The 144179-nt window shown below is 40.7% G+C and overlaps 7 protein-coding genes across 7 annotated transcripts in view; 5 read left to right on the top strand and 2 right to left on the bottom strand.

Annotated features, from left to right (window-relative positions):
• Window positions 1-4285, top strand: part of EEF2K (eukaryotic elongation factor 2 kinase) — a gene marked incomplete at its 5' end in the record, with an annotated part of 23209 nt that extends 18924 nt beyond the window's left edge. Inside the window, 4 exons of the mRNA XM_082006555.1 lie at window positions 510-698; window positions 1100-1224; window positions 2737-2915; window positions 3563-4285. Of these exons, the coding sequence (XP_081862681.1) occupies window positions 510-698; window positions 1100-1224; window positions 2737-2915; window positions 3563-3672 (603 nt within the window). The 3' untranslated portion in view covers window positions 3673-4285. The remainder of the gene's footprint in view (window positions 1-509; window positions 699-1099; window positions 1225-2736; window positions 2916-3562) is intronic.
• A 10126-nt stretch (window positions 4286-14411) lies between these two features.
• POLR3E (RNA polymerase III subunit E) lies at window positions 14412-39542 on the top strand (the record flags this gene model as incomplete). Its single annotated transcript, XM_082006978.1, has 20 exons — window positions 14412-14447; window positions 15553-15603; window positions 16930-17007; window positions 18519-18634; window positions 18947-19029; window positions 19747-19854; window positions 20339-20388; window positions 20687-20806; window positions 21368-21453; window positions 22486-22530; window positions 22615-22706; window positions 23480-23600; window positions 25157-25238; window positions 27726-27785; window positions 28775-28932; window positions 29270-29334; window positions 30909-31405; window positions 36209-36286; window positions 37198-37323; window positions 39486-39542. 20 exons carry the CDS (start codon window positions 14412-14414, stop codon window positions 39540-39542), a joined length of 2109 nt encoding a protein of 702 aa, XP_081863104.1.
• Window positions 39543-43358: 3816 nt separating this feature from the next.
• Window positions 43359-56291, bottom strand: CDR2 (cerebellar degeneration related protein 2; the record flags this gene model as incomplete). Its single annotated transcript, XM_082006477.1, has 5 exons — window positions 43359-44226; window positions 45460-45624; window positions 45891-46039; window positions 50617-50729; window positions 56213-56291. The coding sequence occupies 5 exons, from the start codon at window positions 56289-56291 to the stop codon at window positions 43359-43361; spliced, it is 1374 nt and encodes a 457-aa protein (XP_081862603.1).
• Window positions 56292-60361: 4070 nt separating this feature from the next.
• LOC309410323 (transmembrane protein 180-like) lies at window positions 60362-75700 on the top strand (the record flags this gene model as incomplete). Its single annotated transcript, XM_082006703.1, has 6 exons — window positions 60362-60514; window positions 61273-62007; window positions 64930-65084; window positions 66580-66663; window positions 67764-67907; window positions 75571-75700. 6 exons carry the CDS (start codon window positions 60362-60364, stop codon window positions 75698-75700), a joined length of 1401 nt encoding a protein of 466 aa, XP_081862829.1.
• Window positions 75701-82249: 6549 nt separating this feature from the next.
• METTL9 (methyltransferase 9, His-X-His N1(pi)-histidine) lies at window positions 82250-101903 on the top strand (the record flags this gene model as incomplete). Its single annotated transcript, XM_082006554.1, has 5 exons — window positions 82250-82423; window positions 87004-87194; window positions 89473-89682; window positions 90730-90914; window positions 101698-101903. 5 exons carry the CDS (start codon window positions 82250-82252, stop codon window positions 101901-101903), a joined length of 966 nt encoding a protein of 321 aa, XP_081862680.1.
• On the bottom strand, window positions 94728-100866 carry IGSF6 (immunoglobulin superfamily member 6; the record flags this gene model as incomplete). Its single annotated transcript, XM_082006823.1, has 6 exons — window positions 94728-94766; window positions 95816-95899; window positions 96551-96607; window positions 97770-97876; window positions 98813-99166; window positions 100800-100866. 6 exons carry the CDS (start codon window positions 100864-100866, stop codon window positions 94728-94730), a joined length of 708 nt encoding a protein of 235 aa, XP_081862949.1.
• Window positions 101904-107439: 5536 nt separating the features above from the next.
• Window positions 107440-143562, top strand: OTOA (otoancorin; the record flags this gene model as incomplete). The annotated part of the gene is made up of 27 exons (XM_082006651.1): window positions 107440-107518; window positions 107871-107899; window positions 107991-108021; window positions 108114-108141; window positions 109069-109156; window positions 110652-110783; window positions 111886-112121; window positions 112324-112427; window positions 115243-115349; window positions 115792-115931; window positions 118430-118553; window positions 118901-119116; window positions 119670-119837; window positions 120152-120292; window positions 120892-120947; window positions 121332-121449; window positions 121958-122031; window positions 125170-125305; window positions 126626-126816; window positions 128917-129010; window positions 130143-130272; window positions 133824-134011; window positions 138113-138268; window positions 139686-139828; window positions 140237-140373; window positions 141324-141421; window positions 143233-143562. The coding sequence occupies 27 exons, from the start codon at window positions 107440-107442 to the stop codon at window positions 143431-143433; spliced, it is 3345 nt and encodes a 1114-aa protein (XP_081862777.1). The 3' UTR covers window positions 143434-143562.
• Between the last annotated feature and the right edge of the window lie 617 nt (window positions 143563-144179).

Raw genomic sequence — 144179 nt, 5'->3', positions numbered from 1 at the left:
CATGGTCACTGCTGTTTGCCTTGCTGGCTGGCGTGTTAGGCAGTTGCAGGCTGGGTGCTTTTAGCTACAACTCCCTCGTAAAGGTCTCCAATGCCCCAGCAGATATGCTGAGGGATGCCCCTAAGACCTGGTGCTCTGGTGTGGCAACCTGCTGGGATACTGCTTAGGGCACACTAATGTGGGAAGATGTTGTGGCAGCTACTGTCTTGCTGAATTAGGTCTTTTATCTCTAGTAGTCAAGTTTATAAAGCTATATGTGTCTAAGCTGACAGAACTGGAGAGGCAGCTGCACTGTGTATAATCATCGTTTTTTGCCTGTTTAATCTGTTAAGCCACAAGTCAGGCTCCAAGTCTGTGTGTTATCAAATTAGTCCTTTGCTCAGTCACAGAGGTACACGATTAGCTCAGGGAGGTATTTTTGTGCCTAAGTGAAGTATGGGCATAGGGTTTTTGAAGAAGTAGATCTATACTTAATCCTTGTGTCTCTTTCCTGTACAATTGTGTTCTAGGTTCATTTGGCCATGGTTCGCTATCACGAAGCTGGACGTTTCTGTGAGAAAGACAAGGAATGGGATCAGGAGTCAGCCCTGTTTCACCTGGAGCATGCTGCAGACTGTGGGGAGCTGGAAGCCATTGTTGGGTTAGGACTCATGTGCTCTCAGCTGCCACATCACATTCTTTCTGAGGTCACTCTGGAGGTAAACAGAAAGATGAAAGAAAATGCCAAAATGCAGAGTTGTGGTCCATTGTAAAAATAACATAGGAATAGCAGGAAATGGAGACAAAACAGTAACCATAGTTAGGTGTTCCGTAGCCTCTTCAGAGAAAATATATTACTTTGTAATCAAGGACTTGGACAAAGCAGCAAAAGGTGCTGCCTGTTCCTGGTTTTGCCAGAAAATTACTGCATACCTTCATGAAGTTTTTGAAGTGATCTTTACTATTCAGTTTCTTAGTTTCTTGTGGCTGGACTTGTTTCTCAGACATACTAAACACTTGCAGCCATTACTGACTTGGAGAAACTGCATTTAGTGTTAGAGGAAGGAAAGAATGGTTTTACTTAGAAATACACTTTTAAAGGTTTTGTTTGTTTTACTAGGACACAAAGGAGAACAGAAATAAAGGATTTGATTACTTGCTGAGAGCTGCAGAAGCTGGAGACCGGCCTTCCATGATTCTGGTAGCAAGAGCATATGATACAGGTGTAAATCTTAGTTCAGACAGGTACTGTGCTTGACTGAGAAACTTAACTTGGTGGTACTCCATGGTGGGGTGGAGAAGCACTTGCTGCATGTCTTTCATTCACATAAAGAGCTGCTTTTCGAGTTACTTCAAACTTAACCAGGTGTGAATAAAAGCAGGGTTTAGGCCATGGTGTATCAACACAGAAAGAAAACTGGAGTTAATTTCTGTGGTTGGACACCTGCATGTTTTGAGTTTCTCCCTCATACCAAGGTTGCACTATGATAGCCAAGCTTTTTTGCTCTGAAGTTGGTGATAAAACTCCCCTTGAGTTCAGTGGGAATTGCATGGTTGAAAATTGTGGGATCAGTGGGAACAAATTAACACAAGAGTTGTTTTGGAGGTGCAGTACCCTAAAAATACACTAAAAGTATTTACAACTGCTGTGTCTCCTCCTTAGTGATGTTTTTAAAAGCAAAGGTGGTTTTTTTTTTTTAAAGTGTTTTGGTTTTTTTTCTAATTAAGCTGTAAAAGAAGCTGTGAACACGATAAATAGGTGAAGTCGTAAAGTGACTAGAGATGAGACGGAGTCAGATGAACAAAGTATTAGTCACAGTTGTAGTCTTTCACTGCTTCCCATAATAAAAGTAGGAATATAAATTTCACAGGAACATAGTCTGAATGCTGATGATGTTACTTTTAATTAAGGATAATTTTAAGTTTTAAGGAGCTTAAAAACACTTTAACATCAGTAAGTCTCTCGTAATTTGGCCAGCACTCCTGTCTTGATAGGAGAGAGAGAGATAGGATTAGCATTGTGACTAAGAAATAGATTGTGATTTGCCAAAAGGCTACACAGTATATTGGTTTGATTTTTTTTTTTTTAGCATTTTAGATTAGTTTTTAAAAGTGGACAAATATCATTGGGTTGATGGTTGGACTTGATGATCTTAAAGGTCTTTTCCAACCTTAATGATTCTGTGATTAATTTCCCTAAGTACCAAATAAAACAGGTGATGATAGTGATTTTTCTGCTTTTGTATTGTAGCATGTCTTTGTTATTTACATGAGTTTTCTGTTTTGCACAACAGTGAAACACTTGGCAATGGTGAAATTTAAAATAGCATTAAACTTCTCATTGAAGCGTGCTGAGCATTCTCAATATGAAAATCACTGGTTTTAAAGTATTTATGAAACAAGACTTTCTGCAACTTCTGATTGTTTCTAAATCGGTTATCTTCAGAAATACAAATGCCAGACCAAAACCATACAACTAGTAGTGAAAGCTCAGACTCTGGAGTTCAGCAACACACTTCAGTCTGATACTTTCTCCTCTGATACTTTCTCCTCTAATTACTGCATAAAGTGATCGCAGCCTCATTTGATATAGTCACCTGATGCAGTGCAGAGTTAGTGAGCCTCCATGAGAACATTTGTTTTCTTGGAGAGCATCAAGGCTCTGAGAAGCCAGTGCAAAACTGAATTCTGAATCTCCAATGCAAAGTACACTTGTTTCTTAAGATAACCATCCTCAAAAATTATTTTTAACTTCAGAGCACAGGATTGGAAGGAAGCGCTGTACTGGTACAATGCTGCGCTGAACATGACCGACTATGATGAGGGAGGTGAATATGATGGCACTCAGGATGAGCCCCGGTATCTGCTCCTGGCCAGGGAAGCGGAGATGTTGATGATGGGAGGGTTCCACCTGAATAAGGATCCACAGAGATCAGGTGAGTCCTTATTTTGTTTCTGTAATTGGTAATCCTGCTTTTCCTTCGCTTTTCCCCCAATGTGTACCCAAAAAATACATTTCCTGCTTAAACTGGTATACAGAGGGTCAGTACTCTCAGATTTGTGGATGAAGCTGTAATGATGCTGGGTGATATAAGGCTGAAAAGAGTGAAATAAGAGATCGTGCTGGTGACGGGGGTAGTGGGTGGTGCTAGGTCCAATCCTGTGACACACTGAGTCACTAGCAAGCAACCTTCACTCCCTGTGAGGCCTCTGAACTGCAGGTTGCTGCTTGTATTTTGAGTTACACCCACGATTCCCAGGCCCTACACAACATTGTCTTAGTTATTGTGTAAACCACATGGCAGGTGTCTAAGTCTTACAGTCATCGTGGGGGCTCCTACAGGCCAGTCATATTTTGAGTCCTTGCAAATACATTGAAAACCCATCAGCAGCCAGTCATAGAACTTTTTCAACTTGAAGAGCAAAAGCCAGATTCCCAGCTGATGTAACTGCTGACACTATTAAAATGCACCCATGCATCAGCCCTGTATGTTTGACCTCAATTTCTCTTTAATTGCTTTAGGATAAAGAGATGTTTTTTTCTTTACCCTGTCGACATAACTGATACTATTTCCTCCTGTAGGTGAGCTGTACACAGAAGCAGCAGAAGCAGCAATGGAAGCCATGAAAGGCAGACTGGCAAATCAGTACTACCAAAAAGCAGAAGAAGCTTGGGCAATGATGGAAGGATGACACCACAATTAAGCAGTTCTTGTATATAAATTTTTTTATAGACTTTCTGCCTTTGCAGCTAAAAATACGTATTTTTATGTGGCAGTGCCAGTTTCTTTTTTGTATTTTAGTTTTCTAATTTTTTTTGAGGGGAGAAATCCAAATATAAGTGGTACATAGGGTGCCATAGCGTACTTCTGCTAGTGTTTCAAAGCTGTAATACAGGCACACTTGACTTTTTGTATTTTTTTTAACTTTTAGAACTGAGGAGCCTAGTTTTTCTTGACGAAAAATGAAGCTGATGTTTGTTTAGGTTTCACATGTCCTGTTTTTTACACAGCAAACAATCAGTGTGTTTAGATTTTTCTTCTCCTCCCCACATACAGAAAAACGTTTTCCTAAATTCTCAGCATTTCTTCATCATTTTTGGTGTATCTCACCAAATTTGCATGTGAATGTAAATTTTCAATTTAAGCATGCAGCTACTCATTTTAATAAGTAGTCCCATTCTGTTACACTGGTGTCATTGGGCACTTCTGTTATTCTTCTCAAATTAATTCCAGGTAGAATCCTTACAGTTTAGGGAGGGGCAGGGAAGATGCCTTCAGATTGGTGGTGAGGATATTCAAGGAGAAATATGTTTTATTCATTATTGATACTGCATATTTTACAATCAGAAAATCACTGATGTTCCTCATGAGGTGAGGCATCCAGCTACCTCTCTCATTTTCACGTTTTGCACTGTATAATAACCTAGTTGTATAAAATTCTACTGATTTTATATGATATTTGTCCAATGATGTGCAGTAGCAAAAGCTGTAATATATAAGTAATCTGAAGTTATTTTTACAGCGACATCTCAATTTTCAGTGAAGAGAGATCACCTCACTTAAAATGAGAATACACTTTCCACCATTTCCAGAGGGATGTTTGAAAAGGTTAGAGGATGTTGATTCACCTATTTCTATGTATAGAAAATAATTTGTCTGGTTTAAATAGCTTTTAAAATAGCATTTGATCTGTGAATGGTTTCAAACGCCACTTAGAGAAAATTCATGGTTAAAGAGAGAAAATAATATTATCCCCAAATACTTGAATTTCTGTGTCCTGTTTACATAATCCTGACCAGTAATGAGAAAAGAAATACATGGTGGTGGTTGGATTATTGTTGCATGGAGATTGAAGTTTCTTCCAAATCCAGTATTTTATTCCAAAACTGCTGTGCCATCTAAACAGTACAGAAGCTGCTCCTGTTTCTTGGGCGTGGTTAACAGTCATTTTGCAGGAGATTAAGATGGAAGCTTTTGCCTTCTTGGCCTTACAGTCTCCCAAGGTATCAATTGACAGGAGTAAGGGGCAGCCTCTGTGAAGTGCTGAATGACCTATAATGCTCACCAGCCTCACTTTAGCCAAGCTTTTAAAAGCATCCTTAAAACTAAGCGAGCTGTTAGATGATGCAGTTGATTTCATTGGGACTTCTTGCGTGCATAGCCAAGTAATATGAATTTCTTGTAAAATAGAGAAACCGCTCAAGGAACAGAAATCGGTTCTTTCTTTCCTGTGTGTGCCCATTACTGGGCTCCAAAGTTGTGCTCCCCATTTACTCTCTTTCTGGCAAGTTGAGTTATTGTTTAAACGGTATCCAAGTATGATATTAGTAACAACTGCCACTGTGTGAAAAGAGGTGATATCCTGGTGGTTAAGGAAGTCATATGGGAAGATGTGAATCCTTTCTAGGAGGGAAGGAAAAGTTATCCTTTGGCGTCGTACTTCAGAGTGGGTGCTGTAACTACCAGGCAGTTGTGGCCGTGAGTAGCCTTGCAATGCATGGCCACATCTTGCTGTATAATGCAGGAGGTGTGGGAAAGTAGTGCTTATGGCCTTTTTATTTTGTTTTGAGAGTGAAGGTGAAGCTTTTCACCCATTAATGGAGGAATGTCTAATTTCTAGATCTCAGCTGGACTTAAATAGATACTAAGCTAGATACTAAAATAACCAAATTTTTTGACCTAGTATTTTTTGGATCTAATATGCTGAAATAGAACCAGAGTTTGTAGGATTGCAAGTCAGATATTTTAAGTGCCTATCCAAAGTTCTGCTTTAGGTGCCTAAAGCCTCTTTTGAATATGTCCTTTTTGCTCTTTCAGTTCATAGCATTAAAATACCAGCTTTCAATGAAAGGTGAATGCACCATTCACCTCTGAAGACAGCTGAATAGTCAGTGTTCTGTGCAGAACTGCTACAGTGTAGGTGGTAAAACAAATTCAGACAAAAGGATTTGTTTTCCTCATAAAGTGTTGATGCCAAGTCTTTGAGATTTTCCTTGAGAAGGAAGCATGTGTAAAACCACCACCAAGCACGCAGGGAGGAAAGGAGATTGAATGTGCCCATCCAAAATGTGTACGTAAAGGACATAGTGTAATTATTGACAGTTTTTCGTGTAGTTTAATTTGCTAAATTCAGTAGTTGCTAAAGTTGCTGACAGTTCTCTGTAGGTCTGGTATGTAAATGTGCACACAGCTCAGTGGAAAAATTACGATGATTAATTCTTTGTTTGCAAATACTACTTTTTTAGTGATGTAGACTACCTTCTGTCCTAAAGTGGTATCATATTATTTAGCTATACAATAAATAGGACTGACAATAATTTGAAAATGGAAATTGTTTACAAAAATATGCACAACTTATACTCTGACATTCTTTTGAAGAGAAAAACTATATATTTGACAGACTTTTGGAATGATATTGCTGTATGCTGTATTTTTAATCTATTCACAATGAATAAATAAAAATCTGTATTTTTAAAAAATGTGAAAATAAATCTGAGGCTCAGCCTGCCAGAACTTACCTGGGTTCAGTGTTTCTGGATGTCAGTGGGAATATTGCTTGGGTAAGGACCGCGAGATGGAAGCCTTTGTTTGTATGTCAGACATGCAAATACTGATTGTCTGCATCTCTCATTCACTTTGTCCGGTTTCATTCTGGCTGGTCAATAAAGTTGTTCTTTTTGTCACATTTCTTAGTAGAGTTTTAGTCATCGCATGTCGGGGGTTTGTTTTTGTGTTTTTCTTTACAATTTGACAAAGTTCAGTCCTACTATTGCAAGCTTCCGGAAATCCTCTGTGGTGGTGTTTATTATTCCATCCCTGATTTCATTCACTTTCAACAGTCAGAAGTAACTTACTGGGAGGAAGTAACTAGATGTGGACCAACAAAGTCTGTTTTCCTCAAGAAAACTAAATGGTTGATGTGCTGTTTTATTTGCATTCAATTACACATGCAAGACGTAAGGACTGAAGTGCTCATTTGCAGGGCTGCCACAGAGGCATCCTTATGGCTTGAGTCTTTGCTTAGTCCTGAGGAAAGAATGGAAATACTTGGCCTCTATGATTTGAGGTGGAGGAGTTTTGTAACGGCTACCATATCTAATGATACACTGTCATCTTCAGTATGATTTATTCCCTTTTCTGTTCAAGAATAAACTGTATGATATGCCCTTTTAAACTGTTAAAAATGGAGTTCTTATTGCTTTTTTATTGCTTTATTTAGACAGGTATAATTTATTATACGTGTATAGTTTAAATGGTGTGAAATTGTTCTCTAGCAAAGGCTCTTTGAAATAGCAGAATCTCATAACAAAAAAGCCCCAGCAGGGCCTCTTCACTGTAGTGGCATTAAGATGAAAAATGGTGAACTTTGGCACTGCAAGTCTTGAGTTTAGCTGCTGCTGCTGAGAGCTGGAGTGTTTGACAAGTGTAACAAAGGAAGTGGGGATAGCATCCATCAGAAAGCACAGAGACAGCCAACGCTTACAGCTTATAAAGTGTAAATAAGAATATTGCCTGTTTCGTAATTACTGGTCTGTGGGATTGATTTGAATCTCACTCTCTTCCCCACAGGTAGAATTTAACTTCTGAGAGTAGAATGACTGTTGACAGACGCAGGTGTAGTTTAGATCAGGGCCAAATCAGGACTTCTTGTCTGAATTTTAAAAGGGAGGATTTTGCTTGAACCTCAGGTTGGATTCGGGGCCAGTGCTTCTGGTGGTGAGTCAGTCTGTTTTCAGGTTTAAGCTCAGGGACATCTTTCACGTGCCGCTCACTGCTAGGGACCTGAATGCTTTATGGGGACAGCTCATGGGTTTGTAACCATCAGACCTGGTCCTTCATCTGGACATAATTGATACAAGTACTGGGTCCTTGCTCTTCTCTGGCTAACTCCTGTGCCAGGAAAGCAATATAATGAGGCTGGTAGCTTGGTTATATTTTGAGTTCTCCTGTAAGTTTATTCTTTTAATTTGGTAAAAGTCCTGTAATCATTGTCTTGCCTCATGCTGATAAAATGAGAAATCTGGTGACCTGTGCTCTTACCCTTGTAAGTGTCACACATGGCTGATGTGAATAATCTTGGGTACGCAGGCTTCCTTCAGTGTTCCGAAGAAGTGTCCCTGTGGCCAGGCACACAAATATTGCAGGGACAGAGGCTGAGCCTCACCCACAGCAGGGCAGAAAAGCACTTCGGTGGGAGCATGTTGGTACCCCTCGCTGCCTGGGCCAAAGGACCTGTGGCACCAAGAGCGCTTGCAGTGAGAATACCACCGGTAAGATGTGCTCCTTGCAGCCTCTCGCACTCCACGTCTCACAGACACCACACCCCACCCCCCTAAATGTGCGGTGCTGTGGATGGTACCCTGTGTCCACTGCTGCACGGGCAAGTGCTTGGAGACTGCTCAATCAGGCTCTTTCCTTAAACTTTCCTGCCTGAACGTATTACAGGTGATGTGCTGTGTGAAGCCAATTCAGGTCTGCCTACCTGCCCTCCTCCCTGAACCTCTCCTGATTTTCTGCAAAGCCAGGATTGTGGGAGGAGGGTCAGCTCCCTCTGTTCGCAAAACCTGCCCGCAGCCTGCTTGCGAAGGCACTGAACTCGGGGTGTGAAACTGCAGCAGGGATGAGGAAGGATCCCATTCACGCTTACATGTGTGTGCTGTTATTCCTCACTACTTGTAGGCAGGGAATAAAAATTTTAGTAAGAGTGCAAAGCTGCAGCCCCTTGGCAGATCACTGCAGGGTGCTGCAGGGACAGGCAGGCTGTGGGAGGTGCCAGGGGACGTGGGTGAGCTGGGGCTGTTAAGAGTTGTTCCACCAGGTTTATTTTCTTTGTCCTGTTTAAATGGACTGCCAAACTACAGAATTGAATTCAGCTGCATTAGGACTTTGTGGCCTTATGCTAGAGAAGTGCGAATTTTTCTCTAAACAAAACCCTTCAGCTCTAAAGAGTGAGAATAACACTAAGTCCCCAAGAAAACTTACCAAACTTTCAGGCAAAATGTGGACAGAGACTCCCCAGGGCACCTTCATGGGGCAACCAGGCAGCTAAGTTGTGCTACTACTCCTCTTCGCAAGAGTTATGTGGACTACTCTTCTTCCCTGTGCTGCAAGCAAAAAGACAACCCCCCAACCATAAAGTCTGCTGGTTTTTCACTTCGCAAATTCTGTGAGTTGTGGCTTTGCAGCAGAAAATTCAAATGCAGAGTTTCCACTTTTCTTTTCTTAGACTTGGCCGGGCGGAGGGGGCGGCGCAGAAGCCGTGCCCCCACGTACCGCGAAGGCGAGGGGGCTGCGCCGCGGCATCCACGTGGCAGCGGGGCGGTGCGGAGGGCTCGGCCCCCGCCCAGCCCTGCTCTCTGCCGCGCTGTCCCCCGCGGCGTGGGGGCGCGCAGGGCGCTGCTGCCTGCCTGTGCGTCCCTGGTCGCACTGCGCCGCTGCACTTGCACCTGCTTGGAGGCAGGGATTTAAAAACAAAAGGCACAGTATTTTATTTTTAAGGTGGAAAGGGTGCGCAGTGCCCCCGCGGTTGCAGGGACCGGGCTTTGGAGATGGGGTGGGGCTGCTGGAGGAAAAGAGGTGAAAAAAAGGCTGGTGTAGAGCAAAACTGGCGGCGAAGAGATTTGCGGCGGTGTGGTAGCGTGGCCGAGCGGTCTAAGGCGCTGGATTAAGGCTCCAGTCTCTTCGGGGGCGTGGGTTCGAATCCCACCGCTGCCAGTTAGCTTTTTTTCCCCTCCTGTGGGCAGCCGTCGCCGCAGCGCCCCCAGGCGTCCGCGCCGCACGCAGCCCTGGAGAGCATTGTGGGTAGGAGGAGGGCCGCGTCCCCACGTGCCGGCGGGAGTGACACCAACATGGCCGCTGCCTGAGCGCCGCCCGCCGTGCCGCGCACCGCCACCGGGGAGCCGGCGGCCCCGCTGCCCGCGCCGGCCCTCCGCCAGGTAGGCGGTTGTGGTGAGGCTTTTACTCCTCCCGGGGGAGGGGAGAGCGGCCTGGGCTGAGGTGGGCTTTGCGTCTCCGGGGAGGGCTGCGAGACGAGGCTCTCTGAGGGCTTGACACCGCGGCGAGTACCGAGGGCGCGGGGCCGCCGCGGTCCGTGCGAGGCCCTGACGGGAACCGGCGCGGGTCGGGGCTGCCGTGGCAGGGCCCTCGAAGGGAGCGAGTGGGTCCGGTCACAGGCCGCGGCCGCTCGGCTTCCCTCATCGGCGGGCCGAGGTGTGCCAGCCGGTCCTCCCGGGGCTGTAAAGCGGCGGCACCGGCCGGCCCGGGGCCCTTCTCCCCAGGGCTGGCAGCTCTGCGCCTCCCGCCCTGGAAAGGCGCAGCTCACACGCCGAAAAATGCAACCGGCTGCTTCTGCCGAAGCATCGGCTCTGCGTGGACTGTAGCACAGCCCTGTCCCGCCGGGGGACGAGGCTCCCGGTCCCGCCTGCTCCGGGGTGGATTTGCTCCATCCCCGCGTTACGTGGGGGCTCGGGTGGTTGGCCGTGGCCTCCCTCCTCGGGTCCCCCTTCCCTGCGCTGCCCCGCAGCTGCCAGGCTGCAGTGTCAGGAGCAAGCAGGCTCGGGAGTTGCTAGAAATGATGAAGCCGTTGTCGGCGGGGAGCGTTGGGGTGCGCAGGGCCGGCGGCTCAGCCTCCGCGAGGTGAAGCGCTGCCTGCGTGGAAGATGGGGCTTGGCACCGCGACCTGCCACCCTCCGGGGCTGCCAGTGTGAGAGTTATCACACAGCAGCGAGTAGCTTAATTCCTGTATCTGGCAGAACAGGCCTAGCACTTCGCTACATCAGTGTTGAGGTATTAGAGAAAGATTCATGATTAATGCATAATCTCTTAAATCCTGAATATGTGCTTCAGTGACATCACCTCCAAAGAGAGGTCCTGGCGCAGATGAGCCCTCTTTGGGTTCTCTACCAGAAGATGACTGTGCAAAACTGCTTTCAGATGAACAAAGCAAGGAGAAAATTAAGCCAATAATTGGGTCAAAATTGTAATTACCATAAATGCTTGGACAGTGCTTCAGCTTTTTTTGCAGCTCCATTTTACTGTATGCCGTGCGCCACCCTGAGCTAGAGGATCACTGCTTGGGCTGGAGTGAGAGGCCCCCTACAGAAAAAAGTCCAGGTGCCAAAGGAAATTAGAGTAGCAATACAGGAGATGGCACTTTTCCCACTTCGCTGGTTCATTATCTATACTTTAAGGCACTGATGTGGCAGGAGTTCCTGGCCTTTCCTGCACTGCATAATTATATATGAAGAATATTTCAAGTTTCAGTGTTGGCACTTTGGGGGTCCATTCTTACTGGCAAGTTTAGGTATCAGTGAAATGCTGGAGGCTTTCTTGCAGGCCTGGTTAAAAGTCTGTGTGTCAGATGACAGGCAGATTTGGAATTTTCCTTCTTACGGTTACATTAAAGTCTTTGGTAATAAAAAAAGATAGGTCTAGTACCCAAATGCCATTCTAAGCTCAAACTTAGAGGCAGGATTTAGTTGCTTCATCGCTGATTTTACAGTTCTTTAAGCACAATATTTTTCTTTGTTGGTCCTAAATTGGGGATGTTATGGGCAGCTAATGAGCAGTTTCATTGGTGGACCTAGCATTGGTCACGTTGCAGCAGAAATGAGAAGATTTGCATCTCTTGCCCTCCTGCAAGCTGTTCTGAAGTTTAATGATTCATACTAATATCTTGCATTAATATTGATTTGCACCTTAAGGAAAGGTCCTTTTAAAAGAAAACAGTTCTGCCGAAAGGAAATTTGAAATTGCTGACTGTGTTTGCTATCTCCTGGTGTTTAATTCCATTCTGTAACTCTTGTGGTGTCATATATATATAAACTATATGACAAATGTAGAAATTAGCCGGACCATATATATAAAAAAAATATATATACTGTAGATGTAGAATTGCATCTGCATGCCTTAAATAACAGCTTAGTTCTATTCAGAAGATTCCTTCAAGTTGCATGAATATTATAAACTGTGCTGGGACACACTGCTTCCTATTTATAGACTTGTCATGCTGATACTCTAATAAAAGGAACTGCAGTCATTCTTTATCCTCAAATCAATAAGAAAAAATGTAATTTCTGTAACATGACATTCTTCTTGAGTACTGACAGCTGGATTCACAAAGAGATTCCGTGTGTAATTTCGTAAGCAGTGTTAGATGAGGGATCAGAGACCAGGTCCTTCAGGGTAAGTTTCTCAGCCCAGGGTATCTTAATTTCTCTTCTGGAAAGTGGAATAACTTTCACAGGAGAGAAAGAACAAGTTAGCACATACTTGGCACTCAGACTAAGCAGGGTGGTTCCCAGTCCTCTCAGAGGGGTGAGGTAGGAGGGTTTGGACCAAAGTCTCCCACCTTCTGGTTACCACATGTTCTTGCACATCTTGGGCGTCCTCCCATCATCATCTCTGTTCTGAATGAAAACTGCGGTTGTTCCATTTTGTGCAGTGCTGTCAGGCTGGCTTTACATGAGCTTGCTGTATCATGCCACCCAGGGAACAAGAGCAGGGAAAGTAAAATTTGAACTGACAAACCTAATTTCTTTAAAACAATGTATTCGTGCATGTGTTTTTGGGAAGAAGTGAGTGCCTGATATCAGATTGGTATCAGAGTGTTTTCTGCTATCACATGCTCATGGTTGTGCAGCAACAGCCCCAGCCTGTAGTTAGCTGAAGGTGCTGGCTTTTTGCTGTGGAGGTTTTGCATTTCTACAAATTTGTTTCAAATACTAAACCGAAATATTATGAAGTGGTAAATTTTCAACCACAGATATATGGTGGGAAGAGCCAGGGATATGCTGGTGCATAAAGAAATGGAAAATTCCAGTTCAGTGCTGGGAGGGGCACTTTTTTGGTAGTGGAGAACCTGCAAATGAATAATATAGAATCATATTTCTAGGTGGAATGGCAGAAACAGTGTAAATAAACCACAAGTGTTGCGTGAATGGGAATTTGCCCACGTAGCAATATTAATAACATTCACATCCAGACTCTCTGAAAGGTTGCTTAGATAACTTCATGTATATTAACATGATGTTTTGAGAAGCCTATATATCTGTTGAAATATACTGAGCTGCTGAAGTTGTGTGGTGGCTTGTGTATTTGGGGAAAAAAAAACCCACCACCATCTTGGATGTAACATGGATGCTGGCTTCCTTCTCTTGCAACCTCTCTATTGCCAGCTGATCTTGCATGCTGCCTCTTTCTTTTTCTCTTCCTTTGTAGGAGGTCCAGCAAAGAAGGCAGCTGACATCAGTGAGTAGAAGACAGTGAGGGAGAGTTCCTGAACATAGATCTTATTTCTTTGTCTGATCATGTTTGGTGTTAAAACTTTCCTTGGACAGTTTGTGAGAGGTCTTTTTTTTTTTTTTCTTTATGCCTATCTTGACCAGTACTGGCTGATTAATAGTGTCTTAAATGATCTGGACTAATTGAGGTTGTTGCAATGGCATCCCAAAAAATTTGTAAATCCTTTTGTTTGATTTCAGCAGGGAAAAACTGTTGTTGCTTTAGCTGAGGGATCATTTTTTATTCAAAGGTCTGAACCAGGCATGACACTGGCTCCAGCACTGGAGCATGATGACTCTCTGTTCTAGAACACCCAGTCCCCAGTTAATATCAGAGTCTTATTTTCTTTGGAGTTGGTATAGTTATGATGTAAAATCTTTTGTTCTGATGATTTCAAAGGACTCCAAGAGAGGCTGAGGAGTGTATTTTGGAGCTCTCATTTAGCAATACAGTGGTAGGTTGGGAGACGAGGCTGCAACATGTCAGGTAGCTGAAATCAAGGTCAGCACATTCACAGGTGGGAGTGTTGTCTGGTCCCAAGCACAGGGTTTATGCAGACTTTTTTCTTCTCCCAGCTCTTTAGCTGGCAGCTTTCTCCATTATCTGCTTTCAAGGAATTTTTCTGAGAAGGGAAGCTAGTGAACCGTATGGCACTGTCCTTAGTGACAGTGACGACTGCCGTGGCAGTTTCAGAGCTCACACATTCTGACTGACCAGCCAGTGCACTGTAGATGTGCTGACTGGAGAACCAGCTTCTACCTGTGTGTTATATGCAGTATATAAAATACATTATGCAGCTACAAAAGTCGTTCCTTACGTAGAGCACTGATTTAGTGCTCTCATTCTTAAATAACTGCTGGGTTTCAGAAAAGTTACAAGAACTTACCTATTTTTGATACATTTGCTTGTCTTCTAAATTTGGTGGCAGGCAGTCAAGACTGTGGAGTATTAGGGACCTGACCATGCAAAAACATACATTCCTTCGAAAAACAGACTAAACAGATTACCACTGAAAGGAAGCAAGTTAATTTGATCAAATACTGTAGGCTACATGTGGTACATGGCACAGATGTAATGACTCAAGTCATTTCTGTTTTCTTTCAGGTTGTGCAAAGGAATAAGCCAAGAAAAAGCTTTTAGTATCCTAGCATGGCAAATGAAGAAGATGATCCAATTATACAAGAGGTAAAAGTGCTTGGTGGCAGCAGTGGTTGTACATGAGGGTTTTTTTTATTATTATTCTAGTTACCACTGTTCTTACATTGCTGAAACAATGTGTCATCAACATCAGTGGTTGTCGTACAACCAATGGCTTGCTCTGTGCAAGGAAATATGTTATGTGGGCCAAGTGTGTGGCTCATGGTATCTATTTTGCCATAATAGTGGTGTCCGTGTTGGCAGATTCAGCTCAGGTTTTTCACCCTTTGTGACTTTTCAATGTCAGAAGAGGAACACAGGTGGGGAACTTGCTTCTCCAAGAGCTGTAAAAAATGGGAATGACTTTAATGAGTTAATATCTGTTAAGTATGAAACTAAAGTGTTTCATACCTTCTGCTAAAACAAGCAGTTGTGCTCTGATTCTGGACTTCCATAAAGGACTGCTATGTCCCAAAGAGTAGCCACAGTGTGCCGTTCATTCCAGAAACACAAGGAAGGGCAAGCTCATAAGAAGGAGAAAAGCCATGAGAAGAGGAGTGGGAATTGTCAGGAGTATATCTGAAGTTATTTAAAATGGCAGCTTCCGTATGTGATACTCATGAAACATCTGTGGATTTTCAGTGCTGGTGGCAAAATGCTGATTTTGAATCAGATTTGGGATGTGGGTCTCTTTTTTGTATAATTTAGAAAATTCTTATGACAAAATACTAGTTATGCTGTTACCTTTCAGTCATACTGCCAAGGAGAGAACTTCCTTATCTTTCTATGATGGTGATACAGATTCACGTCATCCTCTGAAGAGGAAATTTACCTCTTTCATTTCAGATTTGTTTGCCAAGTTTCCTCAGAGAGAAAACATAAAACTGGAGCCACTGTCTGCTGCCTCATCATAGTGAGGGGTTTTTTTTGTTTGTTTTCTAAAAAGGCCAACTGCCGAATTTCATGTCAAAATCAGCGAAGAGGAGACCTTGGCAGGAGAGTCATGAACTTTCCTGTTTCCTGTGTTTTATGTTAGAGTTTGTAATGAAAAGATAAAATTGTCCAGTATTTGAGCTCTAGGGATTGTACTTTCATCTGAGGCTCCATCAGTTACCGGTGGCATCTGATGAAAACTGTTTGTTTTGCTTATTAGATTGACGTGTTCCTGGCCAGAAGTTTACTGGAGAAGCTGTATCTATTTCAGGTATTTCAGTTAACTTTTATGCAGTGATAGTTTGTTTAAAATAAATTCAAAGAGCAGTAACTTTCCTTACTTATTTAGCTTGCCAAGACCTTGGACATAGGCAAGCCTGTTTGGGTCTCAGTCAGTTGAAACATTTAATACTAAATCATTGCCAAGAGAGGAGTGGTCATTTATGGCACAGACTTTTCATTAAATCACTCCCTTTAACCACCCTAAGGGAGTGCTTTTAGTAGATGTTGTCTTTTTATTATGGTTTGAATAAATCTGCAGTCTCTTAGCCATCTCTGTCATCACTGATTTCTGCCATCTTTACTGAACAAACATTTCTTTAGGACTGGCCCTGTGTAAGACAACATCATCATTATTCATGGGTTAGTGCGAGTCATCAGAAGAGCCCCCTTATGTGTGGCGATTAACTAGTGATTGAAGGTAGAAGTATGTTAGGAAGGTAGTGGTCTATTTTCCATTATGCCACTGAATTTGTCTAATCATTTTATTCTTGTGATTCACTTCTCCCATGTGCAAAATGGGAAGTCTTTTGAAGCTGTAGGATGAAACGTTCATTATAAACCAGTGATGCTCACTGGCAAGGCCACTGCCTCCTGTGCAGATCCGCTGCACAGCATGTGCCCGCAGAGCATGGCTGGAGACAGCCAGACACGCTGGACCAGCCCTTGCGGCCTTGCCTCTGAGATACCCACAGTTGCTCCATGTCCAGAGTGAGCATTGGTTAGTGATGTGGCCTGTGAGCGTCGTGGAGAAACGTCAGCTCTGAGCAGGATGCTGGTATGGCTGGAAGATTTCAGTTGGATGCCACATTGTCCTCTCAGCTTTCCCAAACAATTCAGAAGAGACCTATGCAGCTAAACCTGTGTATGGTGTCCTGACTAGCTACATGTGGCACATGTCCTGTAAGCTAACGCTACTTGTGTAAACCCACAAATATTTTACTTTTAGGTAATAACTCTCCAGAGACGTAATGCTGAGGGATGGGGTTTTAATTGCTTCTAACACTTCCTTTTTCTGCTGGACTAATGTGTGGTACCATTTTCCTTTCTTGGAGTTTATTGTGGCATGTGAGAGGCAGGAAGGGGGTTGTGTAGTGCTGAAAGCAGAGGACTTGAGGGGGAAAGCAACAGGCTTTCTAGGTCATACTCCCAAATCCCCTGTTGACTGACAAATCAGTCAAGTAATGTCTTTTCTTGTCTTGTATCCATCTGGCAAGTGGATCTACATGTGAGGGGACAGGGAAGACTGAGTTAATTTCTGTGAAGTTCTTTGATATATAAATGAAGAGGGATTTTATGAAATGGATTTGTTTTCCAGTATCCTATTCGTCCAGCTTCCATGACGTATGATGATGTTACACATTTATCAGCGAAGATAAAACCAAAGCAGCAAAAGGTTGGTTGTCATTTGAGTCCTGTCTGTAAAAGGTGTTTTATGTTGTGCAGAATGTACTTAAGAAAAGCACATTGTGCTATTAAGCAGTTGTAACTGTGCAGATACTTGCAGGACTGGATCTCTGTGCTTGGACATATGGGAGAATCTGTTTTATCTGTAGAGTTGAGTTTAGAATAAGAGTAGTTTATTAAAGAGAGAAATTAGAGTTATGATGGAAAATCTGCTCTCTTGATATAAAATAGAGTCACTTAGGGAAACTTAGGTACTAATGCTAATTCAGCCTGTAGATCCTTGTGATAATACAGCTTGATTTAAAAGGTCTTCACAATATTCAGAGAAGGGTTGAGCTTTGGAGGCATGCTCTGTGTTTCAGTGACAGTGCAGGTCTTGATTTCTCTCTTGCCTGGCTGTGAATCGGGAGCAGTCCTTTTGAAGTCAGTGGGGTTGTACAGGTAGTGAAAGTATAGCAAAAGCCAGAGTGATTGCAGTTACTTGCAAATGTATCCTAGAACGATAACTATGATTGTAAAATGCATGATTTAAAAAACACAGAAATAGATGTCTGTGATACTAGGATTTTGTTCTGGGAGAACAAAATGTTAAGGAGAGTGCTCGTGTGAACTTTGGAGTTAGGATGCATGTTGTGTTCAGGAAATTTTCTGTTAAAATTAGCAACCATTTGCATTGTAATCCCTGTGCAGACTTGTAAATCTCCTGTCTCATCCAGGGACTTGTAACTAGCGCAGTTTACGAGTAACGTAAAGGGTAAGAAAAAATGAGGCAATAGGTGTGATATACAAATTGATAAGGGCTTTGGCACACCCTGAGGAAGAATATATACTATATTGTTATAGTATATAAAGAGAAATACTATGCAGGAAAATGCTTATTTTTGAACATTTGTCTGAAGTTTAAAGTTCGGGGAGAGGAATAGTTCTCCTTGTAACTAAAAGCTTGGAGCTTGTTTCTGTACTTTGAACAGCGTAAATCAGGAATAATTATGAAGTCAGTGGTAAGTGCTACAGTTTCAAACTTACCAGAATCGCGGCCTTTGCCTCTGAAGAGGACATAATCACTTTATGCTGCTTGGTACCCAAGCTAGAAGGAAACATGCCTTAAGTTTGAGAGATTCTGAATGGATCCTCAGTGATGGGGAGGCTTGTGCAATATCTGTACTGATAAGTAAACCAGACTGATAATGTAATGAAAGGTATCCAACAAAGTGAAGGTGTTTTTCAAGGCTGCCTAAAGAACTCTCATTCTCTGCTCCCATTCATTTACATGGGAGCTTATATATCTCTACCCTATTGTTAAAATGTCCCCATCCTACAAAAGCCCATATGTATATATGCTCAACTTCATGCATGAGATTTGCTCCGTGGATTTGAATGATGCTGCTTATGTATTTAAATTTGATATAAACCTATGGACATGTTAGCAAGCGTGAGATTGAATTTTAATTGACGTTTGGAGTTCTGCCATGATAATTATCTGTCTTTCATATTATTTAGGTTGAACTGGAAATGGCCATTGATACTTTGAATCCTAACTACTGTCGCAGCAAAGGAGAGCAGATTGCTCTCAACGTAGATGGCACGTGTACAGATGAAACAAGTACCTATTCCTCGTAGGTGTCCTCTTTGCCTTCATTTCCCTTTGTGGTGAGCATAGGTGTATGTATGTCCTCCAGGGCTTCAGGTGAGAAAGGTGAGAACAAGTGGCTGTACAGTCTGGGGGTGTGCTTCAGACACTTACAAAGGAAGAATTCTTGGAAGTAACCTACATGTTTTGGCTTCATGAATTCTGAATTGCAAACAGAAAGATGAGTATACATATCTGCTGCAGTTGTATATATTGAGAATTGGTGATTTCAGACCTTTAACATCTGTATGCCATATTGCCTGTAGAATGCAATCTCACAGCATTCATCTGTCTGCAGGAAGCTGATGGACAAGCAAACTTTCTGCTCTTCGCAAGCTGCAAGTAATGTTTCCCGTTACGCAGCTGCTGTTTATAAAAAAGGTAAGCTGCTTTTGCTTACCCTTCATGTCAGTGAAACACGCTCATTTCAGGGTTAAAATAAGACCTATTTGTTCTTCTTTTTTCAACCTAGATTTTAATTGACGCGCCTTTAAAGAAAGGAAAATTTTTCCTTATCAATGTCCTCAGAGTCCTTGAGAAGGTCTAGCAAAATTGTAAATATATGAGAACACTGTGGGTTTGCAAATGCCTCCAGGACCTTAACAGTGCATGGTGGCCTAAAATAATACACATTTGTAGCATAAATTTATCATTATTATTTATATTACTATCTCCTCCTAATTCTGTCTCATTTTCCTGTTCAACATTTTTGCCCCTTTCTTGTCTCCTAATGCCATCACAGAGTTTTGATCAGAGGATCATTTGAGATGAAAATATGTAGATTGTCATCAGTGATTAGTATTTTACTAGGAGTGTCCTGAAGGATAGATCAGGTCTGAGCAAGAATGTGGCTGTCTACAAGATCTGGTTTCAACACACAAAGGAAAGTAACAGAAATAGGTCTTGGTCTTTCATACTCCATTGAAATCCTGAGCACTGGATGAATTTTTCACTTCAATCCCTTTCTACGTTTTACTGTATTAAATACTTATGTTCAATTTAAGCTGTGCCTTTACAGAGATAGTGAGATAATGAAAAGTGCTGTCCTTGTGCAGTGGAAAAAACCTAATTTTAACCAACATTAATTCTCTTTTTCAGGTGAACTTCACCTGACTCCACTACATGGAATTCTTCAGCTGAGGCCAAGCTTCACCTACCTGGACAAGGCTGATGCAAAACACCGAGAAAGAGAAGCTGCTAATGAAGGTAAGGGCTCCATGAGTTGCATTTTCTTTTGGTAGGTGAGATACAAGTTCTCTCTATAATTGTACTGATAAGAGAAGTTATATATTCTGAAGGTGTTTATTATAACAACATACCAATTATAAGGCTGTTTCTCAGATTGTTTCACTGATCTTATTTTCAGTGTAGTTGCATAAATGCTTTTGTGGGCACTGTGGGGCATTGTCAGAGGGATGGGAGGTGGTGGGTAGTGTCAAAGGGCAGCAGTAAGGAGTGTGTCACCACTGCCACTGAAAAGTTGCACTGCAAAGCTCATGGGAGCAGTATCTCTTATCACAGGAGTAGTGTGGTGCTGTCGTACATCGCATAGTTTGGCAAGCTAGGATTGAACCCATGGTGATGTAGTTCCTAGTACCGCTTTCTTCCTGCATGGGCTCCCAAACAGTTACAGATTGGCTTTGGCTTTTTTACTGCAGTGGTGTGTTTATTCTGTTGTGGTTTTTGGCAGGTGGTGATTCATCCCAGGATGAAGCTGAAGATGATGTTAAGCAGATTACTGTATGTCCAAACTACCTTTTTATGATAGTTCAGTCAACAGTTCACAAGAAAGCATGACAATTCACACCCAAATGAAAGGACAGGAAACTTCAGCTAGTCCTGGTGACCCTGGGCATGGGAGGGGGGAAGCAAGATGGACTTGCACTTGTTGCACAAGCATAAAGATGGCACTGGCAGCAAGGGGTGATTCATTTGAGCTAGGACCCCTAGCTTCTGTTACTTATGTACCAGATAAATAATGCAGGTGTTTGGTTTCAAGGATTTTGGCACTGTATTTAATGATGCCCAAATTTTCTAGGTACGATTCTCCCGCCCTGAGACCGAACAAGCTCGTCAACGGCGTGTTCAGTCCTATGAGTTCCTGCAGAAGAGACAAGCAGAAGAGCACTGGGTTCATCTACATTATTATGGCTTGAAGGTAGGTGTGTGCTGGTTGCTGAGGAGGCTGCCTGGGCCTGAAGGCTCAGCCAAGTCTAGAAATGTTTTTAAATCTGGGCCCATGAGAATCAGGGAATCATCAAAAGGTAATGAAGAAAAGTAGGTCTGTAGGCTTGAACAGACCCTGTGGTGCTCTGTACCTCGTGCACTGGATAATGCTTTGGGGTCTCCGCGCTGGAAAAGGTTTAAAACTGAGTTGGAAAATTACAAAGGGCGGTCTGAGTACAAGAATCACTCAGGTCTTGGATTATGAAATGGACTTTGTAATTGGGGAACCCAGTCAGTTGAGTGTCAGAAATCCTGTTTGTCTGGCCCACATGCATGTCTGTCAGGAGATTTTGAAGTCATAGCAACAGAAGTGTTCCCACATCATGTGAGCATCGTTCAAGAAGTGAAAACAGAGCATCAGTCAGTGATGTGGAACACTTGAATGGTGCAGTAATGACAGGGTGGTCACAGTTTGGAATGAGGAATCCAGCTCTCTGGCATTTTGTAAGTTTTCAGTATGTGGGAGTGACTCTTCTTTTTTCTGTATCTCCAGGATAGCCGTTCGGAACATGAGCGCCAGTATTTATTTAGTCAAGGTCACAGCCTTGCTGAAAACACAGAATTAATTAAATCTCCCAGGTAATGGTTTAATGGTTTCCTACAGAAATTGCAGTAATTTGTTGGGATTGTTTTCAGAGTAGTAAGCAGGTATATTCTTTAGAAGTCTGCTCTGTGGTAATTCTATCCATGATAAAAAATTGTTTAAAAAATACAGAAACAAACTAGCCTTCAACTTATTCAGGTTGCTTTCTTTGTTTCCCGGTACTCTGAGATTAAAACTAGTTTATTTCACTTTGCCACTTGTATGTTACTGCAACCCTGCATTTCTGGGATTGTGAATACTGTAAAGGAAAAGTAAAACAAAAGCTCCTGCTGGTTAAAATAAATTAAAACTCTGAAACCAATAACTTCTGTTGTTAGCAAATCTTACAAAACTTTTTCTTCTGATTCGAGAGAGACACCTGAACGTACTTGAAGCTTGTTCGGTTTTGTTTCTTGGTGACTGCAGCTATACAGGAATCTTCCCATGATGCAGTCAGTACTAAAGCTTCCCTGTAATCTGATACAGCCATGGCCCAAGTAATAGGAAAGTGGTAGAGACTCTCCCTAATTGTGTGGGTGTGTTTTTCTTAACATTTAACGTCTCAGTGGAACAGTGCTAGGTGTTCTGAGAAGTCTTTTGGATCTGATTCTTTCCTCACAGATGTTGGTAATTACATGGGTGGAAAAGACTTTTTGCTTGTTGCTGGCCTTATTCTCTCTGTCTACAGGACTTCACATGACCCCTCTTACTGCTGTGGCAGAACACCTGTTTTAATGTATTTACTCTTGCAGTTCCTCTGTTTGAACACCTCTTCCGTACAGAAGAGCTGTGATTCTGACTCCCATTTATTTCATACCTTCTCTTCAGGCAGATGAATGTCAATAGCTTTTAGTAGTACTGAATTTATGGAGGAAGATGGGAGAGGAAAGGGGAGAGCTGTCTTTTTCAGGCTAATGTTTGTTTTGTAGATTCACACAAGTAGGATTGCTCTAAGCAAGAAATAACTGTACTTAAACCTGCCAAGTCCCAAGACAAGCATTTTAAGGATGTGTTTTCTTTTCTTCTAGTGAATATTTAATGATGCTGATGCCTCCAAGTGTAGAGGAAGAGAAGTAAGTATTTGTACAGAATGTTCAAGGTCCATATTGGTCGGATGCTCTTTTTCATGGGCTGCAACTCTGCTTGTTTATCTGCAGTGACAAACCAATGGCTCCAAGCAATGTGCTTTCTATGGCCCAGCTGAGAACTTTACCCCTTGCTGATCAGATTAAGATCCTGATGAAGAATGGTTTGTAGCTTTTGCAATATGTTTACACTTTACTTTGTGACCTCTAATTGCCTCAGATAAGGTGCCTTTCCTAGTAGTATCAGTTCTGTCAGCCACCAGACGAGAGTCTGGCTGGCTCTGTGGTTCTGTGAGGAATGAAAATCCTGAGCGAAACTTTCCTTAAGAGCAGAGAAGAGTAGTAACAGCAGATCTGACTGCTGCTTTGTAGATGTGCAGTCAACCTACTCTTAGAATAATTTCTAATCTGAGGATAGCTTTCTGGATACATCTATTTCAGCAGGTATCTCCTGGAATGTGGGATCTGAGTGTGAATTGTAAGTTGAAGGTTAATGAAACAAGCTGCACTTTGGCATTTTCTGGGAAATTGTCAGTAATACACACTTCATGAGTGCCATCTGGGAATTTTATTTTGTCTCTTCAGAATTATTATCTGTTGAGAGCAAATCCTGAGGACTTTGCCTCAGGACCTTCCTGCCTTTGTCAGGTGTCTCTCTTTCCAAATATTGCCGAAGGCGTAGATATTTAATTTTATTAACGCATTTATTTGGGATCAGTTAAGCTAACCAACTTTAATGCAACACTAGCAGATATTTTTAGAACAGATGCTGACTGTAGTGTGATGAGGAACTTAGTGGAACTTAGGTTTTTGGGTTTTTTCAAAGATACAGCTTTGACCATGAACTTCAACATAAATCATAGTATCCTAGATTTATAAATTTCTGTATCATGTGCACTGAAGAAACCCTTAATCTGGTGTGTATTTTGCCTTTCAGTGAAGGTCATGCCATTTGCAAATCTGATGAGTCTGCTGGGCTCTGGGACTGACTCTACGGCAGTTCTCCGCTGCATACAGCAGGTGGCAATGCTGGTCCAGGGAAACTGGGTGGTGAAGAGGTAATGGCTCCTCTTTGTTACTGGGACATGCTTTTCTGCTTTAAGGAGAGGATCAGAACAATGGATTTTATATACTCATCTTCCTTGTGTCCAGAAGTAGCCATGTTCTTAACTCACAGTACTGTAAAATCTTAATTTAATGTTTGATGCTTTTTAGTGCAAGCAGATATTGAAAATTCAAAGTGCTGATGTTAAAAGGTAGTATCTTAGTACTTTACCCAGCTCAAATTATGGCTGAGCAGTGATGTAATCTGTATTTGCATTTAAGTTATGTCAGCTTTTTGATGTTGTCTTCACTCGTGTTCTTTTGTGAGAGAACTGTCCCAAATTCTTCCAGAGATTAGTGTCAAATATAAACATAGAAAATTAAACCAATGTCAGCTATAGTATTTCTTAGCTAAATTCAAAGAAAGATCTTTGTGCAGTCACCCTGCTGTTGATCAGTGGATGCTGCTTTTGTCAGCTGATAGCTACCCTCTAGAAGGCAATACCCACTTAATAAATCAAGCGTAGGGTACTGAGTGTACCATGTGAAATGGATTCTATATCATCCTCCTGTTTGTTAGGATAAAGTATCCCACTGGGAATTGAAGTCTAAAGTGCAGTATGATTTTTTTTTTTACCTGAGTGGAGCACTGCACACAGAGAATTACAGCTCTCTGTGTTAAGATGAGTGGCACCGGCTACCAGTCCAAGTCTGTTAGCAGGATGTGTTTCAGCTATTGTGATATAGGCCTGTATTAGCAATGTGAAAGTTTTTACATGTCCCTCCAGCCATTCCAGAAGGAAGCTGGAAACAAGTTAAAAGACAGTATATTAGCATTCAGATTGTTTTTATGTTATAGCTGCTTCTTTGCTACTAGTTCGAGGAGGATGTGTATATCTCTAGTAGATGTGACATGTTTGGGATGGTTGGGCACAGAGCAGCACATGCACACATCAGAGCTTTAAATGGAGAGGGGATCCATTTCTTCGGCCTGAGTAGGAACAAGATCATGAACCTGGGTTACTTTGAGGCTTTGGAGACCATGCTAACAAATGTCATCCAGTTGGTCTTGCAAGCAGACAAGAACACAGGATGGTGTTGGTCTCAGGGCTGTTTGGTTCAAGCATGACATTTTGTAGCAGTGTTCTCTTAAGCCTTTGATTGCTGGGAAGTAAATAAAAACCCCATATGCCCATACATCAGCATTTTGGCTAAATGCTGCCTTCAAGGCTGCCTACCAGGTTAGCCTAAGCATTTCTTAGGATCATTCTGGTCTTGTTTACACTGATCCAGGGAGGATAGGCTTTGCAAGAACAAAGCAGAGCTTGTACCTGAGTTGCACACATCTGCTAGCCACAAGGCTATGCTTGCTGGTGTAAGCCTTTTTGCACTAGTGTAATTGCAGTGGTGTAATTACACCAATATTAACTCCTTTAATGAATATCCATGCTTTGGATAAAGGTATAATTTAACTGCAGAAGAGTGAGGACATGTTTGTTATGTTAATCTTCACCAGTGCCATTTTCCTGGAATACCTAGTAACTAATCAATCTTCCTTTTTAATTAACAGTGATGTCCTCTACCCAAAAGATACTTCTAGTCCACATAGTGGAGTCCCTGCGGAAGTGCTCTGCAGAGGGAGAGATTTTGTTGTAAGTATAAAAGTGTGTGGTGTTCTTAAAGGAAAACACAGGTAAAGTTTGCCTGAGAGGCCACAGCATTGCAAAACCCTGCTGCTTTACTGCAATACGGCATTTCCTCCAAAGAAATTATTTGTACTTTAATCCTGAAGGTGTTTGTTACAAGTCTGTCATGGGAGTGTTGGTGTAGATTGGCATTGTGGCTGGCTGGCAGGTTCAGATCATCTGTCATTAACAGTATTCATCCCTTTCTAATACATGCTGTAGAGCCACTATCACACAGCCCCCATAGTGCAGGGCTTACAGAAAAGCCAGGACTGGATAATAAAGTGCTTGTTTCCTCCAGATATATTTCCGTGGGCTCAGGACCATGAGGTCTCAGGAGGGCAGTGTGGGTAAGCCTTGTGCTCCCTGAGCATACACTGTTGTTCTTTAAAAAGGACTTTATTCCCCAGAACTGCTAATCAGTGAAAGGACTTTGATCCTAGGCACCTTTTGTGAGCAGTAGCTGCACATGGAAGTTGAAATGAATACAGGTCTTGTAAACAGACGCATAACCACAGCAAAAAGGAACAACCTCTGCATTGTGTTTATTTTTGCTAACCATGGAAAGAATTAAGTTCCTAAGTGGTTCCCAAGTTCATATTCAGTTTATGGCTTCCACCCCATCAAAGAGAAGCTGACGGGTGCATTGCTCTCGTTCTTTTCAGTTAGACCTGACTGTTCCATTGTTTGCAAAGTTTGTTTATGAGCTTTAGCTCTGAACAGGAGCATGCTGTGCAAGAGACTTTAAGGATATTAACCTTAGTAATATCTGTACTAGTGGAAGATAAAACTGATGGTGATTGAAACGGACTTTTTATTGTGTCTTGATGTCTGACCGAGACACTGCCATATGGAGACCTGGGTTCAGGTGTGACACAGTGACATAAGTCTTTAGGACACAGCAGACTAGGTGACATGTCATGCATAAAGTTCTAGAGACCAGAAATTATTATGCTCAGTGAAGTAAGTGGTAGTATGTTAGCAATTAAAATATAAAGATAAATTATTTTCATTTGAATTATGTCAAAAATACCTTGCATGAGAAATGGATTTGTGTTGATCTCAAAGGCAAGTAATTGCTGATTAGCTCCACAACAGGGAAAAAGTTAAAATGTTAGACAATAGAAAGCATTGATATTTCTGGCTTTCAGACAGGGTGAAATGTCTGGTTATAAGGCTCAGAAATAGCATGTAGTGCTGTATTGCATCTGTGGCGGAAAAAAGCTTAAAAAATGAACTTTATTACCTTGTATATATTTGTGTAAGGCAATTAATAAGGTTAAAAAATATTTATGGCCAAGAGTGACTTTTAGTGTCCACCTGTTCCACGCTGTACTTTGGGGAGGGGGAGGAAAAGTAATTTGTGTCTTTTCTGAAAGCTTCTGGTTTTTTCCCAGATTCTCACATAATAAATTCAGAGGACGTGAGTACCATTGGCTCTAGTTGAGGGTAAAAGGTCTAATGAGAAATGGCTGCCTCAGAATTGTGTGCAAGGAGAGCTGATAGATCTACTTCATTTGGACAGCAGCTTCTCGTGCTTTAAAACAGAAATGCTCTGTGCCCTAAAGTGACCATGGTGGTTTTGTGTGTTTGTGGGCAGAGAGAAGCTGAATCAGAGAAAAGGGGAAAAGGGTGCATAGATGACATTGTAGGGCAGGAAGAAATTGGCAGTGAGATTTTACAATTCTTCACAACATTATTATCCACACAGACTAAAAGAGGTTGTAGTCTATTTAAATGGAGACAGGAAGAAATCAAAGGTCATATTCAGATGGCGTTCTGCCCAAGTCCTCATGTATCCTGTAAGCCTGTTCTCAGCAGCTGCCTCTCAGGATGTTAGACCTTAGGAGCTGCTCTGCAAAGCACCTGGCTTTTCCTTGGTTGGGGATGAGTATTTGAGTGGCAGGACATCTCAGCATAACTGTAAGTGATGTGATGTGCATTGAAGAAGGGAATGGGCACTTTCCAGGGCGCTGTGTGCTCCAGAAAGACAAGAGTCACCAGCCTCTACTGGCCCCTACATTAACAGAAGTGGATGAAGAGTTTCTTTAAGTTGACAATTAGGTGTGTGAGAAGCTGACCCTCAGGTGTGACTTACAGAGTTCCAGCATCTCTGCAGTGGGGTTTTTGGTTTTGGTTGTTTTTTTTTTTTTTTTGGAAGCTAACTGGAGTTTAAGTTCAAGAGATTCTTCATAGCTTGTGTAGTCATAGGTTCACCAAGGCAAACCATAGACACTCGAAGATTTTGATACTGTGTTAATGGCCATCTGAGGACACAAGAGGCCAGAGAGTGTTTTCCCACTACCTGGCTGATAATTGCCTACTTCCACATTGCTGAAAGGAATGGAGTTTCCCTTTTTCTGGTAACATCATTGAACAGGGTCATTACTACAACTTCAGTAAAGCAACTGCTAAATACAGTTACTGGGTTTTTCTCCTTTTTTCCCTTCCTAGATGTGGAAGTTTACACAGGACCGCTGGGTTGTGAGAAAGGAAGTGGCAGCAGTTACGAAAGTGAGTGTTGGTTGTTTTTTTTTCTACCTAAATCAGAAGTTGGTGGCAAGTGTTGGGCATTGTCTGTAGGGCGATAGTGGATGCTGCTGCAAGCCTTTTCTCAGGTTCACGGTGTCAGCATTACTGCTGACTTGCAGTGTTGTTCACCAGGTATGCCTTCACTTTGGAATAGGTATAGATACATACTCTTTTAAGTATGCAGCTCCTCAGTTACCACAACTCCACAGGATCTGACTGTCCTTGTAGTTGAGCCACTGGAATGCATCTTGTCATCTCATCTGTTTCAGTGGAAAGCTGGACACAGTTTGAATTAAGCAAACTGTTTGTACACCAAAGCAGCTGAGTGCTTGTGCAGTCCACACTAGCTACTCTGCTTTGGGTGTGTTACAAAAGAGCAACTCTTCTGTTGATATTTGTCAGTTGTCAATATTGAATAAAAGCTTTAAAGCAACTCAGGCACCTGAATATTCTGTTAAAACTGCCAAATGAATGAGAAGCATTAAGAGGACAAAATAATTTCCTTAAAATGCAGTAAGATGATAAAACACAAATCTGTTTATGCACAGACCATCTATTTTTGGAATGTAAGATCAGTGCTGCTTAAAAGCTGTGCATGTGTAGGGGCAGCATGTCTGACCTGCAGCTCTAAAATAAGATTAACATTGTAGAATATACTTCTCGTCACAAGAGTCTTTTCATCTCAGTTTGGAAACTCCCTTTTCTTCATAAAACATGCCATGAGCTATTTGACTCTCAGGTGATTAGTCATCACTGCTCTCTGAAGTCCTGTGCTTTTAACATTGTGTGAAAGTGTTGGTGCTGCAGAGAAGGATGAGTATCTCTGACTTAGTTGGGTGTGTATTCATGGAGGTGCCCCATGCATGCCAAATCAGCCCAGCTCTTCCTGTCTTATGGAACAATACCCATTGCTGCATGGCTGTATGTGTCCTATGTAAATTGACTTCCATATTTATGTTTTTTTCTTTTAGCTTTGCCCAGAAGATGTGAAAGATTTCTTAGAGCACATGTCTGTGGCAAGAATAAACAAAGGTTGGGAGTTCATGCTGCCTTATGATGAAGACTTTGTTAAGAAGCATCCAGATATAGTTCAGAGGCAACATATGCTGTGGATGGGCATTCAGGCCAAGTAAATGACTTGTTTTATTGTGGGGAATAAGCTAAAAACAGAGAACTATCTAGTACAAAGTTTCTGTAGACATTGATAGATAATTTGATCTGTATTGCACTGAAGGTTTCCCCCTCACAGTCACCAGGCAGTGGTGTGGTGGGGTGTGTCACTGCATCATTCAAGTCATTCCCGTTCCTTGGCTCCCTGGAGAAATTGAGTGCTCTAGAACAGTAATGAACACTTATGTGAACAGTAGAACACTAGTGAACACTTCAGCTAATGGCTAAAGTTGGCATGACTGCATGCAGGCATAACAACTGAAACTGTCCTGGTATATTTTATCTTTGTCTTTCAGATTAGAAAAGGTCTATAATCTCTTAAAGGAGCACTTGACACCAAAGAAACAAGAGGCACAATCAGGTAAATGGAATTGTGCATGGATCATCTTAAAGTACATGTATCCCTCCTTATTCTTGGGTGGTGTTTTGGAGTTCCTCTCTTGTTTTGAATGTGGTGGGGACTGGTCTTGTTTTGTTTAATATTCTTCGTTTCTTGCAATTTCCTCTGGATTATTTGAGAAAGATCTTGGTCTGTACTAACATCACTGATGTTGGGGTGACACAAGCTTACTGTAGCATCCTTGTAGTAGGCCAGAGAGGATTCCTTGGCACTGGGGAGTCACTATTTGACAGTATAAAATCCGCTGGTTCTGTTACCCACTTCTTCATTTAAGGCAGCTTGTATGGTGTAAGGGTGTAAGCAGCTCCTGAAGAGAGGACAGGGCCCATGCACAATTAATTCTCACCTCTCAGTTTGCAAGCTAATGTGCATGAGGTGATTTTTTTTATTTCCCCTGATTTGCACTGGGCGCTCTGTGGTGTGGTTGAGGGCTGAGCAATTAATGAAGAATGTGTTTGGCAGGGGGCTGTAAGGAGGTGTGAAGCCTTCTCTTTTTGACATCCTTCACCACGGATGCCAGTGAGAATATTAAAATATCTTCTCCATAATCCTAAAAGATTGTGAAAACTTGAGATTCCAGAGATTTTTAACTAGGCATTTGGCTCATTTCCAGGCACTAGAGCCAATGAAGAGTATAAGCAGAACTGACAAATGAGCATATGAATCCATTTCAATACCCTGTGTCTGATCTGCTCGGAAGGATTAGGTGTTGGGTTATTTGGAGAGGATTAGTGAGCCTAACAGCAGAGAAGATAACAGTATGTGTGCTGTGCATGCTTTTGCCTTAAACACAGCACTCCTTCCTTTGGCATTGAGACGGGAATCCTCTGCTGCCAACACGCCCCTTCCTTTCACCTTTGTATAGCTGGGTGAGGAGCGGACACAGGGGAAGAGGTGCAGGATTGCATGGGAAAGGACCTCCCTCCTGTCCCTTTCTCACCATCACTGGGTAGTACTAAGAAGCGGGTCTCAGACTTTCATACGGTGCACCTCATGCTAAAAGGGTGTTCAGGTCCACTGTTGTACCTATAGGACATCCTTGTGCTGGCTCTGTCAGTGGCTGCAGCAGGCCCCACCAGCCACTAGATACTCTAATTTAAAAAAAAAAAAAAAAAGTTGTTGGGCAAAGAAGCATTTGGGTTATGAGTAGAGATGTATAAGCAGTTTATATCCTGGTTTCCTGATTTGCAGAAAAGGCCCTAGTGATTGAACAAGTGCACTTTGTCTTTGCTTAAGGTTCTGTGACTGGAACACCCTTCCCCAAGCCTCTGGCTTACAACTGTCAACATGTTTATCTTTCAAAAAACCAAACACGACCCTCTCCTCCCCCCCAAAAAAAAGAAAAAGAAACAACAAAACCCCCACAAAAAAAACCCAAAACTAAAGTAAAGTCTAATCAACTGGGTTTATGCCTTAGATTTCACAAGCAGATGATGTTTCCTGGTTTTATTTCACTATGAGCCCTTCAAGAAACATTGTGCAAGACTGGAGCCCTGGTTATGGTGAGATTTATGGTGTCTTTTGTTTCTTACTAGCTCATCCGTTGCTGGTTTCTGGGGAGCAAAGAGTCAACAAGGCTAAAGCAAAAGTCAGGCAGAACTATGGGCAGCTGGAGAAGGAGTTCCAGAAGCAAAAGGCAGAGATGAAATCAAATGACACTTCAGCCAAGATGGATGTTTCCAATATCCGCATTAAAGAGGAGCCTGTGAGTGATGAGGAGCTGATGGATACCTCAGCTTATGAGGGCATGAACAACGGCATTGTCAATGGCCTCCATGCAGAGGAGGACTCCACGGACTCTTTAAACGGCCACTTGCGTGGAGGCTGCATTGACCGGGTAGCCCAAGAACTGAAGGCATTTGTGTCGTCAACGTTTAAGAAACAATTTGTACTCACCCTGAGTGAGCTTAAACGGTTATTTAACCTTCATTTAGCCAGTCTGCCTCCAGGACATACCTTGTTCAGTGGCATTTCAGACAAAATGTTACAGGACATGGTGTTGGACACTGGCTGCAAACAGATTTTGGTGCCTGTAAGTATGTTTTTCCCTTGGTGTGCTTTGGGGAGGAGGGATTTTGGGGACAGTTAAACTTCCGAGCTATGAAATGTTTGTGTCCTGTGCTGGTGGACCAGAAGAACAGATGTGCTCTGAGTAACTGTCCGATATTGGATATGTTGAAGCTGCTGGAGGTTTGGCTGGTGTCCTCCTTCTGGCAGGCCCTGCACTCTGCTTTCTTTGCTCTGTGGTGTGCTGCATAGCTTAGTTGTCTTTGAGGCTCTGTTTCCATGCCTAAGCTGTTGGGCTGTGGTGACTCACTGTCCCAGCTGGCTCCTGTTGACATGATCTAAGGCAGTCCCAGATTCCCATGAGCTCTCCTAGAGTTGTACAAGCTCCTTCTCTCGGGGACAGGGATGCAGTTGCAGAGGGAAAGGTGCCATTGACTGCCTTGGAGTTGCAAGGCACACCCAAGCAGAGCCCTCTGGGAAGTGACAAACCATATCTGCAGCACGTTTCTTGGGTCAGTCCTTTTCCTCCTAGACTGTGCAGGGGTATCTTTGTTTCTTTGCCTTTATGGAAATGACATGTGTGATTGGCTGAGACAGAACCAGGTTTGTGTGACAGCAGATTGCTTAGGAGAGGAAAAGGAATTTGGCATTATGGGAAAGAGCCTACAAGGAAATTAATTTTACAAGACATGTGGCAGTGCTGGTTGGGTTGCAACCAGGAAGAGCTTGGGAGTCAGCTGCCTTTGGGGAGAGAGGAAAAGAGACCTGTGAACTGCTCGAAAGAGCAGGCAAGGTGGAAGGAGGAGGAAGCAGGCAGGCTGATGAGAGAGAGCCTGGAGCATGGGACTCAAAACCCAGCTGAGGAGTAAGGGTTGCTTGCGGGGGGGGCGGGGGTGGTGGTGCAGAAATAACATTAATTTGTGTGCAAAGTACATGTTGTGGCACATGGGGATCAAGTAACAGACTTGAAATGCCACTAGGGACACCATCAGTTTTGGTACTTTCTGCTTTCTCTTGACAGCTTCCAAGTCCTGGGATGATGTTTGCCTGGAACTGCCTCTTAGTGCTGGCTAGGCTCTCCTTTGTAGGTGGTGTAATGTATGCATTTGCCATGCTGATGGTAAATAGCTGAGGTCATTGCTGCTCTATTACTTGGGACTGGGACTTGTTTGCTTTGGAAATTGGGGGATTTGGGAAATTATTTCATCCACTCTTTGCTTAAAGCCTGTGAGGAGTGAAAGTGGGGTAGTTTCTTTTTTCAAAAAACAACCAAAATAAAATCCTCCTGAAGAGAGGTGGTTGGGAACTTCCTCCTGTCTGGAAAACCCTGTCGCAGGAGACCTGCAGAGGTGTAGAAGAGGTCACTGGAATGTCTCTTGCTGGAGGTCTGGTGTTAAGTTTCAGTTCTGCTGACCCAGAATTTACCACAAAATTTGAGATCTTGTACAGGAGCCTGTATAAGCCTGTACTGTTACCAGCAACGTAAATCGTTACCCCCAAGCCTCCCCCTGATGCTCTGTGTGGATGGCAAAGGTGCCAGGGCTGGTTTTACTCCATGGGCTCATACACTTCGGTATTTCTTGATTGTTCCCCTGGACCCGATGAGGATGTCTGAGCTCAGGGAAAGCCTGGAGGGTTGTTTAGCGTGGGATTTCATAGTTGCTCATTAGCTTTCTGTAATTGAAAGTGCTTTGGTGATAAAAATCAATGATCTGAGGTAATTAAAATGATATTCTGTGGGGGGTGAAGGCACTTTTGGCTTGCATACTGCCCTATTATAGAAAACATGTTGCTGAAAATGGCAATTGAAACCTTACCAGGGGAATGCAGCCTTTTATAAAGCTGACCAACTGCACCCAGGGTATGAGATAAATAGTACTTGTGGGGAGGCAGAAGAGATGCCACTCCAGCTGCAAATGAGGCCGTGGGGAGGCCTGCAGGGTGCTGTACTCGCCTGCGCTTTGTAGCATCCTCAAGTGGGAGGGAAAAGCACACAAAGAAATAGTGAATCCTGGGCAGATGCACCCAAGCGCAGCGGGCTGCTGCTGCCGTCAGAGAGAAGGCGAGTAGAGACATCCTCACAGAGGCTGGCACTGTGCGTGTGTCCGGAGCTTGGGCAGGCCGAGCCCATGTCCAAACGGGAAATGTTTGTGCGGGAATCTCGCTCCTCAGTATCTGCACCCATTTCCTGCAGACCAGTGGGGGTGTGTGAGGGTGGCTGGCTCCTGCTGGTTCCCTTCCCGTGGTCCATGGAGTGGTAAAGTTCTGCCCAAATCTTGAGGATATTTTTGAGGCATCAGGAAATGATGTAAACATTGCTGCTGTCCTGCCTAGCGTAGCAGGAAAGGAGTGCAGCCCTGCGCTTACGGTGAGCCTTTCGGACCAGTACCGATGCCAGGCTTCTGGAGAGGTAAACTCAACAGTTTACCTCCAGGATTATTCCAGCTGATAAGGTTTTTTTTCTGGCTGTCTGAGCCCCTTTCAGTTTGGTTTAGCTATAATGCGAGACTGCCTGGCAGTGGCTATTTTTAGGGTGTGCTCAGTGCTTGAGTGAGACACATCTCAAAGCCAAGGGCTCCTCCCCAAGAGCTTCTGTTTTAACATGGCAGTCCTGTGGACTTGGGCAACAGTTCATCTCCTAAAAGCCCTGCACTAGTTCTGGGGGCTTAGAGCAGGAAGGGGCACGGGGCAAATATTTTAAAGAAGGATTTTAGGCAGGGGAGAGCTGTTTCAAGGTGAGGCTGGAGAGATTAAGATAACAAATGCAAAATGGCTAAGGAACAAGGGATAGCGAGGCAGTAAAGCTGTTTTGACAGAGCAGCATGTCTCTGAAGAGTCACTGATGGCAGTTCCTGCTCCCGTGGGCAGGCTGTATGACAGCGGCAAGCGAGCAGGGTGCTGTTGGCAGCAGTGTTTGCAACAGTTTACAGGGTAAAGCTGGACGAGAGGAGGAGATTCTGTGGGGTTTTCTTCCCAAATAAGCATTGTGTTTGGTTTAGAAGCCGTTTCCTCACAGAATGGTCAGATAAACATAGCTGCATTTCAGGCATGTGGCTGAGGCAGGAGGAGTTTGCACTCGGGGTCTGTGTTGAGTGACTTTCTTAGAGCGAGGCAGTGTGTGGCTGGGTGCTCCCGGTGCCCTGTGTTTTGCCTTTCCTGCTGCAGCTTTTTCCTGGGGGGAAGCTGAAGTATTTGATTTTACCTGTGCTTGCGTATGAAAGCACAGAAGAGAGAGTATTCCTCAAAAGCGAGTGTCCTTACAAGAAGAGAACTATGTCAGGTGTTGCGAGCCTAATAAACCTGAATCCTGGCTCTAAACCAAGTGTAAAACCTTGGGAAGAAGGAGTTCTGGAAGAAACTTGCTATGTTCCAGCCATTTGGACCAATGTGAGAACTAAAGCTGCTAATCCCACCAGGTGACTTCCACTGGACAAAACTTTTCTCCTTTGCAGTAAGATTGGAGCCAAAGCATGAAAGGAAAGGCTGATCTTTCACTCTTGATGCACAGGTCTTTTGGCATGGTGTGAGGGAGGAAGATTTAGTTTATACCAGCAGCCAGGATCGAGGGATACTGGAACAATCAGGACTGGCTTGTTAGCTTTTCATAGATGATTGATTTAGGTCATCTGGGTGGTTAGCAAGGAATAAATTGTTAGTGACAGACAGGAAGAGACATGTCAGGAGTGAAGGCATATTCCAGCACTGCTCATTAGTCCCTGCTCCAAGGGGAAATGTAAAGGCAAATGGATGGTATTTTATTTTTTTAGGAGTTTGGGGCATGGAGGGCAGGCAGTTGTGTTCCTTCCTGTGTGCAGGGATGTGAAGCCTCTGCCTCAGAAAAAACAAATGTATTTCTCTAGCTTGGCACATGGCAGCGGGTGGGGTGGAGGCAACCGAAGAAAACCACTTAATTTTTGAGCCTGAAATGAGCAAGTGTCTGGTTCATTGTCATCAGCGTTCAATCTTCTGCAGTTCTGGAGTCTGCCCCAAAACAGAGATGGCAAATACAGCAGCAGCACAGAACTTGTCAGTAACGCTGACTTGGGATTAGTGAAGCGGAAAAATACAGGATAGGGTCTGAACCTTTAAAACCTTCCACTGTAAATGTAAAAACCTCCAGAAAGATCCTGCAATGCACTTGGTGCTCTGAGTTGAATACTGCTTTGGATGGTCTGGAAGCAAACTCTGCTGACACGAAAAATCTAGATGTCTTGCCATGAGGTACCACCTAACATCCAAGCCCTGGGATTGTTCTTCTGGTATGTGGTAGCTGTCCCCTGTCCAAGGGGAAACTGTCCCCATGCAAAATTCACAGCATCCTGCCCAGCAGTTCCCTTTTAAAGCTCTGAAAGGGTCCATCGTGTGCCAGATGGGCCCATGACACTGGTGTGGGTTACCCCACCGTGACCAGAAGCATCAGGCAAACATATCTGGGGCATATCAAGGCACATATGGGTGCCATGGTGCTCCTCCCATTCCCTAAGCCATGGTTACCCCCTCATTAATTCGGGATCTCTGTGCCACAGGATCACCCAGCAGGACAGGTTTGATGCAGATGGTGTTTCTGTTGAAGCCATCAGGGCCTGCGAGAAGGTGTCAGCCCCACAGCTGCAGGACAGGCCGTGCCTGAGCAGGCACAGGGGCTACCAGAGCAAAGTTACCCCTTTGAGTGTGGAACAGGAGAGGAGCTTATGTTGTTTCAGCAGTTCTCATTACATGGCAATGACGTTTTTGATTCAGTAATAAGTGTCCAGGGATACTGTATCGTGGAATCATTAAGCAGAACTCATTAAACAGATGGTTATTTTTAACAGCCTCTTGTTCTCAGTTTCCTCCACAGACTGCTGCTTCACCAGATGAACTAAAGGTCTATGCACTTTGGGAAGCCGGTGACACTTACGATCAGGTAAAGATAAAAATAAGTGACATTCCCAAATACATGTTTATTGAGCATTTGGCATTGTTTGAATTTATGTTTCTGGAAGTGATACAGCAGGTAGTTTTCCTCTTTCCTTATTGAAGTGTCCAGTTTTCAATACCAACCTATTTCCAGCTGGGAGGAAGCTCTTAGCTCACAGGGTGATCATTGCTGTGTCAAGCCAGGGCAGTGTGGGCAGAAACAACATATTGGTAATACATGTCAGTAAGTAGCTCAGTGGAATACAAATAATTTTGAATCTGCGAGGAGAAAAGATTCTCTGTCCTCACACCAGGACCCAGTCCAATTTTTTCTTTTTTTTTCTTTTGATTGTAGTGCAACATTGGCCAGAGATGAAATTATATTGTTACCTGATGTATCTGTTTATTTTTAGAATAGGAAATTATTACAGCATATGGAAGCATCTCCTGAATTTTAATTGCTATCAGAGTAAATTAAGTGAAAGGGAAGATGCCTAACAAAATGTGGATGGACAATGTAACTCATGCGTCCATGATCTAAATACGTTTTTATAGGAAAGACGCAAGCAGTATCCACCCTCCTGGCTGGAATGGACCACGTGAACTCCCATGGAAGCATTTGAGAGGAATATGTTGCAGCCCCTTCTTCAGCATGTTCTTGTACCTTTGGAGGTCACCCAGGTCACAGAATAGGTGCAGGTCTAGCCACGGGGTATGGAGAGATGCCTTGCAGAGCCCTCGGAGGCTGCGGCACTGCTAGAGAGCAGACGTATATGGGATGGTTTCAGGATGACGAAGCAAGAATCCTCTAATGTAGTTCAGTGAATGTTTTGTACAAAGGCACATGCAGCTTTGATATAGAGAAATGTAGGAATAATTGTTCTTCTTTTCGTATTTATGATACTTTTTCTTTTAAAGCATCGCCAAGTTTTGCTTGAAATCTTTTCAAAAAATTATCGAGTGCGCAGGAATGTCATCCAGAATCAGTTGAGTCAAGAATGTGGAGAAGATCTAAACAAGCAGGAGGTGGATAGAGTGTTAAAGGTAAGTTTCTATTCAGTTATGGGTTTGATCCAATTAATACATGAATTTTTAATGCTGGCTTTGAGCAAAGGATCATGTTTTACCTTGGATTGACAAATGATAAGGATGCTAGAACAATTGTTGTTGGAATATGGACAGAGCCTGTTTTTCAGCTTTTCTTAAAAATACACTTGTCTCATTCTACTGTCTTTCCCTCGAAGGAGTAGTGATCTTGACTCATACAGTATTTTGTGTTATTGCAACAAATCTTTATTTCTCAACTTGGACCACCAGAGTGTAGTAAATGTGATACTTCAGAGTTATTTTTAAATAATGTGGAGTTAAACATGAAGGAGTTGAGGGTTCTGCACAGTGTTCTGAATATTACCATCTGACTGCTGTTGGTTAATGCTGAAGAGCACAAGTGCCACATACTCAGAAGGAAATGCATTTTATTCTGTAGTAGGACGTGCAGCAGTGTACAGAGTGAAACCCGAGCCAAAACAAGCAGGCAAAGTACTAGTTAACACATTTCATTGTGAATGTTTATTTGAATCCTTTCATCTCTGTCTTTGAAGGTGCACCATTTACTTGCTAAAGGAGTTTAAGGTATAAAGTAAGGACCACACAGGCCGTGATTGACAAGCTTTAAAAGCGATGCAGGATGGCTAAGTAGAAAGTTGCCAACTAATTTAATACTTTAATCATTGTTGCTGGCCCTTTGCTCACTGTCAACCCACTTCAGTGAGACAAGTACTTAAGTACCTTATTACATTGGGATCTGGAAATGGAATAATAGCATATATGAAAAATTACAGATCTGTTGCTGTGATAATAAGCAAACTGGTCTTGCTTGAAAGAACCTGGTTGTCTTAGTTTTAAAATAAGCTCAGATGTTTCTGCCTGCTAGACAGTATTCATGTGGCTTGCCTCTGCTGGGAGATTGTCGAGTGACTAGATAAGCTCAAATATCAGCTCTCCTGGAACATTTGGACTATGTCCTGACATTAGTTTTTCATGATGCTGTTGCTATTTAACAGATAACCTATTTCTGGAAAAAATACCTTGCCCTAAAAAAACGGGGACTCTTTTTCTGTAAGTCACTATAAGTGACTGTAAGTGTCTTCATGTGACCAGCCTTGTGTTGTGTCAGGCTTCTTTGCCTTGAATACATTTGTCACAGAAGTATGTGAAATTATCTTTGTTTCTGAAATAAAATTTAGAAGCACAATTTAATGAACTAGGAGGATTTTCTGGCTTCTTTAAACCACAAGAGATTGGATTCCTCTTTGAGTGAAATTGGATTTTTTGACTCCGATTTCCCCATCTGCGTGTGCTCTTTTTTGATACACAGAGGAACAAACTGACAGGGTTTGTATTTTTGCATCTGCAGATCAAGTCTGCAAACCCTCTTTCTAGCCTCCACATTTAATTTCTTATTTGTTTTTTGCAATGTGCAAATCCCAGTGCTTCAGAAAAAAAGTTGGGTTTTTTTTTTCCCTTTAAGCTCCACAGCATCAGTTCTGTGGTGGTACTTAAGCTTGTGTTGAATTACCTAAGTGGGAGGGTGGGAGCAAAAGAAAGAGAAGCCATTAGCTTAGAACTCAAGAGACTTGGTGCTCATCTAATAGAAATAAGAAAATGAACCACAGGAAAACCAGCTTACTGAACTCCTTTGCTGTGTGCTTACCCACTGTAAGCTTAGCAGGCGTGTGTTCAGAATACCAAAGCATGGTTATGAGGTTTGACAGTTTATTATAGAACATCGTTTCTTAAAAAGCTTCAGATCTGGAGCCTGCCTTCACACCTCACCCCGTTCCTGCTACTCCCTTCAGTCTCACCTGAGCTTCAGCCCATGTTTACCCGCGAGTTCCCCTTGTCCTCACCCCTCCCCGCAACGTCTTCTAAGCTGGCCTCTGCACAATCCCCATCTTCGCCCCCAAAAAGTGAAGTTTCTTGTTGCCATCACATTGTTTATCCTCCTTGTGGCCTCTCAACCTTCCCCCACTTGTGTTTGTATCTTCATTTAAGCTGTATGGTCTTCAGGTTGGAGATAATCTGCTGCTCTGGATTCGTGCGCTCTCTTGTGCACCGGAGAGGAGGCTTTTGTTACTGATCACATTTATTGTCCCAAAGCCAGACAGTGGTTCCCAAGACTTTACGGACTTTCCCTGTCTCCCCAGGACTGCTGCGTGAGCTATGGCGGAATGTGGTATCTTAAGGGGACTGTGCAATCGTGACAGGAGTGGTCGTGGTCACAAGTGATCTCCAGGACGAAAGAGGAATCCTGCAGCAGGCGGCACAGACAGAGTAATGCCGTGGCCTCGGGAGTGTGGGGCAGGATCTGACCCACTTTGGGGCATGTGGGCATTGCAGACAGTCACTGACATCCCACACACCCACACACGTGTTTGCATGGCCACCCAGGCACAAGAGCAACTAGGAAGACAACCCTGTCTGCAGCGTGATTAATCTGGGATTTCTGATGTATTTCAATTCTCGTTCTGTTTCGTTATCAAAAAATAAAACCATATACCGACACAGACATGATGGAACATCATGGTCTAATACTTTATTTTGTAAGTAATGCCAATAAATTAAATTTGTTTACAAACATCCCAGTTTTTGTTAAATACCTAGATGCTCATACTTTAGCCTGAGCATTGCAATAGCCCTTGCAGCCCTCTTTTTATAAAGGGAAGGTAGTCATGTTCATGGAAATGTCAGGCCTGGGAGAGGGGGAGCAAAATCAGTGTCTTTCTTTGTACTACATAGCAATTGTTCTCTCCTGTTGTCTGTGAAATGAGTTATTTGGAAAAGTACCTGCGTTTGAAACAGTTGTGGAACAACTACGGGATTTCTTTTACTGGTGTAGGTCTTGAGGGATTTTTTGCATTAGTGTATGCAAGTACAGCAAGGTAAGTAACTGAGGGCACCCTCTGGATGGTATCCAGCTGTAGTTATCACATGGCAACAATGTAAAACCTCTATTTTGTGTAACTTTTTTAAATAAAATTTTATCTTGAAGGTCAGTTCTACCCTGCCTTGTATTTGTCCAAGAAGAAATGGAAGCTGCACCTGCTCCTTTTATAGCCTGAAGGCTTAGGGAGGAAGGAGAGGTCGGGAATGTTTTAGTAGAGGTTAGAGGTAGGTAGTAAACTGCTTTACATCATCCTGCTTGCATTATGTTCTTTAGGGGGTAGCCAGAGGTAGCTGTCAAGCTAAGGGCCTGTTGCACAAGATGCAGTAACCGATCGTTTCGTTACAGGTTTATCATCGAAGCGTGACTACAGTAGGATGTTCCTTATCTTATTGCAAGCATTGTAGAACATTGTTACTTCACTGTTCGTGTTCTTTGCTATAATGTTCATCACATGAGAAGCTCAAGGAGATTCTATTAATTTCATCTGCTTATGCTCAGGAAGGCTGAGTTGTTGACTGAAATAAGAAGATTAAGGTAGTTAATCCAGATGAGATTGGCTAAGAATATTGTTACCATGCTTATGGCGTTTCACATTTCTGTGGAAAACATCTATTTTTAAACTGCTAAAACTCCACCTTAGTTAAGAGTTTAACTATGTCACTATTATTGGGAGGTGTTTTAAGTAAGTTCAGGCAGCTTTTGCAGCCTTTGCCTGGGCCTGCTGCATGCACCCATGGCTGACGCTCCCTCATACAGCCCTGCCGCCATAGCATTACCTATGGCTGCATCTGTAAAGTTTCTCTCCAGGAAAGCCAGAGTCTGAGAGAAGCTGTGAAAGAAGAACCCAGCCTTGGAGGGTTTTATTGCACAATATGTATAGTTAAGTGTTTAAGTATGATACAGCCAGAGCTTAGCCATGGCACAGGTAGCCAAGGGGCAGTTACACTACAGAAGAATCAAGTGTTGCTGTAGAAATCTGGGAACACTTTATTTATATTTTTAAAGCATAAAAATTGTATATATGAAAGTGTTCTAAATTAGCCAACAGTAATAAACCACTGAAGATCACCCATTTAACCAAAACATCTGAATTGCTTTTATATAACTTTTGGTCCGGCAGGTGTGGCTCCCCCTTCCCCTGAAGTGGTGAGGAATATTAGTAGCAAATCATTTGTGACCAACAATGTCACGTCTTTCTCATTTAAGGCTACTGCTTTCCAGTATCTGAATTGGGCCAGACCTCCAGGTGATGAGGATCCAAGCAGGAGGGAAACAGTGACCATACAGTTAACCTGATGGCAGAACAACACTTTCCTTTTTTTTTTTTCCCCTCCCTTCCCCTCCTTTTTGTACAGCATGGACAAACACAACAATGAAGAGAAACTACAACGTTCCCTCTGCATTTCTATCCCAGACAGGCCTATCCTTTTCCATTTAGTGTAACCTTTTCAAAATACAAATTTAATGGGAACTCCATTTGAGCAATGCAGGAAAGATGGCAAGACTAGATAATGCAGGTGCCATCTGCACTGAGTTTACTGTTTCCTGGTTGGCACAGATAGGCATAATTATTAGTTACACATGTAGCTCGACTGGATTATTTATTTGCTTAGAAAAATATTCACAAGATTGAGATTCACATTTTTAAATTACTTTCAGAAAGCAGTACATGTTTTAGAGAAACTCTCAAAATACGAAGTCTTAATACTGCCACTGAAGGACAGCTGTACATAAGCTGAACAGGGTACAACGTAAGGCAGACAAAACTGCAACAGCAGCAGTTGAACTAAAGCTGAGAAATTGTCAACACCCTGACAACATATTGCAGCAGCTCAGACAGGCAGTAAGTTGATTCCCAGAACTGCTGACTAAATCGAGCTATGAGGCCCTTTATAAGGAGAAGGATGTCACCTTTCATTGTGCCTTTTCCCCCAGCCCTCACAACCTTTGTTTTCTTCACACTTTGAAGCAGTTTTAAAGAACATACTTCTCTATGTCCTTTTTTTTTTTTTTTTCAGAATTTGAATACATATGAATTATGATTAGGGAGTGGAGAAAGAGGGGAAGAACAACAGCATGGTTCCCCCATTTTCAGTAGGATATGTTCTGGCAGTGTTGTGTCCATCCTCCCACCCCGCAGGCAGCATGGAATAGGTCCACAGAAACTGACACTGGAAGCAATAGACAAAACAATATGATAAGGTTTTACCTGTCCCATCTCCCTCAAACACTTGGAGTTTGTGGTATGTAAGATTAAAAGCTATTCCATTATGTCAATGCTACTACTAAATTGCAACTTCCTATCTTACCAAATAATACACATAAAAATGTACTTTGCAGACATTCCACCAAAGAACAGTAGGTCTCAAATAACATACATAATCAGTTCACAGTATCTTGCCTTAAGACAAAGTGCCCTACATAAGAAACCATACCTAAAGCACCACGGAAACTTTACATCAAATCCTTTCTTAGTAGGAAGACATTTATACTAATCTGTGGGACAGCTTAGTGCATGTGAAAACATGGTATTAGCTTAAACCAAGCACAGTGCAGGCTGCTGTGCCAGCTCTTCCTCCTTGCCAAAGCAAGCTCAGCTAGACTGCTAACTTCATTCTCAAGAATCAAGGAGAGGCTGCCCGTGACACCGGTCAGTGGCTTTGGTTTTGTTCATTTTCTACACAGATGCAGTTACAGGGCTAGATAAATCACCTGTGAACCAGAGGAAAGCTTTAGTCTGGTTCCCTATGAGAAACACAACACAGATTTCTTAGCCCTGTTATTTTTGGACTGTACTAGGGAAACTAGTGTCAGTTACTGCTCTGGCCAGAGATGAAGTGTAGTGTGAAGTAGTAGTGTAGTACTAAGCTATGATGTTTGTTTGCTTTACAACCATGAGTTTGTGTGACAGCACTAAACGATATTAAATCTATTGCTACATAGGTACAGGGAAACTAGCTGTTAACTAACTAGCTTGTTAACTACAGGCCTACAAGCCAATTCAAAACATTCATTCTGAGTGCTCAAGAAACACATCAGTATAAGGGGTCTTCTGACATTTGTATAATGTTTTTCCCCTTCTTGACTAACAGATTAGTCATCAACAGAAAACGGGTCATCAGCATGTCCAATGTTACGGCTGAGAAGAGAGGGACTTATACTTAGCTCTGTGTTCATCTATTTCTTCCTTTGTTTTTCTGATACAGCTAAAAATTTCCTTGAAGAGCGCTTTATATTCAGGAAGAGCATTTGTGGGAGAGTCACTTAGCTCCACATTTGTGAATTCTTGATTGCTAGCTGAAAGATCATACTGGGTATTCCCCACATTTAGGTCTTTGGAATACTGCTTCAGTGTTTGTACAGCCTTGTGTTTCAAAGAATCTTCATCCATTTGACACTTCTTCAAAAGTTCCTCATACTTCACTTTCAAAGCATTATACTGAGCATCAACTTCATTAAGTACAGAGATGCCTCGCTGCTTCACAGCTTCAGCTCTCCTGATACATGTTTCTTCATGGCCCCTTAGAATGTCTCCCCCTGCAGCACTGCTTAGGAAGGTTTCACTGCTGCTCCGTTTCAGTGCCTTCTTCTCAAGCTCCGATACAGTCGGAAGTCCATCATCTGCTGGGCTCTGACCAAGCTCCCTTTCTAAAGACTCCTTGAATGAAATGAAAAAGGATTCTGGCACCAATTTCTCTGCATTATGGAATGTGTTTTCAGACTGTAGTATTTGTCGCATTTCAGCTACTTCCACTTCCAACTCCTCTGCACGAGCCCGATACAAGTCTACATCAACAAGCCTCTGTTCAAGGTCACAGTTTTCTTTTACCATAAGACTGTATTCCTCTTCCATTGTTACCCTCTTCTCTTTTTCTAGGTTAAGTTGGGCTTGCAGAACTGTAACTGCCTTTTTTAAGTTCTCATTTTCTTCTTCTAGAGGACTTAGCTGACTATCCATCGAAGTAATCTTTTCTGCAAACACATGATCATAAACAAAATACCTGCAGAAACAAAAGTATTATCGAATGTCAGAAGTACAGCTGACCACACCTCCTAAAGTTTTCCTGTCCTGGGTAAAGAATGACCGATTTCAACTGTGTGCTGACACACCTCAAAGCATACATAGCGGTCACTTTACTAACCTATCAGTCCATTTAATAACCAGAAAAGAGTTCATAAATTCTTATGTGCCATTAAATGAAGCCTCCCCGCTCAAGCAGAATGGCAGCTCGTTAAGTTCCAAGTTACAGACAAGCTTATTCAATAACTAGGCCTGCAACTTAAGTTTAAACAAACATTGCCTCCATGTATCATGCAATACTTTCTGACATGGGTTTTTTCTGTAGCACTCCACTCTTGTAAGTTCTGTCACTATTGATTGTGGAAACAAGCTTCAAAATTGACAAGGCAATGCTGTAGGCTGGTATTTCCACAAGCCTTTGGCAGCTTGAAGGAATCCACCTATCTTTTGAATTGTCAAGAAATAACTTCTTTTTGGGTGTATGGATTTGTTCTACAGTCCTACCTCCATGTAGTGCTGAAGCCCAGACACAAAAGCCTGTTCTGCCTGTCTGGGGAGGTGCTTCACTTGTGAAATTACCTTCTAGGACTGAAGCTAGTTTGAGCTTTTACCCCAGGTGATTGTCCTGATAGGCATACTAATGCAGTTCAGCTGGGTAAAACTGCTCTAAATTTAAAAAGCAGCCCAGAGCTCCAGGCACTATTTTACCAGCTTAAGCATAATTTTAACCAGCTTAAGATCAGGAAAGCTTTTGCAGGAATCCTGCCTTCCTTAAAAAGAAGATACCCTTTCCTTGGATGTCTGTGGGTAAGTCACAGAAAATAGTTTGCATTTAGGATGCTTGTTTTTCAGATTATCTCTGTGTGTGTGCTTTTATCTGACTGAAAAAAGCAGGGTGCAAATCACTGCAAACTTTCTAGGCTACAATTTGATTAGGCTACAATTTGATGTGGATGGAGACTTTGGGAGAAAACCTTTCAAGGCAGAAAGTGGAACCTGCAGTTCTTCTTGCACAAAGACTAATGCAGGCTAGAAGTATGCTAGGAGCAGTGGCAACACCACACAGTGCAGGACTGTGCAGATGTTTGCTAGTTGTGAACATTAGATGTTTTTCTGTTTGCTTGTTTGACAGCTGTGCATGTGTCTTAGTTTTTAAAGCTCTGCTTAAAATAACTTCAGTATTCTCTTTGCTATACAAGGTAAAAAGTCTTACTGGCGAAGGTCATACAGCTCCTTCAAACAGGAGAAGCTATGCATTGATCTTGGCTGGTCAGATCTCTCATGGCTCATCCGGCCTCGTCCAGACTTTTTCAATTCTTCTACTTGTCGTTGCAGGTCATCTATGTGTGTTTGCAGATTTTCAATAGTGTCTGTCAAGCTAAAAAGGTGAAGGACTGCTGTTAAAACATTTGAGTGTTTAGTCAATGACATGGTAATTTCCCATCCCCTCATATTGTAGCTTCTTCTCTGAAAGCTGCTCTTTGGCCCCAGAAGACCTTTAAATAAAACTATCCTTTCAATTTAACAGTATTGTAGAACAACACTAGACAGAGACAGCCACCCAATAACTATACAAATACACTTGGACTGCGCTCTTTCATGTTATCAACTGGGGTAGGAGGGGATCTAGTATAAGTTTGTTACCTTAATATCTTTTGTTGTGAAGCTCTACTCTCTGCAACTAGCTTTTGATTAGTGTCTTCTAGTTCCCTTGCTGTCACATCCAGCTGTTCGTAGACTTTTGCATGCTGATCATTCATCTGACGCAAGAGCTCCACTTGCTTTGTGAGGTACTGCAAGACAGTATTGTTGTCACTAGTTTATACTTGAAGCACAGAGACAGGACTCCTACTCTGCATTTTTACTCATATTCATAGAGGAACTACTATGTTTCAGACATGTAGATTCCGGTGGCTGCTTTGGTAAGTGTTCAGCTGAAATGGCGCCATCAGTAACTGAGCTAGCCAGCTTGCCTTTGTCAGGGAGGTCAACCCAGGCTGATCAACTGGCCTTTTATCCAGAGGAGTTGGGTATGGTTGTGCAAGCTATGTCCATCTATCCTTGCCGCAGCTAGGCTTTTGCCAGTACCTCATCCTGCTGCATTGGGTTTGTCTGTACTGCAGCCGTCACTAATACAGCCATGAATCCAGACTTCAACATAGCCCTTGACTATCCACTGAGTCCTTTTAAAAATTGCATTGGGCTCCACCAGAAGTTTTCTAACAGTGTTGACCTAGCAATTTTCCTAGCATTAAAACTGAAATATTGGGTAGCACCATCCATAACTAAATTTCTTTTCAGCTGACCTAAGGTCTTCCAGTCTGAAGCAACATTAGGTTCAGCAGAATAGAATTTAGGTTGTGGTCACACTTAAGACAATATGTAGGCTACTGTGTGTCAGGGAGTATAATCAAATTACTGAATTCAATCTGTAGTTACCCACAGGGAGCTATTGTAGTTACTGTAATGCCAAGCAAAGGTCTCCTGCCTTTTTAAAAAAACAAAACAAAACACTCTACATGAAGTACTCTCATTTTAATCCTTTTTAGTTTCACAATTAACAACATAGACTGTTAACTTTCTTGAATCGTATCAGAAAGCTTGGAATTCTCAGTCTAAGAGCAGTTAAATACAAGTGTCTTATGTTGTCCCACCTAGGACAGACGTGAAAAAAAAACTTAACCCTTCAAGTCAGAAATATTTTGTTCTTACGTAGAATTTATTTCTTGCAATATATTCTGTATTACTACATGCTACTTACTGAAAAGTAAACTCTACATAGGAACATCCAGCAGACTTCTAGGCCGAATTAGTTCTCTTTACATTGGTCTGTTACATACTGAAAACTTCTAATATTCTACTTAACCTTTTACCTCATTAAAAAGATTGATGGGTTTACATTTTAGGCAATTTAAGAACTGATAATAAGTTAATCTAGGACTAGTAACTGCTACATACAGACCTCTAGAAGATCAACACGATAGCAGTTGGCTAGATCCTTTCATAGCCTGTGCGCACATGACAGAGGATTTACACAAAAATAGTACATGGATTAGCAGCAGAATCTCAATGTGACCCATTTCAGATAAACTTTCCCTATTGGTTATTCTCAGAAGGAGCTGGAGATCTTCAGATTTTCTTCAGCAGAAGAAGTGTGGCTAAGCAGAAACCAAGGCTTTGGTGCCAGAATTAGATGTTACCACTTATTAGAATGGGCTCTTGTAGAAGTTATAGACGAATAGAAGAGGTGAAGCACCATTTTCTCCACCTCGCATCTCCAGTGCTGGCGTCAAGTTGGCCTGGTATGACCAGGCCGTCAAAGCAAAGTATAGATGTGGTAACAAATACTTTAGAAGTTCACATTTGTTCTACCTCCCATGCAACCAAGCACCTAACATGAAGCAGCAGTTGAGACTTCTTGCATTCTACGGCATGATAAAAGGAGTGTCAGTATTTCTGAAGTCTGAATGTTGAGAACCGATTCAGACAGGAATAAAGCTGCCCTTTCAATCCAGCATTTATTACATCTACAATGATTAGTTAGTAGCACACGTGTCAGCACAGAGGTCAGATATAGTGATCCGAGGCTGTAAAACCCTTAATATGTTAGTGTTTAATATATTAGATGTAATCTTAAGCATCCCAAAGCCTTTGACCCTTCCTTTTCAGAGCAGACAAGGCAGTGCCATTCAGAATTTCTTAGCCAGTTAAAGACTTCACTACCCATAAGATGTGAATTGACAGGAAAAAAACACACCAAAGATTTACACTGATATACTGCACTGAAAAAACTAGTCAAAAACACAGCAGTGTAGCTATAGGAACAGCTGAAAGATCACCTTTAGGTTACAGAAACAAGCAGTTGAAAGTTGGGAAGAATCGAGCATAGAGACTGGATATGCCACTTGCACATCTATCGTGTACAGCGGGATATCCTGCGTTCCCACAAACACAGAAATATAGGTATGAAAATAACTGACTGAACTGCTTTTACCAGTTAAGAAGTACTGCACCTTGCATATGCTAACTTTATTCTCCTCTGTTTCAGTGAATTCCTGTAACAATCCCTTATGCCAGTAAGCTAATATATTCAGTTCCTCCATCTTGAGGTTTTCTCTGGGTATTTGAAGAAGGTGTTCATTTGATTTTCCCTTTTCTAGCAGAAATCCAGATACGAGAGAGATTTCTTTGGAGAAATGTCTTGAGTTGCTAATATGCTTTTAAACTGCATTGGGAAAAGACAAGATTAAGACAGGTGGTAGAACAGAGAAGATAGAATGTTATTACGGCAGATAGGAATACAGGAAGTTGGACAAATAAAGGCACAGGCACTATTTATAGGTCAGAAGCATGACAAAAACGGTTCTCTCGCCCCTCTTGGAGGGAGCTAATAGGACAACCCAATATACACCCCTACCCATGCTGGGGGAGAGGAGGAAAGAGAAGAAACAGGTATCAGATAAAGCCTTCAAAAAGCAGTATTGAACAAGTCTTGATTTGTTTTTTTGATTGGTGTAGCCAAGCAAGATAGTGGGACAGTAAGTCTGTCACCATCTGAGGTTGTCTGAACATACAAGTACTTGACCCTGCAACACACCAACTATAGATCACTGCTGGAAGGACACTTCTGACTGCTTCCTGGTGCTAAAGCTCTCTTATGTAGTCAACAAACAGTAACCCACCAAAAAAACTTGAGCAAATAAAGCAACAGGCTTAAAGCAACAGGATATTACATCCTTAATGGCACTAGACTGTTTCTATAAATGGATGCAGCTTAGCAATCATATATTTTCTGTATTTCAAGATAGCGTTAAAGTACAGCTGCTTATTAAGTAGCAACACTCAATGAGCCAGGTTAGGTATCTATTGGAAGTTATGCTGTGTTATTTCAAAAGGTGTGTTGTAACTGTGTTAAACACTTCCTTAAACATGGTTGTTCATACAGGCGTTGAACCTTAAGTAGAACAGTATTTGTGTAGCGCCTTGAAGTGTTTGTCCTTTCTAGATCTTATGAATTAATCTTTTTATAAAAACCATTCATGGCAATGAGTTATTTTAAGTCTCTGCATAAGTAAATACATTTTTTGTAGTGCTGTGGCACTAATACAAATATCAGCCATTCCAACCATTGTATCGTAGAATGAATAGGATAACAAAGATGACGTTTAGCACATAATAGAGAAAAGAGCCCAAATATAAAACAGAAGTATCTTAAAAAAACCTGCACCCAGAAATTGTGCACCCCCTAATAAAAATGCTGCATTTGTGTTAACATGCCTAAAGACATCTAGATATCTACAAGTACTAAGCTTAGGATTCTTCAAGTGACCTGTTACCACTACAATGGTAAGTGTTTTAAGCTGCAGCTGTACAAAATCCACACACTGTCTGTAATTGCTTAAGTACTGCTTGCATAAAGTAACTCAGGTTTTGTAAAAATCTAGTGTATACCAGTCACAGCCTGTTCCCTGTGATTCGTACCAGAACCAAACTGAAATGCTGACTACATTTCCAATATGTAGTCAGTCAGCAAAGTACTGAATATTTAATAATTTAATTAGACATGCATTGCCCTCTGATAGCTTAAAAAAAAAATATTATTCTGACAAATGGTAGGTCTGCAAGAACACAGCAATATTAAAAAAAAAAAAAAAAAAGGCCAAAAATGGCCAGGTTTTTCCACCAAGTAATACAAAGATGAGTGGTTTTGAAAGGGTGGTTATGATATTTTCCACACCCCATCCCCAAAAATACAGAACAATATATCCACTATACCTTGTATTTAGATACTGTTTAAGTGTTTGGTTTTGCTGGTGGGATTTTTATTGTTGTTTTTGGTTGGGTTTTGGTTTATTTCTTCCTTTTTTTTTTTTTTTAATTGAAGTAGACTTTAGCTCCCTTTACCACAGCTTAGGTTAGTGGAAGTATATATCCTTAGACCTAAATACTTATCAGCATTTAAATTTCAGTATGGTAACCACTAACATTTTCATGTAATAATTTAAATTATTCATGTATTTATCATATATTTTAATGTAATTTTACCTGGCAGGATCAGCAAAGTTTAGCAATAAAATAATTGAAGTAATTTTTCTGTACAAAAAGAAGAATACCAGTCATTTGTCATTAAACAAGCCAAATCCAACATGAAGTTTAATGGCATAAAGCTTCCAGTAATCAGACGAACAGTTCTAACTATGGTCTAGCCTATACAAGTTCTCAAATTCTCAAAGTGGCAGAACGGGTTAAAGATTGTTCAGTATTTTTCTTTAAAGTGTTCATCAGATGTCAAGAAATTCAGATTCTTAACTTATGTGCTATTATGTTGTGGGTCTAGAAGCTTTAACACTTGGATCCCTTAAATATTTACCTCTATCTCCTGCAGTTGCTCTTGATTTGTCGCATACATTTGCTGTAAAGATTCTTCTAGTTCAGTGTTACGGTCCAGTAGTGTCTTCCCAAGCTCAGCAGCAAGGTGAAGATCTAAACAAGAAATCATGGTTGCACATAAGTTAGAGAGCCAATAATCTAATTTTAAAGCATTTTAATCAAACACTTGAGGTGTTTTCTTATTACTATTATAACTGCTCTAAGTTATTTCCAGTACCCAAAAAGAAAGTTAGCTTATACTTAAGTAGAACGTTCATATACCATCTATAATGCAAGTCTAAGTCAGTCCTGAAACCTAGAAGATATGCTTATTTCATGAAGCTTCCTTAGTTCCTCCAGCCACAGGTCAAACACATTCAGCTATCTTCACTTCCCACTATCTGCCTAGTACTGCACCAGGATCTCTACCCAAGGTGTCTGTTAGCTACACTTCACCATGCTTACAGCACTCATATTTTAGAGGAATAAGCATAAAAAAAACCTGAAGTGTTCATCAGGCTAGACCCAGGCCAAAGCTGACCGCATTCTTTCTTTGCTGTTCTTCCCCATTACCCCTTCACCAGCTCATACAGGATCAAAGTGCTAAATGAGAGTTTCAGATGTTTTTTAAGGTGAAACAATAATATTAAAAGACATAAAACTGATAAAGAAGTGTAGCTATCCTACTTTTCAAGCTCATAAACCTAGGAGACAAGAATTGTTTCATGTGCTCCAAAACATCATTTTAGATGTTATTTGTTCTCAGGCACTTAATCTCAATTTCACTTCAGTCATCTTCAATCACCTCCAGGGTGCAGTGACTGTAGTTGTTTCAAATTATGAAATAAGTCATCTGAACACTCAGTTCCTTTCTAGAGGGAAGCTTGATATTTGTTCAACAGCATCAGTAGGGCTAGATATTCTGTATTACTATGTTTAAAGAAGTGTAATTTAAAAGCTAACATAATGTGACAAAGAACTAAATCTTAGTGTTATTGCTAAAATTTTAGTTAAGCTGTGCAGGGTGTTACACATTAAGAATCCAACAGATTTCCAAAAATCTTTAATTTTCCACCTCATTCGCATCACCTGGACCGTGGCCAGGTTGTCTCCTGCTCGCGTGCAATACAATCTTGTTAGTTTTCACATAGAACTAGCATCACTAATGGGGGAGAGACAGAAGAAAAGTCAAGAAAAACTTAGATTCACCTCAAGACAACTAAAATTAATATACAAGAGACATGTATTGCATCATCAGTAGCTGTAGCTAGATCAGAAAACACATTCCATTTTCATTTGATTAAGATGCCCTTGTTTTAACATGTTATCTTGCCTCTTTCCTGCCCTTTCCCAATTATCTTATCAGCTAGTCATTGTAATAGATAGAACACTGTTCCAAAGATTGTTTTGTGCTAACCTTCAGCTTGGCAGCCTGTCTAAAATGATTACTCCATCTTACATACATAAGCCAAAGACCAAATTCAGACTTACAAGGACAAGTGAGTAGGAACATTTGTCTATTAAGTTGTAGATGTCCAATTCTGGCAAAACAACAGCTGTGGTATTCTTTACAGCTACAGTGCATTGTTTCCTACCTTAAGGTCAGATTCTTAGAATAATTGCCACAAAAAAATATTTAAAACAAGTCACACTGTGCAGGAGTTCTTCCCAGTTTCAAAAGATGTATGACTAGGAGCCACATGGCATAGGGATCTATCCCTAAGAGTTTATCCTCACATAGCTTTTTCATTGTAACACCACTTGTTAAGAAGCACAGCCTATTCTAGAGCTGGGGTTTAAAGTATTTGGATAAGGAAACATTAAGGCATCCTTGCTTAAGTTTTTCCCATTTTTAAACAGAGGTTGTACATTGTTTACCCATGGACAGAATAACTCCCAGTCAAACACCAAGCTGTTTGTTTTATCACATAGCAAATACTGAAGGAGAAGAATAGCTCAAACTGACAGCAAATTTAATTATTTTGGGAAGCTTTCCATTTTGGCAGTGTTAGGTTTATGGTTGGACTCCATGATCTTCAAGGTCTCTTCCAACCTAAATGATTCTATGATTGTGGAATACTATAGTCCTCAAATCCAGTCAATCTATCATCCTATCAAAAATGCAGTCCCGATGCACAAGTTCTTATACTACACAGATCTTTACTAGGAGCCACAGTCTTTAATGCCAGTCAACAATACTGGCATCATTCAAGGCAAAGACTGAAAAGTCCATTCTTTTATTTTAATAGAGTAGAGTAAGAGATTTAGAGAGGATTTAGGATTATGTTAAAGACGTAATGCATAATAGCATTACTTGCTGCCATTTGCCTTCCCAAAGTGAAAGTCTATTTTGATGTTTAAGTACATTTAAGAGTTGATAGTTTCATTCTTAAATGCCCCCTCATCTACTAAATCAAATAGCACATACTACACAGTACTCTGAATAAAATGTGAATAATAGAATTCATGTCATTATACTTACACACTCATTCTGTTCGTTAGAATGGCAGAAGCACAAATGAGTTACTATGGGAGAAGCATGCTATTTTGTAATTAAGGCAATTTGTTTCCAAGGGGGAGGAGACAAGTGGAAGAGCTTAGGAACATGCAATAAACCCCTAACTCCTTAAGAAAGCAAGAACTGAAACAACTTCACCTCTTCAAAAGTTAAGAATTTGCTTTGAATTCATTTTTCTACATTGCTAAGTACCTATAGGCCCTACAAAGAACAAATGTTAAAGAGATGTGCAATAGGTATGTTCTCCAGATACAGAAGGAAAACAGTTAATTTACATTTCCCAGTTACTGTACAATACTAGAAGCACGCTGCATTTCTGTTGTAAATTTATGTAAAGTAACAGCTAAATTCTGCCACAGACACGCATTTTTCCTTTTCACCATGTAGATGCAAGCAGAGAGGTTTTTAATAATGCCAACTGCATACGTGCAGATCTTAAGATCTTCGTTTTAGTAAATCTGATCAGTTGCACTGGTGATGTACAGCTCCATCAGAATCTCTAAACCAAAACAAGACTTCAATGACAGGTCTTCCATGATGTTAAACAGCCCTCACTTACTAGCATATCTGCACAATCTCTTTTGGCAGTGTTACTATAATTGAGAACAAGATAAGAACAGTACCAAAATCCTTCTTTTCTACTTTTCCATAACTCACCTAACAAAATGATTCATAGACTTTTCAAGCTAAAAAACAGCAAAAGGCATTAGTAGTGCAAGATATACAATTAAGCCTGGTTGAAGTTTACTTAACTGTAAAATTAAACCCATTTTTTTTAAACTCAGCTTCATATTTCTTACTGTTCAGATTACCCTCTGTTCTGTTTAAGTAACAGCAAGATGTAAAAAGAGCTGTTATAGAAAAGAATTCTTTTTCAAAGGTCAGCATACTGCAGCAAAACATGGATGTAGCAGAAGGAAGGATGGCTGTTCCCATCCTTCAAAGAATTCCATGAGCATTCTGTTTTCATGAACAGCATGCCAGAAAAGCCCACCTCCATTGTAAAAGCAAAAGCTTTTGGTGCGTACCAAGATTTGTCAAAGTTCTTCCAAAACCCTACCCCAATTTTAAGACTGGCTGACAAGGACTACAAGTTTGTTTCAGAGTGCTGCTTAAGGTTTTACAACCTAGGTTTTCTCATAAACCTACGCCTCAGTTTTTAAATGTGCACCAATTGTTTGGGTTGTGAAAAGTTTAAAGAGATCTTGATAAGCAATCTTACTCGTCTGTTTACATACACTGGTATTGCTTAGTCTTAGGAGGAAGAAAAGTACCTTTCAGACTCCAGGAATAAAGTATAACAGAGCATTTAAAAAACATTCCTGTAAGGGATTTCAACTTGCCCATCAGTTTATTCTCCTCCTTTCTCTTTTGGCAAGGTTATTGGTCACTTCCATATAGGCTTGTAAAGAGATAATCCCCCAAAAAAGATTGCTCAAATGTCGAGAGAGCATTAACCAACCCTCAAAATGCAGTAGCCTCTAGAACGGAATACTGTTTCTTAAAAGCTCAGAACAGAGAGCCAAACGGTGATTATTTTATTCATTTTAATTAAAAGATGAAATTATAGAAACATCAATAAGGCAAGAGGTCAGCTGCTGTATGTTGTTAAGTCTCTTTATAGAGACTTCTACCCCATAAACACTGACATAGTAAAAACATTGCTAAATCATGTCTTCCGAGTTTCAACTCTCTTCCCTTTGACAGCAAACTACAGCTTCAGGATCTTATTTAAATTAATTGGTTTGTATCCTAGAGCCATGAAAACATCTATTTCGAGCAAAGAGTACCTAAAATACAGCTTTCAAACAGTTAGCTATTTTATAGTCAAAGCATACAATTAGAGACCTATTCCTGTCTCAAAAAAAGTTTCTGCTGTCAAATGCCTGACTCTCGGTGTGAAAACGGCTTACCTAGGAAGAGCTTTCAAAAGTACCTTTCTGTATGGTTTGTAGTACAGTAAGCACCTACTAATCCCAAGAATTAAGGTACTTCAATGTAAAAGCCAAAAGCATAAGGCTGGGACAGGTTTGCAGGAAGCCACTTCACAGCTTTGAGCTGGCCGTTTAAAAAAACCTCAGGATTAATAACAAAAAGTAGAACTAAGTAAATACCACTCATAAATGCACTAAGCTCTTAAGGAAATTGCACATTCTTTCCGCATCATGTCTGTAGAAGATTTTTAGTGCAATTATACTTTCTGTAGTCCTGTGACTCCTTCCTCACCTATGAGATGAGGATAACACTTACCTCTTGCATGTAGTGTTTAAGATCTAGTGACAGAATGACATACAGGCGCTAGATAAATATAATTCTGATGCTGAAGGTGGAGTTATTCGTGTATTTTAAGAAGAAAACTTAGAAAGCACTGAGTAATGGATCTGCAACTAATCGAGCACAGCTACATGTACAACTTCATCGACTGTAAGCCCCTATAAAAAGGGGTTCAACAGGGCGCAATTTAGCAGCCCACCCCGATGCCTCCAGCGCCCGCTACTTCCAGCGCCTACGCTGAATAGCTGCTTTACGTCCTGTCAAGGTGCAACTTTTCGGAGAGCCGCTTCCCTCCCTCCCGGGCGGAGAGGGACCAGGCACAATTCAACTCGGCTGCAGCAACGCCTTCCATCAAACAAAGACGGCTGCAATCTTTACCGGTAACAGCGATCCCTCTGCCTACGCGCCCCGGGCGGCGGGAAGCACGGCCGTGAGGGGAGCCTGGGCTCCCGGCTGCGACACTCGCCGGGCGGAACAACCCCCCTCCCGCCGCCGCGCGACCCTCGCCGGCGGCTTCGGCCCCCTCACGCCCTCCCCGCTGCCCCACCCGAGCGCCCGGCGTCCCTCCGGGCTCCGCACCGCCGTTGTGGCGGTACCCCGCGCCCGCCCGCCACCGCCTTCCCTCACACGCCCGCCTCGCCGCCCGCCACGGCGCCTTCCCCACATGCCCGCCTCGCCACAGCCCTTGCCCTCACGGCCCCTTCCCTCACACGCGCGCCTCGCCACAGCCCCTTCCCTCACACGCCCCCCGCGGCGGCGGCTCCTCACGGTCCGCCGCCCCTCCCTCTCCCCCGCGCCGGCTCACCTTGCTGTAGGTCCTGCTGGTCGTACCAGGGCTCATCCTCACGGATCTCGAACTCCTCCACCAGGCTGTCGGCCAGCATCACGCCCCTTCCCCTCACGGCGCGGCGGGAGGACGAGGCAGCAGCGCTGGGACGGACGAGTGCCCCCGCACCGAACGACGGCAAAGCAAGGCAAGCCAGCAGCCGCCCCTCTCCTTAAAAGCCGCCTCCGGCCATTGCCGAGCGTTTCCGGACTTTGCCGAACCTCTCCCCCTTCTGGTCGGGCTGCGGGAAGCTGCCGGCGGCAACGTGGCAAGCTACAGCCGCCCGCCCACTGTCTCCCCGCGATTCAAACACAACACCCTCTCCTCCCCTGCGGGGAGCCAATGGGAAGCCGCCCGCCGGACAGATCGAAAGGAGGATAGACCGGTCACAAAGCGAAGTCATGTCAAGCCGCCAATAAGAACAAAGAGAAGGTTGGCCCGGGCTAATTAAGCCCCGCCTTAGCAGCCAGCTGCGCAGCCTCCCGTCAGAGGAGGTGGGTTAGAGTCTGTGGAAGGGGCGGTGGTTGCTGGGGCTCCGAAGGGTTAATGGCGGGGCGCGGTTACTGTGGGGTATTCCGGTGGGTCTGCGGCGGAGGAGAGCTGGCACAGACCGGGGTGCGGCAGCGCGACTAGGCGTAGGGAAAGCTGTGGCCCCTAGTTGCCCCGTGTTGGGAGCCCCCGGGATGCACTGAGGGAAGAGCCTGGGAGGAGCGGCTCGGACCCCGCGCCGCGGCTCGTCTCAGCCGCGTCCCCTCACCGGCGTCGCGCCCAGGTGTGGGTCGCGTTCCTGCTGCCTCCCGGGGGAGCCCTGCCGCCGGGGTGCGGAAGTGGAGGGGAGAGCGCGACCCGCGGGAGCACGTAGCCGTGGCCGCTGCCGTCGCGTCCGAACGCGGCCGTCTCCAGCCCCGCGTGTCGGCCGGGTGGTCACTGCTCGCTCTCGCCTCTTTTCTTTGCGAGGAAGAGGGAGCCGCGCCCCGTATATGGGGAGCTGCTGAGGAAAAACTGGCTTGATTTGCCCAGTTTTAACAGATGAGCACCTCCAAACTGCCAGTGTCGCAGGTTTCCAGAGCCCCCAGACTTCCCCGAGTCCGCTTCACGGCGCTTGGGCAGCCGTAGCATCGCGGGCTGGGAAGAGTGGCGGCACTCGACCAGCTTCGCCGGCCCTCCTACTCCAGGTGCTTTCTGCTTGCGTCTCCCCTCCGCCTCACCAGCACTTCCCCTTAGTATCACCCTTGGGACTAGGAACGCGCTTATTCTTAGTTCTCTCTTAATGTGGTTCAAGTCATGGAAGAAAGATGAGGAAGATACTGGTGTCCAACCAGTTTGTCAGGACTGGGGGCATTACGCTGCAGTTTGGGAGCCAGTGCAGCAGAGCATGATGTCAGCTAGCATGCTTCAGCCAAAATTTATTACTGCTTGGGAATCCACTTTTCTTCTTTAGACACATGCTCTACTGATTTTAGTGATTGTCATCCAGCTCTGGGAGAAATGCAAGTAACGTCACACTGCACCTCGCTGTTTTAAACAGTCTGTTCTTCTGGCTCATCTGTACGAACACAGTTGTAACCACTAGAAACTCCTGAAACCGATTTGCCATCTGTGAGTCACAAAATGTCAACACCTGTGCTTTAACTTGGTCAATATAAAGGCTCACTATTAAGAAGAGGGAAGGGATACTCATGCATGATTTCATTGTAGTACAATTAAAGAGCGCATCTTCTGGGAAAGGAAGTGTGGTACCTCAACTTCTAATTGAACCTATTTCATAAACAAGGTCCAGAGCCAGATGTACCAATTAGTGTAAAGAGTTGTGTCAGATCCTGCACATTACAATTAGTCACGGCACTAGAGGCCTGTTTGCGTATTGTTAGAAGGTTTTTGTTGAAGAAATTTCAAATTTTGTGTTTCTTAACTTTCAAATTTTCCAAAGCTGAGGGGACTTTTTTTTTGTGTGTGTAGGATGGAATTGAGTCAAACGTGACTTGAGAAATGATTGTTAGTTTGCTGGCAATGTTAGTGTGAAGCACGTTTATTGTTGGTGCTCATGGAATTTGAGGGAAATGAGAGTCTCCTAATTCTCTCTTCGAAGACCCATGCAGGGGACCCCTGGGAGAAACAGAGATGAAATGTCTACCTTCCCTAAATCACTGCATCGACTATATTTGTGAAGGCTTGAACATGCATTTTTTTTTAAAAAAAGTGACACTCATCAATAACATACTTATTGCAATGATGTTCATGGGTAGTAATATCAAACTTATTTTTAAAAATAAACATTTCAAATGGGCATCTTTTTAATAACCTTATTCTTCATTTTAGGTTTCTCAGTAAGTTTGTGAAACCAAACTTGTTACAAAAATGCAAAATTACATCACCTGAAAATGGAATTGTCTCTACAACTGTAGCTCTGTGAAAAATAAGCTTGAAAATATACATCATAATCATCCTCAAATATCTAAAAATTCAGGCATAGTCTTAAAATAAATTGGCTTTAGGAAAAAAACAAACTTGCTTCAAGTTGTCAGCTTGATTTTTTTTTAATTTTTCTTACCTGTAAAGTGTGGTTATCTACTCTTTCCATCTTGTTTCATATTAGAGCATTTTAAACGTATATGTAAAAATGCATCCACATCTTCAAGAATTCTTTTGCTGTGTTGAGGGGGTGGAAAAACTGCTGTTCCTTCATCTACCTTAGCCAAAATAGACACTTCTCCAGTCCCTACCTGACATGCAGCTTTTGCCTGGCCCTCACCTGGCAATTAGGAAGTTGCCATCTTCCCTCACAGCAGCTGCTCTTCAGCCACCTGGTAAACCACAGGAAGGTTGGAAACAGCCTTGTTTTTAATTTCCTGTTTCCTTCATGGTCGTTTATATGAGGGGTTGAGGGAGCTGCTTATAGATCTGCTTATCAAGCTGACCAAGCAGATACTCAAATTAAGTATGTTGATGGATATTTGAAAACTGCGTTTAGGACAAAACTGTTAATATGCAGAGGAGCGAAGTGACAAAAAGCAGGTTGTAAAGGTCTGGAGTTAGTGTGCACAGTAAGGCTGAAATTTGAACCTGAAGTATCTCCAAATTAATGGCAGACAGTTTCCTTCAAATAGATGTAAAGATGAATAAAGCCTCAGTTAAAAACAGATACCTGGGAGAAGTATTTTTGTATTTGGCTTACAGAATCAAATGTGGTCAAGGACTACTTTAAGGTAATCATTACTCTGCTTTAAAAGGTAGAGGTTCCCTGGAGCTACCTACTTCCATGGGATAGTTTATACCAAACATGCTTAAGTTAATTGCTAGATAGATGGAAAAAGTCAGCATCTTAAAAAATTCTTGGCTGAAGATCTGTTTGATATATTAAAGAACTCTATTGTTGGGCTGAATCTCTGTTATTTGGACATACTTAAAATGCTGTACATGTGTTACTTGCTAGATTTTATTTACATGCAGTCTTTTGTAGAATGAAAATGTTTAAACTATTAAAAGGTGTTTTGATTGTTTTATGGTTTCTATTCATATCTCATTAGTTTATTAGGTGAAACTATTGCTTCCATGGCTTGTTAACAATGAACATTTAAAAATACGAGGACAAAACTTATTATTTGTTTGAAAGAAATATTCATCTAAGTGCATGCTGCATTTGACATTCATAGCAATGGAATATGTAAGGATATAAATTGAGTCACTTCATTCCTACACAGTCCATAATTTTAAAACTCCGTAGCTAACAAGAAAGATGTAAAATGCATGCAATTACTTTGAATGCTACGCCAAGATTAGTGTTGTCAATAGCAGACTTTTATATTGAGTCTGTGCACCAGATAAGAAAGGATTCTTTTAAATTTTTGTTCATTGGTTTTTATGCACTGATTATATTTAGAAATGTCACTGACTTCTTAATATTTTGCATCTATTCAGTTTTGTGCTCAGTGTCTTATAACTCCGTAAAATGTGTTTCTCATTTACAAAAAAAGGAAGTAAGAACGGGGAGGTTTTCCTCTAAGAATACATTTCTACACCTCTGAAACAAGCGAATCTCCTGTGTCATTTTAATTTGTAAAACTATTCTACCAACTATTCTAATTCTTTTTTGTAACTTGAGGAAGAAGAGAGTTGTACTTGTGGAAGATGAAGTTTGTTTTGGGAATTCATCCTAATGCGCTGGCGTATTCCATGACTACGTTAGGTGCTGGAATGATGAACAGTATCTTTAATTTCTACTATGTTAAGCTTTTCCTAAACCGATATAAAATTTCAGAAGTAGAATTCCATCAAGCACAGGTATTGTACAATGGACTATTTTGATTACCATAGTGTGCTATGTGTCTGTGTTATAATGAAGTCATTTTTTAAACTTATGAATTAATTTTGGATGCATTGCAAATAGTTATACAGTAAATTAATTATAAATTGAATCCATAAGCAACTAACTGAAGGTACAGATAAAGCACATAGTTTTCAGTCTTTAGACTAAAAATCTCCAGAACTTAATTACTGGAAAATTTTTTACCTTTATAGCTTGAAGTAATGTTCTAAACTAATCTCGCACTTCTGCTCCATAGGTATGTTTGGCATTAGCGCTTTCCTATGGGCTGTTGAAGTACTTAAATACTGCTTTTATTCTGCAATTCATTATCCACCTGAGCAACTCGTGTTGCAAATGGTCTCCTGAAAGTAATGGGCCATCTCATGTTTTGAATTACTTGCTATGAGAGTAATATCTGGGCTTTGCAAGATGAAAGTCCAGATACATAAGCTTTTGAAGGATTGAAGTCTTAGAGACGAGTTTATTGCATATGTAGTTAGGCACCTGCCAACTTGCTCATTTTGTTTTTAAAAATTACTATAAACCTCTAAATACCTTTAAGAATTTGGTCTGCAGTCTGTTTTGACCTGAGAAGCGTTCATGTTTCTTTATTCTTTGAATTGAGATGTATTTTAAATAAATAAGGTGTGTACTACTTCTGTGTTTGTATAACCTCTGCAGAAAAATCACTCTAATGATAAATTCTGTCGTGTTTCTTACTTGTTTGTTGCAGGTTGTATTTATGATATGGAATGCCATTAACGATCCTCTTTTTGGGTATATTCAAGATAACTCCAAATTTGCGTGCTGCTCAAGACGCCAGTTTTCAATTTTATATGGAGCTCCTTTATATGCGTTGGCCTTTTTGCTTCCTTGGTTTCCTTGGAAACATTATGAAGAAGGTGACTGGCTAAGTGGTCTTCACCTCATTGTTGCGTTATGTGCTTTTGATGGTTTGCTTACGTTTGTGCTTCTAGCACAGTGTGCGCTCTTTGCAGAAATTTCAACAAGACATGAAAGTAGGCTTCAGCTTATTAAATATAACCAAGTAGCAACATTAATCGGATCAACAAGCATTCTCTTTTGTGGTCTCATATCAGATAATATGGAAAATTTTGCCTGTTTTCAGGCTTTCACTGTTTTGGTTGCAGCATTAGCAACAGCTTGTATGTGTTATACAGGCAAATACAGTACTACTCAATATGAGCAGAGAGGAATTTGTACGGAGGATACTAGTCTGGAAAATGGTGGTGGAGCTCTTTCCTGGTCCTCTGTAATTTTATTGACCAAACAGATTATGACAGAGAAAAACTTTTTATTTTTTGTAACGATGAACTTCTTTCAAGTCTTCCACCTAGCCTTCTGCAACAATTTTATGATGATCTTCGCGGATAATCTTATTCCTAAGGATGTCCTTTCTTCCTCAGTAAGAAGCATCATGTATGGAGCAGGCTTTATTTGTCCTCAGGTAGGCAGTTACACTTTTTTATTTCAGAATATGAAAACATGGTGTTTTACTAGCTTTCATTGGTTTAAGGTATCCATTTACATTGTTGTTTGAAAAAATGCTGTATCCAGCATAAGCCGTTGGCCATCCTGAGAAACAAGCCTAGCTCACCAGTGCTCGAAAAGAAGAAAGTGCCTCTATGTCCAGGGTAACCAAATGTTAAGGGTAGGGTAGTGAGAATGGACAAGCAGGCAGGCTGGCAGAATATCTGTTTACAAGAGTGTGAGATGTGAGTATGCAAGGAGTGAATGTTTTGTGTCCTACAGGGTTTATAATACCTAAATATAAAGGAATGAAAAACATGGTCAAGATAAAAAGTCTCTAAAAGCAAAATCGACAGAATTCTGAATTCTTTTCTCTTTGGTTTTGTTTTGTAATACATGATTAAAGAGTAATCTCTTCTTCAGGATGTTTCTGAGATAAACTGCACAAACACCAGAGAAATTATTAGGTTTTAACAGCATTGTCAAAATACGTGGTATCTCAGTCATGGGAACCAAACAAAACTCTATAAACAGCTGCTTTTGGAGAATAATATGTTCCCATTAATTTTGTTGTTTGCTGTCTTGGTCCTCTACATTTACTGGGGGGAGAGAGAGAGATACTTTCAAGACCCCAATCAGGGATGGGGGGAGGACTAATGAACTGGAAAAGAAGAGAGAAAGAGAACCCAAACAAGTAATGTGTGAGAACAAGAAAAGCAGCAAAAATATGTCCCACAGAATGTAAACATACTTGTCTGCAGTGAATACAGATGTTCAGTTCATTCCCTTCTAATGTCTTTCACTGGATCTTTTAAAACTTTCACTGTCTTTACTTGTGGATTGCTCAAAACCTGAGTATCCTGGCTTTCATCATAGGTGCTGATGACATTCAGAATTTCTGAAAATCAGTTATGTTCATTAAGTTGTCATGGTAAAATCTAAAAGAAGATACATGAAAGTGCAACTGGAATTCACAGCTCAATTTCAGTTACCATTTTGGCTTTTGCATATATAAGAAGCAAATCCTAAATATAACTTCTCTGTTCTATAACTCCTAAATATCTGTCATTTCAACTTTTATCCTTACCACAGGTTTAATATATGTTTTTTTCTGTAACTCGGACAGTTAGCTGATGAACTTTGGAAATAAATCAGAAACCACAGAAATTAGGAAAGCTTAAATAATTTTACATTCGATATATAGCACTCACTACCGTTGATAAAATCAGCATGACAGTGTGAAACGAACAATCTTTCAGAAAATGCATCTCTCTGCTCCCCAGAGACTCTTTGTCTAGAAGGTCACTGAACCGTAGAGAGTTTGCTGTGACCTTATTTTTCTCAGGTTTTGTTCCTTTGAGCTCAAGATATAATAAGAGAATTCTCTGGTGGCAATGTCATGAACTTCACTTACTGGAAAAGCACCCAACCCATGTAAAATAAAGCCGCCTCTTATGAACTGTGCTTCAGTGGCCTGTACTAAACTAGAATTCAGCTTCTGTCTTAGGTTCCTTTTAGTAGTGGGTGTGAAGAATAAAACCTGCCTACGAGGGAAACCTTACTGCTGAAACATAGGAAACAAAATTAAATTTGCATCGTTAAGTTAGTATTTTTCTTAGAAATATGCAGTCTTAGAAACATGGAGGTAATAAGGAATTTTCTAAATCATAAGTACTTCCTGAGACAGTGCTATTTCTCAATTATAGGGAGACAAGGTCATGGTTTTTACAATAACATGCATTACATAATACCTTACCATTTCTAGTGTAAGCGCTTTTCTGCAAAATGCCTGAAAACAGCCGGGGGAGGGGTGTGTTTAAGCTTCTTACAAACAGGTTTTTTTTTTCCTCATACCAACTTTTCCGATTTGTTTTACCTCCCTGATCGTCAGTTTAAGTAGAAAACTTGAGCTTCTCTAAAGTAGTATTTGCCACAGTAATCTTTGTCTGACTTGTAGCATCCTGGTTTTATTCATTATGTTAAAGCATTTAAATGTGGGAACAAATGTACAAGAGGAATTCTTTCCTGTTCTTCATCTGAGTATTATACTGTTCATCACTGTAACACAGAAAGAAGGAGAAAATGTGTACCTTTATAGAATTTATGAGTACTTTTCGTGACAATGATGAGGACCACATACATGTAGATGGTGACATAGGCTCATATAATAAAAAGAACATAATGCATTACAAAATGTCCTATTTAAAGTAGAAAGTGAGGAACAATATAGAAGATCTTAAACTTCGTTCATACTTTAATCAGCACTTAATACCATTTTTGTGAGCTTGCCTGTCACTTGCCTCTCACATGGATTACTGCTTGCCAAGAGTGGCGGAACTAAAATGCAGCCATACGCATTGTCCACTGGCACCTGCCTTTCTCTGCTAGCTAGTGAAGTCTCTAACTTGCTTAGATCAGCTATCTGGTGAGCTTGCTTTATCAACTTAAGTCATACTTAATTTCTATAGAAGTCAGTGAAAATATTTTTGATCCTCAGTTAAAATTAAAGTAGCAAGATGTTTGGTTTATAGTTAACATACTGCAAAGTGAATTCTTTAAGAGATATCAAACATAAAGGTCATGAACATTAAATAATAGTTCAGCAATGTGGGAAACAGTATTTTCCTCGGGACATAGTAGTTCTCAGCTGGCTAGTTTTGAGTGAAAGGAGACCATTCTTACCTGGTGGAGGTAGCATAGAATGAGCCAGTAGATAGTTCTCTTTGTTCAATTCCTGGTTTTTTTATTTGGATTGAACTTTTTAGAAAGGGTTGGTTTTGGTTTTGTTTTTTTTCTTTAATGGGTAGTAATAATTTGTATGATTTGTGCTTTATGCTCTCCTAATGCTGAGATATTGTACTATATCTTTTCATCATATGTGTATATATTATCTTTTCAGTGCCTTGTTCTTCTCAGTCATGCTTCGTTGAAGAAGTTTGGTTATTACAGAATCATCTTGTTTTCCTTTTACTTTGAAGGAGTAGCTGCTGCTGTCATGTTTGTTCTAGGGCCAGAACACTATTATCTGTTGGCATTTTATCTCACAACAAACATGTAAGTAAATACACTTCCCTATTCACAGACATGGCTTAAATAAGTCTAACAGAGTGGACTCTTGGTTTTAATAGAGTGAAGATTTTGCCACTGCTTTTACGCTTTTTTTTTCTGCTCTGTTTCACTTGTCATTGTTGAATGTCAGTGTTGACATTCCAGTTACAACTTTTTTAAGCCTTCATTTTATTCTGCTTCAGCTCTTAATTTCTGCTTAAAAAAACAAAACAAAAAAAGCCTTAAAAATGAACAGTAATTAAGGTTTGCAGGCACATGCCTCCAGCCACGTATCTGCTTTAGCTTGAGGTTCAAGGGAAGCAGAACCTCTTCCCATCCACAGCGACACAGAAGATCTTAGAGGAACTCTTCAGAGCCTGTTTGCTAGGAAAGCTCAGACCTCATTTTGTATTGCATGAACACTTGTGTGTTGCACTGCAAAATAAATATAGGTATGTTGGGTATCTGTTAGGTAACCAGTACTGAGTCACATTTTCACTGGTACTGGGTAAGCATGATGCCAAGAAGTGGTATTTTCACAGTATAGTGTATTACGATACATGGAAAACCTTATTTAAAAATAAAGACCTGTTTGTATCAGAATATTGTTACAGCAGTTCATTTTTATTTCTTCATTTTCTGTTTCATTGCCTTCTTTCTACATGTTCTTTCTTACCCTCCTCTTCTTCATCTTCTCCCCCTGCCCCCCCCCCCCCCCCCCCTTATTTTCAGTATTTCAGTCACGGGCTACTTTAAACACTGAATTGTGTGAACAATAAATTGAATTTCATTACCTGCATACTTTAAATGATGAAGATATATTTTGATTTCCCCAGGAAAAAATTCTAAGGTACCTAAAGACTGTATGTTTAAAGTGCTAATTTTTCAAAACCTCTTGTAAGTAAAAGCTAATCACACTCAAAATTTAATAAGACATAGAAATAATATTTGAGTATGATTTCACTTAGAAGTTTGTTAAGAGTTGGCTTTGTGTGTGTGTGTTTAAATGCATATATATATAATGTAAATACATCTGTAGGAATGCATATAAAATCTTTTTACAATCTAATTCTCCCACTTTTGAAGTTTGTTTTCCATGTTTCCATTTCCAGTAATGCTCATGTCCTTTTCAGTTTTCAAGAGGAAATTTTCAGTTTCTGTCTTCTAAGGTGTTTCTTTTCTCCATGTCATTTTAAATTACATTTGCTGATCATCTCAAGCGAGTATTTATGACCCTTTGCACCAGTGTCCAGGAAAAAAAGTTAAAAACCCCCATCTTTTAGGTTTGCATATTGATTTCTAATTCTTAATTAAGAACAGATCTAATAATGCTTTCAGAACTGCTGTTTAAACAGATAAATCACCATGTTTAAGAACATCTCGGCTTTGTGTGTTTGTGGAAATGTGAGTGTTGGGGTGTATGTGTTAGAATGTCAGTTACAATTTAATTATGAAAGTGTATATAAGAACTATGAATATCTCATATTTTTTCTTTCTTTAGGGTAGTTGTACAAGCTTCATTTAGTTTGTTCAATTTGCCTTTGGCAGATATTGTTGATGCAGATTTAATAAAGCACAAGCGGAGGTATGTCAGTCTTAACTGTTTTTCTCTAAATATACTATCTATTTGCCACGTTACTCTTTCATAAGTTAGATTATGTCGAAGTAAAGACAGTAAATGATCTTGGATCCTTGACACAGAAGTACTTTTTGTAAGAGGAACTTGGCATAAGTAAAGATAAGAATTTCCGTAAAGTTTCCTGCTGTTACTTCAGCAGAGTAATTTAAGCAGATTATTAGGTCATTTCTAGTTTTAATTATACTATAGTATAAGCCAAGTTCTTTAGTTTTTTGTGTGTTTATTTTTGTTAGCTTCAATTGAATTATTTTGTAAACATATACATCTATTGTCACTTAAGGAGTTTTCTGAATTAGGCCTTTCTAACATGGAAAAAGTGTTTAGAAAGCTTTGCCTATGCTGCTTAAAGTGCAAATTTCAAAGTCTAACTGGTTGCTGTTATCTCTCTGAAATAAAAATTGATAAAACCTGCTGTGACGTAGCATATTACAACTCATGGATCTTTTGGATTTTTATCAAAGTGCAGATAACTTCCTGTTTGTTCCACCAATGCTTATATAAATGCAGATTCAATCCTGGTCACTGTATTCAAGGTCTTGCCCCTCAAAGGTGAGGGCTATTGCTTTCACAGAGTCAAAAAAAATGCCTCCTTTTCTGGCCTCATGCATGTAAAGTCTTAAGTTGTAATTAATTCTCCATGCACTGTTCTAAGTTAACTTCAGTAATTTAATTATTGTATAATTATATCTATTATATATATATGAAATAGATATAATAGATATTATATAATTATTATAAAATCAACTTCAGCCTAAGTTAACTTGAGTAATTACTCAACGTGCACAAAGGTGAATTTGAGTGTAAGTCATTTCAGAATTGAGGCCAAGCTGCTTGTGTACCCCAGAGGTTTATTACCTTCCATTTCCAAAGAAAATTAAATTTCATTATGATAGCTGATCTATTTGCTGTAATGTGGGAACTAGAAAGCTAAGGATCATGATGGTTAGCTTTTGCATATTAACAGGATTTTAAAAATTACTATTGTAATTAATAATACTAATAAGTTTGTGGTTGCATTCATTTGTGTTTTCCCCTAAATATTTTAGATCACCACTTTCCTCTATGGTTTTTGGTACCAATGCTTTATTTACCAAGCCTGCCCAATCTTTGGCTCCTATGCTTGTGGTTACAATACTAAATCAATTTGGATATGAGAACCTGAATAATGAAGTTGTTCAGCCTGATCCAAGGTGAGTTCAAAAGGGATACTTTAAATCATAGAAATTAACATGAAATAATCCTGTCATCTAAAGCAAATTAAGCTGCAATTAGTTTGCATCAACTGCATTTCAAAAATAGGAGTGCCTTAAAAATATTTTCTGGTTGTTTCTTATCTGTGTAGAAATAGAAATGTTTTCTAGAATTTTTTAAAAAATAAATCATTTCTTAAACAACACATGTTATGGTAACTATACAATTGTGAAAAACAAAGGTTACATTTCAGTAGTTGATCATCTCCTGTTCTATTGCAAAAAAGAAAAAAAAATGTTTGAGATCACCTAATAACTCTTACTAAGATACATCTTGTCCTGGCTTCTATGTTTTGTTTATCTCATAAACCTACTTCCTTAAATATATAATCCTAATAGGGTTGCATTAAAGGTACCTTTTTGTTTGAGAGAAAGCAGTATAATGACTGGAGGGAGGGAATTTGCCTCAAGTAGGAGTATAATTTTGGTTTCAATACTACTTACCATTCTGATGCTAATGATTTCATTGCAGTCCCCGGAGATCTTAATACACAGCATAAAGCTGTGGTTGCTAGTTAGCACATTGGAAATGCATGGGCTTTTATAAAAACAAATTAACAGGGAGTCAGTACACTGAAGGGGTCATAGGCTGTTTATTTATAACCAACAAGATGAAGTGGCAACATAAGGAATAACAGAAGTCAGGACTAAAAGGCAAAAATCCGTCCCAGTTAGGATTTGCTTGAGAGAACAACGTGAGTATCGTGAGAACTACATAGCTCCCCTAAATTTTGAGTATAAACCTTAAAAAATTCATAGAAGACAACTGCATATGGACTTTTGTGGAGATAGCTCTTGAAGGAGAAATGACTGGCTATGTGTCATCTAAGGCTAGGAGAATGTCTCCTATATGAGCATTTTTCTAAAAAAATGTATGAGGAAAAGCATGACACAAAAGAACAACAGGTGGTCTTCAGAAAAGCATTCTGACACAAGCAAAGGCGGCTTAAGTTTGAGGCTATGTGTGAGAAGAGTTAATTTTATTTTAATGCATTCTGTAGATAGCCAGCCAGTGAGATGATGTGAAGAGGACGCGAACCTCAGTATAATGTCAAATAAGATAAGTGATTTTTACAGAAGAGTGGTAGGCTGAATTGAATGTGGGTATGAGAGGGCTGAATATGTTCATCTTGATTCAGAGAAATTCAGTTTTGAAACAAAAAATGCAGTTCTGATCCTTTCAATCAGAGAAATTATCCTTTTGTGGATGGATTTTAAATCACAGTAGTGATAAATCTTTTTTTCCCCAGTAAGTAGCCTCTGGACTATAGCAACAATAAATTTCTTGTATATAGAGTTGAAATACTTCAAATGCTCAATCTCTAAAACCTGTATTTTCACTTGAGTCATGCTGAAATTTGATTTATTTCACTAGAGCAAGGAACAGCATAAAGGTACAAAGCTGAGATCAGTTAATCACAGAGCACCTGAAAAGTATTCCTCTTGTCCATCCCTTCAAAAATAATTTCTTAAATAAGAAGCAGTCTGCATGTGCTTTCTGTATATGTATATGTGAATATGCATGTCCTTCGCTTTGCAAAGGGACTACCGTGTGGACATACAGTCCACAAAGACAGACCACTCAAGATTGTTTCTAGGGAGTCAGTTTGCCCATGGCAATGTACTCGGACCACTGACTGAGTTAAAATTACTTATACATATGAAACCCTATCATCTGATAGCTAAAATACACTTGCCTCAGGACAAAGTTGTTTGCAGACAAAAGGAAACGAATACAGGAGATTGCTTAAAATATGCTCAAACTGTTTGGGGGGAAAAAAAAATTCACACATCTGAATGTGAAATGATGAAGCAGTACAACTCATGCTAATACAATCTCAGCTGTGTCCTTCCTTCTCCAAAGCTGGCAATATCTATTAAGTGTTCTGGAAAGCATTTACTTTATTAGGTATAGTGGTAGTGAATTGTGAAGATAGAATCATAGAATCTTTGGGTTGGAAGGGACCTTTTAAGATCATCTAATCCAAACCCCCTGCAATGACCAGGGACATCTTCAACTACATCAGGTTGCTCAGAGCCCAGAGGACCCTTATTCTGCATTAACAAAATGTTTGGGCCCTGAATAAATATGTCTTAAGAGTTTCCAGCAATGTTGTTTACTGTGAGAAGAGAAGATGCAGTCCAAAATCAGAAACTGTTTGCTGAATTCTAAATGATAGATTTTTTTTCTTGAACTGAAAGTTAAACCATAGCAACAATGATGGAGCAGCTAATCCTGGAAACCCATTTCCAGGCACATCAAGGACAATAAAATCATCAGTAGTAGTCAGCATCAGGGGGCTGTTGTCATCATCATAGGCTTCATCAAGGGGAAGTCATGCTTGACCAACTTGATGAACTTCTACAATGAAATGACTGGCCTGGTAGACAAGGGAGGAGCAGTGGATATTGTCTACCTGGACTCCAGTAACACCTTTGACACCATCTCCCATAAGGTCCTCATAGGCAAGCTGTTGATATAGAGGCTGGATGAGCAGACAGTGAGGTGGGTTGAAAACTGGTTGAATGGCCAGGCCCAGAGGATGGTGATCAGTGGCATGAACTCTAGCTGGAGGCCAGTAACTAGTGGTCTACCCTAGGGGTCTATACTGGGTCCAGTCCTGTTTATCATCCTCATTAGTGAACTGGATGATGGGGCAGGATGTACCCTCAGGAAGTTTGGTGATGACACAAAACTGGGAGGTGTGGCTGACACATCAGAGAGTCATGCTGCCATCCAGAGGGATCTCAACAGGCTGGAGAAATGGGCTGCCAGGAACCTCATTAAGTTCAACAAGGAGAATTGCAAAGTCCTGCACCTGGGGAGGAAGAGCCCCATGCACAGTATATGCTGGGGGCCACCCAGCTGGAAAGCAGCTTGGCAGAAAAGGACCTGAGGGTCCTGGTGGACACCAAACTGAACGTGAGCCAGCAACGTGCTCTTGTGGCAAAGGCAGCAAATGGTATCTTGGGCTTGCGTTAGGCAAAGTATTGCCAGCAGGTCAAAGGAGGTGATCATTCCCCTCTGCTCAGGACTCCTGGAGTGCTGTGTCCAGTTCTGGGCTCCTTAGTACAAGAGAAACATGGACATACTGGAGAGAACCCAACAGAGGGACACAAAGGTTATTAAAGGACTGGAGCATGTCTCCTATGAAGAAAGCCTGAGAGAATTGGGACTGTTCAGCCTGGCAAAGAGAAGGCTCAGGGGGGGATCTTCTTAAGGTATATAAATACCTTAAGGAAGGGTGCAAAGAGGATGGATTCGGTCTCTTTCCAGTGGTGCCCAGTGACAGGACCAGAGGCAATGGGCATAAACTGAAACACAGGGGGTTCCCTCTGAACATCAGGAAGCACTTTTTTACTGTGAGGTTGACTGAGCAGTGGAACAGGTTGCTCAGGGAGGTTGTGGAATCTCCATCCTTAGAAATATCTGAAAGCCATCTAGACACAGTCCTAGGCAGCTGGCTCTATGTGGCCCTGCTTGAGCAGGAGTTTGCAGCAGATGGCTTCCGGAGGTCCATTCCAATCTCAACCATTCTGTGATTCTGATTCTTTGAACAAAGTTCCAGTGTTTAATGATAGTGAAAATATGTGTATGTTACAGTTACAGACGGGCAGTTGCTTTTTATATACAGATACTGTCTGTCACGTTAGTTTTCTTCCGCAGTTATTTCACAGATCCTCTTACAAAGCAAAAGATTCTTGATAAAACGCGTCTTATTATCTGTGTTTAGTATTGGGGGGTTGTTTTGTATGTTAATGTTCTGCGGAGTGAATGGAGAAAAGTATTAGCAGACCATGAGTGGTATCCTTCTTCAGTAACGTCCAGATGTCTCCCTTATCTTTCCCTCCAGCATCAAAAGTTTGAACATTGGGTTTTGTATTCTCAGAAACTTTCCAGGCTTTTGCTGTAGTAAACCACATTTTCCAGTAATGAGTTTACAATTCAAAATTATGGAAATAAGCTTTTCTTGTTCCCACTGATTTTTGTGTGATATTGTCATTTCATTTCCTCATTCCTCATTTCTTGATATATTGCTTACTCAAGACCACATGGAATGCTGGAGCTCACAAACTTTCTGGATGACTTCAACTTGCACATAAAAAAAGCGCCACAGCTTACAGGGGAAGGATGTGTTGTCTTCTCCCCTACTTCACTTATCTTATACATTTGATAGTATTTATTAATAGCATACTGCCTTCAAAAGTGGGCTTCATAAATACTCTGTCTTTGATGCTCATCTTCAACTGTATCAAAAAAAATCTATGAAAAGCTATCTGATGGGACAAATCATATTCTTACGCCTCCAGCAAAAAGTCTATAAGATGACACTACCTCACGTACACCTCCTTATCATTTCAGTGATGACACTTTGGTTCTTCAGCTATGGGATATTATGAGTCCTTGACATCCTCCATGATCAGGATGCCGGTTTTTAAGCTTTCTGTCTTTTGTTGCCATCATGCTGTTGAGCAATTCACACGTATATATGTTCTCTGTCTCAGTAAATACCACATTCCTGGGAGCTTATTAGGACAACTGACATGTTACAAGTCCCAGAAGACCTTTTGAGACAATAGTTCATCATTGTCTTGGTGGCTTCTGTTATGCTTGTATTCTGCAAGGCACCAAAGCTGGTAAGGCAGAGAAGAGGTTTTATACCGAGAGTAGAAGTCTAGAAGAAAGGAAAATTGAGTCCCCTTTTTCTTTCATCTGTAAAGTATCATAGCACCTCCAGGTGGATGGTTAGGATTTATCGGAAATGAGAAAATGCTTATCACTGAACAGCGATTGCAGTACTGTATTAGACCAGCCATTCCAAAGACCTTTCTCTTCCGCTGTATTGAAGCCTTTGAATTGACCAACCTCTTGCTTATCAGTAGCAGCATTTACTTCTGCCTCCGTGGTAATACCTTCTTAGTCACAGTGATGTCGTCTTCCTTAGGAGCGATCTAGTATCTCTTGGGTTTGCCTCTCGTATCCTAACTCTAAGTGTGACTTCTGCTATGAAGAGTGTAACTCTCTTCCAGAAGTCTTGCTTTTTGATGTAACCTTTTTCACACGTGAGGTTGGCCTATATATTGTACGCAATTCCGTATGTGTTACACATGATTCTGTATACATTAGTATACACATTATACCACATTCTTAGGAAATGTGGTCACTACACATCAGTTAAGCATTTTGTAGTGGAAGCTAGCTTAAGAAGTATTTTTTAGCAGCCTTAAAATTTGAGCAATATCTTGCAGAATGGAGTGGGCCTGGTTTCTTTTTTTATTTTTCTTGATCCATCATCATAGCAAAGCATTACCTGTCCCATATGGCTTGGGTTTGGGGTTTCTTGGTTTGGTTTGTTTGGTGGTTTTGGGGGTTTTTTTGCTATGGAAAAGATACCTAGTTTAAAAACTCCCTCTTCTGGAGAGCCTCTGCAACTACAGCTAACTTCTCTTAAAAGTGTGCTTTTCAAATTTGTTCTTCAGAATGAAGTTACTTGACAGCAACTCTTTGTTATTTATTGGAGGCCCCTTAAACTGTTGATGCTTTCATACTGAACTACCGGCCTACATCACATTCTATTCAGAGTGATATTAGGGCTGTTTAGTAAAAGATTGTATGTTTTATTCCTGCGTATGCAAAAAACGTAGACATGGAAATTTCTGAAGTTACTAGTTCTGTTGTTATTATGAAATCTGAGCTCTGCTCTTGATTTTTCCCATCCCTTAATATTTTCCCATTCCTTGTTCTGTTTTTCATAATTCCTGCAGTAACTTAAGGTTTTACAGTACAATCGGTAATATTATTTTCTTAAACCAGTATTGTTCCAACGAAACCAAATCAGGATTGCACCAGTGTGAGTGATTTGGCAGCTGTTCGTTCTTTTTTTGTCCTTCCTGAAGTCCATGTATAAATACCGAATAATTTTAGTACTGAAAACGGCGATCCTCTTTAGTGTGCAGAACAGGCAAAGTACAAGCCCCAGCATCCTGTTAAACGTGTCTTAGTCCTGTTTTCGCCTTTAGGTAGGTATGTAATTTGGCCGTGGCCTCCTTGCCGACACTGCTCTTGGTTAACAAGTTAACTCTTGGCAGTTGTGACGGTGGTGCGCGTGATGTGGGCCTTGTTTACTTGTAGGTGGACTGAAAATGCAATTGAAAACAGGCCAGTAAACAACATCCAAGTGGTGAATTATCGCCACTGCCAATAAACATTGGCTGTGGACCAGTGACCACAGTGAACACTTCCAGTCTTAAATGCAATTGCCCAAGTGATGTAAGTTATTCACTTGTAAGCCTGTGTGCTTTTGTTTTCTTATGTAGCATTAGCATGTACATGACTTGAGATAAATTGTGATTGTTGTATGAGTGCGAGTATGTACTAAGGAATAAATCTGGGCTATGCTGCAGGTTGCAAGCATTTCTTCTGTTAAGTGCAGAGACACATGAGTTTATTCTTTTATGATTCAGAGAAACTCTTAGGTTTTATTCAAAAGCCTGCTCAAGTTAATGAGAGGGTTTTTTCACAGATTTCAGTTTTTTTGGATCATGTCCGTAGCTGTTCTGTGAGTCTCCTATCTCATCCCTGAATGCTAAGGAGAAAAAATAGAAAATAACATAAACTGCCTCATGGAGAGAAAATTCATTCAGGGGCTGTTCTCAGCTTGCGTTGACTTTCCTGATATACAAGTAATTAGAATCCAATAATTAACAGAATGCTAGTAGATAATGATTCTAGCTACCAAATGAATGCCTAGATGTAGGCTTTGAGCTGTCATAAACCATACTGTTCATAAAGGGGAACTCATTAAACTCCTGTATTTTCTTTTTTGATTCGTATTTGTTGATGCTTTTATCTCTTACTCCTTAGAGAAGATTTAGATAAGGAAATACCATGTGTCCATGAGAATAAATGAGAATGAGTGTTAATTTCACATGTATTCTTTTTATGGTTTATATTATTGGGTAATCATTTATTTTAAAACAAAAACAAATCAGGCTTGGTATTTCAAACAGGCCTTTACACCATACCTGAGTTTTCTGCATTAATCATGACTTCCATCTAGCACTCAGCAACTGTAACAACAGACAGCGTGGATAACTAGTGGCACAAATTTTAACTTAAATAAAATAATTTCATATTAAAATGTTTGCTTCCATTTTATGCTTTTCTTTCTCTTCCAGATTTTTCAGTCTTACTAAACCTTTTCAGATGCTCTGTTCTATAATTGGATTATATCGCGTAAATTGATTTCTATATTACATAATACAGATACGTACTAAAATAGTGAACGGGATTTCTTAGATTGCCTACAGTGTATTAGAATTAACTCTTTGTGTGCTAATTATCTAATTTCCTCCCAGCTGTTATGAAAGGAGCAAACAACATAAAATACACAGTTCTGTGTAGAATTAGAAAATGTAATTGAAGTAAATTTGATATCTGAGACATTTCTATTTCTTTTATTTAGAATTGATTGTACACAGTTATGTGTATATGCTGTATATATGTATATAATGTGAGTGCTTTAAAAATAATTTGTTGTGAATTGACCATGAAAGTTAATTCTTTTCATCTTGAAAGCTGTGTTTTCATCTTCTTCACCAGTTTGTTTCTAGGTCTTCATGATGCCATGTTCTATTTGATCTGTGTGGTTCCACTTTGCATTGCAGTCGTACAGATCCTGACGTGGACTCCTTTTTCAATCCAGAATAGTCATATGACAGCTGTACACTGAATACCTAACAGTTGGTCAGTAAATCTTCTGCTGAACTGTACCGCAAAAGAGCTAGTATGTTTCAAATGTGAAAAAGCAAAATTGCATTAAATGGACTATTAGACCAAACACAGTTTGAGCCATTTCAATAAAGTTGCATTCTTCAGTCTGTATAGACTACAACACAGATCACATTCAGCCTTAATGCTGAGCCTACACAGAATTGTTTTTCTAGTTCAGTTGTTTGCCTTTAATGGGCTTTATCCTTAATTACTAAATAAAGTAATTTCCGGTATATACTGGTCACTGTTAAATCCTCTGAGGAATGGATATGGCAGATCAGGTAAAGGAATCCCAACCCAGCACCTGGAATTCAAGGGAACCGTATTTTCTTAAGCTTACTGGAAAATGGTGGATTAATTTTGCCATACTGATAAAATAGCAGATCTCTGAAGTTAATCTGGAAGAGCTTGGTGGACAGCCCTCATGGATGGCAGGGAGATGAAGAGAAAAATTAGATGGTGTCTAGCTGACCAATATTAAGACAAATCCGACAGCTACCACAGGAAAAGCCAAGAGTAATTGATTACCCTTTAAAAGTCTGCGTCAGGCTAAAGAAGAAAAAGATTAAAATGCTGTTCAAGAGTGTTGCTGGATATGGAAAAAGCTCTGTACATCCTCGCTGGCTTTACAAATGTCTATGGTTGGTGGTAGGTAGATGCAGGTTTTTGGTTTTCAACAGGAAAATTATTTTGAAGGTACCATATTGTTAGTACTTCATATAGAATGTCATTGTGGTAAGAAAAACATTAGCGTATGGATGTAGTAGTGTTCAGTTAGTTGGACAAATCCAAGCACACACATATTGAATCAAACTCTTCCCGCTTAGTAGCGTTACATTGGCAAACTCATTTGATGTGCTGATGGATGAGGTTAATTTCTGATTAATCCAATTGAAGATAGTTAATTTATGATTGATTCTTAGCAAAGTCTTTTCAGTTAAGCTTTTAAATGGATCCTGTGATTTTTATGAAATAAAGGGGTTTTGACAAAATTTCAGAAACATTGAACTCTTTATTTCACATGTGTCGAATGATAATGTTGTAATAACATTAGCATGTTTACAATACTCCTGTTTAATAAGTATTTTTTTTCTCCAGTATATCCAGCATGTAATTGTGTAATGATAGATAGCATAAGTATAATATAATCACCTCATTTTTGTTCTTTGTTTCGCCTGGGCAAACATAATTTTAGAAACACTTTCCTTACAGAGTGCCAAGTCACTTGAAAGTACAAGAAGATGTGCTGTGTGTATCCTGATTTTAAAGTGCTGAGCCAGCTCATTTCTAAGGCTCTACATTTATCATGACAGGTAACTTGGAAAAGAAAGGAGTGTAAGAAGTTGCCCTGCATTTTGGTGGACACTCGCATAATTTAGTGAAGAATTTGAGATTTGAAATACCAGTGTTGAAAAAAGTAGTCCTTTGTGCTTCAGTTTTTCCATTTGCAGAGTAGCAAAAACATCGTTTCCTTGTCTTTTTTGAAGCGCAAAGTGCTTGCAAAACCATGAGTGAAAAATAGGCATAGCATTGTTAAATATTTAGAAAACCAAATGAACCCTTTGATAGGAATATGAAGATTTATGTTAAAATGTAAGAAGCCAGAAGTGTGATGAAGTTTTAAGTTGCGTTATCTGTTTTTTATCTCTGTCTTGTCAGAGACACCATTATTCATTGGCATTGTACATGCTAATGGCATTATGTACACATACTAGTGTCACTTGTATTTACATATCCAAAGAATATTTACACAAATACCAGAGCAGATATGGACTGTGTGTTTAGATTTTGAATTTTAAAAGATTTACTGCATTGTATATATGAATTTTGTACCCGAAAGGCAGAAGGAGCAAAAGCTGAAGGACAAAAATCTGAAGGAATTTAAGTTAATATAGTCTTTGATTCGTTATATGAAACTGTCTTCTCCCTGGCAATTCCTTTAAAATGGTAATAAATAACTTAAAATAGTTTTATTTTTCTTAACTGTTTCTAAATTTCCTATGTTCATCCTATCATCATAGAATATATATTTTGATAGGTGAAAATGTTATTGTTCCACAAAAAGGGTTTCTTAGATGACTGCATTTATTACTTAGCTCTAATATTAAGTTACTAGAACTTAAATATTAAGTGTACAACTGGGAGAGTACTGTGCTATACAACAGGAAAACTAGTAAGTGGCTTAAGGGTCAAAATTATACCGAGGATTCTTAGAAATGATCAGAATTATTTTTTCTGTAAAACGTTTGGTAAAGATACGATTTTATTTGCTGAAATAAGAAAGGAGTAAGGAGTGATATGACTGAAGGCATGGTTTGAACAGCCTCTATAAACTGCTGCATCTTTAGAATTAAGATAGGAAATGTAAATAGTCAAAGATTTCTAAGCAAGACAGCCTTAAGATGAGAGATTAACTGTGTAGAATAAACTAGGTTAGAAAACAAATCTGAGAAATACAACACAAATTATTTAATATGTAAAATAGTAATGATTTTGCAAAATTATTATTCTCCCATTTGTCTGTCCTATTTCTCTTGCTATAAGGGCAGGAAAAAAGTGTCTGTCATCGCAGCAATAGTCAATCCAAAGGAGGACTGGAAAACTGTTTTAAATTCAGGTGGTAGTCTGATTACAAAATAGAAGGTTAGCAGTATGTTATGATTGACATCGCTTATTCTCCATCTCTCTGTCACCCACTAAACTTTGTTATCCTCTGCTAAACATACATGACTGGTTTTGGCCATGAATCAAGTGAAGGACGATCAAAGGCAAAAGTTCAGCATCTTGCAACAGCTGGTTTGTCTGCTTTCTCTCCTTATTAGCTAATAGTATCTGAGCTTGAAGTCCTGCCGCTGGAAAACCGCCCCAGTTTAATGTTGTTAATTTAAGAGTGTCTAAAATAGTCTCATAACTGATAAGGAGGATTTAAGTGTGTATATTATAAAATATGAAATGCTGTGATAACTTCAGAGAATGAGAAATTTGATGCTTGAATCCCATTCTTAAGTGTTTCTCTAGAAATTCTGAGAATTTGGATCTGAATACACTGAATCAATTTTATTTATTGAAAATCAATAGGTAATAGTGTCTACTAGATTTAAAAGGATGTTATCTAATAGACACTAAAGAATGTTAGCCTAATAGAGTAGTAATATACTATATGGTTAGTGATAGAGTGAAAACTTTGAATAAGTAGGAAGAAATTAGATTTCTGTGTTGTGGAGCTTACAGGCCTGCCTCTGTTCTCCTTTTGTACAAAATGACCTTCCCAGTCTCCTGCTGTGCTGATTTTGGAACTGCTCAGTAATTCATGAATATACTATGTTGACAATGCTAGTAGGATGTTTACATTTGAATACGGTTGTACAGCTTAATGGGTGCTGTCAGGAAAGGCAGGCAGGAAGGGGAAGGAACAGTTAAGATAAGCCACATCTCCACAAACACTTCTGAGCTCTTATGGTATGAAGCCAGCTCAGGAAAAAGCTCAGTGTACATGCAGTCAAAAGAATTCTAGCTGGTTTTGTAAAGGAACACAAAACTAGGACTGGAGGGAGTTGTCTGAGAGAGCTGGACAGACCCACAACTGGGCTTCCTGGGTTACCTTTGGGGGAGAGGATTTTAGATGGATATCTACATTTGTTTACTGTAAACACCTCTTTCTGGTAATCACTTTCTTACTATTGTTTAAATAATAGAAGGGAAAGTTGGTTTATTGCTGCACGTGATCGGGAAAACGGCAGACTTGCATCTTGGAGTACGCGAGGCTGTGCAGCCAGCCCTGTCACTGCGGGTCCTGCTCCAGAAGACCAGGCTCCTTGCGATCACCGCAAAGCAAATGTAGGCTGTGTTAAAGCCTTTGGGCATGTTTATAAATTTATAGAAATTTTCCATCAAGAGAAGGAAGAAACACTATCTAAATAGTTGAGGAGAAAGTAGAAAAAAAGTAATTCTTTTTTTCTGGAAATCCTCTCCCAGCACACCGATTGCTTTGAATGACGTATGCACACACTCAAGTAGTTTTCTGAGATTGTCCAGCAATTGGTTACAATTCCACCTGCCTATATGCAAATCATAATACATGAAAATTATTACCTAAATATGCATGAGTAGTGTGTTCTTTGTAGCCTGCCGAGAGAAAAATAGGCTTACTATACAGCTACTGCAGGAGAATATTAATGACAAATGTAACACTGAGTAGGAACTTTGAAAAATCTCACTAAAACATACCCAGGTTGTATACTAACAATGCAAAGACAAAAGCTAGCATTTCTTAATTTATTTGGTGTGCAATTCATTATCTGTATTTTACATGTGATAACTAACCTGAAGCAATTTTATTGATTGGTTTACACATTGTGAGCAGATGTCTGTTTAAAAAGCAGAAAATTTAGCTTTTGTCATTTTGGATTTTGATTATAAAGTTGTTTTATTCCTGGAGGCAAAAAATAAGCTAATCCGTCTTTACAAACAAGAACATACACAGAAAGGAGAGTCCTAATCCCAAGCCAAATAAAAAGAAATAGACCAAAAAGGCATCTTAGCCCATCTAGCTACTGGAGGGGAAAAAAAAAAATCTTCATGTGGAAAACTGTCTAAAGCTCTCACATCAAAAACTTTCCTCAAGGAGGTTCAATATCAGTGAAAATGAACTGAACAGAAAAATCCTCTGGCACTATTCTGTTGTTGCTCTGGTTTTGCTGATTTCTTGGGATAAGCAAGGTTGGATGTGATTAGTTCTTGATCAGAGGATCTTCCAGGTGGAAGCCAGGATCCCACGGTGGTCTGATTTCCAGTGTCGTCCCTACCAGGAAATCAAGGGGCTGGACTCCAGCCTTCCAAATCTGATCAAAAGGAAAGAGAGCGATTGCTTGGGGCTGTTAAGAAACACTTTTCCGCGATTAGAGATGATAGCCCTGATGCCATACTCAGCTGGAATTTGATTAATGAGAGAGGCTTTGTCTAGATTTTCTTTCCGTTTCAATCGGATACAGTATTCCTCACTTCCTATGCTACTACCACAAATAACCTATGTTTATTAGAGCGTAAGTGACAACAGCGGTGCCTAACGCAAACCTGCAGCAGCCATGGCTTTTGTCCTAGCAAAGGCACATGCTGCGGTATGAAAAGCCAAAAGATGTTTATCCAGCTTGACCTGTCCCAGATTAAATGTTCGTATTGTGCTGTCTGTTCTGGGCTGGCCTTCCTCCCTCAGGTGTTGGCTGCATTAGGGATGCATTTTTTTCCACCAGTCTCCACTGTGCCCCACTGCATCCCCGTGCACAGGACTAGGATGCAGGAGTCCACCTCTGAAGTTCTCGTTTTCCTGCCCACACAATGACTTCTCCTTCCCTTGCACCCACAGCCTCAGGAACGACAACCCTGGACCGAGGGCCTTGGATCCTCCCGGGCAGCGACCGTGCTCCTGCCGCAGGGCCCGGGCTGCAACTTTTGTAAAGAAGGGTTTATTAAACAAAACGTTGCCTAAGCTCCACGTGAGCAACAAGGTTTACTCTGAGCCATTGCAAAATAGTTATTTACAAGAAAAATTCCAGTATCTGAGGACTTGAAGCTGAATTTTGCATTTCAAACAATTGTAGTCTTTCATCTGCAGATAGAAGTCCCTTTTGAAGAGCAAACCCTGTAATGACTCAATTTATCTTTAAATGCTTTGCGTTTGGGGTTTTTTAGGCATGTCATCACCTCTGTGCTCACTGACTTCAAATTCCTGCGACACGCAAAACCCGAAGGTAACGGAAAGCACGCACAGCTGCCTGCGAGGCGCCGCTTCCGCCCTCCCGCATCTGCTGCCGCAGCAGCCAAGAATCTCCCAAAATGACGAACCGCCCCCGAAGTCCGAACCTTGATTAGAGAAAGGTTCTGACCCCAGGGAGGGGATTATGAACCCGACCCGCCAGGGCAGGCGGGGGCGATGCGCGGCAGCGGCACGCGCCGGGACCGCCGCACTGACAGCGCGGGGAGGCGCGAGGCCAGCACCGCGCCCGCGCGGTGCGCCCGCCTGCCGCCCAGGGCGCTCTGCGCACGCGCAGCCCGGGTGACAGGGCGGTGTCAAGCACGTGCGCGCCTGAGGGGGCCGGCGCGAGCCCTTCTGAGGGGAGAAGCCGGCCGCCCGCCCGCTGCCGCCGCCGGTGACCGGAGCGCGGAGGAAGGAAGGGCACGGGCGAGCTGCCGCCGTCCTGCCCCGGTCCGCTGTGAAGCGGCGCCTCGTGGGACGGCCCGTACCGCACCGCTGCCCCGCCCGCCCTGTGATTGGCAAGAGAAAGGGAGGGAGCGGGTGCGCGGCAGGCCTCGGCGTGTCGCAGCGAAGCCGTCCGGCCGGCCCCCACTGCCGCGGCGCCGCGCGTTCCGCCCTGAGTGTGTCTGCGGGCCCCGGAGGGGAGCTGAGCTGAGCCGAGCCGAGCCGAGCTGAGCGAGTTGCGTGCTGCCGGCGCCGCCGCTGCCATGGAGAGGGGAGGCGGTGGCAGCGGGTGACTCCGCGGCCCTTCGCTCGATGAGACTGTGGCTGGGCTGGCTGGGCTGCTACACCCTGTTCCTGTGGGTGCTGAGGAGGAGGATGTGGTCTGGCCCTGCCAGGTACCTGAGGAGCCCTTTATCCAGGTCCCTCTACGTGAATATGATGGGCAGCCATGGGCAGCCAGCACCGGGCGCCAGGGAGAACCACCAGGTACAGCCCCACAGGCAGCCGCCTTTCCCGCCCCTCCCCTCCCCCACCCCGCCTTCCCTCCCCATGCTCGGCGGGGCTGGGCTGGCGGGGGCTCCGCGGCGCCGGCAGACACAGCGGCCTCCCTCCCTCCTTCCCTCGCTCCTTCCCGCCCTCCCTCCCGCCGCCGGGGCAGCGGGCGGGGGGTCGTTGTCCGCCGGGACACCCTGAGGTACCGGCCGCCGCGGGGCGGGGGAGGGGGGAGCGCGGGACCCTGGTGCGGGCTGAGGGGGGCACCGGGCCGGGCAGCGCCAGACAAAGAGAGGGAACAGCTCGGTCCTCCCGGGCAGAAAGTTGACGTGCGCCCTCCGTGCGAAGTCCGCCCGGCAGCCTGCTGGGGAGGTAAGGTGAGGCACCGGGCTGAGGAGCCCTAGGCGGAAGGGAGTCGGGGCTGGATGCCGGCGAAGCCTGTAGCGGGCTTGGGTGTTCGCCGCGGGAGGGCCGTGGGAGCGAGTCCGGTGCTAACGGCGGGGTGGGGAGCGGAGCCAGCGCGATGTCCCGAGACCGGCAATGCATCGGGCTGGGAGCCAGAGCGGCTCCTGAGAGGTGTGAACCTGCGCTTTGCGTTTTTCCCGCTGAGCTCTACGAGTACACTTAAATGAAGTTTGCAGGTGGGCTTGTAATCAGAGAGACGTTTTTAATTAGTACCGGTGTATCTAGAGGAAAATAAAAAAAGTGAGCGACGGGGAAACTGCGAAGCTCACAGAGGCCTTGGAACGTAGTAGGTGGCAAACTAGAAATGAGTTTGCAATGTGATATGGTTGCAGTAAAAGGTTAGTGCTATATTTGGGCAATATTGGCACGTGGATCTGTACTTTGTGGAGAAGTTGGGGCCTATACCCTTGCAATGCAATGGGTATGTGATATGATTGCATTTGGAATATGTTCAGATCTGCATTAGGTTTTACCAAAATGCTACTGAAAATCTGACAGGAGGTCAGAAGGGCTAATGAGAGCTCTTGATGCTGAAGGAAGATACTGGCTTGTTCTAAGTAAAATACACAGAGCCAAACTAATGGAGAAGACAGAGCATAAATACTTGAGGACTGCTGTACAAAGGAAGAACATAACTATGCACCCTAATTCTTCAAGCTGATCCATTACTGGAGCTTTTTTAGTACTTTGGGTGGGCACTGACACCCGGAATCTTGCTACTGAGTGAATGTATTACTGGGGTTTAATGAATACGATCTGCTGTTTGGATCATTCAGTACATGAGTACAAAGAGAAGCAGAATTTAGATTTATAGAAAAAACTTCATTCTGGTGAACAAAGAAAATCTGAAAGTCTTTTTGTGTAAAGACAGGTCAAACAAGGAAATGTGTTATGGAGATGATCATGTTGTTCACAGGCAGATGGTCTCCATTTCTAATTTATTTGATCTAGATTTTATAACTTAAAGTATTGATTATTTAGTAAGTTTAGTAAGGTTTATGATTACTGAGTTTGTGGGGTTACTCATAAGTAAGGATTGCATGTTGAGGCCCCAGGTACTTTCGTTCTCTGCAGTTTTACTGACTGCAGTTTTACTGACTTCATTAGTTTTACATAAGTTAGCTAAAAGAACATTTTCTTCTTTTCACTAATATTAGGCAAGAGTTGTCAATAATTATAACCTTTATTATAAGAAAGGTCTTAACATATCTTTTCAGATTTTTGTGCTGTTGTGCTATAAGAGATTGATACACTTTATGTCATGAAACTAGTGGCCTGAAAAGCGCTCTTTATATGCTGGACATGGAGGAAAACAAAAGCAGTTGCTGCTCAAAGGAAGCAGTTCCAAAATTAAGATGTTTTTCACCAGTTTTTTCATCTGAAAATTGGATTGGTTTTATCCTGTGTTGCTTTTGGTTTTTTCTTCTTATAGTTTGCTATAATTTCTATTATTCACTAGTGTTATATAGGTAGCTGCCAATAACCTTATTGGCAAGATTAACCATGAAAAAGAAATTAGAGGAGGTCTGTGGGCAACACCTAATTTCTGGAAACAAGCTTCTCTTCGCACAGTTGTCACCATCATTGTTCTGTGAATGATTATGTCAATATGTATCAATATTTAGAAGTCTTTAAAGACAAGTATTGTAGGACTGTTGATTTCCATGGCCAGATCCTGGAACTACAGGTTCAGTGCAGAATCAAGGTGTATGAGCTCAGGTACAGCATATATGTAGTCATATTGCTTATGGAACAAAGCCTGTGTTTTCCAAAGCTTTGATAATTGCATACGTTTTCTTCTGGGTTGAAAATGGCAACTCATTGAAAAAGGTAGATCATCTGAGCCACTCCAAACCTGTTCAGTGTGGCTAGGCAGCAGCCTCATGAGTACACCTGACACATACCCCAACCTGCTTCCTCAGCGCCGTGGGACTGTTCACTCTGCCAGGCTCTTGAAATTGGCTTCTGAAGATGGATGGACAAAGTACACAGGCTGCTGCTTTAGTGGTTTTTCACGACCCACAAAAGATTCCTTTTGGGAATCACTGGACTATGCTGATTCACTGCAGCACAGTGCTAGTTAAATGAATAAAGACCTAAACTGGTAAATCGGCAGTCTTGAGGATCCCTGTGCCAGGCTCCATCATGTGGTACAGACTTGCTCAAAATTTGGCTTTTAGAGGAAAAGATCACTTATTTGTGCCACCCCCAGGTGTGTTTGAAAGTACAGTTGAGAGCCTGATTCCACCAGAAATGTAGCTGTTATTCAAGTGGTTTTCAAAGTAAACCTAAGCAGGCATATGTTTGCCCCTCAGATGAAGGGTCTTGACTTCCCTTGCTACTTTGGGTCAGTGTTTGATGGAGCCCCTGTTTATGAATCTGGCATAATGATCTTGGTGCAGCTGTCTGCTCTGCTTTGCTTGCTGGCACTATTATTATAAAGCAGCAGGACACTGCAATAAGAATTCTGTCCCATTATTATCTGTATTACAGTAGTGGCTGGAAGGCCCATTGTGCTGAACACTGTGTTAAGTGTGCATCAAGTGACTGTTCCTCTCCCTAAAAAGGTAAAACAAATGTGAAGGGATCAGATATGAGCATACATTTTGTGTGGTATGTCTATAGGCACAATCTCAGGTGTCAAGTCATTGGGGAGTTACTCCAGCTGACCATTTGCTGTCCGTCTACATGCATGTTTACAAGATTCTGTTAAAACTCTCCATTTCTTTTTAAGATACTTATAACTCCCTATCTACACAATAAACACATGCAGCCAGGTTCAGAAATGTTATTGCAAGATCTAAGGGGGAGATAAGAACTATTCTCTACAGCTAACATTCTCTTGACATTGGAAAACAGACATGATGGCATTAGAGATTCTATGAGAAGGGCTGACAGTAACTCTTCATAAGGGTAGGAGAGTGAAAAATAATAGTGATGTTCTTAATTACAATTACATTTAAAACTTTTTTTTTGTAACTTCTGCATATTGAGTGGAGGGGGTTTTTAGCTCGGCATTGCAACCTAGCAATGAGCAACTTTTGAATTTTATTACCAGTGTTGACATTCCAGAATGCTGCAGCGTTGGAGGCATTTGCTGGAGTTGCAGAAGGTGGCCAAGAGGGTCCTAAAATTTCAGAATTTCTATAGTTTTGCCTTGTTTTGCACAAGATTTTGCATTTAAAATAATGTAATGCAGGTGCCAAAGAAGGAGCTTAGATAGACCTTACACATGGGTAGTAAAATATTGAGATACTGTGTGGTTTATTACTTTTCCAGCTAGATTTTATATCAAAAAGTAGCATTCTTTTTCTTCACATTTAATTGAACAACAGCTTGTATATCAGAGGTAGTTTACTTTGTATAGGGATGGTGGTTACCAGGAAACAAAAGGTGAAAGGAATCATCAGCCCATTTTGGCTTGAGCTTTAGATTTTACCAATATAAAAGTATAGAAATGCGTTTCAGCTGATACTGATGACTTCCTAGATGTGGGAACCTGCTCCTTTGTTTAAGTAGAGGTACTGGGAGGCAGCTTCTTAGACGTAATTGTTTCAAAAAACTTGTGGACCTGCTTGTTGGTACCGGTAAGTGAAGAAACAGAGTCCAACAGTGCTATAAGACAGACAAGTTGTGGTCTGAAGTATTGATTGGATTCTTGATCTCCTCTCTTGGAAAGATATTGCAAATGCACCTGCTGATTTCTTCTCAGAGGATGCCTAGGGAAAAGCTGACAATGAGTTGGAAGATAGAAAACCATGTTATGCCACTTGATACTATTTTATCAGCATGGTGCTGTTCCATGCTGTTCCCAGAGGACCTGTGTTTGCTTTCTAGGGAATTTACTTTGTAGAATTCTTCGAAGTACAGAGTAATGATTAAGACAAAAATTTAAAAGCATTATTTCTTAGCAAGTAATTGGTCCTCACTTGATTACAATTGAAACCTAAGTTAAATTAATCCTGGAGCTTGTTGAAAAGTCTGTAGGAGAAACTAAATTTGTTATATTTACAGAAATTGATAATAGCCTTCTGTGTATTCAATTTGTTTTAACTACTTCTGGTTTTATATTGCTGAAGTTTTTAATGATCCTTTATCTCTTTCTCTAGTGGTATGTCTGCAACACAGAACAGTTGTCTGAATCCCTTCAGCCTATTTTTGTCCAGAGTTACCTTGACCAAGGAACACAGATCTTCTTAAACAACAGCATTGAGAAATCAGGCTGGTTATTTATCCAGCTCTATCACTCTTTTGTGTCCTCAATTTTTAGCCTCTTTATGTCTAGAACTTCTATCAATGGGTAAGTGAAAAGTCAATTTTAGGTAAACTAAATACAGTTTGGATTTAGAGTTTTCAAGTGTTCAGTCCTACCCCTTGATCTGTCAGCTTTTATTAAATTTGTAGTTTTCCCTTTGCCAGTCTAACAGATCTGAAATGCCCTATGCTGCTCTTCACACCCAACCCTCTTAATTGAAGAACACCATTTCCAGTATGAGGGGACAGAGGAGGTAATTGCAATTAATAAGAGACAGTCGTAGGGCTCTAACTATATTTTATAACTATTAATTGTATTAACTTCCTTCTGAATAAAAGTGTTCTCTTCGTGTTAGACAACATATCCCTCTTCCCTCTGCTTTCTTCCCCCCCACCTTGCCCTTTACCTACTGCCATGTCTGTATCAGTGTTGTGATTGTCCTTGCTGAACGTGGCTGTATCCAGTCAGTTCTGTATTGCATCTAAAACTCTTCTTAGGAGAGACTGTGTGCACACCCACTGCAAAGCTAGGCAGATTTCTAAACAGTGCAGAACTTGGCTGAGTGTTGTGTCTAGTAACACTAATGTGGAACAGAATTCTGTCCTTTCTTTTACTCTGTAAAACTTAATTTCACCTCAATTTGTGTGTAATCTGTACTTGAACAGGTAACTTCTGATGTAGTGTATTTGACTGATGAAACATCAGGAAGGCAGGAAAAAGAGAAGTTTATAAAACAATATGCTCCTAGTGTTATTGTATCAGTCTCTTCTGTGGTTGCTGGGGAGTTTAGCTGTTCCTGGGTGCTTTAGTATCTTTTTCCAAAAAGTCAGTGCCTTTTTTGCTCATGTCACCCCATTCAGACATATGTTAAATAGCTTATCAGTTTTGACCTTATGAAGAATGCATTTTGTTACATTTACCCAATTTCTCCACCATCCCCGTTTCTGCACCTACTACATACTTCTGCACAGTCTGATATGAGGATAGTAGCTGTCTACTAAGGGTAGAAAAATAATTCTTTTTCTTATTTTCTAACCAGATGACTTTCTGAGCTTCCCTGTGGTGTTCTTAGTTACTTGTAGCTTTATATAAAGGTTTCTTTGGTCTCCTCTTCTTCCTTTCTCTTCCATTTTTTCAAAGGCTCTCCAGTGCTTTGAATAACACCTCATAGTGCTGTTAGGAATAATAACTATGAGCCAATTATACAGTGTGGACTGACACAAGCATGCTGCAAGTGGGCTCTGCTTAAATTGGCTGTATTCTGTTTATTTTTATACATTTAATATCCTGATTTAGTTTCTTCTATAGGACTTTGTATGCTCTATCTTTTTTTTTTTGTTTCTTTCTTTCTTTGGGTTTTAGTACAGTCAATCTTTCCTAGGCTGCCTCCTTTTCACAGTTTTTTATTCTTCGATTCTTTTTATCTTTGTTTACCTTTTTTTCCCCTTGAACATAAAAGATTTCTGTTCATTGTCTTTAAGTTGAACCTGCTGTCCAACAATAGTTTAAATAACAGTATTTATCTGCCTTCAGTCTGTTACTGACCAGTTCTTTTTCCTCTGCTTGCTCTCCTAACTGTTTCATCTTCTGAATTCTGCCATGACAGCTGAAATCTGTCACTATGTAGTCTTCAAACAGTTACAGGCAGGTATGTCATTGACTTGATCCGTAAGGAATCCAGCTGTCACCTCTACCCAATTCCTTAATGAGTTGCCTATTTTCTATTCTACAGCTCTTCATGTTGAATGCAGGATCTGCAGATAGCAGCAAAAGCCATTGTAACATACAATTAAAAAAATCTCTTTTGCCACTCCAGCAGTGTTACCCCCATCCTTTCTTTAAACCTGTTCCCTGGCTTCCCTCCTAGTTCCACATCCTGTTCCTCATTCATTGTGCATACTTCTGTGTCTGGAGCCATTTTATTTCCTCTGCTATTTAATCTTTTTTTTTTTTTTTTAAGGTAGGTGGCAGAGGTTCAAATCTGCAAATGTGACAAATAAGGTTCAGCCTTTATCTTTCCCTCACTTTCTCTCCCCCCTCTTTTTTTTTTTAATGCAATTGTTTTCTTGAGCTGCACTGCATGAGCTCTTCCTTACCTAAACAAATTCCTCCTGAAGTCTTAACTGCTGTAACTGCATGTGGCTATGTGTTTGATCTCTGACAAGTGCAAGGCAAGTTGAACTGGATTTAAAATTTATCAGAGCAGTGACCTTGTCTACTATTATGTGTGACTGGTTGCTGCCAAAGCACATTCTAAATTACTTCATTGTCCTTCCTGTTAAAGTTTGCACAAAATTGATCATTTCTCATTTTTACATTTCAGGCTGCTAGGAAGGGGCTCAATGTTTGTGTTTTCCCCAGAACAATTTCAAAGACTGCTTAAAATAAATCCAGAATGGAAATCCCACAGACTTCTTGATTTGGGGGCTGGGGATGGAGAAGTCACTAAAGTCATGAGTCCTCACTTTGAAGAAATCTATGCCACTGAATTGTCTGAAACTATGATATGGCAGCTTCAGAAGAAGAAATACAGGTATTGCACTGAATTCTTCCTACATCTTTTATATCAGACATTTTAGCAAAGTAATCTATTTGTAATATTTAATGAATGTTCAGTATTTTCAGCCAATTCCTCTATTGTTTGATCATTATGGGAAAGGTGAACCTGTACAAAAGCAGGAAAACAAACACATCTCATGTTCTGTCTTTCCAGTGCTTTTGTTATGCCGATGTTCCCTGTTATCAGTTAAGACAAAATAAGCAACAGCCATTTTGAAGTATCTTCCTTCATAGCTTGCATAAATTGCTTTAATCAAGGGAGTCAGGAAGATGAAATTCAGATGAACAGTCTAACTGAGCTGTCCAAAATTGCAAGAGGAAGACACAGGTACTGCAGAGAAAGCAAGCTGAATCCTGGTAATAAGGATACCTCAATAATCTGTGTCTATCTAATCCCATAGTATAGATGACTGTGTAAAGAATTTTTTATTTTTGCTATGCTTAGCTCCTGCTGTTAAGATTGAATAATATTTAGTAACAGAAACCTCAGCACTTTCAGAACTTTGTTCGTGCACTCGTCACAGCTCCTGGAGGTTCTTGCAGGCAGCAGATCCAGTCTTGTTGAGTAATGGTTAGTATTTCAGGCACTATATCCCTAGACTTCAACCCAAAGAATGAAGGAACTGTGGATTTCTTTTCTTCACCTGTTTTTGAGTGGAAACATAACAGCTACTTTGCAATCCCTGTTTGCACACTGGTAAACCAGAGTGGATAGAATGCAGCAAGCCATTCATATTTCAGCTTTGTTGTTCCTTGAGAAGTATCTTCAGTTTTATTCTAGGACAACACTTTTTTTTAATACCTTGGGTTTTAATTTTTGTCTCCTTTATTGCCTGTTGATTATAAGGCAATATAAAGGTTCATAGTTTTCCAAAAGATTATGTCTGCCTCTACTCATTGCCTAGGTGGCAGACCTTACGTGCACTATCAACACTTCCATAGGGAACTTTTGTCTTCAGTGGTTCTCTCTGAAGTCAGCTTGTGTTTAACAGACTGTATCTCTTTCTCTTTCCCTTTGTAGGGTGCTTGGTATAAATGAATGGCAAAACACAGGATTTCAGTATGATGTTATCAGCTGTTTGAATTTGCTGGATCGCTGTGATCAACCACTGACTGTATTAAAAGATATTAGAAGTGTACTGGAGCCAACTAGAGGCAGAGTCATTCTAGCATTAGTTCTGCCATTTCACCCATATGTGGAAAATAGTAAGTACACAGACTAATAGCTATTTAGGCAGGTAAAGAAAATATTTGTAGTTTATAGTATCCCAAATTAAATGTTTAATAAATAATTGGCATGTTTGTATTTTATTTTTACAAGTAACTTGTACGGTGCATGTTCAGAAGTATGAAATCATAGGTAAATAGGCCACATGATGTAAGCTGTTTTCTTAATTCCCCAGTATACGTTGTCGGCACCAACAAAAAGCTCAAATATTAAAGTCACATATCCTGTTCTGCAGGTTGCCACATTTGAGCTGTGTTGGAGCAACATGGGAAAACTGATCTCTGATTAGGGCCCTCTGCTGCTGTCATATAGGTAACCCCAGTTGTCTCTAGCAATCAATTGAGCAAAACCATCAGAACTGTCTGTAACGCTGAATAGAGCAGTTCAGGTCAAACTGTTTCAAGTGTTCCAGAGAAACCTCTCCTAAAAATTCATAGGGAGATAACGTTCACTTTCCAACATGAGCTCTCAAAGTGAAATATAGACCCCTACTAATACAAAGTATCAACCACTATTTATATTGTATTAGTAACTGGAATAAAAAAATAAAACTCAGTGCCAAAACTCCATTATTTCCCCTAGTTGCATTTTAAAGAAATACATGAGAGATTGTCAAATGAATCTGACCTTATGACTAAACTTCAAAAGAGACTAGAAACTTTTTTTAACGTGCCTATGATTGTGGATTAAGGTTGAGGCACCCTAAAGGTGGTTTGGATTCCGGAAGGCTGGTGTTCATCAGTCATCGTTTGGACAATGGCTCTCCTTGAGTATTAAGATCTGTGTGCAGAAAGGCATGTATACCCACAAAATACAGAACTAATAACCTTAACATTCTGGTAATCACAAATGCATCAAACAGAATCTTTTTTCTTCTTTTTATATGCCAGTGGTATTTTGGCGGGGGGGGCGTGGAGTTTTGAGTACAAAAAATAATGCCATCAAATGAAGAATAGCTTAAAATACAGCATTTGAGCCTATAATTTTGCAACTGTTCTGAAAAGCAGTGTGTCTTAAATGAGATGGAGTTGACTCACACATCTGTCTAGTATTTCAGGCATATTTGGTTACAACTTACTGTTCCCATAATGTGGAACAATATGGCTTCCTCTTTTAAAAACTCTTTAAAATTCCAAATTACAGCAGCATCTTTCTAGTCTTTCATTGGCATATTAGAAGCAGAAATTGAGGAATTATTTGGGTGGCTTTTTTGTTTGTGTGCCTCCAAAACTATGTGCTATTGTGTTTTGCAATAGCTATTGCACCCAGCATTTACTTTTCTGCATGTTGTTGGGTAACCACCTGATGGACCTCATGCAACTTCCTGGCCCAACAGGATAAATTAAGGAAGAAACTACTCTAAGGCCACTTATATCCTTCATCATTTATCTTCTACAATATACTGGGAGGAGAATAGAGTGTTTAATTTATAAATCCCAAGGGACTGGAAACCCGTTCTGTGATTGTTGAACTTGGTCATTCCTACATGTTGAAAGTTGAAATCTGTTGTACGATGTCTTGTAAACCAAAGCCATACTTTTTTTTGTGGTGGTGACTTGTAGCAGAGTAGTCACTTTGCATAAGGCAGTTTTGTTTCCTTAATGTGGTCTAAAACTTAAAAACATATTCAGTTTGTCTGTTTACCACTATCATGGATATGGGCCCATATAAACTACTTTAGAAAATACAAGTTAGCACACACAAAAGTTACTGTCATTCCTCTGAAGCTTTCCCACTTAAGGTCTATTTAACTGTAGTCTAAAGAAATAGACAATGAACTGCCAGACTATCTTCATAATGTACAAATTATTTTAGAATTTCAGTATTTTCATTCAGCTGTTGTACAAGACAGAGCATTTTAAAAAGTGTTAGATACATACATATGCTTTATATTTAACAAAAAAATATACTTGGAACGTTCAAAGAGGAGAACATTTCATGGCTCAAGTAACTTCATATAGCAGCTAATTAAAAACAGTTTGGACCCGCCTAGAGAAACTTTTGAATTTTAGAGGGGGGAACAAATGAAGAAGAGATGAGGCAGGTAAGGTCTTTGATCAGTGTATGGATCTGTTTCTGGAAATAGAGAAATTATTTTCATCAAAATGAGGTATTTGGGTTATTACATGCAATGTAATGGGAGGGCAATTGTGGAAACTGTCTATGTGAATAACATAAAACTTGTTTTAAGAGAACAAAGCGAGGTGGAGGAGGAGGTAAAATGTATTTCTGTGCTTACTGTTTCTGGAATTACAGTGACACCTAGAGTCTGAAGTAGCTTAGTAATAAATTCTTTCTGGGGCTTTTCAGAGTTCTAATTTCAACGTACAGAACAACAAGGAATGCACTTACTGCACATGTCTAAATTTGGCAAATAAGTGGGATGAATCATGAGGTATTAGACTAGTCACATAAGAATATGTATTATTATAACTTTATGTTTTTAATACAGATCCCATAGTCATATGAAAATCCTTTGTATTTCCTAATATAGACATCATATTTCTTTAAAGGCATTATTAGAGAATATATTACTAGACTGCTTTAAGTTTCTCTGAAATAAAAATGTCAGAGACACCATACTGCAGAAGTAGTAAATGCTAGCAGCCTGGGATTGTGAAATTTTCTTGTTGAATACATTAATGTCATTGTGACTGATTGACAGGGGTAGAAAACACATCTTTGTATTCCTTTCGTCCTGAAATACTTGGTACTAAATTGAGCTGGAAACACAGTACTGTGCTAGATGGACCCTTGCTTTGTCTCAGTTGTCAGTTCTCACCTCACTGAAGTGAGAAATGCTGTTTCATTTGTTAAACAAAGCCTTGCTTTTTTTAAATGATGATAAAAGATGCGGCCCTTCTTTAGTAGGGAGAATGCCTGATACTAACAGATTTCTTGTAAAAGTGCTGATTTTGTAGATTGGCTAGGTAGAATCTGCTAAAAAAAAAAAAAAGAAGAAAAGGTACTTTGAAAAAAAATATACTACCTTGACTAAGTGGTATAGTTCTGTGTTCATGCTTGTATCCAATGTTGAACAGGCATGTAAAGGCAAAACTTGGTGCTCCAGGTAATCCTGACTTTGGATGATGGTAGGACTGGAAGATGGGGCTTGCCTGTCTAGCAAGTCAATTTTACTATTGCAGGGGCAACCTTCTCACTATGACCACTGCTTTCCTTTCTTTAATAGGCTAGGAAGAAGCTCCCGTCCCAAATGAACTTTACCATGCTAGTACATGCATTTATATTGTTGTGTTTCTTCTGCTTGCCTGTCTACAGTATACATAGGTTTTACTCTGTTTAAGCTGTTGTTAAGACTCAGTAACTGTTGATCTGTATATCTGTTACGTCAATAACTATGGCATTAATGTGACTAAGCCCAGAGTTTCATCTATGAAACAAGTTTATTTTCTGCTGCTCGCAATTATCGTACATCTTTCACAAATGCTCAATTCATGTAAAAGGAATACATGTAAAAAGAAAAAAAGACTTGGTATTAAATCTAAACTGAAAAAGGAAGCTTTTATGAAGCATTATCAGTTATGAAAGATGAAGTCTTTTACCACAGAATTCTTGCAGAATGGAAAATAGAAGTAATATATAACATAGATGTAATGTGCAATGCACTTGGTTTTGGTGATCTGTTTAGAAAATACTCTGGAAGAACACTGCCCTGCAAGGTTTTCTCATCTCTCTTTAAAGCAAAGGAAGTCTGTAAAGAAGCTTGACTTCTTCATCTGCCCCTTTGCTTGCATGAGAAATATTGAACAAATCTGAACTGCCACACATGCTCATCTGTTCTGATAAATAGTGTCATCTTCCAAATCATCCTAGGGGAAAAAGCAGAAGTACTTAGTTACTGAGTGTTCATGTGGCATCTATGGGATTCCAAACATATTTCTTTTCCTCTTGGCTTTTCATAATCTCTAGGGAGCACCGAGGCAGTAAAACATGCCCCGTATTTTCACTGTGTTCATATCTGACGCTCAAACCAAGGCCCAGGTCATGTCAGCAACAACTTGAAGTCTTTAAAGGGGTAATTGCAGAGGAAAACAATTGGGGCTGTATGGAAATAAACGAAGTAAAAATGTACAGAGGAGAAACATTGACTTTGTTCAATGTTTCTTTTTCTTTCTCCTTGCATCTCTGAAGTGGTGCGGTCCACGCTCAGAATAGGAAGGACTTTATACTGCTTCTCAAGAGAAGCAACGCTTTTGAAGCAGGATTTTGAAGCCATTTTCTTTGCAAATACATGTGACTTCTAAAGTTTTTTTTGTAACTTACATGACATATGCAAAATTCTTGTCATATTGTCATATAAGACTGACTGGCATAAATTTGGAATGATGAAATAAGTTGTGTGGCTTTACCCAGTGATGTTGAATACTTAGTTTAGGCTCTGTAAGTTGAAGGAGGGGGAAATATCTGTAAGATTGTTGTAGAGCTTTTATAACAGTTTTGTTATGTTTCTGTCACCTAGCTAACCTGGGCTAAGGGAGCAAGAGGAAATACAATTGAAATGTTTTTCAAAAATGAACTCTTCATAACACTATGCATTTTACCAAACAGTGCAGAACCACTTTTTCAGACCTATTCTTGGCAAAATGCAAATTTATGGAAGCTTCATTTTTAAATGTATCTACAAACATTCTATAACGTGTATGCTATCTCATATATATAAAAAAATATATTGTATATGTATGGTCATTTAGAATGCTCTATAATGTCTTTGACTGTTGTGCAGAATACTTTTTTTAGACTTTGATCAACTTTAAAAAAGCAAAGACTATTTCCAGAGGAAATTGAAATGGTACGCTCCTAAAAACTATTGGTTCCTCTTTTTCCCCATAAATTTCAGTATTGGTAGATAGATACTTACAGGCTGTTGGTGATGTTCAGTGTACCTCTGCTTTTGAAGTTCTTCGGCAATTGCTTGAAAAATTTTTCGTCCGCTACTGATTTTCTGCAAATTATTTAAAACATTTTAGGTCAGTGCTACATGAAGTTGGGGGAAACCTCTTTTTCTACCTTTTATAATTCTGGTTTTTTCCCTGTATGTGATTTTTGGGAATGTTACTAAATAACACTTTAAGAACATAGTTTGGCAGGCAGGAGGGTTTTAAATTACATTAATATTACAACTCTTAACATACATACCTTCTTTAATGCATATTTAAATGTATGGCTTCTGACTTTTATTCAAGGTTACATGGTGATAGAAGTTCTTAATAGCCTTGTTTTAAATACGTTAGGGCTTACCTGAATATACCATTTAAAAAACCAAAAAATTAATAGGGAAATCTGTTATTTTCAGAAGTTCAAACAAAATTTTCTTAAAACCTAAAGGAACTTCTGTGTTACAGATGGTCTTTACATAGATTGACTTTATCCTGTATCCAATTCATTAAAAACAAATTAATTAATCAATTCATTAAAATTAGTTAAATGTAAAATCACTAACTAGTTTTGTACAAATCTGAAGTGAAACCTTAACAGCTCTGAATGTCTCTTTAACTGAATCATGAATTAACCACAAAATTGATGCCCAATATACTTTAAAAAGAAACAAACAAAGCTCTGAATTGTAGACAAAGCAAACAAAGTGATAACATACACAGTTCTCTGTTCTTTGGTCTTCATTCCCACTTTTCTTTAGCAGCTTTGGTTTTAACTGGAGAGAGGGATAATAAAATAAAAAATTATTAAAATGTAAGATGAAAAGTCAGCTGCTAACGTACCTGAATAGTTAAAAGTGTTGCCCCTTTACAGCGTCAAACTGTTTGTAAATAAAAGTCTTTTCATTAGATCAGCTTATACTATTGGAAAAATCAGAGAAGTTTTCAAGCCTGTAAGGCCTTTTTCAGATGCATCTGCTTGCATCAGTAGATGTTGCAAGTATTTTTACTTTCAGTACAGTGGGTCCTGCCTGAAGCACTACCCAATTGTCGAAAATAAACCAGTGGCATCACAGATATCAGTTTTTCCACTGAAGAAGTCTTGATTAATTTTTCCCACTATTCTACTTCACCTAGTTTAAAGAAAAACAAAAATCGAAAAGAGTCTCCTGTCTTTATGCTTAGACAGTGATCACTACAGCAAAGAACAATTTGCCCTGTCATACCACTTAGTACTGTGAAGTCCTCGTTCTCATGTCAGTCTCACTGTTGTGTAAAGATTCCAGTTGCAGCTATGGGTATTTGTTTTTAATTAAATGGAAATTTTGTTCTAGATTTAGAAAAAAAATCCCATAGTTATGTATTTTTAATCAGGTGCATTCTAATGTGTTTGTTTCCCATAAGCATAAAACTTCTCTAAGACTCTCATATTTTTAAATTTTACCAAGGTAATTTTTTCTGTGTATGTATGATGTATGAATAGAACTTCATTATACAAGTGAAGTCAGTCTGCCATAACTTTACTGCAGCTCACAAATACTTTGACATTAAATTTAAATTATTTTATTTTTACTGGAAACTAATCCAGAGAGTTGATGACTTACAATGGTAATTTCTAGTTTTTCTTCTTGAGTGTGCCTTGCTAGATAATCTCCAGCTTGCCAATTAATACTCTCAGAATAACTTTAACTTTAGAATAGCTTTTCTTTTAGACACTTTACTGAAAAAAGAAAATGTGGTTGCTGTTGAGAGTACAGGTATGTGCCACACGAGAGTTTGCAGGTGTGTGCAGCATATGAACTTCAACCAACCGCCTCTTTAAAAGTTAATCATAGAAGTTATGGAATCTAGGAATATCTTTTTATTCTCCTTATGGAGATGTTGAAACTGCTTAGATTTACAAAATGAACAATATCAGAAAAATCACTTCGAGCCTACCTTGTAGATAACAAAGAATGTGAATACAGTCGTGCTGTATAGAAACAGTAAGGATGAGGCGATGATCATGAAGATGAGTTTTCCATTGCTGTGCTGCTTCTTCGCTCCTTTATTAAAAGTGAGTGTTAGAATAAAGGACAGTTCTTCTGATTCACATAATTTTCTCAAGATTCTGCATCTCAGCCCCCTTTCTCTGAGGAATTAAAAAACCTTATACTCATCAATATTTTCTGGTTCATTTTCAGTCTAAATTCCTTAGTGAGATCACTTTTCTTTTGTTTCCCTGAATGTTTGCAAGGGCAGTGGAGACTTGTTATTTTTTATTATGAAGCCTTCCTTTAGGGGTAGACAGAGAATACAATCCAGTTTTCTGCTCTTGTAAAGGAATATTTGAATAAAGCTTACAAGCTTTCGTTCAGAAATGCAGTTAGATGGAGGAAAGAACGAATACAGGGAAAGTAATAATCCAGCTAGGTTGTGGGTTGTTGGTTTGGGGTTTGGGTTTTTTTTTTTTTCCTATTTTAGGCATGTAAAACTGAAATGTAGTTAATGAAGTCTCATCACTTTCCTAACTAGAAGGCGAATGATACAAAGGTTCAGAAATAAAACTTTTTTCTCAAGTTGGCACAGTGAATCCCCAGTTCTGAGACCTTGTACTCTGTTGCATGTATTTCCACTGAATGTCAGTTTCTATACTTCTCCTTTTTCTGTTGATACTTCCTTTCTGACAGCCATTAAAGTCTTTATGTAAGAGGATGTAGAGTATGGTTAGATAACACAAGTACAAAACTTCTTTCTTTTGTAGAATTCTAGTCATGTGCATCATATGACAGAACAGTCTAATAAGCAAATGAGGTTAAGATGCTTATTTGTAGAATCCCTCCATGGTTTTACTATTAATGTTTTAATATAATCATACTATTCCTAATGGTTTTGTTGGTATTTCCATCTTAAACGCCATTCTTGAACATGTAAAGAGAGTATTTAGGAAAGAGAATTTATTTCTTTTAAGATGCTTCATTAAGAAGGAATGATGAACTAACCTGTTTTTGTTAGTATTGTTCCATCTCCTGTTTGTTTAGAATGGGGTGAACTTGAATCTGAAAATGCTATTCCACAGATATAAAGACCATTGTCATCTACAGTCAGACCATTGATCTGAAGTGAAATGTTATTTTCTGGTAGTAAATGTACTTTGTACTTTTGATGATCTGTGCATTCAGGAGTACACAAATCCTCATGTTCATTAGTTAAAAAGCGAAACCATAGAACTTGAGGTGGGGATGAGGGGCATCCAGAGGCAGAGAAAACACACGTTAAGAACACAGTGTGCGTGGAGTAGTCAGCTTCCTGAAATCTGGGTTGTGTTACAGTGACTTGGCAGGTATCTGCAGCACCTGTTGAGAATAAAAAATTGGTAACGTGAAGGACAGTTAAAAAGCAAAGCACAATCTAAAAAGAAAATAAGCTGCTTCTGGTTCACTCGAGAAAAAGGTAGGAGGAAAGGAGGAACACCAACCACGTTCCAAACTGGAAAAGTTTGTTTTCAGCAAACTTTTCTTTCAATAATTCCTACAGCTTGCCCATGTGTTCATTTCACAGTTTTACCTGTATGGTAATGTGCTTAGCTTTCTGTTTTTCTGAAAAAGTAGAGAAGATTCGTATGTCTGAAATAATTTGAATGTCTCCTCTGGCGCTGGAGAAGACCAAAAGAATACTTTGTGTAGTTCCCTGCCTCAGATTTAGTCCTGAGTGTTTTGGGGATTGGGGCGGGGGCTAGTGGGCAGTGGAGGGTTGGATGTTGTGTGATATTGGATGCTCGGTGGAGTAGTACTGCAAGGGTTTCTCTCTCTTCCACTGTCCTTGATCTGAGTCAAGTCAGACAGCCTGATGGCAGGCAGTGGAAACATCGTAAACAGAGACATTCATAATTTAGCAATTTCATAGCATCGATGAGAATTCATAGTAGTTCCTAGGCGTTCTTCCACTTCATACATTGACTCTGGGTTTCTAAGGATAATAATATTGCTTGTTAGTTCTGACGTTTAAAAATGTGTGCAGAGAAAATAGGAAGGTTAATCAGAGAAGAAAATTCTAATTAAGGAACTGAAATGTAAGGTTTAGTATGACCAGTCTGGGAGATTTTTTTAAGTCTTTATTGAAATCCATAATTTAAATACTGGTTTACTATATTTAATTTTATTCAAATAAATTGCTTAGATATTTAAACAAAGGAATTGACATTATTGCAGTGAAAATGAAGGTGGTAGCTTAACAGCATCCTTGTCTACTGACTAGAAGATAACGAATTAGAAGAAAAATAAACTGAAGTCTCTTAATCTACTGCTGATACACAATTTATAAGCCTGTCCATGGTGGACGATCAGGATTGTCCCTTCATCATTTTTCTTACTGAGTGTTTTATGGACCAAATCCAAGCTAATTCAGTGTCTGTGACTTCTGCAAGAATAAAATGAAACTCGACTTCTGTGTCAGATCAACATCAGAGCTGTTCCGTAGCAGCTACAACATTCTGAAGATTGTAGTAATACAAGTTGTTGGTGTACTTGCACCCTGTGTGATGAAAGGCAGTAGCTTGTGCTTCTGCAGATGATCCCCTTCTCTTCCACCTTACTCCAGGGCTCTGGCTGGCCTTGCAGAGCAGACCTCCATGGCTGCAGTTCATGTAGATAGTGTCTGCTGAACTTCCCAAACCCTCCTCCCAAACAAGCAGAGCTGCACTGAAACTATGCTGCTGCTGCTGGAGCATTCTTTGCAGGGAAGTGCAGTAGGCTTTGACTCAGAAATCATAGATTACAGGAGCATTTCAGACTTCTGGAAGAAAAAGCATTTGCTAACAGTTGTTTAATTTGGAAGTTGTATGAAGATAGCAGAAATTAGCTTGATTCTCAGCAAAACTTTATACTGCGCTCTTTTTGTGGCTATGTTGCAAATCATAACTGCAACATTTTCAGTCCTGTTTAACTGCTACTACATGGGAAAATAGAAGAAGCTTAAAAAAAGTCTTACCAGCACTGTACAGAATCCAGTCAAATGCCAGCATTAGCACGTTTTTTAATTTGTTGAAAGATGCCATTTCTTGTATCTCTGGAAATGATTCTGCTTGAATGAAGGGGAACTGAGGAAATCTTTGGAGTTGCAGAATGCTTTGAATCACATGATTTAGAACTTCCTGTTTAGAAGGGTGTTTACTACTGCGTTTAGCAAACTGTTTAAAGGTACAGACCAAACCAGAAAAGATTTGTTATTTATGGATGACATTACTTGGAAAATGACTAAAGAGTTTTTTAAATTTTAAACTTCTAAACTTGTACTTTATAATCCTTCAGATTATTTAATTGGATATAACAAATGACAACACATTTTCCAGCATGCTACAAGTGTTTGGCTTCTTAATTTTGTATGACCCTAAGCAATCTTTACCGTATCAGCTAGTAGGTGACCGCTGGAGGAACAAAGAATCTGTAGCCATTCATTATAACGCGGTTGTCTACTGATGGAAGCTTCACAGCAAATCATAATTTTCAACTTGCTGGCTCTATTTACTGTAATTACCTGAAGCCCTCTTTGGCCAGACAGTGGGCATAAAGAAAGAATTTCATATGTGGAAAAGATCTTCATTAAATAGTCTGTCCCTGTCTGCTGAACACCAGCCTCACTAGTGGAAGTTACTTTTCAGCCAGTCTTGGAACCGCTAGTTAAAAATGTAACAAAAGATAACCTTAAGAAGGAGCTGCTTCTGAAAAATAGGCAAAAACTTGACCTGATCTTGCAACAGCTCTCCAAATGGCTTGTTAGCCTCCTGTTTGGAGTGGAATGGAATATAATCTGTGTAAAATGCTTTCTGTAAGAAAATACACAATAAAGTTTTCTTTATAATGTAAGCAAAACTGTTTTGTTTTCTCAGTAGGTGGCAAGTGGGAAAAACCCTCAGAAGTTCTGGAAATCAAAGGGCACACTTGGGAAGAACAGGTGAATAGCCTGCCAGAAGTTTTCAGTAAAGCTGGTTTTGCCATAGAGGCTTTCACCAGACTGCCATACCTATGTGAAGGTGATATGTACAATGACTACTATGTACTAGATGATGCTGTCTTCGTCCTCAAGCCAGTGTGAGCGTGTATGAAGTAAATCTCCAGAATCTAACCCAAGAACCAGCCTCTGAAAGAGGGGTTTGATTTATGGTTACTTAAAGGGAGGGAATTTGGGAATTGCCATGCTAAATAAATACCATGTAAGAAATTTAAAGGCCAAAATACTAATGTATTTCTTTGTAGTATGATTAGGAAAAAAAGGTTGTTTTTTAAACGGACTCTTCAGTTGAGAGTTTCTTTTTTACCAGCTCTTAAACCAACAATGCATTCTGCAGTCCAGCAGTAACGGGGGATATTTTTTTATACTTACCTGCAACAAGGATCAGATCCAAACAAAAGCAATAGTCCTAACAATGATGAAACTGATACAATGTGAACTGTTATTAAAGAAATCAAGTGAAATCTGGCAATAAAGTATCCATTCAGTTCCAGCCTTGTTGAATATAAACTGTTGAAATGGGTGTTCTTCCATGCTAAGTTACTTTTCTCTATTACTGTAATTATTCACATGTTTTTAATCATGCTAATAAACTTTTTTTGAGATTACTTTTTGCATTAACTTTTGTGTTCATTTTTGTAACCATAGCCATGCTTGTCTGCAGCAACTGCTCTCTCTGTTGAGAATCAAGCTCTCAGTAGCAGCACAACCTTGTGTTTACTTGAGCAGCATTTAAGTGTTTAAAGGGATAACAGTCCACAAGAAATTTATCACTTTTGGTTGGGTTTCCTTCATGTTCCTCTCAAAGCCTCATAAATCCTCATTGCTTTTGCCATTTTCCAGCTAAAGGTGTTATGGTAGAACTTGCCAAAACTGCACTTTAAACTGATGGGTTTAATAACAAACTTTCTAAGCAAGTTGTTCCCAAAAGTTTTCAGCTTAAAAAACTTGCAGGCAGTTTCTTGCAAATTTTGTGAGTCCAACTGCCTCTGAGGATCAGGCTATAGGCACCTGATTTTTAAGGTTTTGCTAGCTAGGGACGTTTTCTTCAGGAACACTAAATAAATGCTATTTATTTTAACATGTCTTGTTTTAAAAAACTCTGTTTAAAATGGATAATTTCTGGCAGTTGGGATGAAACCTTCCTTTAAAACAACAAGTGGCATCATAAGTAGTATGGAACTGGCAGGCGTGTGCATTGTGTTGCTTGAGATGCAAGTGTTGTAAGAGAGCAGAGAAACCTCAGCTTGTATATCAGCTGGTAAGTAAAGGAAGAACTGACTTATCTTTTGCTTTTGAAATCTAAAGAAGTGCATTGTGGTTTTTTCATGATTGGTGTTCTTATGCCAGGTAGGATGCTTCGGCATGTCTTGTTAGATTTGCCTTGGCCTCCCTTTGCCTGATGGTTAGTGATTTCTCCTGCTAATTTAATAGCCTTTTATTCTCTATTATTTATCTTTATGGAATAGTAAGTGTTCTGTAGTATGGGGTGAGGGAGTTGACTGGTGTGGGTTTTTTTCAACAGTAATTCAGGCTCAGTATTATTCTCATTTCAGCATGTGCTGTTGAATTTTGGCGTGGAGTACAATCAGATTTGTCTATTGGAAGAATGAACTGTGTATGATCTGGAGTGAATCCATACATTTTTGTTTTGTTGCCTTCATTTGTACTCCTCTATTAGTGGGGAAAATATGTTTCTTAATCTGTAATGACTTTAGTTTAATGTAGCAAATATGTATTAAGACAAACTTCCTCAAAGATTCTTCAGTGTTTTAATCCCACAGGTTAAAAATCACACAAGCAACTATGCACTTCACTTCTCATATCTTTTAGTCCTGTCACTTAGGACTTTGGTTTGCAATAGCTTTGAGAGGTGTTAGGACAGAAGGTGCAATGTAAATAACAGCGTTGTTTTTTTTTCTTATGATTTCCTATTTTGTTCCCTCTATCTAAACAAATATTCTCACACTTGAGATGGGGAATTGAAACACTTATTAAAACATGAGCAATAACAGGAAAAAGCTATGATCAGAGTAAGCTTAAACTCAGCAGGGTCAAAAACCTGCTTAGTCCTGTTGAACGTACAGAGTAGCCCCAAAGGACTGTACTTGCCTCATACTTCTAAAATCAGTTAATCAGTTTCTTGTGAAGGAAGGGGCGCAGCGTGGCTCATTGTGCCAGGGACAGGATTCTTTCTCCTTCCAGACCTTGAGAGTGCATTTGTGTGCGGTTAATGTCTGCTCACACAGCCCGTGCAAAGAAACTCTTGAGTCCAGTAGTTGATTAAATTGCCTAAAATACTTCAAGGTGTCATCCGGGGGACAAGTGTTTGTTGCAAGTCCAATGTCCAAACTCATTACTCCCAGGCTTGGGGAACCTGCCTTGTCCCTCTGCTGTCTCTGTCCCGCTGTGGGTGACAGCATGCAAGTTGCACTTCGGTGACCTCACTAATGTGCAGTGTTTTGCCCTGGAGAGTAACTAAATTATCTGTTCTGTCAAGGTGGCACTGGATGTGTTGCATCGTGGGAGAAAGATGCTGTACAAGGGCACGATTTTGTCGGAAACTTTCAACACAAAGTTGGAACAACTTCGTCTCACAGAAACCACAGCCCCCTTTTGCTGGGTAGTCCCAGGTACAGTCGGTTCGTATTCTGCCCCGAGGAGCCCAGGGCCGCCTGCCTGGGCTCGGGGTGGGGAGGTGGGTGGAGCAGGGCGCTGGGCAGCGCCAGCCTGGCCCTCTGTGTTTCCCCCACGCAACTCGTTGAGCTCTCTTCATCTCGGGGGGGGGGAGCATCCTCTTCTGCCTGCCGCGCGAGTCCCTCACCCTCGAGCTCCCCAGCAGAGGGGACTTTTCCCCCCACTCTGGCTGCAGGCTGGGTGCTGCTGCGCAGACACCTGAGGCTGCGAGGCGGTGCTGGCCCCAGCCCCTGCCCCTGCTCTCGGGGTCCCTGGCCGGAGCCGCCCAGCCCACTGCACTGCGAGTGCGGGGAAGGAGACGCACACAGCGGAGGCAGGTAAAGTGCCGTAGCGTCCTGGCTTTCCCCAAGAACCCACCATCTCTTTCTTCTCTTTTGCTCTCCCCTTACTTCCCTCTCTCCAGCCTGAAGCCCTTGAGGGTTCCCTCACTGCATACAGGGCTTTTTTTCAGAGGTGCTGAGGGCCTAGCTGCAAGGGGGAGGACGGGCACTGGTGGTGCAAGGGCTTATCAGCAAGACTTCTGATTATGAGGTTAGCTTTGTGGTTATCAAGCTTGAGATAAGGCAGCAGCTGCATCAGAGTGAGTGATAAAATGTCTAGGATTTCTTTACATGGAAGAGTGGCTGTTTAGGGAGCAAAAGAAGGCGATCTGGGAGCTCCTCATAACTGGAGAGTCCTGATCTGATCACAGCATATGCTGTCATGGTACAAGGAACGATCTCTGGGGAAATGCTGGATGGGATCTGCAAGAGGTCCCCAAAGGCTGACTTAGGGTTGTCTAAAAGCCACAGTGAACTTCTGCAAACAGACTAGTTTTACTGACAAAAGGAACTATTTCATCCCACTGATTGTATTATCAAGCAGGGCTATTTCACAGCAGACATTTTCTGTACCTTCTAATTGTTCACTGGAGTTAGTCAGGATAAAAAAAAGCACTTTCCTTAGCGTTTAATCTCCTTACGTAGTAATTTAGCATGCCTTAATTAAAATACACTCCCTGATCAAAGGGAATGAGTCGGAATAAACAAATCAGGATTGACTTTGGTAGCATGATTTAAACTATGCAGAGTAATCAAACCTTACTGCAAATTTAATAGGGCGAAGGGAGAAACAAACACAAGAAAGTTCATTGTTTAGGAAACCAGATACATCCGAATGAGACGTGTACTGTGGCGCTCCCAAAAGAATAGCTGAAAAGGGTTTCAGTGTGTGCAAGAACAGGGCAGAGGCGGTAGCTTCTTAAAGTCTAATGTTTAAATATTTCATCATCTGCCAGTTTGAGTGACTCTTGTTACAAGACTGGAGTTAAGTATTTGTGATAGACTGAAGTATTGCTAGAGGCCTTTGAAAGACGTTTTCATAAAAGTACCTTACTGATACATGAGATTAAACAATCTGCAAAAGGTGTTTGTATTTATCAAATGCTCAGATCTGTAACTCAAGCTGTGGCAGATGACTTAAAAAAACAACAGGGAGAACGGATCCAAATTCAGCAACAAAAAGAAATGCAGAAATTGTGTGGCTACGGATAAACCCTTGAAATGAAGGAAAGGGAGAGAAAACCTAACAAAGTCATCTCAGGGTCAGAGTGAAGTTGGCCAACAGGGCCCTCCATGTCACTTGTTAAAATTGGGGACTAATCCCAGTGTAAGAAGCTGCAATCTGTAGAGCAGGGCATCATCTGATATCTCAGCTTAATTAATTGTTTTACCTGTGGGGATGGTGACTCTCACAGCTGGGCAGAGGGCCAGGCTGAAGGTGCAGAGGCAGAAAATCCCCTCTGCAGTAAACTTGGTGCAATGTGGATTAAAGCGGGTCATGGTCCCCAGCGCTGCGGAGGGGACGCGGCTGCAGAAACACCTGCGTGAGCGAGACCTGCTCAGTCTCTGCTTCCTTTGCGTCGTTGCAATGTGAATCCCTGTCCTTCAGGAACTAGACTGACAGCAACAAATTCATTTCATATAGGATGACTGTGAGACTGTCAGTCTGTTCTGATGAGAATCAGAAGCTCTGGGTATCCTGTTACTGTCCTTCCAGCTAATTTATCTTTCAGTGATCTTTCTGCTACATGGCACAGGGCAGCAGGGGTAGCAAGAGCTACTAAAGTACATATTTCCGTAGAAACTATGTCCTGGCAGATGGTGAAAAACTGATGGTACACTTCTCATGAGTACAAAGAGTAGAGTTGTGATCCATCTAAACGAAGTGGCGTGGTCTTGAACTCCATTTACCAATGTGTTGCTTTCCCTCTGCTTCAGAAGGACATAAGGACATTTTCCCCCTTTGTGCAGAGTGGCAGCAGCAGGAGAGGGGAACACTCCTCCACCCTCCCTGCCTGGAGCACCCTGCCCTGGCACGGGGCAAGCGAGAGGGCCAGGCCCTCCCACCGCTTGAGCTCGGAGATCTGCAAAGGGAGGGTCCCAGATCTAGTCTGCAGTGATTGTGCAGGCAACTTAAGGAGCTAGAAAAAGCTTAAGGTTTGTTTGGAGCTTCTTTGCTATTTCCTTTTGCACTGCCTCTATTTCTTTTCTATATTACCTGAGTTTAAAGGATTTGTTTGTTTGCTTTAAGAAAACTGCATTTAAGTCATATTCAGGTGGAATGTGGCTTAGTAAATAAATGGTGCTACTAGGAAGAAAATTAAGATAGCTACTTGGTAAAAGCGAAATAAATCTGTCTGCACATGCACACTTGGCGGACTTGTATTTGCATAAGATATATGTCTATCCTGCAAAAAGATCTGAATTAAAAAGTTGGGAGCAAGCACTTTTAGATCATTCTGATCTCTATCTGTACTCTGTAGCTTAGGCTGTCTCTGATTCATAGCTATGAAAGTTTTGGGTGAACATTGCCTTTTGACTCTGCTCTCTTTATTTTCCTTTTCAATCCAAGTATCTTCTGATTCTAATAAACACTAGAAGAAATGTCCAGGCTTTTGAAGATATGTTTCTTATTGATATCAGTGAATCATGCTGAGATTACACAGAGTCAGAACTCTGAAGGTAAGACCAGAACTCCTGTATGAGGCATGTATTTTGTGTGGATGGAAAAAGCTATGTGGAGTAAAATAGATGCAGTACTCTAGTAACTAAGACCATATTCTCTGCTCTCTTGACTTCATGGAGCTATGCCAGCAAAGAATTTAACCAAGATTGCTTATTATTTAATAGCCTTTTATTTTCACTGTTCTTCTGTAAATACATTTAATCAAAACTGCACAAAGTGCTTATAAATGAATTATATGTGTACTATAGTTTCACTGCATACAATACATATATTTTTAACAAAATACATTAACACAGTTGAATGGTAAAACATTAAATCAACTTTTAGTAATGGGATAATCTTTTGCAGATTTGCCTCCGTTATTACACAAAGCTGTGGTTAGTATTTTTATTTGATCTCTCTACTAACATTTTATATTATAACCTAAAAATAATAATTTATTACATATATTTATCATTTTTTCCTTAGGAGGAAGTAATAACTGGGAAATATCTGAACGGTAATGTACTAAATGTTCCCATTTATGCTTATGAAAGGAATTAAAACTCAATATCTCATCATAACTTTTTATGTTCCATTTTTCCTGTGTAGCCCTCCTTGATATACTTCATTTTCAGAGGTAATGTATTACTCTCACCGTCTTGATTGTCGGTATTATCTTGCACTTCAGATATGATCTGTTTCATTTCCACAGAAATTGGAACATTATGGATAGAATGAAATTGGCACATATGATTACTTTGATTTAAATCTCCTGTGAGGAGTATTTCCCCTTAACAAGAGAAAAGCTGTTTTTCATGATAAAGCAAAAAACATGCATAGAATGAGGCTGAGAATAAATACCTGCTACAGTTTTCAAAAGTTTTGATAATTAACTTTGTTCATATGTTTCAGAATGGCTTGTTAAGGAAATTAGGTGCGGTTCCAGCTTTCTGTCCGTCTTCCTCTTTCATTCCTGCTCTATCCCCCATCCATCCCACTTCCTCCAGCTCCTGGTGACTTTTGAATTACTTGCTGATTTTGTTTAAATTTGAAAGAGCAATATAAACCTCAGAAGCAATTCCACTCCTACATATTTTGAGAGAATCAATGGCTATTTAAAGACAACACACTGAAATTAATGACTCTGCTGAGGGAAAGGCAGCAGACATTAGTCACTGTACTTTCTTTCTACAGGCAGATCAGAACAGGCATAACGGGGTGCCAGGAAGCACACCTATAGCTCCGGACTAGCCACAGCACAGCTTGTCTCATGCCTGGAGATGCTACTAATGGCAACATGTTGGAAAATTGAGATTATTGTGGGTGGTGGTGGAGTTAGATTAAAAAACCCGTAACTAATTCATTCCGTTCCTCATTGAACCACACGTTTTCATTGCATTAAATAGGTTGGCTATTAGTCTTGTTAGGCCAAAAAGCTGAATACTCCTATCATTATGGTGTTACTAACAATGTTTGCTTTTCTTATTCTTGCTTTGTCTTGTAATCTGCTATTGTACATGTTATGCTATTTTACTGGCATTTTTGGTCCTGTTTTCTGTTACAGTTCTAATGTCTGGACAGCAGATATGCTTACAAAAGTCATGACGTATTTTCATGCCCAGGAAGTTATGTTTACTCTTAGCAGCCTACAGGTTTGTGTCATTTAAAATGCATGACAATTCTTGTTTAAAAAGGAATTAAAAAAGCAGCCTATCTCTGTAGCCAAAACTAGGTTGTCAATAATAGAGATAACGAACAGATCTACAGTGTGGTAGAAGTAAGAAATAGGAATAGTTTTTTTAGTTTGTCTTTTTCCCCTGAGATTGCAGCAGAATGCAAGGCAGAAATAATGAGAGAGATCTTTTTGCTGCTTCTCTGATGGAAAGCAGAAATTAGGAGTTTTCAGGCTCAGCAATTGTTTCTGAATTGAGTGTATACACATCAGTATGTGTATTTCTCCACAAAATGGCAGGTTTCTCCCAGATTTTGACCATGGCTGTGGTTTGCACTGCTTCTGATGGAATGAGAGGCTCCAGAGCACCCTACAAAACGCATCCACCTTTTAAGGCTCCTCTGAAGTCTGTTTTTGTAAACTGGTAATGTGGAAGTGACATAGGAAAAAGTCATTGTTCTTTATCCCTGGTCAGTATGATTAGTTACGAGCTGGTTTAAGTGGAGCTGTAGCCTGCTAATCAAAACCTTCCCCCCTCCCTCCTCCCTACCTATGCTCTGAAAAAGGAAAGTGTCAAATGTGCAATCTCTGAGCCTCAGGCATTCCCAAAAGCCCATGGCCCTGCAGCTCTGCAACGCTCAAAACCTGTTCCCAAGCTCCATTTCACTGTCAGAGCTCATCCAGTCCTACAGGAGAGTAACGCTGCCTCTTCCCATTTGATTAGATTTATTGACACTTCACGACTGTAATCAGGCCTGGACCCCCTAGACAACAAGGACCTAACTATGTTAATATTTGTTGGTGGCAATGCAAGCTAAGCAAAGACAACAAAGAACAGTTTCAACTCGAATTCCAAACCAATTCTGAAATAATTCTGTCAGGAATTAGAAGGGATTTTACTCCAGTCTGGTGCTAATGAGCCTTACAGTGCTTTCTGTTCCAATGTTATAATTCCCCTTAGATTTTCAAAACAGGCATGAGATTGTTAACTTGTAGTGCAGTTTGATGTTGAGAGAGAATATTTTTGCCTTACGACCTGGTGCAGTGTTTTCCTCCCATCTAATTGCACATTTCCTTCCTTTTTTTAAGTAATAATAATATGCACATAGTACCTGATTTTTCTGAGCTCTTTAAAAGGTTCATTTTCACAGCTCTGCTGTGTGAAGCAGAAAAGCATTATTACTCTTGTTTTATGAAGTGAGAAACTGAGGCTTTTTTGTTAAATGGCTCACTGGAGAGGACTCTCTCATGGAGCCAAGAATAGGAATTAAAAATTATTGTCTTTCAAAATGACTTTCAGATAATTTTTGTTTACAGTGTGTGTTGAGTATAGTTATTCTAGTCGTTGACAACCCAGACAATACAGAAGCTAAGCATTTACCTCTCCTTATGTGGAGACTTTCAGGGAATAAAAGATGCCCCCAGTACAATAGTATGAGTTTTATGTATATTACGCATATTTTTCTATACTTCAGACGTCTGTAAAAAGTTACCTGAAGAGCCTTTTATACCAGCCTAGGCAACTGCTATTTGAATTGCAACAGCTTGATCAGCAGCAGTTCCGAACTGCAATGAAGTATCTCTTCAACAGCAGAAAGGACCATCTTGTAAGTCACTTTGCACTTGTGAAAAATAAAAGCTGCTGTCAATGGTTGAGATAAATGGGAAAGGGCCAGACTGGGGGTCTCGCAGTGCTCGCCATGCCGTTACTTAGCTGGCTTGGATTAGATTCCAGGAGCCCTTCTCCTTAGGTTGGACTTGTTTCATTTAATTCATGTCTTGAAGTTGGTGACCCATCTTAAAAGTCTCACTCAAAGTCAGTGAGTGCCAGCCAGGGAGGTTCCCTGCAGACGAGATCTCCACTGCAGGGGTGGGATCATAGCCTGATGTGTGAGAGCGCTTGGCATCTTCCCTGCCAGGAGGAAGGGCCTCCAGCATGGGTATCACTGAGGGGGTGGAGATTAATCTGGGAGAAAGGGAGAGTGTTTCCCCAGACACGGGAGGTGGCTGCCCAGAGCAAACACAGTATAATCCACTGTTCAAACAGTGGTGGTGCAGCTCCTGCTGCCAAAGCACATGGGATAGGTGCACAAGCACACACTGTGAGCCAGAGCAGTAGAGCATAAGCCCTTTCAATAAACTGTAAATTTAGTCTTCGCAAACAGCACACCCAGTTCTTCCAGGACTGATAATATTGCATGAACTATCCGTGCTGAACAGGCTGTCCCATACATGTCGACTTGTGAGATGGAGCAACCTAATAATTCATCCCCAGCCAGGGTGACTTTATTCCCTGTGCTTGGCTCTCTGATGTTGTTCCATCTTCTGGAGCAGGTGCTTGTAGTAACGGCTCCAACAGCTGCAAGAAATACTGCATGGGAAAAAGTCTATTCTAGAGATGTCTACGTATTGAATTATGTATGAAATAATAACCCTCCAATATCCTTTAATTTTCCAAGTAGCTAACTCGTTCATGAGAGCACACACTATAACTTCAGTCATTTGGGTTATTTTTCTGTTCTTAATTTTGGTTTTGTCAAAAGATTCAAGCTGGTCTCTGGCCAATGCCAGAAAGGAATTATCTGAAGTAATGTAACCAGGCAATATTTTGCACCATATTGTTTGTAGAGCGCTTTCTGATAGGCCTCAAAATGACCAATATGTTGAATTCATCAAAGAGACTTTCTTTTAACCCTTTGTTGCTTGCAGGAAATAGGAAATATTATTCTTGATTGGGACAAGACTAGAGAGAGACTTTTTCAAAGCCCAGGAGTAAACAGGACTTTGTTCCTTATAACACTGGATAAATGCTTTCTGGCTCTGAGTGCTTCGGACTGTGTGGATATCCTAAGCCAGGTTTTGCATGTGTCAGCAGCAAACTATCTCCAACCTGATGTCATTGGGAGCCTCCCAAAGGTTCTGCAGGAGGGTGCTTTCAGAAACTTGTAAGCCATTTATTTTCCAGACACAATTAATACTATGTAGCAGTTGCTTATTGTATATACTTGTGGTTACTATATGGTCTCCGTCTATTTTCCAGATAGGGCTTTCTGCTTATGTGTTGCTGTTTCTAAAAACATTTGTCTGTGTGTCATTTTAAAAAATAGTTAACTCATTAGTGAACTAATACGCCCTTGTATCACTTAGATCAACAGTATTCAAAGACCTCTATGACAAAACCTCGGCAAATACCCAGAGAGCTCTGTATGGCTGGATGAAGCAGATTCTACAAGAATCTTGTAACATGAGTGGTATGTTATGTACAAAGTATTTCCGTCTTGCTTCTCATAAGAGGAAAAACAGTCAGCAAAAGGCCTGTCCATTGTATTGAATTCTTTCCCAAATTTGACACAGGTCTGCTTAAAGGAAGCTGCCTTGAATACCTTTGCTCCAGAGTATGGTAAATGTAATATATTTGTTATTCATGGCAAATAATTCTCCAAAGATGCTTGTTCTTCACCTCTTCTCCATAGAGCTATACACAAAATCTCTGTACTCGAGTCCTTTTTCTAAGACTTTTAATAGGATACAGTTGTCAAGTACTCTGCACAAGCATGTTGCTCACTTCTGAACTCCTATTCAGACTGTAAAAACAGATCTGTCTCAGAATATACATTAGTCAATGCACTGTTTAAAAACACAAAAGAAATGCAGGATGTTGTGAAAGTTCTACTGCACATGGCACTGACTCGTTCAGAAAAGGGACGAGATAAAAGCAAAGGTAATTAATTCTGATTTTATGCATTTTATCACATCTGTTTGCCTTGTTAATATGTCTTTAACAGATGTGCCACAGCTGGGACAGTGCAGAACAGGCTCCACGAGGGGGCTGTAAAGCGGCAGCGGCACTGATGCACCAGAGCCAGTGCTTGGATTTCACTGAACATCCCAGCAGTGCTGCCGTGGGAGCATTTTAGACTTTTAGATGTGTATGTTCTTCCTCTTTCTCTGGAAATCAAAGACAAAATGCCCACTTGCTTCAGTAGAGCAAAGTTTGGCTCCCGGGGCTTCCGCTATTTCAAAACATCAGAGTAACCCATTAAGTTGTCGAGAGGAAGTTCATGATGCTGCTATGAGGTGATGTTACTGCCCGTGTATTACTGGGGGAGCGAAGATGCAGAACTTGCCTGGTGATACTCAGCAGTCCTGGGAAAATCCCACAGCATCAGACAACTTGGGTTGTGTCTGAAACATTAGTGAACGCTCAGTTTGTAAAAGATCACCCAGCTCAGGAGGGACTGAGAATTACCTTGCCTGTCTTAGGTCCTGGTTGCTGCTTCAGATGCAAAGCAGTGCAGATATGGTGAATCCACTCCTGAAGGCATCAGGTGTGGACTGATTACCAGCTAGTTCTGGTAGTATGGGTTGCAGAACCCATCAGGCCTGAGCAGGCACAGCTGGACTGCTACCAACATCCAGGTTGGCAAGTCTAAAGCTCACTCAGGTACTTATCTGCACGTCACAGGTCACAGCATGGAGTGCGGGACAACAGAAGAGTCCTGCAACGGTCTGATTTATTCACTTTGACTGTATATGTGGGTAGCGGTGGGACCACCTGGGAAAGGGATCAGCCCTCTGCAGAAGCAGCATCTTCCTCACTGAAGCTCAGCAGAAAAGAAACTTGAAAGCAGCCTCATATTTGTGGTGCTTACGGGGCCACCTCCCAAGCATGTCTGCTGGTTTTGGTGACAGAGAGCTGTGGTGCCTGCAGAAATGCAGAGAGCTTTTCCATCATCCTGCGTCCCCCTGCAGCGTCGGGCAGGCCCTGTAGCTGGGTCACTGGGTGAGCAGGAGATGACATGTGGCTTCGTGTCTTAAGGGTCGAACCTTTCAAGAAATTTCTTTGCCATTCAGCCAATTCTCACAAGTTCCACATTAAAAATGCTGAGATATTCAGAGATGAAGCATGCTGGCAGCCCTTGCAAAAACAGGAGGCTGTAACTTTGAATTTTTTACCCTATTTTAAAATAACAAAACAGTTTTTGGGGATCATGGCTACCATGGTTGGTAACTGCAAGTCTATTCTGCTAAAGGCCGCAGTCAACATCCTTAAATTGTGCTAGTTTTTGTTTAACTCTTCTATCATATCTTTCAACTTGCTTAAATATCCTGGTAATGGGAGATAATTTCACTTAAAAAAACAGAGGCCTGACAGACAGGTCTGCTGGGAGCATCGTTTTGTCTTGGCTAAGGAGCCTAGATCTGTGTTTTCAGAAAAATCTCTTACTAAATTAGGTTCTTCAGCTTCTGATATTTATAGGCTGTTTTTCTTCAGATACTGAAAACTCTTCAAAGTGCACTGATGATTTTATTTCAACAGAGCTGTGAGTATCAGCACTGCTGAGGAATATGTTCAGAGGTATCACACCTTGAGCTATCCAAATTATAACGCCTTGGAGAAAACACTGTCTTTGTGGCTTAAAGTACCCACCTGGTCCATAACTACTTTATTCTCTGGAATATTTGGATCTTGATTTAATTTTCAGTCCTTGGGAGAATGTTACTAAATTAATGTAATTTTTTAACTGTTATGCAGCATTTTGTATTTTTTGCCAACCTATTTCCATGTAGGTATATGATTTTTCATTTTCTTCATTATTGCTATTGCATATTGCTGAAATAAGTGGTATCATCAATAATAATATATGAGATGTATAAAGTGTTACAAAGTATCGTGCCTTCCTGGTGTTCTTAAATAATATATTTGATTAAGAGGACTGAATTTAAAATACGCTGCTTCATATTTAATGCTATTGGTTTAATTTTTCCTGTCCTATACTTTATCTATTTTCTATTTTGACAACATAAAATATTCATCATTTTCACGTGATAAAATTTGAGACATTTGAAACACTATTTCATTTTTATTAAAAAAATGTATGGCCTCATAAAAACGTGGTGCTAAAATCTAGCTAATGCAGAGAACCTGCATTCTCTGCTAAGGGTTTTTCTGATTTGCAGATTTTTTTTTTAAATTATTTTCCAATAACAATATACTGGGTACAATATATTTGAAAAATAATTACTTTCTTAACACTGTAGTGAGTATTTATTTGTACAAAACAGATTTCAATGAATCGACTTCTTGGGTCAGTGCAGAAAACTTATGGATTTTGGGAAGATACATGGTCCATTTCCCATTAGAAGAAATTCTGAAAATTAATCTCAATGAAGTAAGTAAGAAAATGTGGTCGGATATATCATTGTCAAGTGATGTCAGCTACAAACAATATGAACACAAATGCAAACTTAAACATGAAAAAGAAGTTTATATATTTTAATGACTTAAATATAAAGTGCATCCAAATCCATAGTCAACCAAATATTCCGCTCTTTTTGGAATTTGAAAATGTCCATGAATATTAATACGTAATTATTTATCTGTGTCAGACTTTTCTGACTTGTAGTAAAAGACAGGGACCGATGATAGAAGACTCAAATTATTTGACAGTTTGACAGAGAATTGCTCACTCAGCTTTGCCTTCAAAAATACTCTAACCAAATTCCTTTCTTTATAACATTAATGGAGTCAATTAATTTAGAGTGTCAAACAGATATTTTATTGCATGTAATTGTTTCATAATCCTGATGCATGATTTTGTTTGTACTGGTCAGATAAAACTATTCATTAGCTATGACAATGCAACAAAGCAGTTGGACACAGTGTATGATATCACACCAGAGCTTGCACAAGCTTTCCTGGAAAGAATAAACTCCTCGGGATTTGATATGAGAAACACTTCAACTATGTACAGGCAAGACTGCTTTTCTTTTTCTTTTATGGCTGTGTATGGAGAGAACGAATAAGTAAGGAGAAAAGAGAGGAGCAGTTAGTAGCTGATGAAATTGTTGATGTGGCATAGCTGTTTCCTTCCAGCAGAAAAATCCAGGCTGAAGCCCAACCCTAGTTATCAAGAGTGAAGAATTGCTACTTTATGAATTTTTGGAGGTGTGCCTAATTAGCTAATGCTTTGTCTCCTGCTTCGCAGTGAGTTGTCGCCGTAGTAGGAGGACTACAGCAGGATCTGGGGGATCCAATCAAACCCCATCACACTGCACAGTACAGCAATAAAATAAATTGGGATAGTGGAGCATGAGTTGCCTTGACTGTTTGAATCACAAAGATGGAGGTGTTTTGTGCGAATCATGTTCCAGTTAGGATTGAACGAGGAAGTCTTAGCTCACACCAGCCAGGACTGCAAGTGGGTTTTAATTGGCATGGGTGTCACCAAAGAGGTCACAAAGCAAAGAGGTATAAAGCTCGTCCTGCTGTCCTCTTTGCGTCCTGCAGGGTAGCAGTGAGCCACGTTTACATGTGACTGTTAGGTGTGTAAGCAGGAAATGGCATTTTCAGGGCTGTCAAATTAGCACTAAACTTACTTTAACAGTAATAAAAACCAAGATAAACTGCTCTTACTCATAAATACGCAGCGAGCGTGAGCTACCTGCAAGAAAGTGCTGTACTCCACATTTACATTTACACTGTTGTATAAATGGATGTATTTAGTGCCAAGACACCACTGTGTGAAGTTATTTGTAGTCTCCTTGGGGGATACCTTGGAGTTTTAAACTAATGGAGAATATGCTTTATGGCTTCAGAGCTCCTGTCATTATTGCAGTGTAACTCACTTCCATGAAGTATGCTGGTTGTCGGAGATCTAAGCGAGAGAAGAATTGTGCCCACACTCTAAATTTTTATGTCAGAAATCTTAAAAATTATTTTACCACTCATGAGGTGTGCCACAGTCTCACAGATGAGAGAAATGTCATGCTCCATATTCCTTAATATATTCCATTTTTACAACACACTTATTTTATATTACTCATTTTAACCATACTGATGATTTAAATGCACTTTTAAGAAGTAGTATTATTCATTGCTGCTAATCCCAAAGGAGATGAAGAACTCTTGGTGGCTATGCAATAATACATCAGAAGGTAATTATTTGTTATAAAGATGCAGTTATAGGTGTTTCTTTGATTTGCATATTAGTTTGATGATACCGCATGAATCCAGACAGGCTGCTGAAGCAGTATTTTGTTATATTGCTAAGCAGGTTGTTTTTGAGGGACAAGAGGAACGAAAAGCTAAGCCTTTCTGTGCTGCAGAATTTTACTGAGTGTGTGATAGTGCTGCAGCGTTGTCTGCTGTTGGTTTAGTTCTCATCGGGACTTTATTGCCTAGACTCCTTGTTGCCTAGACTCCGTAGGCCTGCATGATTGAACTGCTAAAAAACAGAGGCTGTAGCAGGAAAGATGGGCTTTGTAGGTTCTTGTCCTGTGTAAATTATGACAGCAAAGGCTAGTTGTTTACAGTGACAGGAGATTGTTTCAGGCTTCCTACAAACAAATTCACCACCATCACTATGAAATTTAAAGTCCAGAGAGAGCGAAGCACAGCTCAGGCCTCCTTTGCAGGGCTGTAGGTAATGGCAGCAGTAAGCACAAGGCCCGAGTCAGAAGGCCACCTACAGCAGGTGCTTGGTGGTATGACTGCTTCTCTCCACCAACTATGGTGGTGGTTGTGCTTTACAGAGGTTAATGGAAATGCTGACTTTAGTATTGCAGCACAGGTACTGTGGAGGAAAATGAGCTCCGCGTCTGGTTCACAGCACTGCCTTGCAAACCGCTGTGCTGGCACGAGTAAGACCGTGAGCCTCGGCGCGTTTTCTCCTAGCCAGTGTTGAGCTGGACGGGTCTCCATCCATCGGCCAGTCGTATGTTTGATGTGAAGTACAGCAGGCTTTATTTAAACCTGAAATGATAAAGAGACCATGTGATGCTCTAGCTGCTGCTCTGACACACAAATGACTTATGTTGCCTGTGAAATCCAAGCAGGGTTTAGAGTTCAAAACATCCAATCAATCCAGACAAAAGCCCAGCAAGCCACTTCTAGAGACTTATTTAGCCCTCCAACCTTTTCAAAGCAGAGATTATGCTGCAAATTCTGCGAAGGGGAATGGAGTTGTTAGCTGGGAAAATCCATCCGTGGTCAAATAGAACCAAGAAAGTTAAATTTTTGACAGCACAAGCAATCTGGGTAGAGTTCAGCTCAATACAGAGAACAGTGCAAATGTCTCATACCCCAGTTTCAGGCCACGTGGAGTTTTAAAGATTGCAGTTTCAGGCGCTAGTGACAGACAGAAATGACTCAAGTTTTGAGTACAAGTAGGGTATACCATAAAATATTTCAGTTTCCTGAGAATGACACCTTGTATGTCAGAAGTTAGCTAATGTATTTTCTTCTGTATAGGCTAGGTTTATTAGTTTGCTTTTATGATGACATGGAACAGATGGATGCTGCTGTGGCCCGGGCTTTACTTCATCAAATGATTAAATGCAATCAATTGAGAGGTTTCCAGGCTGAGGTTCAGAAGGTGGGTACAATGCTCGTTCTTCTTGCCTAACATAATCCTGAAAATGGAGGAGGAGGGACTTTATTCTTGAATTTGGAAAGAAAAGAGTGAAAAATGACTGGAATCTAAGAAATAAGTGGATCGTAAAATGCAAAGAATAAAAGCCCTTTTTAACAGTGATCATTCTTTTCTCATTTTTCCTCCCATTCTGTATTCTTTTGACAACTGTGGTTCTATTTTTATAAAGTGTGTGGTCACTAAATGTTTGCCAATGCCTATTCCAGACACTCCAGTTAAAGTTTTAGGTAATAATGAAAATTGGTCTTGGCAGTTTTTTATTTCCCATCTGCTTTTTTTCTTTACTTCAGCTCAAATCTCAACTCCTGAACATTGCCTTGCAAAACCAGACATTGAATGATATCCTTGGATCTCTGTCAGATGCTGTGGTTGGACTAACTTCAAGTCAGCTGGCATCTTTGTCACCTGAAGCGGTGCATAATGCTATCGCAACATTAAACCAAGTCTCTGGGTGGGCAAAAAGCCAAGTTATGATATTATCTAGTAAATACCTCTCTTATGAAAAGGTACCTCTGATAACAGCTTTCCTACCTTCTGTTTTTAAAAGTGTTTTGTTTTTTTTTTTTCTCAGTGATACCATAGATTTTTAGGAGTTTAGTATAAGACTCCTTTTTAATACCATTAGTGGTCTGAAAATTTTGTTTAAATCAAATAAAAACATCCAAGACAGTATGTCTTGAAGTAATTCTCTAGTAACAGAGAGAATGACTATTTGTATTTGGCAGTTGTAGATATTATTTTGCCTATATCACTGCCCTAAGCAGAATTTGCATGATCTGAGATCCCAAACTATATACTCAAGTATACTGTAATGAAGGAATCAGGTCCTCTCTGAAGTTTCTAAAAAAGGCACCTCTGAGAAAATTGTCACATTTGTTCCCTGGACAGTCTTGTCTGAATTGAAAGAAATCTGAAGAAAGTACTGCATCCCCAGGCAAGAAATGTATTAAGTATTCAACAATAATAGTTTTGATTTGTTTATTAACTTTTGCTTTTAAATATATCTGCTGTTCACAAGCCATAAAACTTTCTGGGTTTTTTGTGCTGTTATCTCTGCAGGTTTTATCATTTTATAACATTAGTCAAATGGGCGTGTTGGTAACTGGCATTAGCACCCAGTCATTCTACAGCATGAACCCAAAAGAGCTTTCTCAGATTATTCGAGGCACAACGTCCCAGTACTTATCTGACTTATCGCCTGCACAACAGCAAGGGATCCTCAGGAAGGTGATTATAAACTCGAGTGTGTAGCAGGGTCTCTCTGTACAAGAGCACAACAACCAGATATGCAGATCATGATTTAAAATGTTGTCACCAAGGTGTGTGTTTTAGTTCAATGGTTAGTATTTCCAGTGTTTTTTCTGAACACCAAGTATATTTTGAAAGCTGTCTCTTGCTTAGTCCTGTGGCATTTTTAATACCGACATGTTTTTCCTTTATCCTCTTAAGGGAAATATTACACAGAATAGAAAGAATGACAAATCCTGTAAATCTAAGCATCGGTTCTGAAATACCATGTATTTATCTGTTCCTCTTTTTAGATAGCTTTATCTGGAGATTTTTCTTCATCAGTCAAAGATATACAAGGAAGCTTCTTTAAAGAAATACCTCTTTCTGATTTATGGAAGCAGACTGGATATAATTCTTCAATGATGAAAGAAAAAGAACTAAGAAGAAGCCAGGTAAAAATTATTGTGCAGTTCCCATTCCACTGCAATGTAGTATGACGGGAGAATAGGAAAAGTGTTGTAATACAGATGTGTTCAAGGAACATAGATAAAAGGAAGGAACTGCCCCAAATATATCTTGACCTAAACAACCAGAGGTCACTTAGAGCCTAGGCAGCATTATGAGACAATGTTACAGAAAGGGAGGCATTAATGTGCTGAGTTTAAAAGCCTTAAAGATTCTGCCACATAAATTTTCTCTTTCCAGTACTGTATACTAGACATTTGCATGTACAGTCAGCCCTTTGGCTCTGCCCAGAGAGGTGCAAGATTGGACCAGATGATCTCCAGAGGTCCTTTCAAACCTAGATTATTCTGTGGTTGTGTGCCCTGAACATGTTTAACATCATCCTGTAGTGCCAGTCAGTGATGTCTTGTCTTGTGACGAAGAAATTCAGCCCTGGATCCCAAACCTTTTGCTTGGCCAAACTGGACCATAGAAATGCCTTTAGAGTACGCAAGAGAGTTAAGCATACAAAAACCTTGCAGTAGTTATTGCGTCTTGCAACTGAATTACCTAAGCTTAACTTTAAATATGGTGGGTTTTATTTCAGGCTTTGTATCTGTATGAATTACTGTCCAAGAAAAACTATCCTGTTGACCTTCTAAGGTATGGATAATAGTCTCTACTGAAATGCAGTTTAAGTCTAGTTTTGTCATGAGAGTGACTTTGAGGTAAACATAAACACTATGTGGTACTATGTGTACAATCTTATGTTTATTCATTCCTTGGTACCACAGGATAATTCACCTTCCTTGTTAAAAAGGGTCTCCAAATCTAACATCAGGATCAAAGCATTGCAGAGGTTTTGGTATTTTAAGGCTCAGTCAATACTTTTCAATTTGATTACATTTTTACTTTCAATAGCCTTTCAGTTACAAGAAATGGGAAAGTGAGGTGGTCAAGAAACTGTATCTTAGGACATGGTTGTGGGGAATAAGGACTAGATTCTGCTTAAATATTCCAAAGATTGAACTTTGCTTTTCCTATCAGCACAGGACAGCTTGTGAAAGGAGTAACTTGTCAAGTCATTGAAACTATGGGCACAGACATTTTTTTAAACAATTTTAAATTATTTGAAAACAATCTTCACCTGCTTTCTCCATATCAGGTAAAACCAAAAAAAGACTTTGTGTACATAAACATACTACCCAATATCCAAACTGTAGGTTAATTAGAATTTGGTTAATTCTATTCTCATTTTTTTCAAAATCTTGTATGTGTGAACTTGTCTGTTAACATAGTTCATTTAAAACTTTTATGTGTGAATTTGTCTGTTATTATACTTCATTTTGACAATTTCCTTTGTCACTTACAAATTGCACAAAATTTCTGCAGCCCTTCTAACTTTCTAATTCATGAGTAATCTGTTTGGAAATATACCCGAGTTTCAAAAACATACAAATGCTCTCATGCACTCAAATACAGGATGTCTCATCTCTGATGTCTACAAAGAGAAAACTATAAACTCCTTTAAAAAAGCCAAACAAAAATGCTCTCTGAAGATAATATGCAGAGTTTTATATATACTAATATATAAGCTGTAATAAACAAACAGTATTTTCATTCTTCCTCAAAATTTCTAAATGTCTAAGATCTTAAATTTTTGTTGCTTTTAGGTTAATTGTTTGGCTTGGAAGTTTTGGAAAGTCTCCAATGCATCTATTCCTCCCTTCCTCATTTTGGTGCTTCCGTAAGTTACATCTCCCTACATCTTAAGTTACCGCACTCATAGCAGTACATTCAGAGTAGTCCTTCTGTGCACTTTTTTAATAACCTCTTCAGTCCTAAGAAAACTGATGATTCAAACAGATGGTAATTTATAAAAAGTGGTCACTGACTGTAGCCAAAATCTGTGTCAAGTGAAAGCTGGTGATACCTGACGTCTTTTAGTATAGCCCATTTTTGTCACAGTTGTGGATCCCTTTGCATCCTTGAAATCAGTCCTCCTTAAAGCGCACTGTGCGCAGACTGAATCACAGTGCACTGCTGTGGCAGCAATGAAGATGCTTGTAATGTTGCTGCTTATACTGTTGCTGATGTCTGCTAAGATAAAGGGGTTAATTCGTAGAATCATAGAATCTTTGGGTTGGAAGGGACCTTTAAAGGCCATCTAGTCCAACGCCTCTGCAACGAGCAAGGACATCTTCAACTCGAGCAGGCTGCTGCTCAGAGCCCCGTCCAACCTGACCTTGAATGTTCCCAGGGATGGGGCATCTCTGGGCAACCTGGGCCAGTGTTTCACCACCCTCATTGTGAAAAACTTCTTCCTTATATCTAGTCTAAATCTACCCTCTTTCAGTTTAAAACCTTTACCCCTTGTCCTATCACTACAGGTCCTGCTAAAACGTCTGTCTCCATCTTTCTTATAAGCCCCCTTTAAGTACTGGAAGGCTGCAGTGAGGTCTCCCTGGAGCCTTCTCTTCTCCAGGCTGAACAACCCCAACTCTCTCAGCCTGTCCTCATAGGAGAGGTGTTCCATCCCTCTGATCATTTTGGTGGCCTCCTCTGGACCCACTCCAACAGGTCCATGTCTTTCCTGTGCTGAGGGCTCCAGAGCTGGATGCAGTACTCCAGGTGGGGGTCTCACGAGAGCAGAGTAGAGGGGCAAAACCCCCTCCCTTGACCTGCTGGCCATGCTTCTTGTGATGCAGCCCAGGCTATGGTTGGCCTTCTGGGCTGTGAGTGCACATTGCCAGCTCATGTCCAGCTTTTCATCCACCAGCACCCCCAAGTCCTCCTCAGCAGGGCTGCTCTCAAGCCCTTCATCCCTCAGCCTGTATTGGTCCCGGGGGTTGCCCTGACCCAGGTGCAGGACCTTGCACTTGGCCTTGTTGAACCTCATGAGGTTCACACAGGCCCATTCCTCAAGCTTATACAGGTCCCTCTGGATGGCATCCCATCCCTCAGGTGTGTCAACTGCACCACTCAGCTTGGTGTCATCTGCAAACTTGCTGAGGGTGCACTTGATCCCACTGTCTGTGTCATTGATGAAGATAGATATTAAATGGTACTGGTCCCAGTACGGACCCCTGAGGGACACTGCTCATCAGTGATCTCCATCTGGACATTGAGCCATCGACCCTTTACCCTCTGGATGCGAACATTGAACAAATTCCTCATCCGCCCAACAAGCCACCCATCAAATCCGTATCTCCCCAATTTAGAGAGAAGGATGTTGTGTGGGACCATGTCAAAGGCCTTACAGAAGTCCAGATAGACGACATTAGTAGCTCTTCCCTTGTCCAGTGATGTGGTCACCCCATCATAGAAGGCCACTAGGTTGATCAGGCAGGACTTGCCCATGGGGAAGCCATGCTGGCTGTCTTGAATAACCTATCCGTCCTCCATGTGCCTTAGCAGAGCTTCTAGGAGGATCTGTTCCATGATCTTCCCAGGCACAGAGGCAAGGCTGATGGGTTGGTAGTTCCCAGGGTCCTCCTTGCTACCTTTTTAAAAAATGGTTGCAATGTTTCCCTTTTGCCAGGCTCCATGTGCTTCTCCTGACTGCTGTGACTTTTCAAGTATCGTGGAGAGTGGTTTGGCAACTACATCAGCCAATTCCCTCAGGACCCTGGGATGCATCTTGTCAGGTCCCATAGACTTGTGCATGTTCAGGTTCCTCAGGTGGTCTTGAACCTGATCTTCTCTTACAGTGGGAGGTACTTTGCTCCTTCAGAGCAAATTCATTGGGCTTTCTTCAGCATAATTGTATAGAATCACAAAACTGACTTACATGTAGTTTATGCTGCATTTCTTTTGCTTTGCTTCTACCCCCCCAGGTTGTGAGGCTTGGTTTGCTTATTTCTTTGTGGGTTTTTTTTCGAGTGTGGATATGTAAGACAAAGCCATTGCATACTGCGCAAGCATATTGCTCTGTATGGTTAAAAACTTTTCAGTTTTATTTAAAGACATTTTTGTAAGTTAGCAAAACTTTGCGCAAGGTAAACAGCCAAGTAATACTCAGTGACAGCTTTTTTTCCTCTGAGAAAAAAAAAATTACCTTGATAGGAACTCCTGAATTATACAACTTGTTAATTCCCCTTTTTCTTTATTTCTTTGTTCCCACGTGCTTAAAGGGATAAAAAGGAATGAGAACTATTCAAAGCTATTATTTTCCTGGAATATTTTTAATTTAAAAAAGTAAGAAAAGGATTCTGTTTGAAAAAGCATTACTTTCTTTAAAAACAATAAAATAATAACAGAAAGACTTTAATACAAGGCTTTCTACAAACTGCAGCACCAACTTATTTGGCCAACAATTGCATGTTGCTTGTACAGGGCCATCAGAAGTCGCTGGTGCTTTTGCCTACAAACCCTGGTAAGGCTGGGCTTGCACAGCTTTGGGATATGGCTTTATTTGCAAAGGCTGCCTGCCACTCTGGGTGAAGAGCATCATTTTGTTTAATTTGGCAGGCCTTCTTGGACTTTGATAACAAGGAAGCCTACTCTAAAATTACTTCTTGTCCTTAATCCACCTACCACATCTTCCTTCATGAGATAACTATTCCTAATAAAAAAGAGAAAGGGGGAAAAGTGTCTGAACTGTAGACAGTCTTGTTCCAAATGGTGTTAAAGCATCTCAGAGCACTTTCATCCACTTGCAGCTATATATAACCCTTAGCCATTTTTTGAAGTAAGGTTCATGTGCCGATGAACTGGAAGAAGACGTAAGTTAAGGTGTGGATTAATTGCAACTTCTCTGGCCTGGCCAGTTTATAATTTTTCAAGTCCAGACTTGTCTTTAAATTTTTCCATCATCACAGATTTTATGGATGTGGTTACAGGTGTATGCGTTTAGATTCTGAGACCATTTGAATTCTTTCTGCAGGGTTGAGTACCTGGAGTATGTTTCAGGCCCTTTGTGTGTCCCTTTCATTGCAAGTCTGGGGAAGACCGAGATGAACCTTTTGAATCCAAGACTTCACAAAAAGAATGCTGTCCTGCAAAAAGTACAGGAGTGCGTGGTAGGTATGGCAAGGAGGGGTCAGCAGTGGAGGAGGACCTGCAAAAAAGGTAATCTGTAATTAGCCACTGACAATTCCAAACTAAGTGAGAGTGGTTGATTAGGTTCCTCTACCCTTATTGTCATGTGATGCACCACAAAGTTGTCTTGCCTACTTCTACTCTCTGGTCCACATGCACATGCTCATGATCTCTTCTATGCAGACAGCAACCTGAGACACGGGCTCTCCTGCACTGTGGCAGTGAAGCCATAGCTGATGGCCTCTGGGAGCCCCAAAGGCAATAACACAATTCTTCATTGTCACAAGCAAGAGTGGCTTAGACTATCACCTAACTCACAGAAGCTCTTAGTGCCCAGGCCCCAAGCAACCTGCTGTAGCTGACCTGCTTTGAGCAGGGGGGGTGGACCGGATGACCTCCAGAAGTCCCTTCCAAACAGCCATTCTGGGGTTGTGTTTGCACATATTACTGTACTGCATTTCACACAGTAATGGCAGTCACCCTCTGCCTAAGTTCTTGACTTACCCATCTGTATTCTTATGTTTTTTGGTGCACTGATTTGATTTTATTGTTGCCTGCCTAATGAAACCTTTTTATAGTTTCCTTAGCAATTTTCCTTGACTTCATGTTGCCGACTGTTCTCATGAAATGTCGTTGCTGACCACGGTGAACTGGCCAGGACAGTCTGGAACTGACCCATTTGCCCCTTGCTCCAAGTGGCACTAGTCCTGTAGAGCTGTGCTTAGCGCAGGAAGCTCCATGGGAGAGGAGGATTTTGTGATTTCTGGGAGCTGCAGCAGTCACCAGTTTTTAGGGGAGACTAGTTATTTGATGTAGCTGTGAATATTCATGTCCTTATACATACTAACCAGCCCTATAATCCCTCGTGTTTTGGCAGCTGCCGAGAATCCCCTCAGAGGCTTATGACAGCAAGAGCTTGTGGCCCTTTGGCACGAAGGGCCATGTGAGGGCCCTCCTGCCAGGCAGAAATGCACCACATCTGCAGATGTTGTGTGGTCACCTAGAAATGGAGATTGTGGCAGGAGATTTAGTTTTAATTATTTTTATGTGTGCTTCAATATGGAATAAAGAACACACTGAAAGCTCTGACAAGTGCTTATTAAATATCACCAGTTGCATTGGAGGAAGCAAAAAGTATAAAGCAGTCTCGGCAAAAATTGTAGATTAAGTTGCCAGTACAAACTGTTGTGTCTTTGTTCCTTAAAGGGTCACAGAGCTTAAATGCGTTGTGATGCAGTTGAGCGATACAGGGCAAGAGCCAAGATTAGCTCTGCCAACAAGGTAAATGCTTCTTGTTTCAGAACGGCTCCATTGCTGATGAATATGATGTTGACCTACTTGGAAACCTAATCTGCCACTTACCTCCAGCCTTTCTACGTGGCAGAATGTCCCTGAGGGCAATGGCAGCGGCCCTTCATCAATTCAAACTCTGCCGACAGCTCGGCCACGAGCAGAAGATTGAAATTAAATACAAACTCTTTGAGTTATATGGGTAAGGTATTCGATATACCACCTTGGTGATGCTGGTGGTTAAGCCATGCAAATACCAACCGTTTGCTCTGCCCAGATAGAACCGCAATGAAAACATCACAAAACAACTTCTGTCGCTGGCCAAGCTTGGGGTCTCTGTCCTCTAGAATGACATTTCTGTTCTCACGTGTCATGTGATAACTGAGGAACAAATACAACCCCAGGGACACCCTGTGTGACTTAAGTCCCAGAGGAAAAGGAGAGAAAGTGCAGTGTTTGAGGAGGGGCAGGCAAAAAGACTGGCATGGCAAGAGAAAGGACATTACAGGCAAAGAATGGTGCAGCAATGCAAAGAATGGGAAAATGGAAGTGGGGTACTCAGTGTGCTGGTGTGAGAAGAGAAATAAAGACGACTGCAAGCACCTGTGGCAATGGGAGGGAGCTAGGGAAGAAGCAGGGGGATATAAACGTCAACAAACTGAAGCAACAAAGCGGACAGTGTGTTAGATGTCATTAATTGCTCAGATTAGGCGGCCAATTTGAACCACAGTGCTGCATCAGTCATGTAAGAACCAAAGCTGTCCTCTATCTGGCAAGAATATATCGTTTCTCTCTTGCATTGTCTCTAAGAAGTATCTTGCATTAGAAAACGGAGACCAAATGCATACTTTCTAACCATCCCTTCAGCCCCAAAATCTGTCATTTGATCTGCCTAAACATTTTAGTTGTTCATTCAGCTTCTTCCTAGTTGTCAGCATTTTTCTGGTAATGGAATAGCTGTATTTCCCACCAGATCCCGTCCCTGCATTAATCTTGGTACAGATTCATTTAATCAAATCACGACACATTGTGCTAAATAATTTTTTTTATTTTATTTTATTGAAAGTATTTGTCTAGTCAAACATCTGCATAGTGGAGCAACAAACCATATAAATTTTTTTTTATGAGAACATGCCCTAGTAACAGACGACTTATACTCGCATCTTCTTCAGGATCTTTCAGGCTGAAAATTATTTATCCAAGTGCTTTCTTAAGTTAACCACCAATTGGGTTGGCTAACATTTGCCAGATTTGTATCAAACAGGACAAACATGCATAGAATTAAGCTACATATATTTTGAAACACCCATCACCACTCAAAACTGAACCTGAACTTAATTTTTAAGACCTGAAATTCCTACAAACAATTTAGCATGTTATTTCAAGGGATGCGGTGCCTATCATAGAATTGCTCTCTCATACAGAAATTATGTAGGTGTCATTGGATGTGACTCTCCAAGGTGTTAGATCTGCCTTCCATAGCTCTTGACGTTACAGACGAATGAAATACCACTGACAGTTAAAATATGAAGCTAATAAGGAGTGGATTTAAATTTTCTGTGCCATCTGTCACCTATGTTTTGTGTTTCTGTCCCTTAGTTTTAAAAAGACGGCATTAGCAGCAGACTGGTGCCACACTGAGTTGTTTAGTGAACTCAGTCTTTTTCCACTGCTTCCAAGTGTGGATGGACCTGTTTTTCAGAAATATTGAGCACCCACAGCTCCTGCTGACATCGGGGAAAGCAACAGTTGCCCAACACCAATGAAAAACAGCCCGTGTACACCTGCAAACGGTTAAATATTGGAATAGAGGAGTTTGGGTTTTTTGGTTTATAAGCAAGTACTGGCAATCATTTCTTACTTGAAGTATTAGCCACACTGGTCCTTAGGATGGTTTCAGTTTTGGTTATGAGGTTTCTACTTCTCTCTTGATACCATTTTGCAGACTACTGTTGCAATATGAACCTGAGAGAAAGTTGTGAATTTTCTGTTAAAAAAATAATTATTTCTCCTTGCTTGAACACTGTAACGCTAAGAATGCTATGACTATTGAGGGGGGGAGAGAGAGATCCATTACCACAATATTTGCAGGTTTTCTCTGAATATATTGAGAATTCCATTAATGCCCTATATATCACAGAGAGATAAGAAAATGCAATCTGATGTTAATAAGCATGAATCATCACATTGGTGTAGGAGTATCTGTGTTTCCTTCTCCAGTGTAAGACAAACTCTGAAGTTTTAGTATAATTTTGATTGCCAACATTCTTCATTAATAAAAGTTTCCAAAATATTTCTTTAGCTCCCCAAATAACTGGACAGCGGAAACAACATTAGATGTTGGACAATTCATAGCTCTGCTGTCAAAAGGGGAATTAAAAGTCCTTGCTGAAAAGGTATGTTTTTATTATAATTTTTAATTTTGTAAAAGACAGTGTTAGAATTTGGATTTGTGAATGTCAGTGCAGTCTAAATTATGTAACCTGAATGCTAAACTAGGTAAATAAATCTCTTGGCATGGAACCATGTGTTAATGTTTCACACATTCTTGACTCCATCGAAATTTCTGAGATTTCTTATTGAAAGTGATGGTAGTATAAACAATTATTTGCTCATATACAGTATAATTGTACATTGTCATGTAGAAAAAAAATGGTGCGTTTATTGTGATGCAGACATTTTTAGTACTTTACACCTTGCAATGTTGTTTCCTCCATTCCCCTGCCTTCCAACCATAAAACTTGTGTTTCTTATCCTGTTAATAATGGGAACATACTGGTCAAATTAGCATTTACTCATGTGACCCTTTGCCCTAGGGCCAGCGTAGCACATATAACAATAACTGACAGCCTCAGCATTGCACTTTGTAGTTTCTTTGCCCTCTTTAGTTCTTGTAATTTTTATGTTTAGGAGTAAACTATACTGGAATGAGGAATCCATTCTTCAGCAGAAATATGTGAGCACAGTCAGCAACTTTTCCTCAGAAGATAATGTTTGTAACTGACCAAATGGAATAGGACTCTTCAACGGCAAGGAAGGTGTCTAGCAGGGTGGAGGAGAGAGGTCAAAAAAGCCTAAAAAGGGTGAACAGGTTAAAATTATTTCTCATAGTTTAATTGGGTCCCTATCCTCAATTCTTATACTTATCTGGCAAATTTAAGACAAACAAAATGAAGTACTTTCTGTACCGCATATGCTAAAATGGTGGAACTCCTTGCTACAGGAGGGTCTGGACATAGACTCCAGTCAGGCAGTGCTCAGGTGTTGCCAGAAGCTGAGAGGGCATACAAGAGGGAGAATCACTCAATTTGCTTTGTTTCTAATTTTTTACCACCTGAAACTTATGCTGTTGACCTTTCAGCAGCAGCCAATTTACTCTCCTTTTCCTGAAACATCTGCAGAAATAGGAAGGAGGCTGAGCTGTTACTAACCCCTACTTTGCTGAGGTCTGCACAAGTCTTTCTCTGCAAATTGTTTTGTTTTAAAAGGGAGAAAGAAGTCTTATTTATTCTTTCTTTCTCTTTGAAGTTCCCTGATGTCATTTTACAAATAGCAAGGACAATTGGACCAATTTCTTCAGCTGAAGAGCTTCTATCTGCTGTATTTGAATCTGTCTCCAATGCCACTGCCAGCGTCGAATCATCTCTCAGCAGCCCTGGTCAGTATTTCACCTGGTATCTGTGCAAAGTGCCAGATTTACAATGGTGCCATTTTGAGCTGTGATGGTGCAGTTAAAACAGACTTTTTGTTTCACCTTGTCATCAAATGCCTTCTGAGAAGCCTGACAATAGAAAGTAAAGTCTTGAGTAACTTAAAGAGTTTGAGCCTTCTAGCAAATCAGTGGGAGTCTTCATTCTGTTGCCCATAGTTGTCTCATGCATTGACCGATTGCTGAAATACTTAATTTCATTACAGAATTGTATTGTTAGGCATCTCCTGGAATGTTTGTTCCTGAGTGCACAAAGGGGGAAAAAAATGAATTGAGTTAGAGGGTTTTGTTTATTTTTACTTTTTTGTTTATTTTTACTTTCCTTTGTAATCTTAAGTGAAAATCCTTGAATTAAAAAGCTCTGAAGGTGACAAGTTACTGTAGTGCCAAAAGATTGCACATAGTTAATTGTTTGCCAGGCATGAGTGTATGTTGACTCGGCTGTTCTTAAGTCTGACATTGGTGGCACTGTGTTTTGTCTTGTCCAAATAGACAAAGTTTGCTATAATCTAAAAGGTACTTTAATTAGCAACCAAACTGATCTGTTAGAATCTCTGATGACAAATGGATAATTTTCTTTGTATAAGGTACATACCTTGACTATATTACATTATATTATTATAATAACTGTATCCTTTCTCTTACTTGAAATTCACCCAGGCAAAACTTTTACGCTATGCCATCCTGTGCCATGGAAAGCAACCCTGCTGTGGGGGAGGCTTTTGAAAGCGCTAATGGGAATTTAGACCCCAACAATTTCAAGGAGTTTGGTACTGACTGCCCTTATGTCTTTGAAAATCTCCCCATTGGTTCTCTGCCTAACAGAATATAGGTCCAAGTTCTCAGCAAGCCCTGAGGCACCATGGAAATCCATCTGCTTGTATAACAGCAACTCTGAATGATGACTGTGTGTCTCTGTGAATGAATTTGCTCCTGATAATGCTGTATTCATATACAGAGGGAGACGGTGTTCTACAGAGTTGCATTTTTACATAGCCTGAAAAAAAACATGACCTCTGTTGATCAGAGGAGTCATTACACAATTATCATGCTCTAAAGAAGCAGAATCAAACTGGTGGAATAGCAAAGTATTAGTCCATCTGTATGCATGAAATTCACTCTTCCTTGAACAAGTAAACCATCAGATCATAAATTATATTTCTTTAGACATTGGCCACAGGACTAAAGGTTCAGCATCAGGTATTTCAGTGTGCTTGTGTCCTTACGTATGCTTTTTTAGGCCTCCGGATCTCAACAATATGAATCCCAAAGACTTCCCTATCAGATTAACTCACGTCCAGTGCAGTTGCAGAACTGTCTCATCTGCATTGCAAGACCAATATAAACCTACCAGTGAAGCTAATGATCTTTGTTAAAGGATAACTTAGCTCCAAAGTTGTAAAGGCTTTTCATTCTTCACTTGGGTGCGTGAGCTCAGCTCAGGGGAGAGTCTGGGAGATGAAAAATTGAAGGATTGTTTGTGCTAGTCTAAGAAATACTTCTGCAGTCCAAGTGTGGTATTGAAGTTACCAAACATAATCTTATCAACTCCACACTCACATAGTGGTTTCAATAAGGAATGAAGTCTTATGGCTTATTTGTAAATCACTAGAAAATTGGATATTATGAAAATGGCTCTAGAGTAACACTGATGCTCTTCATGCTACCAACCTGCCATTTTACATTTCCCACAGCCCAGCTGTGAGCTAATATTAGTAACAGTAACAATTACCAGGGATGGAGTTCTTACATCTATGTCTACATCAAGATAAAAACAAACGTTGTGCTTAAGGCAAGATGGAACATAAGAGGAATCATGTGTCCAAGATGCTACCAGAACGCAGTGGCAGTGCTGGAAAAAGAAATCAAGTTGCTTACCTCAAGCACTGAGATGTTATAATATATATTATATATATAATATGTTCTTCATCAAACTAAATGTGATTATATAGCAAAAGAAGAGTGAAGTAGCATCAGATTCAGGAAGCAAAGCCAGGAGTCTAATTAGTTTTTCCCTCTGTAATCACACCAATGTATCTGGTGTGTTACAAATAATAAAATCAATGTTTTTTCCAAGAACACAAAATATTAGGTTTTCATGACTTGGGGAAGGGAGCTGCATTGTGTCTGGATGGGTAGTATTTACATGATAAAAGCTGACCTTTTGCAGCAAGGGAAAGTGAAACAATGCAGCTTCACAAGAGGGTGGGGTAAAGGGAGAGCAGAACATCAGCTGGTACAGTGGAAGCTGAACAACATTTTCGTTTGCTCAACAGATTCAATCTTTTCTGTGTTCTACCCACTACTGCAGCTTCCTTTGATGCAAATAAATCCCTCCTCTGCCTGCTTTCAAAGTACAAATCTACTTTGTACAGCCTCACTTTAATTTCTTTATCTGGGGGAGTTCAGCTCAGGCACAGCATCTGTGAAATTCTTGCTTTTTTCCTGGTAATGACCATATCTGAAGACATGTAGGGATTATTTATGGTTTAGATAATTATTTAATAAGGTTTTCCTAAACTCGTGACAGGAGAGAGAGCAGTAAGCAACCACATTAGGATTCTAATTTCTGCTTTCCATCAGTATTAGAGGTAGATTATGCTAAAAAAGACCAGAATTTGTTAAAACACTTGATGGAAACTGTCTCGTTTGATCATGCATGGGGCCAGAACCTGACCGTAAATAAGATTTTTAAATGGGCTTTGTCTGTCCAAACAGCTCTGTTGTAAGTGAACAGCCCTCACCTAGATCCTGACATTTTAACAACATGCTTGACGTAAAGAACAAGCACTGTGCTTCTCTGACACATCCAGCTTCTCTCTTCACCTTGTTTAAATGTCAGGCAAGTCTTACAAGACATACGTCTTTGTCAGGGTATTTCAGAGTAAAAGGACCTCTCATGCCTGTTACTTTCCTGTTGAGCTGGATTCATGTATGTGCTGTTTAAACGTGGAGAAGTTTATTCAGCTGCAACGTTTTTTGGTGAACAAAGGCGTAGCTATATGGAGACTTCCACCGAGGTCATCCCAAAGATTTGCATTTCTTTCTCACTCAAGCAAGGCTCGCAGCGAATGGTGGTTTTACCTCAGAATAAGCCCTTGCCTGGGTTTCGATGCCTTTAGGGAATTGGACTTGAAACACACCAAGATATTGGTTACTCTTATTGCACGCATCCAGATTTTAATTTTATTATGGCATCCTGTATTGTAACTGTTCTGAAATATATGTCTGCTCCTATTTTCTTTCTAGCATGCACTGCTTTTGGAGGACGAAGAATATAACGTTTCTTGCAAGTTGGGCAAATTCTAGTTTTATATCCAGGATGTTAACAATGTAAATATTGGAAGAAATTATTTCATTGCAAGATAATTAATTTATCAATATCACATCAGCTACATTTAATTCATAGTTGGTCACCCTCTTAAATCTCTATATTGCTTTGATGTCTCTTTTTTTCAGTCTCCTTAAAAAAAACTCTTGCTATTTGACTTTTTTTCCAGATTGCATGGGAACAAGAGCTCCTTCTTCAGATGAAATTATTAAATTAGCAGAAGCAAATGTCTTTTGGTCAGTTCAGGAACTGAAATGCATGGACATGGGGACTTTTGACAAAAATGTGGAACTTCTTGGGACTGTCTCAGGTTTTAACAACTCCCAGCTTATTGCCTTGAAGGAAAAAGCCAAACAGGTAACTATGCTGTCTGTGAAGGAAAATTAAATCCATAATTTGATTTGCTTTTATTGAACTATGCAGTTCTAAAATAACTGTGCTATGGCAATGTCACTACTGCTGCAGGAATATCTATTGTTTATTGGAAAAATAATGTGAGATGGTGATAGAAGACTATTACCCTTGCTTTAGAGTCAACAGGCAAGTAGTTCCGAGCTGTTGGCAGATGAAAAACTTTGTGCTTTTGCTTTTGAATTGCTTTTCAGTTGCTTGCTTCTCACTTTTCTTTCATAAATGAAAAATCAGCAAGCAGTACTGTAGGCTGTTGATTGGCCTGCTGAGAATTAAGCTGAGAGTATTAAATTGTCTACATCAATGTTAAATATAGTTTACAGTGGTGTAAAACCAGACTGAATGAAAGAGACTGTTATTAGCTGAATAAAGCTCATTCTCCCACCTTCTTGTCACAGGCAGGGACAAACCCATGAGTGAGAAATTTTAGAGAGGAAACCCCCCCCATAAATTCAGTCTGTATGTGCTAGGATGTTACTGGTGAGTGCAAGTTACGGAAACACAGCAGAGACGAGACCTCGATCTTTGCCAGGCTGCAGGTTCATGGCGAGGAACAGGGCTGTGGTCTCAGCTCTTGTCACCGCTCCTGCAGCACCACTCGCACCTCTTTTCAGCAGCGCAGCTCCTCTGCAGGTCCTCAGAGAGGTCTCTGCCCTGGGCTCAGCCCGTACATGATGCCTGTGCTGCAGCAGCAGTGCCGGAGGCCTGGACTAAAACTTCTCCCCGTCTGGCACTGCAGCGCAGGATCTGTGCCAGGGTGCTGTGCTGGGTGCTGTTCAGCACGCAGGGTCTGGGGCAGAGCGTCAACAAGCAGCGCTGCCTTGGCCAGCTGTGGGTGGGAGAGCAGTCAGACCTCACTCCATCCCTGTTGTTGGCGTTGCGCTCCTCCCTGGGAGCGACCTCCTCTTGCTGCTTTCTGGTTGCCTGCGCTGCCAGGGAACAGCTGGTGTCCCAAACATGCTTTTGTTTCAGCAAGGAAAAGCCTTAGGGTGCAGTAAGAGAAGTTGTTTTGGTTGCAGAAAACCCAGCCCAGAGGTGAAGAGGTTACCATCCCCAGACTATCTTCAGCTTCCTGTCACCAGCATCTGCTGGAGGTTATCTGCTCGGCTGCCATCTCTGCATGTCTAGCTACTCTGTAATCCTGTTCTGTCAAAATGATCCAACATTTTAAAGGTCCTTTTTAGGCTCCATCAGATCATTCTGACAGAATGAGGTTAGGAAGCATCTACAAGTGCAGTTGGCTGCAAGCAGGACAAATGAAGATGCTTGGAGACCTGAGGGCTGTGACCTCTGGAGAAAAGCAGGAGCAGGGGATGAGGTGGGACTGGGCGACATCTCCTTAAACCAGCAGCTGCAGCCGAAGTAGTGGAGCTGGCTATGACTTTTGGGTAGATAAGGCCAACAGTGCAGGTTTTAGCAGTGAAGCTCAGCTTTTAAAACTCCCAAACTGTAGGTGCTTGAAGAGAAGCGGCACTAACCACATTTCTGAAAGCAGATGGTGACTCTGCAATTCTGTCTCTGCTGCCTTGTTGCAGTAGGACAACAGCCCACTGCATCAAATGCATTCTTCCCAAGACAGCTTCCCTCTGTCAGCATGGAGACATACGGGAAAGAAAAGGGGAAAAAAAAGTATAATCCTAGAAGAAAATAAAAACAGTGCTCCTTTGAGATAGTGGGAATTAAAACATTTTACAGCACTACAACATAATGGTATACTTACAGAGTGATATCTGTTGTAGTGAAATTGCCAACAAGGTTAATACGCTGATATCCAGCTATATTCAATTCAGATACACAGATCTGTAGTGTGCTGAACGGAAGTATGTTCTGTCTGTGTGTTTGTATGACAGATTGCTGCTAGATAAAGACAGACTTCCTATACATTAATTTGCAAAATGCAACGTGGCGTTACACTGAACGTGAAGCATGAGAAATCAGACCGTACAGGCAAAGCTCTTTGAAATTATGTGCATAAGATGCTGTTATGTTCTTAACTAAAGGGCATCTTTGATTAAAGTTTTGATTAAGCCAGCTTTAATTTCTCCTAAATTGATTGATTTCCCCTAAAAGAAACTGCATACTACTCATGGTCCCAAACTAATTCAAAAAGTCTAGTTATCAGATTGTGTCTTAATGAAAGAAGCTTAGCTCACTTGTAAGTGGAAGGTCTCCAAGCTCTGCGACAGTAACAGACGTATGGTTCTGTAGTCTGTAGGTGAATGAGGACAAAGGAATGTTTCAGTTTCACGTGTTGTGTTATTTATATCCTTATGACTGAGATTTCATCCAGCACTGTCAGATAATAGTATTTATGAAATATCTCAAATTCTGTCGTTTATGACCTAGATCAGGAAATAGACACACAACATTTTTAACTGCATGTGTTTCATGTATCTCTCAAACTAGAGAATTAAGAGCTTTATAATTGGGCTAATGCTTTTTACCGTCTATTTTCTTTGGAAAAGATTGAAATTTCCCAGGCTTAGACCCTTTTTCTGTTTCTTTATGACATCGTAAAACCAACATAAAAGATCCATTGGAAACTCAGGAGGTGCAGGACCAGCAAACCATCCCTTAAACAAACCCTTAACCTGCGGGTCATAGCTGAGAAAAGCACCTCGGCAGTACTGAGGCTGCTCTGTATTGGATATGCACGTTGGTATGAACAGCAGATAGTCTTCAGCTCTGTGTAAGGAGTATGTTATTCCAGAGATCTGTGCCTTTCTCTTTATTTTATGCAGGTTGTAGAGCTTCATACATATCTGAAGCTGCAAACACTGTTTAGTAGGCAACTGCAGAGATATTCCTCCAGCAAGTCCTTACTAGCTTTGACCTTTCTAATTTTTGGACAAGAGTTAAATTGTAGCTATCCTGAAAATTGAGTAAGTATTTCCATGAATCAGGCAGCGTGAACGATCAACTTAGCCCAGGACTGGGCTTTTAGTTTCATTTTTCTATGTGGAGTTAGTAGCACAACCACATACTAGAAAACTGTCTATTGTTTTGTATTGACTGACTATGACTATGACATGTATACTATGACATGTATGACATGTATATGACATGACTATGTATTGACTGACATAAAGCAAAGTTGCTGAGACCTTTAAAGGGATTTTTTTGTGATGTATGCCTGTTTTGTCCAAGTTTTTTCCTCCAGCCAAAACCCAATGTCTTTTTTCTGTAAAGACAATTGGCCGCATCCTGGGAGATGCTGACCGCTGACTACCGTCTTCTATTATTTCCAACTACATGTAATTGTAGCCTCTGAAAATTCAGCTCTTGATGGACCTTCATTATTCCTTATTCAGGCAAACCTTTCCTGGAAATGAAAATTCTCTTAGCACTGATCTGTGACAGCTTTTGTATCATTGTCACTGTATCACAGATAAAGTTAAAAGCAGTGGAACTTGCCAGTTTAAATACATGGGTACTTGTTCAGAAAAGCCCTTGCTTATTTCTGTGTTTTTACAGAGCTTTACAGAATTAACTGCATCTGTACAAACACATTTAAATTTTTTTTTTAATGTTCTATACACAAAACTAGAAATCATAACTTTAGGAATTGACTATTTGTCTGTAGTACTGGATTCTCTACTTTGATTTCTGCTTTCTTTGTCAATGACTGAGCCAGAATGACTGGTCACAAAAGCAATTTAAAGTCACTCCACCAGAGTCATTGCAGCTGGTGTAGAAGCCTGGGTAGTCCAGGCGCTGCTTTTGCAGTAGCGGTGTAACAGCGTGGATCTCAGCACAGACTTGCATTTTTATTGTTTTTAGCGGTACTTGCTCCTACAGCAACACTTCCAGCAGTCCCTGCGCTGACTTAGCAACAAGCTCAAGGTATACAAATTGCAGCACTTTTAGATAAACTAAGCGTCATTAGTGTAGAACCTTGAAAACCTTCCCAATACCTAAGCTCTGCCTTTTGTGTGCAAAAAGGCATGCTTTGGGTATTGGGACTTTTAAAACCAAGGGGTGTGAGAACAGTGTATATAGAGGAAGATTCATGATGCTCTAACAGACATTAATGAAGCTTTTCTAAAGGCTTGGGGATCGCTGCCAGACTGGAAGAGTTATCATATTGTTTCCCTGGGCCGCATTGCTCTGGCACTCACCGAACACGAAATCGAAGAGCTGGATTTGCATTCTATCGACACCATTTCTGTACTTAGTCAGCGAACAGAATGGACACCTACCCAGGTAAGTATGATATCGAATGTACTCCTGGTGAAAGGGTCTGGATTCACACCACGTCCTAGAATCACCTAGGAAACAGATACAGCAATCCACACTAGTCCCTGCTGCTCTTCTGCAGCTGTGACCCCAGTGACAGTGGGCAGGTAGGTCAGGACCCGTGTCTGCCTGGCTGCTGGCTTCCCTGGTGAGATGGCCAAGAGGACACCGATCACTGTTAATTGTGGCGGTGACGAGTGTATTCTTTAGCACTTGCCCACAAAGTAGTAGAAAGAGGCCAGCAGCTCCTCTCGCACTGGCCCCAGAATAGACACTACGGCTAGGAGATACTAGCCCTTACTAAGAGCACTCACTGAAGAGGTGGTGTGCCCCCCAACCCCAGCATCCATTGCCCTAGAAGCCCAAGTTATTAGCAAATATGCTCCTCTCATCTTCCTTTCCTTGAATAACTTCCAGTTATGTCAATGAAACTTTCATAATAAGAGTTAAAAGCTTTTATTTGTATACATAATTGGCAGCATATTTCTGACTCTGTGACCCATACCATAAGTGCTCCTTAGTTGCACAGATGCTGGCGTGGTGGCAGACAGCTTTGCCAGAATATCACAAATCTGTTCAATAGATTCTTGTTCTGAAGAGCACCATCAGAAGGAAGCACTTGTGAGGCTTTTATACAATACTAGTTGGCTTTTGAGGTTTCCTGCTGTCAGTAAGAATAGTTAAGAGATTCATCCTGCCTAACTTCAGTTGTCTAAAAGTTAGGCAGCCAGTTTAAGCTAGTCATTTGAGACTCAGCATTGTGGCTAGATTAGAAAATCTTGGAAGATGCTTTTTTCTCTCACTGACTTTGGAGGATGTCTTGGTAGCAGGCTTAAGCTAGACACACAGTTTTTAAAATGGTTAGTTTAGGCTGAGCACCATCCTAAATGACTTAGGCTTGCAAAGGTATTTTGGCACCAATATCCTGTTCATATCTGAAAATCAATCCTAAACACAGGTCACCACCTATATATGGCACTTAAATAAGACAAGACAATCTGAGTATTAGAAAAATGAAAAATTTCATATTCATCGCCTGAGTAATTTATTTTCTTCTAGCAATTTAAATGAATCAGGCGGTTCTGCTAGGCGATTCAACGCCCGTTTCTTCTGGTGAAGTATTGTGACCCTGCAGAAGAGGTACAGAGTGCTTTCAAATCACTTGCACTTGGGAAGTGGTTGGGCAACAGTGCCCTGTTTAAGTGTCACATATAGGTGGGGACAGTGCTCCTCCTGAAGGCCATAGCAAAACTCCAGTTAATTACATTGGGGAGGCTCAGGATTGTATATCGTCCGTCACTTCTGTAAAGATTTTGAGCTTTTAGTAACAAAACCTTCAATTATATTTACTCTGTTCATGCATAATATCTTACCGCTTTTGTAGGCAAGATCTATTTTGCAAGGTTTTCTAGAAGACTCTGGCCAGACGATCAGTACACTAAAAAGCTTTGATTTAGTTGGATTAGGAACTATTCTCTGTGCTTTGAACTCCACAGAAATCACGTCCATAAGGACCGCTGAATTCAGGTACTGCATTTAATACTTAATGAAATATTTATTAGCATCTCTATTGATAAAATTTATTGTGCAATTTGTTTTCCTTCAAGATTTCCAGAGCCTAAAGGACACTTTTTTACATTTTAAATGCTTTTAGAAAGGCAATAACTGTTATGGAGGGCATACACAGGAAGGCACTTGTTTAAAATATATTCTATTTTAGGTTTCCTCTGTCATTTATATCCCACCATTTAAGTATTGCATTGAGAAACCCAGGTTTTTGCTCAAAGCTTTAAGCATTTCTAGGCAATTTGTGTACCTATATTTTGAATAGAAAATGAGTTTACAGTCTTCTTACAGCAGACTAAGTATATTCCAGGCATATTTAGTATTGCATGTAATTGCAGCATGTAACGTTAACCGTGTTGCCTTTTGCAGTGCTGCTGTTGCAAGAATTGGCCTGCTGTCTTGTAGCACCCCTGTTCTGAGGCAGTTTAAGAAGATGACAGAATCTGTGTTTGGTACTGCTACCAGCTGGAACGGCTCTGTTTTACAGGAAATTGGTACTATAGCAGGTAACAAAATTCAGACTCCAGACGGTGATGGTTCTGAAGCATTGTTATTAAGCATTAAGAGGCAGGTTCACGTAGCAGTGCGTTTTTCTAGACTGGCAAAAGACATTTCTTCTATAGAGGAGTCGCCCACAGGGATGGACATCCAGCAATTTCATTGGCACTAAGGAAAAGCCATGGTATTCTTGATAAGGTGCTCTGAATCTGCTCAAACCAGCCTTGGGGAGCACTGAAGTCATTTGGGTCCTGTAAACTGGAAAGGGTAGATCAAGGAGGGCAAACCCAACCAGGATTTCAGACCCACTCACTGTCTGTGAGCCGTGCTGCTACGAGAGTGGCAGTATTGGGTCGGAGCAGGACCGAGCATCCTGCCTCCGACAGTGGAAAGAATGGGCTGCCCAGGGAAGAGCAAAGGAGCAGGGTTAGTGTGGAGTGAGTGCTCTCACAGCCTCGGAGGCTTCCTGAGCCAGAGGTCACGCACAGTTTTGTTCGTGGATTTTTCCCCTGTGATCGTTTAACTGCACATTGAACTCATAAATTGTAGCATCCCCGATGCCTGCAGCAATGACGCGTCACTGTTAGTACCTAATGGGTGAAGAAGTAGCTCCCATTGCATGCTTATGCTCCCTAATCTTGCATCAGAAGAGGCTGTGAATAAGCATTCCCTAATAAAACTGCTTATGATTTTATTGATTTTTATCATTGTCTCTTTTCCAAGATAAAGTAACTCAGGTAGAGTACATCCCATACCAGCGGTTAAGGTCAGATGATTTGTAATGATGGAGTATAATGAAAGAAAAAAAACAAAACAAGAACCACTGTCTCTCTCCGTAACGCACTGGAGTAAACCATTTATTAAACATTTTATATAAATGCTTAAAATTTGTATTAGCCTAAAAATAAATCTAATAAAAAGAATATTAACTGAGTTTTGTTCCTATTTTTTTTTTTAGGTGGTTTGAATGATGATGAATTAAAAGCTTTTGATAAAAACTTGGTGCCGTATTTCCAGCCAATAGCAATAAGACTTATACCTCCTGAAATTTTCCAAGTAAGAGCTCAATTACTGAAGAAGTAACCAAATTTCTATTGTTTTTATTCTGAAACATTAACTTTCAGTTATATCATCTGTATTTGTGATGCCTGTAAAATATGCTAGACAAGCTTTATTTATTCTTCAGAATGCATCCCAAGGAAAAAGCAAAGACCTAGGGTTAGAAAGCAGGGAATGGACTCTCTTTCTTCCAACACTGTATTCAGATCTGAGTCTTCTTCTTTGTTTATTAACATTTGTAAGGATGCTATCATAGCTACAAATTTCTCTGCTATCTAAGGAGCTTTTTTATTATCCTAAAATCTGGCAACATTCTCCTGAGTTAGCTCTGAAAAACAGATTGTACAGGCAGATACAGATCAGAAAGGAATTACATCTAATTACAGCAGTTCTGAATGTGGACCAGAAATTAGAACATGGATCTTGAGATCATTGCCCCAGACTTTATTTGACTTAGTGACAAGATGAATATTCTGCCTAGGCTGGTCTCTTTTAGATCCTCGGGCAAGCCATGTACTTATGGACAGATGAACTAAACACTAAACTGTGTCAGCTTCCATAAAAGAGAAAAATTCCTTGAACACTGACTGTTCTGCACAGTACCACTGACAGTTTAGATAAGCCTGAAATATCCTTAGTGAAACTATTTCTTTGAGAAACAGGCAAAACTGAAGTTCTGTAGCATCTTGTAGAATTCCTTTCAAACAGCATACATTTTTGTATGTAAGTAAGAATAGTAATGATGTTACAAAATGTGCTTAACAAATAACAAATAACTCTTCCTTCTCAGAAGAGTTCTCTGTATTTGAAAGATTCAAAGCAGATTTTATTTTTACACAGGTTTTGAATAACTTCATTTTATGGCTGTATAAATCATACAGCTGATTTATAAAAAACTACATTGTATTATGGATTTTAATTTGAGTTAAGAAGAGGCTTAATTAAAAATCTCTGGACCTGTAAACATTTACATGAGTTTACCCAGTTTAAAAGAGTACGCCTTTTGGTAGACAATGAAAGACTGGGAGGGTTTGCTCTGTTTTCTGACCTACTTGGAAGAGGAATTTAGTCTTTCTGAAGTAGAACCTGGATGCAGAATTGTTGCGGCAAAGAAGGCTTGTTGTGTAGGAGGGCTAAAATTCTTGTGACTGCAGAATGTTAACTAGAATCAAAGCAATCCAGCATGCCCAATACATGCAGGCTTTACTAACTGGTTAATTGCTATGTCATACAAGATAATTACTGTAAGATTATGATTGCCACGTTTCATTTTTAAACGCAAGTTTTATTATGACCAAACTTGGAAGTTTTTCAATCTAAAAGAGAAAATTGAATAATGAGATTAAAGCACCTTTTTTCCCATCTCTTTGCTCTACTGCTGACTATAATCAAAGGTCAAACACAGGTTCAAGTGAGGTTGCTTGGGAGCAGATGTAAAAGGAAATAAATGGAAACACAAGAGGATGCACAATGTCATCAGTCTTTGAACAAATCAGAAAAGAAATGGCTGGAAAATTAAACTCCAAGCAATATACTGAAGAAGTGTCCAATATAGTGTTGGCATAGAAAGCTTCTCCAGCTGTCTGATCCCAGCAGCAAAGAGAAGGGTGAAAGATAGACGAGTGGTCAGTGAAGTAAAAGAATGCAGAGGATTTTTTTTTAAGCTCTGCTGAGCTCTTTTATAGCAACACAATGTTGAAGGCTACTTCCCCTCGTTCCAAATGCAAGACAGTGCTGACTTCTGGTTCCTTACCTGCCTTATATAATTGACAGCCTAAACCAATTTTTCTGGCTTTTATTCCTCCTAGGCATTGTCCCCAGAACAAATAGCGAACCTGGGCCCTGAAAATGCCGCCATGGTTACCAGATCGCAGCGCGAGCATCTGAATGCATCACAGCTCCAAAGCCTTCAGCTGGCGCTGGACGGAGCCAGGACAAGCACCCCAGAGACCCAAAATGGTGCAAGCGCTACCCAGGCGGTGCAAACCCCAGCTCCAAGCGGTGAGTAGAGTCGCTCCCTCTCAGTCCCTCCTCCTGCCTAGAGGGGACGGACACGCACACCAGTGGGGTGTGCAGCCTCGCAGCACCCACCGGGATCAGACCTGTATTTTGAAGGTGGGCTACGGTGAATCTTCTCATCAACTTGTTAACTCGTGCCTCAAATCACATGCCTGACCAAGAGAAACAGCGAGGATGTTGTTGGATTTGCCCACAGCAAGAGATAACGCAGGAAGATTGTCAGATGGCATTAGCAGCTATGTGCTGCTAGTAGCATTACACTATGCTAAGCACTAGGTTGTGTAAAATGTAGTCTGAAACAGTGAGCTTTTCCCTTTCTTTCTTTCCCATATTCTTTGCCTAAATTTAAGGCAGAGCTCTCTCCATCTCTGGACCTTCAGATCACAACCTTCATCTGCAGCAGAACCTTGTTTGCAGAGCTGCAAGTGGGAAAGGAGGTAGCAGTGGGGTGGATGAGCATCTTATCCAGACTGTAGGACCCCTTGGACAGTTTTTCCTGCCGTTTCCCATCCTGTTTGGAATTAAAGCGTTCCAGTACCTATGCTTCCGTGGTTTAACATTTTGCTTCTCCATATCGCAGTTTATACTGGGCAGGTTATGCTGGCAAGTATGTTAACGGATGTTTTACAATGAGTGCGAGTTTGCACATAGTCAAGCCTGCATTGAGAACTTAGCCCTGTCAGACAGCAAATGGTGTTGCTACCAGTGACTCCAGTGAGCATAAGCTGTTGAAGAA

This window comes from Phaethon aethereus (genome assembly GCF_964289735.1).
Source record: "Phaethon aethereus genome assembly, chromosome: 15".
Classification (NCBI taxonomy): domain Eukaryota; kingdom Metazoa; phylum Chordata; class Aves; order Phaethontiformes; family Phaethontidae; genus Phaethon; species Phaethon aethereus.
This window is presented reverse-complemented; position numbering and strand designations above follow the sequence as displayed.